This window comes from Hyla sarda, unplaced genomic scaffold, assembly GCF_029499605.1.
Source record: "Hyla sarda isolate aHylSar1 unplaced genomic scaffold, aHylSar1.hap1 scaffold_59, whole genome shotgun sequence".
In the NCBI taxonomy this organism is placed as follows: Eukaryota; Metazoa; Chordata; class Amphibia; order Anura; family Hylidae; genus Hyla; species Hyla sarda.
Window position 1 is genome coordinate 545,565 of NW_026610603.1, and position 144,179 is coordinate 689,743.

General features: G+C 47.4%; 3 protein-coding genes across 5 annotated transcripts in view; 2 read left to right on the forward strand and 1 right to left on the reverse strand.

Moving 5' to 3' along the window:
- LOC130340389 (kinesin-like protein KIF1C) overlaps window positions 1-4,977 on the reverse strand; it is a 37,633-nt gene extending 32,656 nt beyond the window's left edge. Inside the window, 1 exon segment of the mRNA XM_056554175.1 lies at window positions 3,416-4,977. Within this exon segment, the coding sequence (XP_056410150.1) occupies window positions 3,416-4,977 (1,562 nt within the window).
- A 6,749-nt stretch (window positions 4,978-11,726) lies between these two features.
- Window positions 11,727-118,197, forward strand: LOC130340387 (uncharacterized). 3 transcript variants are annotated; one of them, XM_056554171.1, is made up of 9 exons: window positions 11,727-11,860; window positions 15,407-15,471; window positions 30,942-31,058; window positions 31,234-31,297; window positions 37,451-37,632; window positions 47,218-47,395; window positions 81,276-81,367; window positions 113,100-113,286; window positions 116,802-118,197. In XM_056554171.1, exons 2-9 carry the CDS (start codon window positions 15,428-15,430, stop codon window positions 116,871-116,873), a joined length of 936 nt encoding a protein of 311 aa, XP_056410146.1. In that variant the 5' UTR covers window positions 11,727-11,860; window positions 15,407-15,427; the 3' UTR covers window positions 116,874-118,197. The 3 variants fall into 3 exon arrangements, with proteins under 3 accessions (XP_056410146.1, XP_056410148.1, XP_056410147.1); XM_056554172.1 differs by having other exon boundaries at window positions 11,857-11,910; XM_056554173.1 differs by lacking the exon at window positions 113,100-113,286.
- A 20,270-nt stretch (window positions 118,198-138,467) lies between these two features.
- LOC130340395 (calmodulin-binding transcription activator 2-like) overlaps window positions 138,468-144,179 on the forward strand; it is a gene marked incomplete at its 3' end in the record, with an annotated part of 31,392 nt that continues 25,680 nt past the window's right edge. The window contains 1 exon segment of the mRNA XM_056554183.1: window positions 138,468-138,604.

Consider the following 144,179-nt stretch of genomic DNA (forward strand, 5'->3'; position numbering starts at 1 on the left):
TCACAGGGTCAGCGGCGGACCAGTCACAGGGTCAGCGGCGGACCAGTCACAGGGTCAGCGGCGGACCAGTCACAGGGTCAGCGGCGGACCAGTCACAGGGTCAGCGGCGGACCAGTCACAGGGTCAGCGGCGGACCAGTCACAGGGTCAGCGGCGGACCAGTCACAGGGTCAGCGGCGGACCAGTCACAGGGTCAGCGGCGGACCAGTCACAGGGTCAGCGGCGGACCAGTCACAGGGTCAGCGGCGGACCAGTCACAGGGTCAGCGGCGGACCAGTCACAGGGTCAGCGGCGGACCAGTCACAGGGTCAGCGGCGGACCAGTCACAGGGTCAGCGGCGGACCAGTCACAGGGTCAGCGGCGGACCAGTCACAGGGTCAGCGGCGGACCAGTCACAGGGTCAGCGGCGGACCAGTCACAGGGTCAGCGGCGGACCAGTCACAGGGTCAGCGGCGGACCAGTCACAGGGTCAGCGGCGGACCAGTCACAGGGTCAGCGGCGGACCAGTCACAGGGTCAGCGGCGGACCAGTCACAGGGTCAGCGGCGGACCAGTCACAGGGTCAGCGGCGGACCAGTCACAGGGTCAGCGGCGGACCAGTCACAGGGTCAGCGGACCAGTCACAGGGTCAGCGGCGGACCAGTCACAGGGTCAGCGGCGGACCAGTCACAGGGTCAGCGGCGGACCAGTCACAGGGTCAGCTATAGGGTCAGTGCTGGTTCCCCCTGTAATACGTTATAGGGTCAGTGCTGGTTCCCCCTGTAATACGTTATAGGGTCAGTGCTGGTTCCCCCTGTAATACGTTATAGGGTCAGTGCTGGTTCCCCCTGTAATACGTTATAGGGTCAGTGATGGTTCCCCCTGTAATACGTTATAGGGTCAGTGATGGTTCCCCCTGTAATACGTTATAGGGTCAGTGATGGTTCCCCCTGTAATACGTTATAGGGTCAGTGATGGTTCCCCCTGTAATACGTTATAGGGTCAGTGATGGTTCCCCCTGTAATACGTTATAGGGTCAGTGATGGTTCCCCCTGTAATACGTTATAGGGTCAGTGTTGGTTCCCCCAGTAATACGTTATAGGGTCAGTGATGGTTCCCCCTGTAATACGTTATAGGGTCAGTGCTGGTTCCCCCTGTAATACGTTATAGGGTCAGTGCTGGTTCCCCCTGTAATACGTTATAGGGTCAGTGCTGGTTCCCCCTGTAATACGTTATAGGGTCAGTGCTGGTTCCCCCTGTAATACGTTATAGGGTCAGTGCTGGTTCCCCCTGTAATACGTTATAGGGTCAGTGCTGGTTCCCCCTGTAATACGTTATAGGGTCAGTGATGGTTCCCCCTGTAATACGTTATAGGGTCAGTGTTGGTTCCCCCTGTAATACGTTATAGGGTCAGTGCTGGTTCCCCCTGTAATACGTTATAGGGTCAGTGCTGGTTCCCCCTGTAATACGTTATAGGGTCAGTGCTGGTTCCCCCTGTAATACGTTATAGGGTCAGTGCTGGTTCCCCCTGTAATACGTTATAGGGTCAGTGCTGGTTCCCCCTGTAATACGTTATAGGGTCAGTGATGGTTCCCCCTGTAATACGTTATAGGGTCAGTGCTGGTTCCCTCTGTAATACGTTATAGGGTCAGTGCTGGTTCCCTCTGTAATACGTTATAGGGTCAGTGCTGGTTCCCTCTGTAATACGTTATAGGGTCAGTGCTGGTTCCCTCTGTAATACGTTATAGGGTCAGTGATGGTTCCCTCTGTAATACGTTATAGGGTCAGTGCTGGTTCCCCCTGTAATACGTTATAGGGTCAGTGATGGTTCCCTCTGTAATACGTTATAGGGTCAGTGCTGGTTCCCTCTGTAATACGTTATAGGGTCAGTGCTGGTTCCCTCTGTAATACGTTATAGGGTCAGTGCTGGTTCCCTCTGTAATACGTTATAGGGTCAGTGATGGTTCCCTCTGTAATACGTTATAGGGTCAGTGCTGGTTCCCTCTGTAATACGTTATAGGGTCAGTGCTGGTTCCCTCTGTAATACGTTATAGGGTCAGTGATGGTTCCCTCTGTAATACGTTATAGGGTCAGTGCTGGTTCCCTCTGTAATACGTTATAGGGTCAGTGATGGTTCCCTCTGTAATACGTTATAGGGTCAGTGATGGTTCCCTCTGTAATACGTTATAGGGTCAGTGTATATTGCACCTTACATCACACTGGATCAGAGCTGTGTCTGCGCAGTACTTGTTGTAGTGCAGGGTGTGGTGGGACGGGCGGTGACACAATCCTATTATCTGTAGATCCTGGTGTCGGTTCCAGATACCCGGCCAGGAGCCCAGAATCTCAGGGGTTAAACCCAGCAGAGGGGTCGGGGCTCTTACAGAAACATGTGAAGAATGTGCAGCATGAGAGGAGTCCGGGCCACCAGGACACACACTGCCCAACCCAGTGTTCCCCAACCAGGGTGCCTCCAGCTGTTGCAAAACTGCAACTCCCAGCATGCCCGGACAGCCTTTGGCTGTCCGGGCATGCTGGGGGTTGTAGTTTTGCAACAGCTGGAGGCACCCTGGTTGGGGAACACTGGCCCAACTTATAACTAAATACACTGGGACAGGTAGGGGGCGCTCTAGTATACAGCGAGGTGTAGTCACTATCCATGTGAGATCGGACATGGGGACGGGCGCCCTACCCTACTGGCATCCTGATGGGTGACCGCTGACTGGTATGCTGAGTGCTTACAGGTCACATGGCTGGGGGTTGAATACTTTATGGTGCAGAAATGTTTTTGTTGTTGCCATTATAATAACTGGGGTCTGTAATACATCCGCCATGTGTATAAGTGACAGCGGGGGCCCCCGATCCACCACATGTATAAGCGACAGCGGGGGCCCCCGAGCCACCATGTGTATAAGTGACAGCGGGGGCCCCCGATCAGCCACGTGTATAAGTGACAGCGGGGGCCCCCGATCCACCACATGTATAAGTGACAGCAGGGGGCCCCCGAGCCACCACATGTATAAGTGACAGCGGGGGCCCCCGAGCCACCATGTGTATAAGTGACAGCGGGGGCCCCCGATCAGCCACGTGCATAAGTGACAGCGGGGGCCCCCGATCCACCACATGTATAAGTGACAGCAGGGGGCCCCCGAGCCACCATGTGTATAAGTGACAGCGGGGGCCCCCGATCAGCCACGTGTATAAGACACAGGGGGCGGGCTCAGTGTTGGTGGGTGACATCTGCCGCAGACCATCACTCAGCTGGTCACATGACGCTGGGATATTTCAGGTTGTTTATCGGCTGCGGGGGACACAGATCTGGCCAAGTCTCTTTGCACAATAGCGACCTCTGACCCCGCGCTGTTTACAGACCAAGAGGATCACAAAGCCAAGTCTGGTCAAAGGTCATCAAGTGTCCCAACACCCAGAGAGTCCTACAGTCCGGCATCAGGGGGACAACGTGCCGGATTATTAGAACCGCAGCCAATTACATGCTCCACGACTGACACTGCCTGATCATACTGCCAGACAGGGCCACACGCCGCCGCCATACAGGGCCACACAACACGGCCGCCATACAGGGCCACACGCCGCCGCCATACAGGGCCAAACCACGACGACGACACCGCCGCCGCCATACAGGGCCACACCACGACGACGACACCGCCGCCGCCATACAGGGCCACACCACGACACCGCCGCCGCCATACAGGGCCACACGACGACACCGCCGCCGCCATACAGGGCCACACGACGACACAGCCGCCGCCATACAGGGCCACACGACGACGACGACGCCGCCATACAGGGCCACACGACGACACAGCCGCCGCCATACAGGGCCACACGACGACACAGCCGCCGCCATACAGGGCCACACGACGACACAGCCGCCGCCATACAGGGCCACACGACGACACAGCCGCCGCCATACAGGGCCACACGACGACACCGCCGCCATACAGGGCCACACGACGACACAGCCGCCGCCATACAGGGCCACACGACGACACAGCCGCCGCCATACAGGGCCACACGACGACACAGCCGCCGCCATACAGGGCCACACGACGACGACGACACCGCCGCCGCCATACAGGGCCACACGACGACACCGCCGCCGCCATACAGGGCCACACGACGACACAGCCGCCGCCATACAGAGCCACACGACGACACCGCCGCCGCACAGGGCCACACGACGACACCGCCGCCGCACAGGGCCACACGACGACACCGCCGCCGCACAGGGCCACACGACGACACCGCCGCCGCCATACAGGGCCACACGACGACACAGCCGCCGCCATACAGGGCCACACGACGACGACGACGACGCCGCCATACAGGGCCACACGACGACACCGCCGCCGCCATACAGGGCCACACGACGACACCGCCGCCGCCGCCATACAGGGCCACACGACGACACCACCGCCGCCGCCATACAGGGCCACACGACGACGACGCCGCCGCCATACAGGGCCACACGACGACGACCCCGCCGCCATACAGGGCCACACGACGACACCGGCGCCGCCATACAGGGCCACACCACGACACCGCCGCCGCCGCCATACAGGGCCACACGACGACACCGCCGCCGCCGCCATACAGGGCCACACGACGACACCGCCGCCGCCATACAGGGCCACGCGACGACACCGCCGCCATACAGGGCCACGCGACGACACCGCCGCCATACAGGGCCACGCGACGACACCGCCGCCATACAGGGCCACGCGACGACGACACCGCCGCCGCCATACAGGGCCACACGACGACGACACCGCCGCCGCCATACAGGGCCACACGATGACGACACCGCCGCCGCCATACAGGGCCACACGATGACGACACCACCGCCATACAGGGCCACACGACGACGACACCGCCGCCGCCATACAGGGCCACACGATGACGACACCGCCGCCGCCATACAGGGCCACACGATGACGACACCACCGCCGCCGCCATACAGGGCCACACGACGACGACATCGCCGCCATACAGGGCCACACGACGACGACACCGCCGCCACCATACAGGGCCACACGACGACACCGCCACCATACAGGGCCACACGACGCCACCGCCGCCGCCATACAGGGCCACACGACGCCACCGCCGCCGCCATACAGGGCCACACGACGACACCGCCGCCGCCATACAGGGCCACACGACGACACCGCCGCCGCCATACAGGGCCACACGACGACACCGCCGCCGCCATACAGGGCCACACGACGACACCGCCGCCGCCATACAGGGCCACACGACGACACCGCCGCCTCCAAAAAGGCCAAAGCTACCAACACACCACTGCCATACAGTGCCAAACCTCCCAACATACCACCATACGATGTTATATGACGAGTGTTCAAGCTAGTAGCTACCAACATATCATCAGTGACAGTGCTATCTACCACCATATAGTGCCCAAGTTACCCACACACCACTGCGACAGTGCCCGAGCTACCAAAATACCACTATACAGTCTTACATGACAGTGTCATAAAGGTGCTACATAACACCGCCATAGTGCCCAAGCTACCAACATAATGCCACCATATTACCCTACATAACACCGCCATAGTGCCCAAGCTACCAACATAATGCCACCATATTACCCTACATAACACCGCCATACAGTGCCCAAGATACCTACATAACACCGCCATACAGTGCCCAAGATACCTACATAACACCGCCATACAGTGCCCAAGATACCTACATAACACCGCCATACAGTGCCCAAGATACCTACATAACACCGCCATACAGTGCCCAAGATACCTACATAACACCGCCATACAGTGCCCAAGATACCTACATAACACCGCCATACAGTGCCCAAGATACCTACATAACACCGCCATACAGTGCCCAAGCTTTCTGCATAAAACTTCCATATATTCGGCAAATCAGAGTGCTAAACAAGTCAACATAATACCGTCACACAATGCCCAAACAAAAAAACAACACTGACATAAATAGTCAGATGAGAAGAGCGCGTAAATAACACCGAACCAAACATCCCAGCACAAGAGACGAACAACAGCACCAAACAGCGCTCCAATAAGAGTGTCCTATATCAGGGCTCCCCCAAATTATACCGCCCCCTACTGTATGGCTCAGCAGGTTACAGTACATCAATGCCCCCAACCCGTGACCCAACAAGTATTTCAAAACTACAAATCCCATCATGCCCTCAATGAAGTCGTCTCTTTTTTTCAACTTTACAAACTATGTCCCTATTCAGCTTTGGCAAGACTACAACTCCCAGCAGTCACAGGCTGTCCGGGCATGCTGGGAGTTGTAGTTTTGCGACAGCTAAAGGCACCGTGGAAGGACACACTGGAGGCAGCCATCTTGTCTGGTAAGTCAGGTCATGTGACAGCGAGACGCCCTAATAACAGTGACCCAGAGGGCACCATCACGCCCGATTCCCACAGCGGCCATTCTTACCGCAGTCTTCTGGCGTCCGTCTCGCTCTGTCACATGATTCCGGACAGCGTCACATGATATAATAATCCGCTCCACAATAAGACTAGGCAGGACCAGCATCAGCCGGGAGGGGGGATCCACGATAATCCTACCAGAGCGGGTCAGGATGGTCTCCCCATTACAGGAGGATGAATGGTACGTCCCAACACCTCACCGGGATGATCCACGATGGCAGCACGGACCCTCAACCAAGGGCCACAGGGGTAACAAGGGATCTGTAAGCAGAAAGAAGTGGCGCGGCATTGGCACAGGACATCACAGTGGGGGGCGGCACAGGACATCACAGTGGGGGGCGGCACAGGACATCACAGTGGGGGGCGGCACAGGACATCACAGTGGGGGGCGGCACAGGACATCACAGTGGGGGGCGGCACAGGACATCACAGTGGGGGGCGGCACAGGACATCACAGTGGGGGGCGGCACAGGACATCACAGTGGGGGGCGGCACAGGACATCACAGTGGGGGGCGGCACAGGACATCACAGGACATCACAGCGGGGGGGGGGGCGGCACAGGACATCACAGTGGGGGGGGGCGGCACAGGACATCACAGTGGGGGGGGGCGGCACAGGACATCACAGTGGGAGGGGGGCGGCACAGGACATCACAGTGGGGGGGGGGCGGCACAGGACATCACAGTGGGGGGGGGGCGGCACAGGACATCACAGTGGGGGGGGGGCGGCACAGGACATCACAGTGGGGGGGGCGGCGGCACAGGACATCACAGTGGGGGGGGCGGCACAGGACATCACAGTGGGGGGGGGCGGCACAGGACATCACAGTACGGGGGGGGGGGGGCGGCACAGGACATCACAGTACGGGGGGGGGGCGGCACAGGACATCACAGTACGGGGGGGGAGGTGTGTGTATAGACAGCACATGGGGTGGGGGGGAGGTCTACGCGGACAGCACGGGGGGGGGAGGTCTACGCGGACAGCACGGGGGGGGGGGGGGAGGTCTACGCGGACAGCACGGGGGGGGGGGAGGTCTACGCGGACAGCACGGGGGGGGGGGAGGTCTACGCGGACAGCACGGGGGGGGGGAGGTCTACGCGGACAGCACGGGGGGGGGGGAGGTCTACGCGGACAGCACGGGGGGGGGGGGAGGTCTACGCGGACAGCACGGGGGGGGGGGAGGTCTACGCGGACAGCACGGGGGGGGGGAGGTCTACGCGGACAGCACGGGGGGGGGGAGGTCTACGCGGACAGCACGGGGGGGGGAGGTCTACGCGGACAGCACGGGGGGGGGGAGGTCTACGCGGACAGCACGGGGGGGGGGAGGTCTACGCGGACAGCACGGGGGGGGGGAGGTCTACGCGGACAGCACGGGGGGGGGGAGGTCTACGCGGACAGCACGGGGGGGGGGGAGGTCTACGCGGACAGCACGGGGGGGGGGAGGTCTACGCGGACAGCACGGGGGGGGGGAGGTCTACGCGGACAGCACGGGGGGGGGAGGTCTACGCGGACAGCACGGGGGGGGGAGGTCTACGCGGACAGCACGGGGGGGGGAGGTCTACGCGGACAGCACGGGGGGGGAGGTCTACGCGGACAGCACGGGGGGGGGAGGTCTACGCGGACAGCACGGGGGGGGGGAGGTCTACGCGGACAGCACGGGGGGGGGAGGTCTACGCGGACAGCACGGGGGGGGGGAGGTCTACGCGGACAGCACGGGGGGGGGGAGGTCTACGCGGACAGCACGGGGGGGGGAGGTCTACGCGGACAGCACGGGGGGGGGGAGGTCTACGCGGACAGCACGGGGGGGGGAGGTCTACGCGGACAGCACGGGGGGGGGAGGTCTACGCGGACAGCACGGGGGGGGGGAGGTCTACGCGGACAGCACGGGGGGGGGAGGTCTACGCGGACAGCACGGGGGGGGGGAGGTCTACGCGGACAGCACGGGGGGGGGAGGTCTACGCGGACAGCACGGGGGGGGGAGGTCTACGCGGACAGCACGGGGGGGGGGAGGTCTACGCGGACAGCACGGGGGGGGGAGGTCTACGCGGACAGCACGGGGGGGGGGAGGTCTACGCGGACAGCACGGGGGGGGGAGGTCTACGCGGACAGCACGGGGGGGGGAGGTCTACGCGGACAGCACGGGGGGGGGAGGTCTACGCGGACAGCACGGGGGGGGGAGGTCTACGCGGACAGCACGGGGGGGGGAGGTCTACGCGGACAGCACGGGGGGGGGAGGTCTACGCGGACAGCACGGGGGGGGGAGGTCTACGCGGACAGCACGGGGGGGGGAGGTCTACGCGGACAGCACGGGGGGGGGAGGTCTACGCGGACAGCACGGGGGGGGGAGGTCTACGCGGACAGCACCGGGGGGGGGAGGTCTACGCGGACAGCACGGGGGGGGGAGGTCTACGCGGACAGCACGGGGGGGGGAGGTCTACGCGGACAGCACGGGGGGGGGAGGTCTACGCGGACAGCACAGGGGGGGGGAGGTCTACGCGGACAGCACGGGGGGGGGAGGTCTACGCGGACAGCACGGGGGGGGGAGGTCTACGCGGACAGCACGGGGGGGGGAGGTCTACGCGGACAGCACGGGGGGGGGAGGTCTACGCGGACAGCACGGGGGGGGGGAGGTCTACGCGGACAGCACGGGGGGGGGAGGTCTACGCGGACAGCACGGGGGGGGGAGGTCTACGCGGACAGCACGGGGGGGGGGAGGTCTACGCGGACAGCACGGGGGGGGGAGGTCTACGCGGACAGCACGGGGGGGGGAGGTCTACGCGGACAGCACGGGGGGGGGGAGGTCTACGCGGACAGCACGGGGGGAGGTCTACGCGGACAGCACGGGGGGAGGTCTACGCGGACAGCACGGGGGGAGGTCTACGCGGACAGCACGGGGGGAGGTCTACGCGGACAGCACGGGGGGAGGGTCTACGCGGACAGCACGGGGGGAGGTCTACGCGGACAGCACGGGGGGAGGTCTACGCGGACAGCACGGGGGGAGGTCTACGCGGACAGCACGGGGGGAGGTCTACGCGGACAGCACGGGGGGAGGTCTACGCGGACAGCACGGGGGGAGGTCTACGCGGACAGCACGGGGGGAGGTCTACGCGGACAGCACGGGGGGAGGTCTACGCGGACAGCACGGGGGGAGGTCTACGCGGACAGCACGGGGGGAGGTCTACGCGGACAGCACGGGGGGAGGTCTACGCGGACAGCACGGGGGGAGGTCTACGCGGACAGCACGGGGGGAGGTCTACGCGGACAGCACGGGGGGAGGTCTACGCGGACAGCACGGGGGGGAGGTCTACGCGGACAGCACGGGGGGAGGTCTACGCGGACAGCACGGGGGGAGGTCTACGCGGACAGCACGGGGGGAGGTCTACGCGGACAGCACGGGGGGAGGTCTACGCGGACAGCACGGGGGGAGGTCTACGCGGACAGCACGGGGGGAGGTCTACGCGGACAGCACGGGGGGAGGTCTACGCGGACAGCACGGGGGGAGGTCTACGCGGACAGCACGGGGGGAGGTCTACGCGGACAGCACGGGGGGAGGTCTACGCGGACAGCACGGGGGGAGGTCTACGCGGACAGCACGGGGGGAGGTCTACGCGGACAGCACGGGGGGAGGTCTACGCGGACAGCACGGGGGGAGGTCTACGCGGACAGCACGGGGGGAGGTCTACGCGGACAGCACGGGGGGAGGTCTACGCGGACAGCACGGGGGGAGGTCTACGCGGACAGCACGGGGGGAGGTCTACGCGGACAGCACGGGGGGAGGTCTACGCGGACAGCACGGGGGGAGGTCTACGCGGACAGCACGGGGGGAGGTCTACGCGGACAGCACGGGGGGAGGTCTACGCGGACAGCACATGGGGGTGGGGAGGTCTACGCGGACAGTACGGGGGGAGGTCTACGCGGACAGTACGGGGGGGAGGTCTACGCGGACAGTACGGGGGGGAGGTATACATGGACAGTACGGGGGGAGGTATACATGGACAGTACGGGGGGAGGTATACATGGACAGTACGGGGGGAGGTATACATGGACAGTACGGGGGGAGGTATACATGGACAGTACGGGGGGAGGTATACATGGACAGTACGGGGGAGGTATACATGGACAGTACGGGGGAGGTATACATGGACAGTACGGGGGGAGGTATACATGGACAGTACGGGGGGAGGTATACATGGACAGTACGGGGGGAGGTATACATGGACAGTACGGGGGGAGGTATACATGGACAGTACGGGGGGAGGTATACATGGACAGTACGGGGGGAGGTATACATGGACAGTACGGGGGGAGGTATACATGGACAGTACGGGGGGAGGTATACATGGACAGTACGGGGGGAGGTATACATGGACAGTACGGGGGGAGGTATACATGGACAGTACGGGGGGAGGTATACATGGACAGTACGGGGGGAGGTATACATGGACAGTACGGGGGGAGGTATACATGGACAGTACGGGGGGAGGTATACATGGACAGTACGGGGGGAGGTATACATGGACAGTACGGGGGGGAGGTATACATGGACAGTACGGGGGGGAGGTATACATGGACAGTACAGCAGTAGGTATATGGACAGTACAGGGGGAGGTATATATGGACAGTACAGGGGGAGGTATACATGGACAGTACAGGGGGAGGTATATATGGACAGTACAGCAGTAGGTATATGGACAGTACAGGGGGAGGTATACATGGACAGTACAGGGGGAGGTATATATGGACAGTACAGGGGGAGGTATATATGGACAGTACAGGGGGAGGTATATATGGACAGTACAGGGGGAGGTATATATGGACAGTACAGCAGTAGGTATATGGACAGTACAGGGGGAGGTATATATGGACAGTACAGGGGGAGGTATATGGACAGTACAGGGGGAGGTATACATGGACAGTATAGGGCACAGTTTACACACAGTTGCAGTACTCGGGCACATGCGGCTCTCCCTATAGTTGCGGTACGTACCTGTCGGTGTCCGGTACCGGCCTCTATCTTTCGGTGTTAGGACCGCTCCAGGTCTCGGGCCCAGCGGCTCCTCCTCGTCCTCTCAGCTGCTGAACCCGGCGGAGGCCGCCATCACCAGGCCGGGAAACCCCGCCCACATATGACATCATCACGTCACCATCCAGCAACCACGCCTAATGCGCCTCCGCATTCCTCGGCTACCACCTGTCACTCATCTCAGTGACACCGCCCACCACCTGCCACTCAATCCAGTAACCCCTCCCACCAACTTCACTCAGTACCTCCCGCCCACTACGTGACGTAGCCCCTCACTCTCCGCTGATGTGTCAGGTGTCTCCTTGCTGCTCCCGTCTACTGCGGTGACGTCACCTGTCAATCACCAGTGAGCGGGAAGATTAGAAATCCACTAGATTTGATACCACAGCGACTGAGGGGTGAGGGAAAGACGACGGCGTGAGGAAAACTGAGGAGGATAGAGGACAGGGTGCGAGGAGGAGGACAGGGTGCGAGGAGGAGGACAGGGTGTGAGGAGGAGGACAGGGTGTGAGGAGGATGGAGGAGGACAGGGTGTGAGGAGGAACAGGGTGTGAGGAGGACGGAGGAGGAGGACAGGGTGTGAGGAGGACGGAGGAGGACAGGGTGTGAGGAGGATGGAGGAGGAACAGGGTGTGAGGAGGATGGAGGAGGACAGGGTGTGAGGAGGATGGAGGAGGAACAGGGTGTGAGGAGGATGGAGGAGGAACAGGGTGTGAGGAGGATGGAGGAGGACAGGGTGTGAGGAGGATGGAGGAGGACAGGGTGTGAGGAGGATGGAGGAGGACAGGGTGTGAGGAGGATGGAGGAGGACAGGGTGTGAGGAGGATGGAGGAGGAACAGGGTGTGAGGAGGATGGAGGAGGACAGGGTGTGAGGAGGATGGAGGAGGAACAGGGTGTGAGGAGGATAGAGGAGGACAGGGTGTGAGGAGGAACAGGGTGTGAGGAGGATAGAGGAGGACAGGGTGTGAGGAGGATAGAGGAGGACAGGGTGTGAGGAGGAGGACAGGGTGTGAGGAGGACGGAGGAGGACAGGGTGTGAGGAGGAACAGGGTGTGAGGAGGAGGACAGGGTGTGAGGAGGACGGAGGAGGACAGGGTGTGAGGAGGACAGGGTGTGAGGAGGATGGAGGAGGACAGGGTGTGAGGAGGATGGAGGAGGACAGGGTGTGAGGAGGATGGAGGAGGACAGGGTGTGAGGAGGACAGGGTGTGAGGAGGATGGAGGAGGACAGGGTGTGAGGAGGATGGAGGAGGACAGGGTGTGAGGAGGATGGAGGAGGACAGGGTGTGAGGAGGACAGGGTGTGAGGAGGATGGAGGAGGACAGGATGTGAGGAGGATGGAGGAGGAACAGGGTGTGAGGAGGATGGAGGAGGACAGGGTGTGAGGAGGAACAGGGTGTGCGGAGGATGAAGGAGGACAGGGTGTGAGGAGGATGGAGGAGGAACAGGGTGTGAGGAGGATAGAGGAGGACAGGGTGTGAGGAGGATAGAGGAGGACAGGGTGTGAGGAGGATGGAGGAGGACAGGGTAGGAGGAGGATGGAGGAGGACAGGGTAGGAGGAGGATGGAGGAGGACAGGGTGTGAGGAGGACAGGGTGTGAGGGAGGATGGAGGAGGACAGGGTGTGAGGGAGGATGGAGGAGGACAGGGTGTGAGGGAGGATGGAGGAGGACAGGGTAGGAGGAGGATGGAGGAGGACAGGGTGTGAGGAGGATGGAGGAGGACAGGGTGTGAGGAGGATGATGGAGGAGGACAGGGTAGGAGGAGGATGGAGGAGGACAGGGTGTGAGGGAGGATGGAGGAGGACAGGGTGTGAGGAGGATGGAGGAGGACAGGGTGTGAGGAGGATGGAGGAGGAGGACAGGGTGTGAGGAGGATGGAGGAGGAACAGGGTGTGAGGAGGAACAGGGTGTGAGGAGCATGGAGGAGGAACAGGGTGTGAGGAGGATGGAGGAGGACAGGGTGTGAGGAGGATGGAGGAGGACAGGGTGTGAGGAGGATGGAGGAGGACAGGGTGTGAGGAGGAGGACAGGGTGTGATGGAGGAGGACAGGGTGTGAGGAGGATGGAGGAGGACAGGGTGTGAGGAGGATGGAGGAGGACAGGGTGTGAGGACAGGGTGTGAGGAGGATGGAGGAGGACAGGGTGTGAGGAGGACAGGGTGTGAGGGAGGATGGAGGAGGACAGGGTGTGAGGGAGGATGGAGGAGGACAGGGTGTGAGGAGGATGGAGGAGGACAGGGTGTGAGGAGGATGGAGGAGGACAGGGTGTGAGGAGGATGGAGGAGGACAGGGTGTGAGGAGGATGGAGGAGGACAGGGTGTGAGGAGGATGGAGGAGGACAGGGTGTGAGGGAGGATGGAGGAGGACAGGGTGTGAGGAGGATGGAGGAGGACAGGGTGTGAGGGAGGATGGAGGAGGACAGGGTGTGAGGAGGAACAGGGTGTGAGGAGGAAAGAGGAGGACAGGGTGTGAGGAGGAAAGAGGGAGGAGGTATGGAGGAGGACAGGGGTGTTTGTGAGGAGGAGGACAGGGTGTGAGGAGAGGAAGAGGAGGAGGGACAGGTACTGTGTGAGGAGGAAAGGGTGAGAGGATGAGAAGGAGGAGGACAGGGTGTGAGGAGGACAGGGATGGAGGAGGACAGGGTGTGAGGAGGACAGGGTGTGAGGAGGAGGTGAGGAGGACAGGGTGTGAGGAGGACAGGGTGTGAGGAGGGACTTGGTGTGAGGAGGAAAGAGGAGGACAGGGTGTGAGGAGGGAAGAGGAGGACAGGGTGTGAGGAGGAGGACAGGGTGTGAGGAGGAGGACAGGGTGTGAGGAGGATGGAGGAGGAGGACAGGGTGTGAGGAGGATGGAGGAGGAGGACAGGGTGTGAGGAGGATGGAGGAGGAGGACAGGGTGTGAGGAGGACAGGGTGTGAGGAGGATGGAGGAGGACAGGGTGTGAGGAGGAAAGAGGAGGGCAGGGTGTGAGGAGGACAGGGTGTGAGGAGGAAAGAGGAGGACAGGGTGTGAGGAGGATGGAGGAGGAAAGAGGAGGACAGGGTGTGAGGGAGGATGGAGGAGGACAGGGTGTGAGGAGGATGGAGGAGGACAGGGTGTGAGGAGGATGGAGGAGGACAGGGTGTGAGGAGGATGGAGGAGGACAGGGTGTGAGGAGGACAGGGTGTGAGGAGGATGGAGGAGGACAGGGTGTGAGGAGGATGGAGGAGGACAGGGTGTGAGGAGGACAGGGTGTGAGGAGGACAGGGTGTGAGGAGGATGGAGGAGGACAGGGTGTGAGGAGGATGGAGGAGGACAGGGTGTGAGGAGGATGGAGGAGGACAGGGTGTGAGGAGAATGGAGGAGGACAGGGTGTGAGGAGGATGGAGGAGGACAGGGTGTGAGGAGGATGGAGGAGGACAGGGTGTGAGGATGGAGGAGGACAGGGCGTGAGATGGACAACTTGTGGCTCTCCCCTTTTTTAGTTCTGTCTCCTCCCTTCGTGGACAGCGTTCGGGTCACATCCTCTAATTCATCACAATCGGGCACCATATTCTCCAGTAAACAGTCCCGCTCCTTGTAAAAATAAGAGTAAATTCACTGTCAGGGATTGTGATGAGAGCGCTGGGCATAGTAGTGCACCAGGCAGTAATATTTCTTCTTGTGAAATGATGGAAATCTGATGTATCCCTGTAAAATCAATGGTGTCTGAGACGGGATGACAAAAAAGTTCCACATCAGTGGTCTCAAACTGCAGCCCTCCAGATGTTGCTAAACTCCAACTCCTTGCATGCCCGGATGGCCAACGGCTGTCTGGGCATGCTGGGAGTTGAAGTTTACCAACATCTGGAGGGCCACAGTTTGAGACCACTGATGTACAGCTTGCCTGGCATGGACCATGGCCATTGTGCATATATGTGTGTGGACGGTGATAGACAAGTGATTTAACCATATTATTTCTCCAGAAATAGTTCTGAACAGTGAAGATGGATGAAGAATTCAGCATCGAAAACTTTACTCCTTTTATAACGTAAGCGGAGAAATGATTTTATACCAGTATATATATATAGTATTGTAGAAGTCATACATACCGCCACATACTGCAGCTTCAGGTGAGAATAATCCTAGCTGGAGGTTTATGAGGCTACACCAGTGAGCTCATACCGTCACTTGTCACATAAAATCCTGTAATGTCTCCTTAATAGATATAAATCTAACAATTACATCATAATGATGAACTATAATGTCACCGGGATTTATCCCTCATTGTTGGCCATAGTAGGATAATCATCTCAACCATCCTAGATAAAGGAAATCCTGAAGCCATTCATTTATTTGGGTCCTTATATACAGTATCTCCCATAAGTGAGTCCACCCTCATATATACATAGATCTACAGTCATGGGCAAGAAAATTAAGAATTTCTCACAGAAAAGGATTGCGGTAAGTCTGCGGCCAGATGTCGGCTGTAAATCAATGAGAAATCACAAAATTATTTTTCCACTTGGCGGTTTTCAGTTTGGCGTTTTTTTTTTTATCCTTTTGGCGTTTTTTCACTCTTTTTTTTTTTTTTTTGCGTTTTTCAGCTTCTTGGCGGTTTTGCAAAATTGCAGCATGTTGAGCCTATGGCGTTTTTTTTCCCCCTGAAATTGTGGCGTTTTTCTCCCATAGAGGTCTATGGGAGTAAAAAAAATGCCAAGAAAAACGCCATGTGGATTTTACACATGTTTTGCTATACACATGTTTATTCCCTTTGTGTATGTATATATATATATAGATCTCCTCTCCTCTGTATGTATATATATATATATATATATATATATATATATATAGATCTCCTCTCCTCTGTATATATATAGATCTCCTCTCCTCTGTATATATATATATATATATATATATATATATATATATATATATATATAGATCTCCTCTCCTCTGTATATATATATATATATATATAGATCTCCTCTCCTCTGTATATATATATTGCAGTAACACAGGTTTTGCTATACACATGTTTATTCCCTTTGTGTGTATATATATATAGATCTCCTCTCCTCTGTATATATATATTGCAGTAACACAGGTTTTGCTATACACATGTTTATTCCCTTTGTGTGTATTGGAACTCAACCAAAAAAGGTAGGAAAAAAAGCCAATTGGACATAATGTCACCAAACTCCAAAATGGGCTGGACACAATTATTGGCCCCTTTCAACATTGTGGATAAATAAAATAGTTTCATGTGGCATATGATGCTCCTTTAACCCCTTAAAGGGGTTATCCAGGAAAAAACTTTTTTTTATATATATATTAACTGGCTCCAGAAAGTTAAACAGATTTGTAAATTACTTCTATTAAAAAATCTTAATCCTTTCAGTACTTATGAGCTTCTGAAGTTAAGGTTGTTCTTTTCTGTCTAAGTGCTCTCTGATGACATGTGTCTCGAGAACCACCCAGTTTAGAAGAGGTTTGCTATGGGGATTTGCTTCTAAACTGGGCGGTTCCCGAGACACGTGTCATCAGAGAGCACTTAGACAGAAAAGAACAACCTTAACTTCAGAAGCTCATAATTACTGAAAGGATTAAGATTTTTTAATAGAAGTGCCGTATTTATCGGTGTATACCACGCACCCTCATTTTACCAAGGATATTTGGGTAAAAAAAAGTTTTTTACCCAAATATCCTTGGTGAAATGAGGGTGCGTGTGTGTGCGCGTGTATACCCCGATACACTGTTTCTTACCCCGCAGAAGCCCCCAGGAAAGGCAGGGGGAGAGAGGCCGTCGCTGCCCGCTTCTCTCCCCCTGCCTTTCCTGGGGTCTAGAGCCCTGCTGCCGCCGCTTCCCTCCCCCTGTCTATCGGCGCCACTGCCCTTTCTCTCCCCCTGTCTATCGGTCACTCTTCATTGCGCCGTGCAGCGCATAGCAACCACGCTGGGGACGCACACCGGAGGCCTGAAGCAGCGCAGACCCGACCCCGGCAACAGGTAATTATACAACCGGGGATGGGGGAGGCAACGGGGCAGCGGCGCCGGCAATGGGTGCATCTGCCCCTTCTCTCCCCCTGTCTGTCGGCGCCGCTGCCCCATTGCACCGATAGCCAGGGGAAGAGAAGGGGCAGCGGCGCCGATAGCAGGGGGGAGAAGCAGCGGCAGCAGGGACCCCAGGACAGGCAGGGGCAGAGAAGCCGGCAGCGCTGGCGGTCTCTGCACCTGATAAAGCCGCTGCAGTTCATTGATTTAAAGCGCCCGCTTTAAATCATTGAACTGCAGCGGCTTATCGGCGTATAACACGCAGGCAGACTTTAGGCTAAAAATTTTAGCCTAAAAAATGCTTGTTATACGCCGATAAATACGGTAATTTACAAATCTGTTTAACTTTCTAAAGCCAGTTGATATATAAAAAAAAATTTTTCCTGGATAACCCCTTTAAGGACTCAGCTCATTTTCACCTTAAATGGGTACTGTCCTAAAAAAAAAAATGTTTTTATTAAATAAATTATGTAAAAAAAAAAAAATGTTTCTAATATATTTTATTTTAAAAGAATCGTGTTATATGTGTTTTTTTTTACATTTGTAAACCTGGCCACTAGGTGTCACCCTATATGGCTCAGGATTACTTTTCCCCCCCTGACGTTCAGCACGTTTGGACCAACGCTGGCTGGGCAGCGTGGCACAGCGTGGTCCTGAACGCGCGTTCACATGAATGAGGAGAGGGAGATGCGGTGCGGTGCGCTGAATTTAAATATCCCCGCCCCCCTGCAACTCCCTCTCCTCTTTTATTGCAGTGCGCGAGCTGCAGGAGAGAGAGGAGACGGGCGGAAGCGAGCCCCGGCCAGGCTTCAGATGACGTCACGCCTGCCGGGGCCGCCCACTTCCTGCCCTCACCAGAGAGCTCAACTCTGAGCTACTGCAGCAGTTAAACATAAGGTATTTTTATGGGGATTTGTAGAAATATAAAGACAGGGATAGATGTAGTTAGTGTCAGGGACAGAAGGGGAGGGGGAATAGGGAAATGTAATTTAGTGATAGCTACTCTTTAAGGACCAGAGCATTTTTTGCACATCTGACCACTGTCACTTTAAGCATTAATAACTCTGCGATGCTTTTACTTTTCATTCTGATCCCAAGATGTTTTTTTCGTGGTATATTGTACTTTATGTTAGTGGTAAATTTTCGTCGATACTTGCATCATTTCTTGCTAAAAAATTTCAAAATTTGATGAAAAAATTCAAAATTTAGAATTTTTACCTTGAAACTCTGCTTATAAGGAAATTGGACACCCCAAATAAATTATATATTCATTCACATATACAATGGGGTTTATTGAGGTCCCATGCAACACAATTTGCAACCAAAAAAATCAAAACCCTTCATTTTACGTGAAAAACCCAAAAAGGGGGCATGGCAACTGGATGAAGTGGGTGTGGTCCCAACACAAGGGGCGTGGCCTGACAGTTTTGAAAAATCCCAACATATTTACTATGGTTTCCACAGAAAATGTGGTGGGTTTGAGCTGATGAAAAATCGACAGATCAGAACAGTTGTAAAAAAAAAAAAGCAAAACGTAGGGAAAAGTGCAAAATATAGGGAAACCTTGGTAAATACCTTGGTAAATACCAGTCGGAAATCAAAACATACAAAGAAACCTACACTCCACTCTTAGTAAATAAACCCCAATATGTCTATGTGGTGTCTCGGTACCGTATTACATACAGTACCTTGGTATGGGTCCCCAAAGTCAGAGTTCCTAGGAACTGTGGAGTCCTCAGGTTTAGTCTTCCCCTAGTCACCCCTTAGATAACCTAATCTATTGCACAATTAAATGTAAATAAATGTATATAGAAAGTGTACTTACCTTGTGCTAGCGTTGCAGGACCTGCGGGTCACGTGACGAGGTTTAGTCTCTATGGTTAATGCAAAGGACCTTTGGAGGTTCATAGACCATGTGATACCCACAATACTTTGTGAGGCTGATTGACAGATGGCGTGGACCAATCCTTGAACGGCCAGCCCCTGCCCATATAAGGGAGTGGCGGCCATTATTCTCTCTCTTGGGTTGCTGTCACTGAATGAGGTAGGACCTCCGCAACTGTCAACGACAATTACTAGGCCAAAGCCTTGCGGCTTCGGCTGAATAGCACAGTGAGTTATCCTAAATTCTCTGCAATTATTCGCAAGGACCCTAGACCTAAATATATCCCTAAATCCAGTGGATCCGCGCATACTAAATTCCTACAAGTTAAAGAACTTACTAAAAGTCCCAACCAACGGTCAATCTCAGCCAAGCTGTTAAAAGACTCTGTTCCAAAGACTGTTCTTATGTTTGCATGCTACAGAAAATCTTCAGTAAAGTTTATGCAAGTTTTCAGCAAAGCTCTGGTTGTAGACAATACTTTATTCTGCAAGCACCTATCGTCCTTGGGAAGGGTGGCGATAGGCCAAGACATACAGCATTTAACCCTCACCCTGGCGTCACGACTGACAAGGGTTAATAACACCCTTTATAACCTGCACAGCAACCACATCTATTTTATGTTGGCATCATAAAGTTGACATGTTTTTACTTTTGGAAGACATCAGAGGCTTCAAAGTTCAGCAGCAATTTTTCACAAAATGTTCAAAATCGGAATTTTTCAGGGACCAGTTCAGTTTTGAAGTGGATTTGAAGGGCCTTCATATTAGAAATACCACCTAAATGACCCCATTATAAAAACTGCACCCCTCAAAGTATTCAAAATTATATTCATTAAGAGTGTTAACCCTTTATGTGTTTCACAGGAATAGCAGCAAAGGAGAAAATTAAAAAGCTTCATTTTTTACACTCACATGTTCTTGTAGACCCAGTTTTTGAATTTTTACAAGGGGTAAAAGAAGAGAAATCACCCTAAAATTTGTAACCAAATTTCCCTCGAGTAAGGAAATACCTAATACGTGGATGTTAAGTGTTCTGCAGGTGCAGTAGAGGGCTCAGAAGGGAAGGAGCGACAGTGGGATTTTGAAGAGTGATTTTTTCTGAAATGGTTTTTGGGGGCATGTCATATATAGGAAGCCCCTATGGTGTCAGAACAGCAAAAAAAAACTCCCACATGGCATACTATTTTGGAAAATACACCCCTCAAGGAACATGAGCCTTAACATCCCACAGGCGTTTGACAACTTTTCGTTAAAATTGGATGTGTAAAAAAAAAATTTTTCACAACATTTTTACAAGGGGTAATAGGATAAAAAGGCCCCCCGACCCAAATTTGTAACCCCATCTCTTCTGAGTATGGAAATACCCCATGTGTGGATGTCAAGTGATCTGCGGGTGCACTACAATGCTCAGAAGAGGAGGAGACACATTTGGCTTTTTGAAAGCAAATTGTGCTGAAATTGTTTTGTTTAAGGAAGCACCTATGGTGCCCAAACAGCAAAAAAAAAAAAGCCCCACATGGCACAATATTTGGGAAACAACACCCCTCAAGGAACGTAACAAGGGGTACAGTGAGCCTTTACACACCACAGGTGTGCTAAAGTTGGACGTGAAAATTAAAAATTTGATTTTTTTTTTAAACTAAAATGCTGGTGTTTTTTATTTTCACAAGGGGTAATAGCAGAAAAAGCCTCCCAAAATGGACATGCCCCATATGTGGATGCAAAGTGCTACAATGCACAGAAGAGAAGGAGCCCCATTGGGCTTTTGGAGAGAGAATTTGTTTGGAATGGAAGTTGGGGCCATGTGTGTATACAAAGCCCCTGTGGTGCCAGAACAGTGACCCCATTTTGGAAGCTACACCCCTCACGGAATATAAGAGATGCAGTGAGCATTTACACACCACTGGCATTTGAAAGATCTTTGGAACAGTGGGCTGTGCAAATTAAAAATTCAATTTTTCATTTTCATGGACAACTGTTCAAAAAATCTGTCAGACACCTGTGAGGTGTAAATGCTCACTGCACCCCTTGTTACATTCCGTGAAGGGTGTAGTTTCCAAAATGGGGTCACATGTGGGGGGGGGGGGGGTCACATGTGTTGGGTCCACTGCTCTGGCACCACAGGGGCTTTGTAAACACACACGGCCTTCAATTCCAAACACATTCTCTCTCCAAAAGCCCAATGGCACTCCTTCTCTTCTGAGCATTGTAGTGCGCCCGCAGAGCACTTTACATCCACATATGGGGTATGTTCTTACACATATGAAATGGGGCTACAAATTGTGGGGGACTTTTTACCTATTACCCCTTGTGAAAATGAAAAATTTGGGATAACACCAGCATTATTGTGAAAAAAATACAAATTTTTTATTTAACGAAAATTCTATCAACAGATGTGGGGTGTTAAGGCTTACTATACCCCTTATTACGTTCTGTGAGGGGTGTAGTTTCCAAAATTGGGTCACATGTGGGTGTTTTTTTTTATTGCGTTTATGTCTGAGCCGCTGTAACGATCAGCCACCCCTGTGCAAATCATCTCAAATGTACACGGCGCTCTCACTCCTGAGCCTTGTTGTCTGCCCGCAGAGCATTTTACATCCACATATGGGGTATTTCCATACTCAGAAGAAATTGCGTTATAAATTTTGGGGTCTTTTTTTTTCCTTTTACTTCTTGTGAAAATTAAAAGTATGAGGCAACACCAGCATGTTGGTGTAAAAAATGTAATTGTTTTACAATAACATGCTGGAGTAGACCCCAACTTTACCTTTTCATAAGGGGTAAAAGGAGAAAAAAAAACACCAAAATATGTGGCCCTAAACTGTTGCCTTGAAATACGACAGGGTTCCTAATTGAGAGCGCCATGTGCATTTGAGGCCTTAATTAGGGATTTGCACAGGGACGGACCCGGATGCCAGAATTACACTTCCAATACCTCCAGTACCAAAATTACGGCAGTGTTTTCCAAACAGGGTGCCTCCAGCTGTTGCAAAACTCCAAGCATGCCTGGACAGTCAATGGCTGTCCGGCAACACTGGGAGTTGTTGTTTTGCAACAGCTGGAGGCTCCATTTTAGAAACCGTGCCTTACCAGACATTTCTCATTTTTATTGTGTGTGTGTGTGTGGGGGGGGGGGGGGGGGGGGGGGTAGTTTGAGCTGCAACGTAAAATTTGCATCTCAAACTTGTATAAAGAAACTCACTGTAAACCCGACCGTGTGAATGTATCCTCCAGGTGTTGCAAAACTACAACTCCCAGCATGCCCTTTGGCTGTCCATGCATGCTGGGGGTTGTAGTTATGCAACAGCTGGAGGTACACTGGTTGCAAAACACAGAGTTTGTTACTTAACTCAGTTTTGCAACCAGTGTGCCTCCAGCTGTTGCAAAAGCACAACTCCCAGCATGTACGGACAGCCAAAGGCATGCTGGGAGTTGTAGTTTGCAACAGCTGGAGGCACACTGGTTGCGAAACACTGAGTTAGGTAACAGCAGCTGCCACAGGGGACACAGACTCGGGTGAGAGAGTTCTTTTTTCATTATGTCCGTACCCAGAACTGTTCCTCCCTCTAAACAGACAACTGGAGCATTAGTTTCCTATTTTATCTGTAAGACCTGTAATTCCAAAATGCCTGGTTCTGCTGAACCCACTTGCTCTGCCTGCTCCTCTGCTGCCCCAGACCCCATGGTTCCCCCGGATGCTCTTTCAGTTCCGGTGGATTAGGCTGCCCCTCCAGCCTGGGTTTCTTCCCTATCCCAGTATATGGCTGACTTGACTCAAGTCTCCCGTTCGGTGGCTGAGGCCTCCCGTGACGTGGTGTCTGCCTTGAAGAAGTCTGCCCTGCACCGGCCCTCTAAAGGGACCCGCTCCCCTTCTCCACATACCTCACGCTCTCACAAGGATACTAGGGGTGCATCTTATGACTCTTCCACTGAGTCTTCAGGTAGACGTGGGCGTTCCCATCGTGGGTCCCTCTCCCCCGGGTCATCTGGTCACAAACGCCGCTCCTCCAGAGGACGTTCCCGCAGTTGCCACTCTGCCTCGCCAGAGCCGCGTACCCGATCAGGGTCGCCCCCCTCCAGGACTGCCTCCACTCGTTTACATTCTCCTGGTGAACTGGCGGATGAGGCTTTTGAACCGGTGAACTCATTGGTTGCGGCCATAAGAGACACCTTTCACTTAGAGGACCCAGGATCTTCGGACGTGACTCCTGAAGTATCCTTTCATCGTGCTAAACTGGCACCTCAAAGGTTCAGCACTCACGCTGAATTTGACACCCTTCTGGAATCTGCATGGAAACATCCAGACAAGAGGTTCCCGGGAATGAAGAAGGTTCAGGTGCGTTACCCATTCGACAAGGACCCTGTCTCTAAGATGGTTTCCCCTCCCTCGGTGGACCCACCAATTTCCCGCCTCTCTAAGGCTACCACACTGCCACTGGCAGATGCAGCAGCTTTCAAGGACCCGGCGGACAAGAAGGTGGAGTCCTTAGTGAAGCAGCAGGCTCTTCTCTACTTCCCACCTTCGCCTCGGCTTGGGTGTCCAAAGCCCTATTGTAGTGGTGTTTAAAACTCCGTCAGGGTATCCAGGTGGGATCCCCCCCAGAGGATCTGTCTGCCTTGGTTCTCCAATGCTCTAAAGCTGGGGAATTTCTGTGCACAGCTTCCATGCAGTCAGCCCGTTGTGCTGCCTTTGCTGTGGGTCACCTGGCGGCTCTCTGCCATTCCATGTGGCTTAAGGCTTGGGATGCGGATGCCGCTTCCAAAAGGTCTCTCACCGAGCTTCCTTTTACTAGTGTCCGTCTTTTTGGCAAGCGCCTTGATGAGATTATTTCTGAGGCGACGGGGGGCAAGAGTTCCTTGTTGCCTCAAAATAAGACTCGCTCTACTTCCCAGAGGAAGTCCTCTTCCTTTCGGACTTTTGGCCCCAATAAGGGGTCGGGGCAGGCGCCTTCGCGGGACAAGAAGGTTCCCTCGTTCCGGGCACGCCCGTCTTGGAAGTCAGACACCAACCGTTCCGGACGTTTTGCGGCCAAATCAGGCAACCGCAAACCCACTTCTGCATGAAGTGATGCCCCCACCCGCAGATTTTTCTCGGGTGGGAGGTCGTCTCTTATTTTTTCAAGACGTCTGGACCACACACATTCAGGACTCTTGGGTCAGGGACGTGGTGTCCAACGGGTACCGAATCGAGTTTGCCTCCCTCCCGAGGGATCGTTTTTCTCAGTCCCGGGCTCCCCGGTCTCCTTCTCTGGCGAAGCAGTTTCAAGAGGCTCTTCGGTGCGTCCAATCCTGGACCTCAAGCGTCTCAACCATCATCTTCTCATCCGCCACTTCCGAATGAAATCCCTCCGTTCGGTAGTGGCATCCATGGAACAAGGGGAATATCTTTCTTCGGTGGACATCAAAGATGCCTACCTCCATGTTCCAATATTTCCCGGCCATCAATGGTACCTCCGTTTTGCGGTTCCAGAGGGGCATTTTCAATTCGTAGCCCTCCCCTTTGGTCTGGCCACTGCTCCTCGGGTCTTTACCAAGATCCTTGTGCCAGTGATAGCCCTGTTGCGGTCGAGAGGAGTCTCAGTGTTCCCTTACCTGGACGACTTTCTCATCAAGGCTCCCACCAGAGTCCAGACCCTGGAGAATGTGGATCTCATCCTCCAGCCCTGGATCGCTTCGGGTGGATGGTCAACAGGGACAAGTCTGTCCTTTCTCCAACCCAGTCTCTGATCTTCCTGGGACTCCAATTCAACACGGCCTCTGCCCGGATTTGCCTTCCGCCGGACAAATGTCTGACTCTCCTGTCAGGAGTCCGCTTCCTTCGGGCCCAGGTACCAGTTTCCATCCGCGTTTGCATGGAAGTCTTGGGTCGGATGGTAGCGGCCATGGAGGCCGTACCCTTTGCCCAGTGTCATTACCGTCCCCTTCAACTGGCGATTCTCTTGATGGGACAGATCTCCTCTGTCTCTCGGTCGCAAGATTGCTCTCCCTTGTCGGATCCGTCAGTCTCTGCTCTGGTGGCTCTGCTCCACCTTTCTTCTTCAGGGGAGATCATTTCTTCCTCTCCACTGGCAGGTGGTTACAACGGATGCCAGTCTGTCGGGCTGGGGCGGTGTGTTCAGGGACTGGACGGTTCAAGGCCTCTGGTCTCCCCGGGAAGCCCTACTTTCGATAAACATCTTGGAACTGGGGGTGATTCTTCTTTGCCTTCTTTATTGGGAGTCCCTGCTTCAGTCCTGCCCTGTCCGCGTCCAGTCGGACAGCGCCACAGCCATGGCGTACATAAATCGGCAAGGCGGCACTCGCAGCTCGGCAGCCATGGCCGAGGTGACAAAGATTCTCATCTGGGCGAAAAACAAAGTTCCGGCCATTTCGGCGATTCACATTCCGGGTGTGCTCAACTGGGAAGTGGACTTTTTCAGCTGGTCCTCAGCCGACCCCGGCGAGTGGTCTCTGCGACCTCTGGGGCATTCCAGACGTGGACCTCTTCGCGTCTCGGCACAATCGGAAGATCCTTCCGTTTGTGGCGAAGTCCCGGGACCCCCTGGCGCTAGCTGTGGATGCCCTAGTGATTCCTTGGACGGGGTTTGCTCTGCCCTATCTGTTTCCTCCCCTTCCGCTCCTTCCCAGGGTTCTGAGGAAGCTCAAAGCGGAGGAAGTTCCCGCCATACTGGTAGCTCCAGATTGGCCCTGAAGGTCGTGGTACGCCGACGTGGTCAGGCTCCTGGACGACACTCCACTATGCCTTCCACTTCGTTCGGACCTACTGTGTCTGGGTCCTCTTTGCCACCCCAATTTACAGTTGCTGCATTTGACGGCGTGGCGGTTGAGACCGCAGTTTTGAGAGCCCGCGGTTTCTCTTCCCAAGTCATTCGCACCATGCTCAGGGCTCGTAAGCCCTCCTCGGCAAAAATGTACCACCGTACTTGGCGGTCTTATTTTCGTTGGTGCGAAGCTCAGGTTTTGTCTCCTGTTACTTTTTCTGTTCCCCATCTTCTCTCTTCCTTGCAGTCGGGTTTGGAACTGGGTTTGTCTCTCAGTTCTCTTAAGGGTCAGGTTTCTGCTCTTTCTATTCTTTTCCAGCATCCTCTGGCTTCTAATTCTCATGTGCGGACCTTTCTTCAAGGAGTGCCGCATGCTGTCCCTCCTTATCGGTCACCTTCTCCCCCTTGGGACTGGAATCTGGTCCTGGGGGTCCTCCAGGGTGAACCTTTTAAACCCCTTAGGAAGGTGTCCCCGCGCCTCCTTTCTTGGAAAGTGGCGTTTCTTGTTGCTATCCCCTCCATTCGGAGAGTGTCTGAATTGGCAGCGCTCTACTGCCATTATCCGTTTCTGGTGCTTCATCAGGACAAGGTTGTCTTCCGGCCAGATCCTTCCTTTTTGCCTAAGGTTGTTTCGGCCTTTCATCTCAATGAGGACATTGTTCTTCCGTCCTTTTGTCCAGCTCCTTCTCATCCTAAGGAGCATTTACTCCACAAACTGGATGTGGTTCGGGCTGTTAGGTCTTAACTCTCTGTCACTTCTTCGTTTCGTCAGTGTGATTCCTTTTTCGTCCTTACAGAAGGTTGTCGCAAGGGACAACCTGCTTCCAAAGCCACCATTTCTCGGTGGATCCGGTCTGCCATTTCGGAAGCCTATGGCTGTAGGGGAAAGGCTCCTCCCTTCAGGGTTGTGGCTCATACTACCCGTTCTGTTGGGGCATCCTGGGCTCTCCAGAACAAGGCCTCGCATATTTGCAAGGCGGCTACTTGGTTGTCTTTGCACACTTTCTCGAGGTTTTACCGGGTTCATACCTTCGCATCGGCTGATGCTAGTCTGGGCCGTAAAGTGCTGCAGGCGGCAGTGGAACGGCCGTCTGCCTAACTGATTATCTGCCCACCCAAGGGACGGCTTTGGTACATCCCACGGTCTGTGTCCTCCAATGGAGCCGATAGAGAAAAGGAGATTTTTTAACACTTACCGTAAAATCTCTTTCTCAAAGGATCCATTGGGGGACACAGCTCCCGCCCTTTTTGGGTTGCTCTTTGGTTTTCTGTCCGAGGGTGTGTTCAGTTATATTTTTTCTTCTGGTTCTCAGACAGTTCATGTTTTTTTCATTGACCTGTCGGTCCTCTCCTTTTGCTCTGGTACTAAAACTGATTAGCTCAGGGCCTGGAGGCGGGTGTATCCTGCTGGGAGGAGCCGACTTTTTTTTGTTGCCATAGTGTCATACCTCCTAGAGACAGCAGCATACACCCACGGTCTGTGTCCCCCAATGGATCCTTCGAGAAAGAGATTTTACGGTAAGTGTTAAAAAATCTCATTTTTCTAGAAAAATTTCAGGGGTGCCAACATTTACGGCCATGACTGTATATATAAAAATAATTCAGGACGACTCCTCTAGGTACCACAATATAAGATGATAAATGTGTATATGGATATAAATATATAGAGAATCGTGTTTGAGGTAAACAAAACAAAAAAACACCCCTTTTTTCAACCTGTTGAAAAAGGGGTGTAGGACACCCCGAAACGCTCCCAGTGTACTCCATTTGTGGATGAAAGATTTGCCAGGAACCAGCTACAGCTCCGAACGAGGACATTCCTAAGAAAAATCCCTGCCACATGTACTGCAGATCATCCCCTGGGCTGCCAGAGACATTTCGCTTCCAGTGCAGCTTCCAGAGATCAAGCGGGTAATTCTTGCCCAGAGTGGGAGGACAACAGGTGACAGCAGACCTGATCCCCCTAGCGCTAAGCATCATAGACCGGGGTACACTGCCTTGCCCTTTTGACAGCTGTACCACTTGCTACGAGGCTTCGGGACGCCGGGCCCATAATTGAGTGTATGAGGGTATTACAGTGTCTGATGACCAGATCGTCCAAGGTAAAAACAAACCTTTTCTCACTGAACTATCGCCATAAGGCTTCTTTCACACTATATGTTGCTCCGTTTTAAAGACCGTTATAATGTCCCGTTAAGAAAACCCTTAAAAGCGGCCGTTACAAAATCCCATTCAAGTCTATGGGATTTTTAGATTATCCGTTATCACCTGTTATAGCCCATTATGAATAACAGACTTTTTTGCGGCGGGAGAAAAAAAGTTACATGCACAAATTTTTCTTCTGTTACAAATAACGTTCGTTACTCATAAACGGGTGATAACGGATAATAAAAAAAAATCCCATAGACCTGATTGGGATTTTGTAATGGCCGTTTTTAAGGGTTTTCTTATCGGGACATTGTAACGGGTCTTTAAAAACAGAGCAACACATAGGGGGGGGGGATTCATCAATCTATATAGTCATTTTAGGTGTATTTTTTCTTGCGCAAAATCTTGCGCAAGGATATTTCCTGCGTTCTTTTTGTGCGTCTTTTTTGGTGGAACTTTTTCTAAAGATGTTCCAGGTGTACCGTAGAGCCGTTTTTCCTTTAGACATGAATTTATTAACTGTGTCTTTTTTTTTTGCGCAAAAAAAGGACGCAAGTGTCATTTTCTTGCGCAAATATACACGAGCTCCGAGCACACGTACAAGTCTGCCTTATATTTTTTACAAGAGCTGAGATGGGCTGGGTTCTCTTACTGCACATGATTCACAGAGATCCATGCGCAAGTTTAGTAAATTTTGCGCAGGAAAATGACAAATACACGCAGCAGAAAGGGGTTAAAAAAAAAGCTCTACCATACACTGATGTTGATGAATCCCCCCCATAGTGTGCACTAGAAAATGGTGGCGTGAAGTGACTGAAAGGTTGTACTGATTTTTGCACCATGAAATAATCTCCCATTTTTTGGGCACATTTTTGCCAACTGGTGTGCTGCATTTATCTCTACACTATTCTGTTGGAATCCCCTTGCCAGGATCCTATACCTGAGTGCACACACCTTTTTTGGATGTGCTGCTCCTATCCTTCATATATAGTATCTCCCATTAGTGAGTCCACCCCTTCATATATAAATATGAAAACCGAGCACAGTGGGCAAGACCATACAATGTTGAATGCTCAGCATGAGAAGTTGAGTGCACATGCTCAGCGTGTCATCATGGAAGAGTGGAAGAGGACTCCAGTGGCAACCTGGTGAACTCCATGTCCAAGAGGCTTATGGCAGTGCTGGAAAATAATGGTGGCCACACAAAATATTGACACTTTGGGCCCAATTTAGACACTTTTTTTTACTTAGGGGTGTCCTCACTTTTTTTTGCCGAGGATTAGACATTAATGGCTGTGTGTTGAGTTATTTTGAGGGGACACAATTAAACAGTGTTATACAGGCTGAGCACTCACTATTTTACATTGCAGTAGAGGGTCATTTTCTTCAGAAAAAGATAGAAGAAAATATTTACAAAAATGTGAGGAGTGGACTCACTTATGAGACATACAGTACAAGCAGACTCATGCCAAGTAAGGGTCCATACACACTGAGGAAATTGGGCAAACAATTTCCTCAGCTGATTTACGCGGCCCAGAATGCATTCCGTGCGGAGTCTGCTGATATAATGGACTTGTTCATTCTTTCTGTGAACACCAGAATTTGAATTTCCTTGCCAGATGTTTCTGCCTTGGAAATTCTGCTATGTGCACAACGCAGCAGAATCCTGTTAAAATCAATGGGACTCTGCTGCTGCGGAATCTCCCTGAGGCACTTCTGATCTTTGTTTTGTCAGTGTGGTTGTTTTCATTTCAACCCTCACCAACCAATACATTAAAAAAAATTCTGTAACTAGACACTTTCATGAGAGTGGAGCAGATGTCATTCGGCAACAACTTCCTTCTTTATGATTGTTTTAGGGCAGTGATCCCCCAACCTGTGGCTTTTCAGCTGTTAAAAAAACTACAACCCCCAGCATGCCTTGACAGCCTGCAACAGCTGGAGAGCCAAAGGCTCGGGAACACTGCTATAGGGTATGTTCCCTTTTTTCTTTGAGAGTTTGAGCAGTTACCCCACGATCTATAGGATATGTTTACATGGCAGAATTTCCACGCAGAATTCTGCAGAAATTAATTGCCCATTCACTCCAATGGGATTCTGCTGTCCCATCCACACAGCAGAATTTCCGCTGCAGAAATTCTGCATTCTGCAAAATTATAAGTCTTGTCCTATAATTTTGCAGTATTCTGCAGAGGAATCCTATTGAAGTCAATTGGGCTTGAATTTCTGCATAAGTTGTGAAATTCGCCCAGAAGGTGTGCGGCATTCATGCAGAATTTGTACCCACCTATATAAGAGTACTGATGAATTCTGAAGGAAACTCTGCAGAAAATTCTGCACGAATTCCGCTAATGCCAAAAGAATGCGGAATTCTGCAAAAAAAAATGTGGACGCGGAATTGATGCAGACAAGTACAACTTCTGCTGTTTGAACATAGCCGTGGAATATACAAGATGTCCATTCAGCTTTACTCAGAGATTTCCATATCTAAAGGTTAACGCAGATGGATCTCTCTACCCTGAAATCATTGGGTTGTAATGAACCATGAGGTACAGCAGTGGGGGGTCTCATGGTGGATCCATGTCTCAGAAATGTTGTATAATGTAAATACCATGTAAAGCACCATTGGGGGGCACTAATGGAGCACTGCAATCATTGTTTTATGCCACCACAGACGATCAAGGACGGTGACACGTCTTCTCCCTGAGCCACTCTACCCTCACTCACCACTAACCAACCCAGAGAAGCGCTATGGTCCTGAGTTCTGGGATCGGCTGATAAGACAACCCAGGTAAGGCACTACCTTTCCCCTCACTATCATAGTATCTGTCATTGTCCACTCACTATAGTAGTGTCTTTCACTGTCCACTCTCCACTCACTATGATAGGGCCTGTCACTCTCCACTCTGTCACCTCCTTATCGTCTGAGGCTTTCTTGTGTATAAACATTATTCTTTTATTTATAGTGTCTATAACACCGAAGTCCCTAGATCGGAAGGTCTCTTATATACATCCAGCACCAGCCAAAACGTTCGTATGCTCCTATAGGCTTCTAATTACATGTTATAAATCATAAAAATATGTCTACGTACATTATTCGTTTTTTATTTATTTTGTCAAAACAGAAATTTTTAATAAAATTTTGAGGTAAAGAAGGTTGAACCATAAGACATCTATTGAGATATATATCTGGTAGAGAACCAGTATAATAAAATCATGTGTTGAGCAATTGTCGAGCAGTCAGTCTTGGTGCTAGCCATTTTATCAGAGTCTAAGGGCCCGTGCACACTAGAGAATTTCTCCAGCCAGACTCTGCGATTCAATTTACGGCAATGCCTTTCCGAGTAAGTTCCACCTAAAAAATTTACATGTTTGACATAGTAGAGTCTGGAATTTGAATTTTAGCAGTGTGCACGGTTTAGCAGAATCCCATTAAAAACTCTCTAGTGTGCATAGGCCCTAAGGAAATACTGGTTGTCACGTACTGTTTACAGAGTAGCCTCTGACTAGTGAAGATGGTAGATAAGAGAGAAACTAATGAGCCAAGGGCCGTTACCAGGTAGTCAGAATGTAAGTCACAGCCAAAATTTAATTCAATATCCAAATTAGGTTAAACCACAAGAAAAAGGGGGCTCCTCATGATGTTTCACAGGAATAGAAGCAAAGTGAAGGAGAAAACTCAAAATCTAAATTTTTTTACACTCGCATGTTCTTGTAGACCCAGTTTTTGAATTATTACAAGGGTATTAGGAGGAAAAGCCCCCCAAAATTTGTAACCCAATTTCTCTTGAGGAAGGAAATACCTCATGTGTATGTGAAGTGTTCGGCGGGTGCAGTAGAGGGCTCAGAAGGGAAGGAGCAACAATGGGATTTTGGAGAGTGAATTTTGCTGAAATGGTTTTTGGGTGGCATGTCACATTTAGGAAGCCCCTATTGTGCCAGAACAGCAACCCCCCCCCCCCCCACACACACACACACACACACAGCACACTATTTTGGAAACTACACCCCTCAAGGCACTTAACAAGGGGTCCAGTGAGCCTTAAAGGGGTTCTCGACCATAAAGTGATTTTAGTCCGTACCTGGCAAACAGTAATGGACATGCTTAGGAAGGATCTGCGCTTGTCTTGGGGCTAAATGGCTAGCTTTTTATGAACTGGTATTTCCTGTTTGGCTTTTCTTTTTTTGACTACAAATCCCACAGTTCTATTTTCCTCCCTCCCACACATCAGCCACCCCACCCATTGAAACATAAATGAGCTGCATCCATTCAAATCAGTGTGGTTTTCAATCACGGTGCCTACAGCTGTTGCAGATTGATCTCTCTCCCACTGAGCGATCCCTCCACCCATTGAAGCAGGCAGGCTCCCTGAAGCAGGCAGTCATCAGCTGACTAGCGAGTCAGGTCTCGGCCGCATTGCAAGCTGGGAAAAATCTGAGACAACAGTCATTTTGTATGGTGGTAAAAATAAATATTGGAGTGAAAATCACAGAAGAATTGTGAGAAAACCGTCACACACAGGTACAGACACTATATTATGAACTACACTACCTTTACAGCCCCTGTAGCATAGTCAAATAAAAAAAATTCCTGGAATACCCCTTTAACACCCCACAGGTGTTTGACTACTTTTCGTTAAAGTTGGATGTGTAAAAATGAAAATAAATTTTTTTTCACTTAAGTGCAGTATTTTCCCCCAAATTTACCATTTTTACAAAGGGCAATGGGAGAAAATGCCCCCCAAAATTTGTAACCCCATCTCTTCTGAGTATGGAAATACCCCATGTTAGGATGTAAAATGCTCTGCGGGTGCACTACAATTCTCAGAAGAGAAGAAGTCACATTTGGCTTTTGGAAAGCAAATTTTGCTGAAATGGTTTTTGGGGGGCATGTCACATTTAGGAAGCCCCTATGGTGCCAGAACAGCAAAAAAAAAAAAAAAAAAAAAAAACTTGGCATACTATTTTGGAAACTACACCCCTCAGTGAATGTAACAAGGGGTACAGTGAGCTTCAACACCTCACAGGTGTTTGACGACATTTTGCTAAAGTTGGATGTGTAAACGAAAAATACATTTTTTTTTCACAAAAATGCAGATTTTCCCCCCCAAATTTTACATTTTTACAAGGGTTAATAGGAGAAAATGCCCCGCAAAATTTGTAACCCCATTTCTTCTGAGTATGGAAATACCGCATGTGTGGATGTAAAGTGCTCTGATGGTGCACTACAATGCTCAGAAGAGAGGGAGCACCATTGAGCGTTTGGAGAGAAACATTTTTGGAATGGAAGTCAGGGGCCATGTGTGTTTACAAAGCCCCCCGTGGTCCCAGAACAGTGGACCCCCCCATGTGACCATATTTTGGAAACTATACCCCTCACGGAATGTAATAAGGGGTGCAGTGAGCATTTACACCCCACTGGCATATGACAGATCTTTGGAACAGTGGGCTGTGCAAATGAAAAATTAAATTTGTAGTTTCCCTTGTGAAATGAAACATTTTGGGTAACACCAGCATTTTAGTTAAAAATATATATATTTTTTCATTTTCCCATCCAACTTTAACGAAAATTCGTCAAACACCCGTGGGGTGTTAAGGCTCACTGTACCCCTTGTTACGTTCCCCTTGTTACAAATGTATATGGTGCGCTCTCACTCCTGAGCCTTGTTGTGCGCCTGCAGAGCATTTTACACCCACATATGGGGTATTTCTGTACTTAGGAGAAATTGCGTTACAAATTTTGGGGGTCTTTTTTTCCTTTTACCTCTTGGGAAAATAAAAAGTATGGGGCAACACCAGCATGTTAGTGCAAAATGTTTTATTTTTTTACACTAACAGGCTGGTGTAGACCCCAACTTTTCCTTTTCATAAGGGGTAAAAGGAGAAAAAGTCCCCCAAAATTTGTAGTGCAATTGCTACCGAGTACGGAAATACCCCATATGTGGCCCTAAACTGTCTCCTTGAAATACGACAGGGCTCTGAAATGAGAGAGCGCCATGCGCATTTGAGGACTAAATTAGGGATTGCATAGGGGTGGACATAGGGGTATTCAATGCCAGTGATTCCCAAACAGGGTGCCTCCAGCTGTTGCTAAACTCCCAGCATGCCTGGACAGTCAGTGGCTGTCTGAAAATGCTGGGAGTTGTTGTTTTGCAACAGCTGGAGGCTCCGTTTTGGAAACACTGCCGTACGATACGTTTTTATTTTTATTGGGGGAGGGGGGCAGTGTAAGGGGGTGTATATGTTGTGTTTTACCCTTTATTTTGTGTTAGTGTATAGTAGTGTATTGTTTTTAGGGTACATTCACACGGACAGGGGTTTACGGTGAGTTTCCCTGCTAGGAGTTTGCGCTGTGGTGGAAAATTTGCCGCAGCTCAAACTTGAAGCAGGAAACTCAGTGTAAACACAACCGTGTGAATATACCCTGTACATTCACATGGGGGGGCAAACCTCCAGCTGTTTCAAAACTGCAACTCCCTGCATGCACTGACAGACCGTGCATTCTGGGAGTTGTACTTTCTCAACAGCTGGAGGAATACTGGTTGGAAAACCTTCAGTTAGGTTCTGTAACCTAACTCAGTATTTTTCAACCAGTGTGCCTCCAGCTGTTGCAAAATTACAACTCCCAGCATGTACTGATCGCCAAAGGGAGATGTAGTTATGCAACAGCTAGAGGTACGCAACTACAACTCCCAGCATGCCGAGAAAGCTGTTTGGGCATGCAGGGAGTTGTAGTTTTGCAAGATCTGAAGGGCTACGTTTTGGAGACCACTGCATAGTGATCTTCAGACTGTGGCCATCCAGATGTTGCAAAACTGCAAATCCCAGCATGCCCAAACAGAAAACAGCAGTCTGGGCATGCTGGGAGCTGTAGTTTTGCAACATCTGGAGGGCTACAGTTTAGAGACCACTGTATAGTGGTCTCCAAACTGTAGCCCTTCGGATGTTTCTAGGCAACAACTCACCGCCTTCCGTAGGATCGCCGGTTCCCCTGCTCTGCCTGGACTTCTGTGGGTGGGCAGAGCGGGGGAACCGAACTTTAAACCCCCATGCCCCGATCTGCTATTGGTCGGTCGCTTCTGGCCGACCGATAGCAGGGTTAGGAGGGGTGGCACCCCTGCCACCTCACTCCTATCCCTTCAGGGGTATTGTGGGTGTCTTGGACAACCCTGATCCCCCTCATTTTCTGGGTCACCGGAAACCCGTATGCCCCTGAATTGCCGCAAATCGCCGGTGGCAATTCATCGGCGATTTGCGGCGATCGCCGACATGGGGGGGTCTCAGGACCCTCCCTGGGCATTGGCACGGGATGCCTGCTGATAGATATCAGCAGTCATCCTAGTTCAGACCCCACCCGGCGCGCGTCAGGGACCAAAATTCCCACTAGCGTACAGGTACGGCCTTGGTCCTTAAGTACCAGGGAGCGAAGGTGTACCTGTACGCCCTTGGTCCCTAAGTGGTTAAAACAGCTATCAAATGTACAGAGTAAGCAGAGATGCATACAGCATTGTCCTTTTACAGAAGAAGGGACTTCTTTCTTTGGCAAAAGTCCCTACCTTTATATGTAGTTTTCATGGTGCTGCACACTATTGGCAAACACTGCTTCAGAAAGTTTGTACAGGAGCAGGGATACCTGTCAGAGACAGAAGTCTCTGCTCCTGTGCAACTAAGTGTAATGGCCCATGCACACTACGGAAATTCAGTGAGAAATTATTGAGCTGAATTCTGTCAGCAGATCCATGCCGCCCAAAAATGGGGGGTTAATTTTGTGCAGCATTTACAATTAAAATTAACCCCTGCAATTCACAATATGCTCTAACGGGAGGAATCCGGATCCATATCTGAAGCTCTGCTACGGATCTTCCATAGTGTACACCGAGCAGCAGAATCCTATTGATCTCAGTAGACTGTTAAAGAATCTTTTGCGCTGCCCCCTTGAGACAACATGTAGAATATGTAAAGCTCCAAAAGAATCTACAATATAAAATAGTTATTTTTTTGTCATGGTTTTTCTTCACTGTGTAATTCTGTTTGTGCTCCTGTATAGCAAACTTTTGTCCCTTGTGCGCCATACTCAACTTGAAGTGATGGTTGGCAGCCGCATCAATTCAAAAGCGAAGAGGACATATATTAAAGAAAGAGAGACAAAGACATCAGGAATTTGCAGACATACTTTATATTTTAATTAAATATTCAAATTGACACTGTTGCATTTTTTAGCAATCATGTCAATCATCAATGTACATAACTCAGGACATGGCAAGTCAGACAGCAGAGGTCCACAGGCCATATGTTTTTTGGAGCCACTGGTTGGAGCCCATTACTGTATAATGTTGGTGACTTCAGTACTATTCTAAAAAGTGTTTAATAAAATAGAAGAAATATGTCTATGGGGGATGGGATGAATTCAATTCTTTCTTACGGAGCACTGTATGTACACAAGTCTCAATATATGTGTCCATCTAATCCATTCTGTACAGAGCACATTTATGAGTGTAAATATGTAAATCACTGCACCCTCTAAAATTAAAGGATTACCATTTACCCATTATCTTCTGTGATTTTTCCAATCTCACAACCTAAATATTCATTATAATATTAATTAAAAAAAAGGTTAAAGGGGTCCTCCGGTGCTTAGACATCTTATCCCCTATCCAAAGGATAGGGGATAAGATGCCTGATCGCGGGAGTCCCGCCGCTGGGGTCCCCCGGGATCTTGCACACGGCACCCCATTTGTAATCAGTCCCTTGAGCGTGTTCACTCCGGGTCTGATTACGGACGACCACAAGGCCGGCGGCATGTGACGTCACGCTCTGCCCCTCAATGCAAGCCTACGGGAGGGGGCATGATAGCTGTCACGCCCCCACCCATAGGCTTGCATTGAGGGGCGGAGCGTGACGTCACACGGGGGCGGAGGTGTGACGTCACACGCCGCCGGCCTTGTGGTCGTCCGTAATCAGACCCGGAGTGAACACGCTCAAGGGACTGATTACAAATTGGGTGCCGTGTGCAAGATCCCGGGGGTCCCCAGCGGCGGGACTCCTGCGATCAGGCATCTTATCCCCTATCCTTTGGATAGGGGATAAGATGTCTAAGCACCGGAGAACCCCTTTAATATAGATCTGATGTAAATTGACATTTGTCCGTATGTACTAATTGTTTTTGTTGTCTGTATTGGACAGATGAGGACAGATGGAAAATGGCAACAACATGACCACATGGCATCACCACTCCTGGAACCCCTGCCACCTCCATCAGAAGTGTTCCGAGGAAAAAAAAAGAAGAAGTATCATGCTGACAGAGGCGTCATATCTGTGGAAAATCACATACAAGAGCTGCGGAAGAAGCAAAGCAGTATCGACCAGTCAGTTGTAGATCATGTGCAGTTATATAGCATTGTTCTTCTGATTAATCTTCTGTATATAATTTATATATATACATTACATGTGGAGCATGCTCCCAAATCATGGCACCATGGGAAATAATTCTAATACATCAATGTTAGAGTCACTCACTATTCAGTAAAATGATACTATTTTGCCTGTAATTTTGCTAGTCCAAGCAGTCAAGGTTATAATCTTTCTGCATTTTAGCTTGGTGCCTTTCACTATCCTATAGATCCATACATTTACCAGCAAAATCATTACATGGATTGTGGCTCCCGCAGGGTCATCACTTCTCCTGCGTTCTTTACAGCACATCTCATATTGATCTAAGGAGGGTGAACGTTCTCGCTTCTCCGTGAAGGCTGTAAGGGCTCTGCCGACTCCAGTGCTACCCATGATTTATTCTATCTAACATCCCAGACGCAGGACTTAATCAGTAAATACAAATTAAATGTCTTCATCTCACTGATCATTACTGCAGTCCATTACCTCTGAGTGCTTAAACCCTCATAATAAATCATCGCTGCCCATCCCCCATCTGTGAATTCTTTACATGGCCTTAGATGTCTTAACATCTTTTCTTAAAGGAGAATTTGTCTGTAAGTTTTCAGGTTCCTCATTATTGAATCACATAACTCTTAAAGGGGTTATCCAGGAAAAAACTTTTTTTTATATATCAACTGGCTCCAGAAAGTTAAACAGATTTGTAAATTGCTTCTATTAAAAAATATTAATCCTTTCAGTACTTATGAGCTTCTGAAGTTAAGGTTGTTCTTTTCTGTCTAAGTGCTCTCTGATGACACATGTCTCGGGAAACGCCCAGTTTAGAAGAGGTTTGCTATGGGGATTTGCTTCTAAACTGGCCGTTTCCCGAGACACGTGTCATCAGAGAGCACTTAGACAGAAAAGAACAACCTTAACTTCAGAAGCTCATAAGTACTGAAAGGATTAAGATTTTTTAATAGAAGTAAAATTGACAAATCTGTTTAACTTTCTGGAGCCAGTTGATATATAAAAAAAAATTTTTTTTTTCCAGGATAACCCCTTTGGATAAGATGTCAGATCGCCATGGTCCTGCTGCTGGGGAGCCCTGGGATATGTCATGGCTCCGCCCCTCGTGACGTCTCGGCCCGCCCCGTCAATACAAGTCTATGGGAAGGGGGCGTGGCAGTCGTCACGCCCCCTGCCATAGACTTGCATTAAGGGGACGGGCCGTGATGTCATGAGGGGTGGAGCCATGACGTCACGCTGCTCTGGCCCCTGTATCACCCGTCATTACGCACAGAGCGATCTCGCTCTGCGCAGTAATGATAGCGGGGTGCCGCAACAGCGATACCCGGGGTCCCCAGCAGCGGGACCGCGGCGATCTAACATCTTATCCCCTATCCTTTGGATAGGGGATAAGATGCCAGGGGCGGAGTACCCCTTTAAGGCCCCCACACATGTAAGTGATAATTGTTTGTTTGTGTTTTTTTACGGGAACTGGTAACAGTTTAATGCAGTTTTTCCCAACCAGGGTGCCTCCAGCTGTTGCAAAACCACAACTCCCAGCATGCCCGGACAGCCAACGGCTGTCCGGGCATTCTGGGAGTTGTAGTTTTGCAACAGCTGGAAGCACTCTGGTTGGGAAACACTGGTCTAATGTCTATGGTGGCCTCCCAACTCTGCCCTGATGATGTCAGTGGAGAGAAGGATCTGGCATGTTGTATTTCACCTGCCTATCCCATTTGTATTCAGAACACATGGATGTTGAGCCAAACCAAACATTCATGTGTAAGTGGGGGAATTGTTATTGACTGGACAAGCGGCTCATAGATTTTGAAGGTTTATTGGCACCTTTAGACATTGTCTGAGGTCACAGAATCTTCAATACGGGACAGTACCATGTGAGAAGGAGAGCTGTGTCCAGCTCATCCTCATCTCTGTGACATGTAAGATGATAAAGGTAGATTGTTTGATAATAGGCACGTGTCCCATAAAGGGAGTGATTCATACTAATAATGAGATGCCATAGGAGGTTGTCAGGATGATTTCCACATCTGCTGATCACGTGAATGACATTCTAGCTGCAGCTAAGGCTTTTCAGTAATATAAAGAAGAAATGGCCAGAGCACTCTAATCACCTTTATTGTATTATCCATAGAAGACACATTTCAATGGCAATTCCTGTGTTGAGAGAGGGAGCTGGACACCCATGTAATAAGGGGGTACCATTAGAGTCTTCTTTCTTCAAGGAATAGACTCCACTTGCTCAAGGCTGATGAATCCAGTGGGATTGTCCTCATGATATGCTTTCATATGTGTAATGAAACAAATGGCTCCCACATCAGTTCTGAGTGAGTAGAGTCGTTCTCTTATCCGTGTGCATTCATTTCTTTTTTGTTTTCCCCACATAAAAATAACCGCAGGGACAAACCAAGGTGTACACAACATATGTGGTTTGACAAGATATAAACAGGTTAACAAAAAATATCTCTAAAAATGATATTTTGTTTTGCCATATTGTACAATTTCTGCAAGGAAAGTTTCCCCTGGGGGCACATTTCCCCGACCAATTTTCCTTTTGCTTCAAATGAACACTCAGCTCACTAGCTTTTTGCATGTAAGTTTTTTTGTGCTATTAACCCTTTTTAATCTAAGAAACTGGCTTTATGGGATGCTATTTTTAATGTACTGAAGGTTGAGCTTGTTGTAATTGTGATGGCCCAGTATGGGAGGTGTTACCCCGTACCCTTGCTGCCCTGTCATGCAGCCTCCCTGCAGTGTCCCCAGGGCTCCCCCTCCATCTGTTCTACTGTAATTGTATATTATCCCCTATGTTATGTATATAAGAATGTTCTATCTTTAGCAAAGGTTAAAATGTGATCATCAGTTGTCATGTGAGTTGCCATGTGATTTTTACCCAGGAGGTATAAGGGACCAATGGGACCCCACCAGAGTCTCCCCCATAAAAGCCCCGGGAGGAGTCTCTTCTCTCTCTTAGTTCCTGAGTCTTTGCTGAGGTGCAGTTGAGCCTAAGAGTCTGGAGTCATCGGAGCCTCAAGTCAAGTCTGCAGCCACAAGTTACAAGTCTACAAGTAAGATAAAGTCACAGCTTAGTCAGTCTCCAGTAAAGTCAGTCACTGCCATCTATTGTCAAGTCAACGTGGCCTGCACTAAATTGTCCAAAACCACTGCAAGTCCCAGCAAGCCCTTAAGGTCTCTGAAGTCACTGGTCACCTCCGTGGGCCCCGCTACCCTGTATAGACTGTACCATCTGTCACTCAGTAAAGCTACCGTTGTCCGTAACTTGGCGTCTGAGTCATTATTGCCCCCATGCCTAGCCCAGGATCCAGCGGAATACCTTTGGGTGGTATAGAGGATAAACCACGCCCAGGCATCACGAATACAAGGGGTTAATGCCATCTGCCCCTAGGGTAATTCCATCTGCCCTGCATCTCACACCCCATACCACATAATGGAGAAGGGAGTTTTTTGCTATAGCCTTGTGGTAACCTAAAGTACATTTTCTGATATGTCAAGCCTGAAAAATTGAGAGATTTACCTCCCAACTGTCTGGCAAACAGAATGTTGACCGTGTTCTCTTTATTAAAATAGTCAACAAAATCTATGAAGCTTGTTTGTGTATTGTCCCATGAGTATATTGTCCATATATCATAGGTAGTATTTTACATGGCAGACAAAAGGGTTATTACTGGAAAAAATAAAACCCTGTTCAAAAATAGGCAAAAAAAATATTGGCATTAGAACAGGAAATGGACGTGCCTGTCTGCCATGTAAAAATTTTTATTAGTGGGGATGAAAAACAAAGCCTCATAGACAAAATGTATACAATAAGGGGATTTATCTGTAGTAGAGAGAAACTGTACGAAACAAGTTTGTATGTGACCGCCCAGAGGAAATCCTAGAAAGCCGTGAGACGTTCACTAGTATCCCTTAGTAGGGAAGGAATCCTTTTTAGGAGGGGAGCTATAAGCCATTAAAAATAACTGGAAATGAATTTGGTGGCCGTCACTATTCCTGCAACTGGGGGACACCCTGTAGGTTTCTTAAAAGATTTGTGTACTTTGGGAAGTGTACTTTTTGTCTGGCTCTGGGATTTGTGTACTTTTTGTCTGGCTGTGGTGTAGTGGGAATAAGCTTTCTGCTGTTTTTGACAACAATACCCCCTTCTCTACATGTTGTCTAAGTGAAGATCTTAGTTTGTCCACAATACGTGTCATAGGATTGTCAGAAACATTGATGTATGTAGATCCATCATTTAGATGCCAATCAGTTTCATCATTAGATGCTTTTGTACTCCACACTGCAACAACCTTTGTCCGCTTTTCGCAATTCTTTTTATGTGCCTAACCAAGCAATTGGAGCTTTTTCACCAGAGGTGTTATTTGGGGTGCTCTATGATATATTAAGGCATGGACAACCCTCAATACTATCGATACTACTCCCAGGTGTCATAGGTTGGTTGAACGTGGACTTATTTCCTCCACTAAAAATGTGAGATTATTACGCCGAGCGCTCCGGGTCCCCCTCCCCCTCTGGAGCGCTCGCGGCGTCCTCTGCCCTGCATCGCTCTGGTCAGCAGCGCTGACTGGAGACGCTGTTCTGTTGTGCCCGTCCCACTCACCTGTCCCGATCTCCTGCTGGGTCCCGGTGCGCGCGGCCCCGCTCTCTAGGGCGCGCGCGTGCCGGGGCTCTCAGATTTAAAGGGCCAGCGCACCGCTAATTGGTGCCTGGCCCAATCAGTCTAATCAGCTTCCATCTGTTCCTTGTGCATAAAAGTCTGCTTCCCCTTCCGTTCCCTGCCGGATCTTGATGCCTTGTGCACTGAGAAAGCGTTATTGTGTGTTCCCAAGCCTGTGTACCCAGACCTTCTGCTGTTGCCCCTGACTACGAACCTCGCTGCCTGCCCTGACCTTCTGCTACGTCTCGACCTCGCCTCTGTCTAGTCCTTGTGTACCGCGCCTGTCTCAGCTGTCAGTGAGGTTGAGTCGCTATCGGGTGGAACGACCTGGGGGTTACCTGCCGCTGCAAGTCCATCCCGCTTTGCGGCAGGCTCTGGTGAAAACCAGTAACCCCTTAGATTCTGTTCCCCTGGTATGGCCCACACCATCACCTCACTGACACAGAGGATCCACCACCAGTGTACTCTCCGCATACCAGTCCGGATCCTGACAGAGATCTATCTTTGTATTAGCTGTATTATGTTCAGAGCCACCTATAAGTATCTCAGTGCATGCCTGTCCCTATGTACAATACTACCTACAATGTGTAGATTAAATACTCATAGTGTGGAAGAATACAGAAACAAGTTTTGCAGATTTTTTTTTATATATTTTTTTTATGAAACAATGAAGAGAATGCACTGAAATATAAAATAAATAACAAAACTTCAGAAAAAAGGTTTGGTGATCGTAATTTTATTATGAAAGGTGAAAAACATCTTTGTTAACCAGTTTATATCTTGTAGTACCACTATATATTGTGTATACCTTGGTTTGTCCCTCTAGGGAAAAAAAAAGAAATGAAAGCACAGATATTATAGAACACCTATCCTCGCTTAGGACCGGTCTCTCGTATCACACATATTAGAGAATGTCACAAGGGCAATCCCAATGAAGGGTGCATTCAAACCACTGTTACGCTGAGCGCTCCGGGTCCCCGCTCCTCCCCGAAGCGCTCGCAGCGTTCTTTAATTCGCAGCGCTCCGGTCAGGTCGCGATGCGCATCTCGGTCCCCGTACCTGACCCGTTCCCCGTCTGTGTTGTCCCTGTGCACGCGGCCCCGCTCCTTAGGGCGCGCGCGCGCCGGGTCTCTGCAATTTAAAGGGCCAGTGCACCAATGATGGTGCCTGGTCCAATCTCCCTGATTAGTTTCCACCTGTGCACTCCCTACTTATACCTCACTTCCCCTGCACTCCCTGGCCGGATCTTGTTGCCCTTGTGCCAGAGAAAGCCTTTCCTTGAGTGTTCCTAGCCTGTGTTCCAGACCTCCTGCCGTTGCCCCTGACTACGATCCTTGCTGCCTGCCCTGACCTTCTGCTACGTCCGACCTTGCTCTTGCCTTATCCCTTGTACCATGCCTATCTCAGCAGTCAGAGAGGTTGAGCCGTTGCCGGTGGATACGACCTGGTTGCTACCGCCGCTGCAAGACCATCCCGCTTTGCGGCGGGCTCTGGTGAAAACCAGTAGCTACTTAGAACCGGTCCACCAACACGGTCCACGCCAATCCCTCTCTGACACAGAGGATCCACCTCCAGCCTGCCGAATCGTGACAACCACATTTTGGCTATAATGATCCAGACGGAGTCAGCTAGGGACTCTGGATGGCTCATTTTTGTACTGTATCTGGTATTGTTGCATGGTTTGTCATGGTTTATAGTCCAGTAACAAAACTGATACAGTTAAAAAATTAGCTAACCAAAGTCACTAGCTGACTCCGTCCGGCTCAATGAAGTGAATGGGGTATGGTGGGGATACAGCAGCGGCTGGTTTTTACATTTTCTAACTGGATACAGCTGCCATATAGCCAAAATGTGATGTGAATGCACCCAAACTCACATTTGCCCTCCTTGAGTGAGTGAAGTCAGTCTACTAAAGGAGAGACTTCACATTTGTTTGTTGAGATTACTAGATTACATCTGGATTACTAGATGTAATGCTTGGGGCCCATTGGGGTTTACAAGTGTAACGATTTATCTGCATTCATCTAATATCACTACTGTCTCTTTATAATTTGTGCTATATTTTTATATTTTATCTGTATTTCCCATTGTTCCCTGTCACTATGGTCACCCTGGGCCCTTTGTCTATACATACAACTATGGAGTAACGTCATGGCCGAAAGAAGTGTCCACTGACAGAAAACATTATTGCCCCTCGTATTACCCCCTAATATGGGGCTGTCCAGCTCCATCTCCCTGCACAGGACTTGCCGTCCTAATGTGTCTGCTTTGGATAATTCAATAAAGCCGATGAGTGTTTGACGAGTTATCGGGTTAGTGCTCCGTTTATTTCTTCTTTAGGGTTTGTTCACACTACGGAATTCCGCGGTGTGAACTTAACATTAGTGTAAAAGGGTCTCCACAAGACCCGTTCACGCTGTGGAATTTCAGCGGTGGACAACTGTTTAGCGCAAAGAAAGAACATCTTCATTCTTTGCGCAGATTCCGCGAGCACCGCACAGCCGTCAATGGTGCTTGCTCAGTGCCCCGCGGCCCTAGCGCTGAAGTCTCTTCGGCAGCTGCCGCCAGGCGGAATCTCTGCTCTCTGAATTTAGCGAGCCAAGATTCCGCAGTGTGAACGCACCCTTATATTACTGATTTATCTCCTGTGATGTTTGAAGCACCGCTTGAGTCTACTGTTATTGATGCATATGGATATGTGTCTCTGTTTGGTTCAGCAGTGCCCAGTACTGATTGTTTCTCTGCACCTGGCTGCTTTTTAACATTGTGTTCATCATTTCTGAACAATCTTCTTGTATCTTTTTGTTGCTTTTCTTCTTATTTACTTCTCTTTTGCTTATCTGAGAAGAATTAAAGCTTTAATCTGTTGCTTATAAAGTATAGCCCCATAATGTTCTGCACCTCTGTTATAGTGGACAGCAACATAGGCTTTACAGCCCTAAATAACATACATGAGGCGTGAGACCGAACATGTGCAAATTTTAAACACACATGTTTTTTAGTAAGATTTTCAAAGTCCTGCATGGTTCTGTTAGTTCAGAGTAGTGACAAGGTGACTTAAGTGTTCTTATTGCTGGAATTGGGATAGTAGTACACATAGTTACCTCCTTCCTTAGTTGTCTGACCAAACACAGCACCTACTCCTTACTGCTATGTTATGACATAGTGCTGATGAAAGTGCACTTAACTGAATAAACTGGTGCTGTACTGTTTAGATTGCATGTGAAGGGAGAAGGGGTTACTGATGCAGTGGGTTTACAAGGTGTCTTGTGAGCAAAGGTGAAAGTAACAGAAGCAGCACAGCAAGGGAGTGGTTACTCTGAACTGCTGCTGCCAATCTAAAGGAAGGGGGAGATTACATTCAGGATGGAGCACTGTGTACATACATTAGTAAAAATGCAAGAGACAGCTGCCCAGAACTTTATAGGTGGTCAGAGATAAGAGGAAAGCCTTAATTTTCATTTAAGGCACAGTGTGGATTCTCTGGAGAATGCAGACAGGCTTGAAGGTGCACAGCCCAGTATTTCTCCTGCACATGGCACAAGCTAACCTCTGCCAACACTCCCTAAAGTTGCATGTTTTAAAGTTAGATAAGGGCAGGCATAAATCTGTTTGTCTGTACAGATACATGTGATGCGCATTTGTCAGCATTCTTTTTAATTTGGAGCTGTTTGTATGTTGCATTTTTGATGCTGGGATGGGAGCGGCCCAGATTTAATAATACTGTCTAATATCCAGTGCATGCTTATCACAGTGGCTCAGGCTGGTTCATAAATATGGTTCATCGTTAGGCTGTTTAGACCAGACATGCACGTCCAAGCCGACTTTCAACTCAGCCACGCCGCATATTGAGAAAAGTGACTAAAACCCATGTTAGTTTTGGTGCAAGTCATGTAAGCCACTTTTTTGGAGGGCAATTTGCCCGAATTCTTGCACATTTGCAATAGTAATTTTGGCTCATTGTACACAGGTAATATTTCCTGGAGGTACAATACAATGTTTATGATGGCAAGAAGAAATGTCACAGTCGCCGACCTTGTGGTACCTAGTATGCTGTGTGATTTGTATTGATGATAGAAGAGTTCTTACAGGGCACATGATCAGTAGGGGCTTCATACTAATGGTTGCTTTGGAACAGTCCCAGTCTGTGTAATCTACAGTGCATTTATTTTAAGATGAATCCTCCATCATCTGTCCTCAGCTGCCACACCTGGAAGCAAAATTCATTTTTGTCATTCTACAAACTGGTATTTTAGAAGCCTCAGGGAGCAAATACCAAAGTCCCTTCTACAAGCTCTGGAATGCAGTAAATACCTTGTCTCCAGTCTTCTGCCATCTAGGTATGAGTATGATTTATCTCACCTGTCACCTTGACAGAGAAGGAACCTGTTCCATGGTGGTGGTATATTTCATAACATGTTCAGCCTTGCATAGAGAGGGAGGAAATCATAAGTTGTGGGCTTTTGTGGATTTGTGATAATTTTTTACCAGCCTGACACTGGGCCTTGCCTAGGGACAGACCTATGGTACCATACATAAGGAGAGGCCAGTTAAAAGACTATTTTGCAACCGCTAACTGGGACTTATAGAGGTTATAACTAGGGTTATTACTGGTATTCTGCAGAGAGAGAGAGTAAAAATGCACAAAGAAATACAACTACAAATTGTTATTCAACCATAATACCCAAACAACTATAAACACACAAAAAAAAATACAACTATAGAGCATAACACAACAGAACATACAAACTGCAAGGATACAGCACCAACCAACCACATAGCATGATAAAATGACAATACAGAACATCACAACTTCTACAACTCCATAGAGCTGCCATAGAGCACACTGGGTACAACAACTGAGTTTCATCTCTTGCAGATTGAAGACAATGAAGTGGGGAGGATGTAACATCTATGAAATGCAGAATACAGAGGGCATGCAACGCTATGGAGCCAGAACTGACCAAGAACAGGACACCTTCTTCAGCTTCCTGGATGATGTAACTGAGCAGGACAGGCCCCTCTTCAATTTCTCACCACCTCGCAGCCCTGGTGGAGTGAGTTTTGTCATGTCATAATATTAATAGAAAATTGAGAATTTATGAGGTGAGGCCTTGGCTCATGTTTTAAAAGGGTTAACTAACCTTTTAAAAGTGATTGCCTATTCTCCAAATAGGACATCAGTATTTAATTGTTTGGGGACTGACTCCCGACACTCTGCCGATCAGCGGTTTGAAGAGGCTGCATCTACGTGCAAGCACTACAGAATCTTCAGTGTTTTAAAGTGCTCATTCTTGCATATTATAGTTATTATTATTACTTTTAATCTTGCATGTACCATACTTTTAGTAGTGGTAGTATAAGGAACTGCAGCATTGTCCAATTCAAGTGCAGTTCCTTCCACCGCCTCTACTAAAAGTACAAGAGTGCAAGGATGAGCACTTATAAACAGAACAGGGTGGAGTATGTGATTATTAAATAAAACATTACAATAACTTAAGTAGTAATTAGTGAGGAAAGGATAATGTGGAGTGATAGAATGGGATAGAGTGGCTGTATGTGAGGTGAAAGTGGACAGAAGAAGGTAAAGTGGCTGTATGTGAGGTGATAGTGGACAGGAGACGGTGAAGTGTCTGTATATGAGAGAATAGTGGACAGGAGAATATGAAGGGCATAGTGGACAGGAGAAGATGGAGGGGCTGTATGTAAGGTGATAGTGGACAGGAGAAGGTGGAGTGACTGTATGTGAGAGTATAGTGGACAGGAGAAGATGGAGTGGCTGTATGTGAGGTGAAAGTGGACAGAAGAAGGTAAAGTGGCTGTATGTGAGGTGATAGTGGACAGGAGACGGTGAAGTGTCTGTATATGAGAGAATAGTGGACAGGAGAATATGAAGGGCAGAGTGGACAGGAGAAGGTAGAGTGGCTGTATGTGAGGGGATAGTGGACATGAGAAGGTAGAGTGGCTGTATGTGAGGTGATAGTGGACAGGAGAAGGTAGAGTGGCTGTATGTGAGGGGATAGTGGACATGAGAAGGTAGAGTGGCTGTATGTGAGGTGATAGTGGACAGGAGAAGGTAGAGTGGCTGTATGTGAGGTGATAGTGGACAGGAGAAGGTAGAGTGGCTGTATGTGAGGTGATAGTGGACAGGAGAAGATGGAGGGGCTGTATGTGAGGGAATAGTGGACAGGAGAAGATGGAGTGGGTGTATGTGAGGTGATAGTGGACAGGAGAAGGTGGAGTGGCTGTATGTGAGGTGATAGTGGACAGGAGAAGATGGAGTGGCTGTATGTGAGGTGATAGTGGACAGGAGACGGTAGAGTGGCTGTATGTGAGAGTATAGTGGACATGAGAAGGTAGAGTGGCTGTATGTGAGGGGATAGTGGACATGAGAAGGTAGAGTGGCTGTATGTGAGGGGATAGTGGACAGGAGAATATGAAGGGCATAGTGGACAGGAGAAGGTGGACTGGCTGTATGTGAGGGGATAGTGGACAGGAGAAGGTGGAGTGTCTGTATGTGAGGTGATAGTGGACAGGAGAAGATGGAGTGGCTGTATGTGAGGGGATAGTGGACAGGAGAAGGTGGAGTGTCTGTATGTGAGGTGATAGTGGACAGGAGAAGGTGAAGTGGTTGTATGTGAGAGTATAGTGGACAGGAGAAGGTGGAGTGGCTGTATGTGAGAGTATAGTGGACAGGAGAAGGTGAAGTGGTTGTATGTGAGAGTATAGTGCACAGGAGAAGGTGAAGTGGCTGTATGTGAGAGTATAGTGGACAGGAGAAGGTGGAGTGGCTGTATGTGAGGTGATAGTGGACAGGAGAAGGTGGAGTGGCTGTATGTGAGAGTAAAGTGGACAGAAGAAGATGAAGGGTATAGTGGACAGGAGAAGATAAAGTGGTTGTATGTGAGGGGATAGTGGACAGGAGAAGATGGAGTGGGTATATGTGAGGGGATAGTGGACAGGAGAAGATGGAGTGGCTGTATGTAAGGGGATAGTGGACAGAAGAAGATGGAGTGGTTGTATATGAGAGTATAGTGTACAGGAGAAGATGGAGTGGCTGTATGTGAGGTGATAGTGGACAGGAGACGATGGAGTGGTTGTATATGAGAGTATAGTAGACAGGAGAAGATGGAGTGGGTATATGTGAGAGTATAGTGGACAGGAGAAGATGGAGTGAGTATATGTGAGAGTATAGTGGACAGGAGAAGATGGAGTGAGTGTATGTGAGGGGATAGTGGACAGGAGAAGATGGGGTGGGTGTATGTGAGGTGATAGTGGGCAGGAGAAGATGGAGTGGGTGTATGTGAGGGGATAGTGTACAGGAGAAGATGGAGTGGGTGTATGTGAGGTGATAGTGGACAGGAGAAGATGGAGTGGGTGTATGTGAGGTGATAGTGGACAGAAGAAGGTAAAGTGGCTGTATGTGAGGGGATAGTGGACAGGAGAAGGTAAAGTGGCTGTATGTGAGGTAATAGTGGACAGGAGAAGATGGAGTGGCTGTATGTGAGAGTATAGTGGACAGGAGAAGATGGAGTGAGTGTATGTGAGGGGATAGTGGACAGGAGAAGATGGAGTGAGTGTATGTGAGGGGATAGTGGACAGGAGAAGGTGGAGTGGCTGTATGTGACAATATAGTGGACAGGAGAAGATGGAGTGGCTGTATGTGAGGGGATAGTGGACAGGAGAAGATGGAGTGGCTGTATGTGACAATATAGTGGACAGGAGAAGATGGAGTGGCTGTATGTGACAATATAGTGGACAGGAGAAGATGGAGTGGCTGTATGTGAGGGAATAGTGGACAGGAGAAGATGGAGTGGCTGTATGTGAGGTGATAGTGGACAGGAGAAGATGGGGTGGGTGTATGTGAGGTGATAGTGGGCAGGAGAAGATGGAGTGGGTGTATGTGAGGGGATAGTGTACAGGAGAAGATGGAGTGGGTGTATGTGAGGTGATAGTGGACAGGAGAAGATGGAGTGGGTGTATGTGAGGTGATAGTGGACAGAAGAAGATGGAGGGGCTGTATGTGAGGGAATAGTGGACAGGAGAAGATGGAGTGGGTGTATGTGAGGGGATAGTGGACAGGAGACGATGGAGTGGGTGTATGTGAGGTGATAGTGGACAGGAGAAGATGGAGTGGCTGTATGTGAGGTGATAGTGGACAGGAGAAGATGGAGTGGGTGTATGTGAGGTGATAGTGGACAGGAGAAGATGGAGTGGGTGTATGTGAGGTGATAGTAGACAGGAGAAGATGGAGTGGGTGTATGTGAGGGGATAGTGGACAGGAAAAGATAAAGTGGGTGTATGTAAGGGGATAGTGGACAGGAGAAGATGGAGTGAGTGTATGTGAGAGTATAGTGGACAGGAGAAGATGGAGTAGCTGTATGTGAGAGTATAGTGGACAGGAGAAGATGGAGTGGCTGTATGTGAGAGTATAGTGGACAGGAGAAGATGGAGTGGCTGTATGTGAGAGTATAGTGGACAGGAGAAGGTGGAGTGGCTGTATGTGCAATTATAGTGGACAGGAGAAGGTGGAGTGGCTGTATGTGAGAGTATAGTGGACATGAGAAGATGGAGTAGCTGTATGTGAGAGTATAGTGGACAGGAGAAGGTGGAGTGGCTGTATGTGAGTATAGTGGACAGGAGAAGGTGAAGTGGCTGTATGTGAGAGTATAGTGGACAGGAGAAGGTGAAGTGGCTGTATGTGAGAGTATAGTGGACAGGAGAAGGTGAAGTGGCTGTATGTGAGAGTATAGTGGACATGAGAAGGTGAAGTGGCTGTATGTGAGAGTATAGTGGACAGGAGAAGGTGGAGTGGCTGTATGTGAGAGTATAGTGGACAGGATAAGGGGGGAGTGGTTCTACAAGCAGTGAAAAGGTGGAGGAGAAGGGGGGAGTGGCTGTATGTGCAATTATAGTGGACAGGAGAAGGTGAAGTGGCTGTATGTGAGAGTATAGTGGACAGGAGAAGATGGAGTGAGTGTATGTGAGGGGATAGTGGACAGGAGAAGATGGAGTGAGTGTATGTGAGGGGATAGTGGACAGGAGAAGGTGGAGTGGCTGTATGTGACAATATAGTGGACAGGAGAAGATGGAGTGGCTGTATGTGAGGGAATAGTGGACAGGAGAAGATGGAGTGGCTGTATGTGACAATATAGTGGACAGGAGAAGATGGAGTGGCTGTATGTGACAATATAGTGGACAGGAGAAGATGGAGTGGCTGTATGTGAGGGAATAGTGGACAGGAGAAGATGGAGTGGCTGTATGTGAGGTGATAGTGGACAGGAGAAGATGGGGTGGGTGTATGTGAGGTGATAGTGGGCAGGAGAAGATGGAGTGGGTGTATGTGAGGGGATAGTGTACAGGAGAAGATGGAGTGGGTGTATGTGAGGTGATAGTGGACAGGAGAAGATGGAGTGGGTGTATGTGAGGTGATAGTGGACAGAAGAAGATGGAGGGGCTGTATGTGAGGGAATAGTGGACAGGAGAAGATGGAGTGGGTGTATGTGAGGGGATAGTGGACAGGAGAAGATGGAGTGGCTGTATGTGAGGTGATAGTGGACAGGAGAAGATGGAGTGGGTGTATGTGAGGTGATAGTGGACAGGAGAAGATGGAGTGGCTGTATGTGAGGTGATAGTGGACAGGAGAAGATGGAGTGGGTGTATGTGAGGTGATAGTGGACAGGAGAAGATGGAGTGGGTGTATGTGAGGTGATAGTAGACAGGAGAAGATGGAGTGGGTGTATGTGAGGGGATAGTGGACAGGAAAAGATAAAGTGGGTGTATGTAAGGGGATAGTGGACAGGAGAAGATGGAGTGAGTGTATGTGAGAGTATAGTGGACAGGAGAAGATGGAGTAGCTGTATGTGAGAGTATAGTGGACAGGAGAAGATGGAGTGGCTGTATGTGAGAGTATAGTGGACAGGATAAGGGGGGAGTGGTTCTACAAGCAGTGAAAAGGTGGAGGAGAAGGGGGGAGTGGCTGTATGTGCAATTATAGTGGACAGGAGAAGGTGGAGTAATTGTATGTGAGAGTATAGTGGACAGGAGAAGGTGAAGTGGCTGTATGTGAGAGTATAGTGGACAGGAGAAGATGGAGTAGCTGTATGTGAGAGTATAGTGGACAGGAGAAGGTGGAGTGGCTGTATGTGAGAGTATAGTGGACAGGATAAGGGGGGAGTGGTTCTACAAGCAGTGAAAAGGTGGAGGAGAAGGGGGGAGTGGCTGTATGTGCAATTATAGTGGACAGGAGATGGTGGAGTAATTGTATGTGAGAGTATAGTGGACAGGAGAAGGTGAAGTGGTTGTATGTGAGAGTATAGTGGACAGGAGAAGGTGGAGTGGCTGTATGTGCAATTATAGTGGACAGGAGATGGTGGAGTAATTGTATGTGAGAGTATAGTGGACAGGAGAAGGTGAAGTGGTTGTATGTGAGAGTATAGTGGACAGGAGAAGGTGCAGTGACTGTATGTGCAATTATAGTGGACAGGAGATGGTGGAGTAATTGTATGTGAGAGTATAGTGGACAGGAGAAGGTGAAGTGGCTGTATGTGAGAGTATAGTGGACAGGAGAAGGTGGAGTGGCTGTATGTGAGAGTATAGTGGACAGGAGAAGGTGAAGTGGCTGTATGTGAGTATAGTGGACAGGAGAAGGTGAAGTGGCTGTATGTGAGAGTATAGTGGACATGAGAAGGTGAAGTGGCTGTATGTGAGAGTATAGTGGACAGGAGAAGGTGGAGTGGCTGTATGTGAGAGTATAGTGGACAGGAGAAGGTGAAGTGGCTGTATGTGAGTATAGTGGACAGGAGAAGGTGAAGTGGCTGTATGTGAGAGTATAGTGGACAGGAGAAGGTGAAGTGGCTGTATGTGAGAGTATAGTGGACAGGAGAAGGTGAAGTGGCTGTATGTGAGAGTATAGTGGACAGGAGAAGGTGCAGTGGCTGTATGTGAGAGTATAGTGGACATGAGAAGGTGAAGTGGCTGTATGTGAGAGTATAGTGGACAGGAGAAGGTGGAGTGGCTGTATGTGAGAGTATAGTGGACAGAAGAAGGTGAAGTGGCTGTATGTGAGAGTATAGTGGACAGGAGAAGGTGGAGTGTCTGTATGTGAGAGTATAGTGCACAGGAGAAGGTGAAGTGGCTGTATGTGAGTATAGTGGACAGGAGAAGGTGAAGTGGCTGTATGTGAGAGTATAGTGCACAGGAGAAGGTGAAGTGGCTGTATGTGAGTATAGTGGACAGGAGAAGGTGAAGTGGCTGTATGTGAGTATAGTGGACAGGAGAAGGTGAAGTGGCTGTATGTGAGTATAGTGGACAGGAGAAGGTGGAGTGTCTGTATGTGAGAGTATAGTGCACAGGAGAAGGTGAAGTGGCTGTATGTGAGTATAGTGGACAGGAGAAGGTGAAGTGGCTGTATGTGAAAGTATAGTGGACAGGAGAAGGTGGAGTGGCTGTATGTGAGAGTATAGTGGACAGGAGAGGGTGAAGTGGCTGTATGTGAGAGTATAGTGGACAGGAGATGGTGGAGTGGTTGTATGTGAGAGTATAGTGGACAGGAGAAGGTGGAGTGGCTGTATGTGAGAGTATAGTGCACAGGAGAAGGTGAAGTGGCTGTATGTGAGTATAGTGGACAGGAGAAGGTGAAGTGGCTGTATGTGAGAGTATAGTGGACAGGAGAAGGTGAAGTGGCTGTATGTGAGAGTATAGTGGACAGGAGAAGGTGAAGTGGCTGTATGTGAGAGTATAGTGGACAGGAGAAGGTGCAGTGGCTGTATGTGAGAGTATAGTGGACAGGAGACGGTGAAGTGGTTGTATGTGAGAGTATAGTGGACATGAGAAGGTGAAGTGGCTGTATGTGAGAGTATAGTGGACAGGAGAAGGTGAAGTGGCTGTATGTGAGAGTATAGTGGACAGGAGAAGGTGAAGTGGCTGTATGTGAGAGTATAGTGGACAGGAGAAGGTGAAGTGGCTGTATGTGAGAGTATAGTGGACAGGAGACGGTGGAGTGGTTGTATGTGAGAGTATAGTGGACAGGAGACGGTGGAGTGGTTGTATGTGAGAGTATAGTGGACATGAGAAGGTGAAGTGGCTGTATGTGAGAGTATAGTGGACAGGAGAAGGTGGAGTGGCTGTATGTGAGAGTATAGTGGACAGGAGACGGTGAAGTGGTTGTATGTGAGAGTATAGTGGACATGAGAAGGTGAAGTGGCTGTATGTGAGAGTATAGTGGACAGGAGAAGGTGGAGTGGCTGTATGTGAGAGTATAGTGGACAGGAGACGGTGAAGTGGTTGTATGTGAGAGTATAGTGGACAGGAGAAGGTGAAGTGGCTGTATGTGAGAGTATAGTGGACAGGAGAAGGTGGAGTGGCTGTATGTGAGAGTATAGTGGACAGGAGAAGGTGAAGTGGCTGTATGTGAGAGTATAGTGGACAGGAGAAGGTGAAGTGGCTGTATGTGAGAGTATAGTGGACATGAGAAGGTGAAGTGGCTGTATGTGAGAGTATAGTGGACAGGAGAAGGTGAAGTGGCTGTATGTGAGAGTATAGTGGACAGGAGAAGGTGAAGTGGCTGTATGTGAGAGTATAGTGGACAGGAGAAGGTGAAGTGGCTGTATGTGAGAGTATAGTGGACAGGAGACGGTGGAGTGGTTGCATGTGAGAGTATAGTGGACAGGAGAAGGTGAAGTGGTTGTATGTGAGAGTATAGTGGACAGGAGACGGTGAAGTGGCTGTATGTGAGAGTATAGTGGACAGGAGAAGGTGAAGTGGCTGTATGTGAGAGTATAGGGCACAGGAGAAGGTGAAGTGGCTGTATGTGAGAGTATAGTGGACAGGAGAAGGTGAAGTGGCTGTATGTGAGAGTATAGTGCACAGGAGAAGGTGAAGTGGCTGTATGTGAGAGTATAGTGGACAGGAGAAGGTGGAGTGGCTGTATGTGAGAGTATAGTGGACAGGAGAAGGTGCAGTGGCTGTATGTGAGAGTATAGTGGACATGAGAAGGTGAAGTGGCTGTATGTGAGAGTATAGTGGACAGGAGAAGGTGGAGTGGCTGTATGTGAGAGTATAGTGGACAGGAGACGGTGGAGTGGTTGTATGTGAGAGTATAGTGGACAGGAGAAGGTGAAGTGGTTGTATGTGAGAGTATAGTGGACAGGAGAAGGTGCAGTGACTGTATGTGAGAGTATAGTGGACAGGAGAAGGTGGAGTGACTGTATGTGACAATATAGTGGACAGGAGAAGATGGAGTGGCTGTATGTGAGGGAATAGTGGACAGGAGAAGATGGAGTGGCTGTATGTGAGGTGATAGTGGACAGGAGAAGATGGGGTGGGTGTATGTGAGGTGATAGTGGGCAGGAGACGATGGAGTGGGTGTATGTGAGGGGATAGTGTACAGGAGAAGATGGAGTGGGTGTATGTGAGGTGATAGTGGACAGGAGAAGATGGAGTGGGTGTATGTGAGGTGATAGTGGACAGAAGAAGATGGAGGGGCTGTATGTGAGGGAATAGTGGACAGGAGAAGATGGAGTGGGTGTATGTGAGGGGATAGTGGACAGGAGACGATGGAGTGGGTGTATGTGAGGTGATAGTGGACAGGAGAAGATGGAGTGGCTGTATGTGAGGTGATAGTGGACAGGAGAAGATGGAGTGGGTGTATGTGAGGTGATAGTGGACAGGAGAAGATGGAGTGGGTGTATGTGAGGTGATAGTAGACAGGAGAAGATGGAGTGGGTGTATGTGAGGGGATAGTGGACAGGAAAAGATAAAGTGGGTGTATGTAAGGGGATAGTGGACAGGAGAAGATGGAGTGAGTGTATGTGAGAGTATAGTGGACAGGAGAAGATGGAGTAGCTGTATGTGAGAGTATAGTGGACAGGAGAAGATGGAGTGGCTGTATGTGAGAGTATAGTGGACAGGAGAAGATGGAGTGGCTGTATGTGAGAGTATAGTGGACAGGAGAAGGTGGAGTGGCTGTATGTGCAATTATAGTGGACAGGAGAAGGTGGAGTGGCTGTATGTGAGAGTATAGTGGACAGGAGAAGGTGGAGTGGCTGTATGTGAGAGTATAGTGGACAGGAGACGGTGAAGTGGCTGTATGTGAGAGTATAGTGGACAGGAGAAGGTGAAGTGGCTGTATGTGAGAGTATAGTGGACAGGAGACGGTGAAGTGGCTGTATGTGAGAGTATAGTGGACAGGAGAAGGTGAAGTGGCTGTATGTGAGAGTATAGTGGACATGAGAAGGTGAAGTGGCTGTATGTGAGAGTATAGTGGACAGGAGAAGGTGAAGTGGCTGTATGTGAGAGTATAGTGGACAGGAGAAGGTGGAGTGGCTGTATGTGAGAGTATAGTGGACAGGATAAGGGGGGAGTGGTTCTACAAGCAGTGAAAAGGTGGAGGAGAAGGGGGGAGTGGCTGTATGTGCAATTATAGTGGACAGGAGAAGGTGAAGTGGCTGTATGTGAGAGTATAGTGGACAGGAGAAGGTGAAGTGACTGTATGTGAGAGTATAGTGGACAGGAGAAGATGGAGTGAGTGTATGTGAGGGGATAGTGGACAGGAGAAGATGGAGTGAGTGTATGTGAGGGGATAGTGGACAGGAGAAGGTGGAGTGGCTGTATGTGACAATATAGTGGACAGGAGAAGATGGAGTGGCTGTATGTGAGGGAATAGTGGACAGGAGAAGATGGAGTGGCTGTATGTGACAATATAGTGGACAGGAGAAGATGGAGTGGCTGTATGTGACAATATAGTGGACAGGAGAAGATGGAGTGGCTGTATGTGAGGGAATAGTGGACAGGAGAAGATGGAGTGGCTGTATGTGAGGTGATAGTGGACAGGAGAAGATGGGGTGGGTGTATGTGAGGTGATAGTGGGCAGGAGAAGATGGAGTGGGTGTATGTGAGGGGATAGTGTACAGGAGAAGATGGAGTGGGTGTATGTGAGGTGATAGTGGACAGGAGAAGATGGAGTGGGTGTATGTGAGGTGATAGTGGACAGAAGAAGATGGAGGGGCTGTATGTGAGGGAATAGTGGACAGGAGAAGATGGAGTGGGTGTATGTGAGGGGATAGTGGACAGGAGAAGATGGAGTGGCTGTATGTGAGGTGATAGTGGACAGGAGAAGATGGAGTGGGTGTATGTGAGGTGATAGTGGACAGGAGAAGATGGAGTGGCTGTATGTGAGGTGATAGTGGACAGGAGAAGATGGAGTGGGTGTATGTGAGGTGATAGTGGACAGGAGAAGATGGAGTGGGTGTATGTGAGGTGATAGTAGACAGGAGAAGATGGAGTGGGTGTATGTGAGGGGATAGTGGACAGGAAAAGATAAAGTGGGTGTATGTAAGGGGATAGTGGACAGGAGAAGATGGAGTGAGTGTATGTGAGAGTATAGTGGACAGGATAAGGGGGGAGTGGTTCTACAAGCAGTGAAAAGGTGGAGGAGAAGGGGGGAGTGGCTGTATGTGCAATTATAGTGGACAGGAGAAGGTGGAGTAATTGTATGTGAGAGTATAGTGGACAGGATAAGGGGGGAGTGGTTCTACAAGCAGTGAAAAGGTGGAGGAGAAGGGGGGAGTGGCTGTATGTGCAATTATAGTGGACAGGAGAAGGTGGAGTAATTGTATGTGAGAGTATAGTGGACAGGAGAAGGTGAAGTGGCTGTATGTGAGAGTATAGTGGACAGGAGAAGATGGAGTAGCTGTATGTGAGAGTATAGTGGACAGGAGAAGGTGGAGTGGCTGTATGTGAGAGTATAGTGGACAGGATAAGGGGGGAGTGGTTCTACAAGCAGTGAAAAGGTGGAGGAGAAGGGGGGAGTGGCTGTATGTGCAATTATAGTGGACAGGAGATGGTGGAGTAATTGTATGTGAGAGTATAGTGGACAGGAGAAGGTGAAGTGGTTGTATGTGAGAGTATAGTGGACAGGAGAAGGTGGAGTGGCTGTATGTGCAATTATAGTGGACAGGAGATGGTGGAGTAATTGTATGTGAGAGTATAGTGGACAGGAGAAGGTGAAGTGGTTGTATGTGAGAGTATAGTGGACAGGAGAAGGTGCAGTGACTGTATGTGCAATTATAGTGGACAGGAGATGGTGGAGTAATTGTATGTGAGAGTATAGTGGACAGGAGAAGGTGAAGTGGCTGTATGTGAGAGTATAGTGGACATGAGAAGGTGAAGTGGCTGTATGTGAGAGTATAGTGGACAGGAGAAGGTGGAGTGTCTGTATGTGAGAGTATAGTGCACAGGAGAAGGTGAAGTGGCTGTATGTGAGTATAGTGGACAGGAGAAGGTGAAGTGGCTGTATGTGAAAGTATAGTGGACAGGAGAAGGTGGAGTGGCTGTATGTGAGAGTATAGTGGACAGGAGAGGGTGAAGTGGCTGTATGTGAGAGTATAGTGGACAGGAGATGGTGGAGTGGTTGTATGTGAGAGTATAGTGGACAGGAGAAGGTGGAGTGGCTGTATGTGAGAGTATAGTGCACAGGAGAAGGTGAAGTGGCTGTATGTGAGTATAGTGGACAGGAGAAGGTGAAGTGGCTGTATGTGAGAGTATAGTGGACAGGAGAAGGTGAAGTGGCTGTATGTGAGAGTATAGTGGACAGGAGAAGGTGAAGTGGCTGTATGTGAGAGTATAGTGGACAGGAGAAGGTGCAGTGGCTGTATGTGAGAGTATAGTGGACATGAGAAGGTGAAGTGGCTGTATGTGAGAGTATAGTGGACAGGAGAAGGTGGAGTGGCTGTATGTGAGAGTATAGTGGACAGGAGACGGTGGAGTGGTTGTATGTGAGAGTATAGTGGACATGAGAAGGTGAAGTGGCTGTATGTGAGAGTATAGTGGACAGGAGAAGGTGAAGTGGCTGTATGTGAGAGTATAGTGGACAGGAGAAGGTGAAGTGGCTGTATGTGAGAGTATAGTGGACAGGAGAAGGTGAAGTGGCTGTATGTGAGAGTATAGTGGACAGGAGACGGTGGAGTGGTTGTATGTGAGAGTATAGTGGACAGGAGACGGTGGAGTGGTTGTATGTGAGAGTATAGTGGACATGAGAAGGTGAAGTGGCTGTATGTGAGAGTATAGTGGACAGGAGAAGGTGGAGTGGCTGTATGTGAGAGTATAGTGGACAGGAGACGGTGAAGTGGTTGTATGTGAGAGTATAGTGGACATGAGAAGGTGAAGTGGCTGTATGTGAGAGTATAGTGGACAGGAGAAGGTGGAGTGGCTGTATGTGAGAGTATAGTGGACAGGAGACGGTGAAGTGGTTGTATGTGAGAGTATAGTGGACAGGAGAAGGTGAAGTGGCTGTATGTGAGAGTATAGTGGACAGGAGAAGGTGGAGTGGCTGTATGTGAGAGTATAGTGGACAGGAGAAGGTGAAGTGGCTGTATGTGAGAGTATAGTGGACAGGAGAAGGTGAAGTGGCTGTATGTGAGAGTATAGTGGACATGAGAAGGTGAAGTGGCTGTATGTGAGAGTATAGTGGACAGGAGAAGGTGAAGTGGCTGTATGTGAGAGTATAGTGGACAGGAGAAGGTGAAGTGGCTGTATGTGAGAGTATAGTGGACAGGAGAAGGTGGAGTGGCTGTATGTGAGAGTATAGTGGACAGGAGAAGGTGAAGTGGCTGTATGTGAGAGTATAGTGGACAGGAGAAGGTGAAGTGGCTGTATGTGAGAGTATAGTGGACATGAGAAGGTGAAGTGGCTGTATGTGAGAGTATAGTGGACAGGAGAAGGTGAAGTGGCTGTATGTGAGAGTATAGTGGACAGGAGAAGGTGAAGTGGCTGTATGTGAGAGTATAGTGGACAGGAGAAGGTGAAGTGGCTGTATGTGAGAGTATAGTGGACAGGAGACGGTGGAGTGGTTGCATGTGAGAGTATAGTGGACAGGAGAAGGTGAAGTGGTTGTATGTGAGAGTATAGTGGACAGGAGAAGGTGGAGTGTCTGTATGTGAGAGTATAGTGGACAGGAGAAGGTGGAGTGTCTGTATGTGAGAGTATAGTGGACAGGAGAAGGTGGAGTAATTGTATGTGAGAGTATAGTGGACAGGAGAAGGTGGAGTGACTGTATGTGAGAGTATAGTGGACATGAGAAGGTGAAGTGGCTGTATGTGAGAGTATAGTGGACAGGAGAAGGTGGAGTGGCTGTATGTGAGAGTATAGTGGACATGAGAAGGTGAAGTGGCTGTATGTGAGAGTATAGTGGACAGGAGACGGTGAAGTGGCTGTATGTGAGAGTATAGTGGACAGGAGAAGGTGGAGTGACTGTATGTGAGAGTATAGTGGACAGGAGAAGGTGAAGTGGCTGTATGTGAGAGTATAGTGCACAGGAGAAGGTGAAGTGGCTGTATGTGAGAGTATAGTGGACATGAGAAGGTGAAGTGGCTGTATGTGAGAGTATAGTGGACAGGAGAAGGTGAAGTGGCTGTATGTGAGAGTATAGTGGACATGAGAAGGTGAAGTGGCTGTATGTGAGAGTATAGTGGACAGGAGACGGTGAAGTGGCTGTATGTGAGAGTATAGTGGACAGGAGAAGGTGAAGTGACTGTATGTGAGAGTATAGTGGACAGGAGAAGGTGAAGTGGCTGTATGTGAGAGTATAGTGGACAGGAGAAGGTGAAGTGGCTGTATGTGAGAGTATAGTGGACAGGAGAAGGTGAAGTGACTGTATGTGAGAGTATAGTGGACAGGAGACGGTGAAGTGGCTGTATGTGAGAGTATAGTGGACAGGAGAAGGTGGAGTGGCTGTATGTGAGAGTATAGTGGACAGGAGAAGGTGAAGTGGTTGTATGTGAGAGTATAGTGCACAGGAGATGGTGAAGTGGCTGTATGTGAGAGTATAGTGGACATGAGAAGGTGAAGTGGCTGTATGTGAGAGTATAGTGGACAGGAGACGGTGAAGTGGCTGTATGTGAGAGTATAGTGGACAGGAGAAGGTGGAGTGGCTGTATGTGAGAGTATAGTGGACAGGAGACGGTGAAGTGGCTGTATGTGAGAGTATAGTGGACAGGAGAAGGTGGAGTGGCTGTATGTGAGAGTATAGTGGACAGGAGAAGGTGAAGTGTTTGTATGTGAGAGTATAGTGGACAGGAGAAGGTGAAGTGGTTGTATGTGAGAGTATAGTGGACAGGAGAAGGTGAAGTGGTTGTATGTGAGAGTATAGTGGACAGGAGAAGGTGAAGTGGCTGTATGTGAGAGTATAGTGGACAGGAGAAGGTGAAGTGGCTGTATGTGAGAGTATAGTGGACATGAGAAGGTGAAGTGGCTGTATGTGAGAGTATAGTGGACAGGAGACGGTGAAGTGGCTGTATGTGAGAGTATAGTGGACAGGAGAAGGTGGAGTGGCTGTATGTGAGAGTATAGTGGACAGGAGACGGTGAAGTGGCTGTATGTGAGAGTATAGTGGACAGGAGAAGGTGGAGTGGCTGTATGTGAGAGTATAGTGGACATGAGAAGGTGAAGTGGCTGTATGTGAGAGTATAGTGGACAGGAGAAGGTGGAGTAATTGTATGTGAGAGTATAGTGGACAGGAGAAGGTGGAGTGACTGTATGTGAGAGTATAGTGGACAGGAGAAGGTGAAGTGGCTGTATGTGAGAGTATAGTGCACAGGAGAAGGTGAAGTGGCTGTATGTGAGAGTATAGTGGACATGAGAAGGTGAAGTGGCTGTATGTGAGAGTATAGTGGACAGGAGAAGGTGAAGTGGCTGTATGTGAGAGTATAGTGGACATGAGAAGGTGAAGTGGCTGTATGTGAGAGTATAGTGGACAGGAGACGGTGAAGTGGCTGTATGTGAGAGTATAGTGGACAGGAGAAGGTGAAGTGACTGTATGTGAGAGTATAGTGGACAGGAGAAGGTGAAGTGGCTGTATGTAAGAGTATAGTGGACAGGAGACGGTGAAGTGGCTGTATGTGAGAGTATAGTGGACAGGAGAAGGTGGAGTGGCTGTATGTGAGAGTATAGTGGACAGGAGAAGGTGAAGTGGTTGTATGTGAGAGTATAGTGCACAGGAGAAGGTGAAGTGGCTGTATGTGAGAGTATAGTGGACATGAGAAGGTGAAGTGGCTGTATGTGAGAGTATAGTGGACAGGAGACGGTGAAGTGGCTGTATGTGAGAGTATAGTGGACAGGAGAAGGTGGAGTGGCTGTATGTGAGAGTATAGTGGACAGGAGACGGTGAAGTGGCTGTATGTGAGAGTATAGTGGACAGGAGAAGGTGGAGTGGCTGTATGTGAGAGTATAGTGGACAGGAGAAGGTGAAGTGTTTGTATGTGAGAGTATAGTGGACAGGAGAAGGTGAAGTGGTTGTATGTGAGAGTATAGTGGACAGGAGAAGGTGAAGTGGTTGTATGTGAGAGTATAGTGGACAGGAGAAGGTGAAATGGTTGTATGTGAGAGTATAGTGGACAGGAGAAGGTGAAGTGGCTGTATGTGAGAGTATAGTGGACATGAGAAGGTGAAGTGGCTGTATGTGAGAGTATAGTGGACAGGAGACGGTGAAGTGGCTGTATGTGAGAGTATAGTGGACAGGAGAAGGTGGAGTGGCTGTATGTGAGAGTATAGTGGACAGGAGACGGTGAAGTGGCTGTATGTAAGGGGATAGTGGACAGGAGAAGGTGGAGTGGCTGTATGTGAGAGTATAGTGGACAGGAGAAGGTGAAGTGGCTGTATGTGAGAGTATAGTGGACAGGAGAAGGTGAAGTGACTGTATGTGAGAGTATAGTGGACAGGAGAAGGTGGAGTGGCTGTATGTGAGAGTATAGTGGACATGAGAAGGTGAAGTGGCTGTATGTGAGAGTATAGTGGACAGGAGAAGGTGAAGTGGCTGTATGTGAGAGTATAGGGCACAGGAGAAGGTGAAGTGGCTGTATGTGAGAGTATAGTGGACAGGAGAAGGTGAAGTGGCTGTATGTGAGAGTATAGTGCACAGGAGAAGGTGAAGTGGCTGTATGTGAGAGTATAGTGGACAGGAGAAGGTGGAGTGGCTGTATGTGAGAGTATAGTGGACAGGAGAAGGTGGAGTGGCTGTATGTGAGAGTATAGTGGACAGGAGAAGGTGCAGTGGCTGTATGTGAGAGTATAGTGGACATGAGAAGGTGAAGTGGCTGTACGTGAGAGTATAGTGGACAGGAGAAGGTGGAGTGGCTGTATGTGAGAGTATAGTGGACAGGAGACGGTGGAGTGGTTGTATGTGAGAGTATAGTGGACAGGAGAAGGTGAAGTGGTTGTATGTGAGAGTATAGTGGACAGGAGAAGGTGAAGTGGTTGTATGTGCAATTATAGTGGACAGGAGATGGTGAAGTGGTTGTATGTGAGAGTATAGTGGACAGGAGAAGGTGAAGTGACTGTATGTGAGAGTATAGTGGACAGGAGAAGGTGGAGTAATTGTATGTGAGAGTATAGTGGACAGGAGATGGTGAAGTGACTGTATGTGAGAGTATAGTGGACATGAGAAGGTGAAGTGGTTGTATGTGAGAGTATAGTGGACATGAGAAGGTGAAGTGTCTGTATGTGAGAGTATAGTGGACAGGAGAAGGTGGAGTGGTTGTATGTGAGAGTATAGTGGACAGGAGAAGGTGAAGTGGTTGTATGTGCAATTATAGTGGACAGGAGAAGGTGAAGTGGTTGTATGTGAGAGTATAGTGGACAGGAGATGGTGAAGTGGTTGTATGTGAGAGTATAGTGGACAGGAGATGGTGAAGTGGCTGTATGTGAGAGTATAGTGGACAGGAGACGGTGGAGTAATTGTATGTGAGAGTATAGTGGACAGGAGAAGGTGAAGTGGTTGTATGTGAGAGTATAGTGGACAGGAGAAGGTGGAGTAGCTGTATGTGAGAGTATAGTGGACAGGAGAAGATGGAGTGGCTGTATGTGAGAGTATAGTGGACAGGAGAAGATGGAGTGGCTGTATGTGAGAGTATAGTGGACAGGAGAAGGTGGAGTGGCTGTATGTGCAATTATAGTGGACAGGAGAAGGTGGAGTGGCTGTATGTGAGAGTATAGTGGACATGAGAAGATGGAGTAGCTGTATGTGAGAGTATAGTGGACAGGAGAAGGTGGAGTGGCTGTATGTGAGTATAGTGGACAGGAGAAGGTGAAGTGGCTGTATGTGAGAGTATAGTGGACAGGAGAAGGTGAAGTGGCTGTATGTGAGAGTATAGTGGACAGGAGAAGGTGAAGTGGCTGTATGTGAGAGTATAGTGGACATGAGAAGGTGAAGTGGCTGTATGTGAGAGTATAGTGGACAGGAGAAGGTGGAGTGGCTGTATGTGAGAGTATAGTGGACAGGATAAGGGGGGAGTGGTTCTACAAGCAGTGAAAAGGTGGAGGAGAAGGGGGGAGTGGCTGTATGTGCAATTATAGTGGACAGGAGAAGGTGAAGTGGCTGTATGTGAGAGTATAGTGGACAGGAGAAGATGGAGTGAGTGTATGTGAGGGGATAGTGGACAGGAGAAGATGGAGTGAGTGTATGTGAGGGGATAGTGGACAGGAGAAGGTGGAGTGGCTGTATGTGACAATATAGTGGACAGGAGAAGATGGAGTGGCTGTATGTGAGGGAATAGTGGACAGGAGAAGATGGAGTGGCTGTATGTGACAATATAGTGGACAGGAGAAGATGGAGTGGCTGTATGTGACAATATAGTGGACAGGAGAAGATGGAGTGGCTGTATGTGAGGGAATAGTGGACAGGAGAAGATGGAGTGGCTGTATGTGAGGTGATAGTGGACAGGAGAAGATGGGGTGGGTGTATGTGAGGTGATAGTGGGCAGGAGAAGATGGAGTGGGTGTATGTGAGGGGATAGTGTACAGGAGAAGATGGAGTGGGTGTATGTGAGGTGATAGTGGACAGGAGAAGATGGAGTGGGTGTATGTGAGGTGATAGTGGACAGAAGAAGATGGAGGGGCTGTATGTGAGGGAATAGTGGACAGGAGAAGATGGAGTGGGTGTATGTGAGGGGATAGTGGACAGGAGAAGATGGAGTGGCTGTATGTGAGGTGATAGTGGACAGGAGAAGATGGAGTGGGTGTATGTGAGGTGATAGTGGACAGGAGAAGATGGAGTGGCTGTATGTGAGGTGATAGTGGACAGGAGAAGATGGAGTGGGTGTATGTGAGGTGATAGTGGACAGGAGAAGATGGAGTGGGTGTATGTGAGGTGATAGTAGACAGGAGAAGATGGAGTGGGTGTATGTGAGGGGATAGTGGACAGGAAAAGATAAAGTGGGTGTATGTAAGGGGATAGTGGACAGGAGAAGATGGAGTGAGTGTATGTGAGAGTATAGTGGACAGGAGAAGATGGAGTAGCTGTATGTGAGAGTATAGTGGACAGGAGAAGATGGAGTGGCTGTATGTGAGAGTATAGTGGACAGGATAAGGGGGGAGTGGTTCTACAAGCAGTGAAAAGGTGGAGGAGAAGGGGGGAGTGGCTGTATGTGCAATTATAGTGGACAGGAGAAGGTGGAGTAATTGTATGTGAGAGTATAGTGGACAGGAGAAGGTGAAGTGGCTGTATGTGAGAGTATAGTGGACAGGAGAAGATGGAGTAGCTGTATGTGAGAGTATAGTGGACAGGAGAAGGTGGAGTGGCTGTATGTGAGAGTATAGTGGACAGGATAAGGGGGGAGTGGTTCTACAAGCAGTGAAAAGGTGGAGGAGAAGGGGGGAGTGGCTGTATGTGCAATTATAGTGGACAGGAGATGGTGGAGTAATTGTATGTGAGAGTATAGTGGACAGGAGAAGGTGAAGTGGTTGTATGTGAGAGTATAGTGGACAGGAGAAGGTGGAGTGGCTGTATGTGCAATTATAGTGGACAGGAGATGGTGGAGTAATTGTATGTGAGAGTATAGTGGACAGGAGAAGGTGAAGTGGTTGTATGTGAGAGTATAGTGGACAGGAGAAGGTGCAGTGACTGTATGTGCAATTATAGTGGACAGGAGATGGTGGAGTAATTGTATGTGAGAGTATAGTGGACAGGAGAAGGTGAAGTGGCTGTATGTGAGAGTATAGTGGACAGGAGAAGGTGGAGTGGCTGTATGTGAGAGTATAGTGGACAGGAGAAGGTGAAGTGGCTGTATGTGAGTATAGTGGACAGGAGAAGGTGAAGTGGCTGTATGTGAGAGTATAGTGGACATGAGAAGGTGAAGTGGCTGTATGTGAGAGTATAGTGGACAGGAGAAGGTGGAGTGGCTGTATGTGAGAGTATAGTGGACAGGAGAAGGTGAAGTGGCTGTATGTGAGTATAGTGGACAGGAGAAGGTGAAGTGGCTGTATGTGAGAGTATAGTGGACAGGAGAAGGTGAAGTGGCTGTATGTGAGAGTATAGTGGACAGGAGAAGGTGAAGTGGCTGTATGTGAGAGTATAGTGGACAGGAGAAGGTGCAGTGGCTGTATGTGAGAGTATAGTGGACATGAGAAGGTGAAGTGGCTGTATGTGAGAGTATAGTGGACAGGAGAAGGTGGAGTGGCTGTATGTGAGAGTATAGTGGACAGAAGAAGGTGAAGTGGCTGTATGTGAGAGTATAGTGGACAGGAGAAGGTGGAGTGTCTGTATGTGAGAGTATAGTGCACAGGAGAAGGTGAAGTGGCTGTATGTGAGTATAGTGGACAGGAGAAGGTGAAGTGGCTGTATGTGAGAGTATAGTGCACAGGAGAAGGTGAAGTGGCTGTATGTGAGTATAGTGGACAGGAGAAGGTGAAGTGGCTGTATGTGAGTATAGTGGACAGGAGAAGGTGAAGTGGCTGTATGTGAGTATAGTGGACAGGAGAAGGTGGAGTGTCTGTATGTGAGAGTATAGTGCACAGGAGAAGGTGAAGTGGCTGTATGTGAGTATAGTGGACAGGAGAAGGTGAAGTGGCTGTATGTGAAAGTATAGTGGACAGGAGAAGGTGGAGTGGCTGTATGTGAGAGTATAGTGGACAGGAGAGGGTGAAGTGGCTGTATGTGAGAGTATAGTGGACAGGAGATGGTGGAGTGGTTGTATGTGAGAGTATAGTGGACAGGAGAAGGTGGAGTGGCTGTATGTGAGAGTATAGTGCACAGGAGAAGGTGAAGTGGCTGTATGTGAGTATAGTGGACAGGAGAAGGTGAAGTGGCTGTATGTGAGAGTATAGTGGACAGGAGAAGGTGAAGTGGCTGTATGTGAGAGTATAGTGGACAGGAGAAGGTGAAGTGGCTGTATGTGAGAGTATAGTGGACAGGAGAAGGTGCAGTGGCTGTATGTGAGAGTATAGTGGACAGGAGACGGTGAAGTGGTTGTATGTGAGAGTATAGTGGACATGAGAAGGTGAAGTGGCTGTATGTGAGAGTATAGTGGACAGGAGAAGGTGAAGTGGCTGTATGTGAGAGTATAGTGGACAGGAGAAGGTGAAGTGGCTGTATGTGAGAGTATAGTGGACAGGAGAAGGTGAAGTGGCTGTATGTGAGAGTATAGTGGACAGGAGACGGTGGAGTGGTTGTATGTGAGAGTATAGTGGACAGGAGACGGTGGAGTGGTTGTATGTGAGAGTATAGTGGACATGAGAAGGTGAAGTGGCTGTATGTGAGAGTATAGTGGACAGGAGAAGGTGGAGTGGCTGTATGTGAGAGTATAGTGGACAGGAGACGGTGAAGTGGTTGTATGTGAGAGTATAGTGGACATGAGAAGGTGAAGTGGCTGTATGTGAGAGTATAGTGGACAGGAGAAGGTGGAGTGGCTGTATGTGAGAGTATAGTGGACAGGAGACGGTGAAGTGGTTGTATGTGAGAGTATAGTGGACAGGAGAAGGTGAAGTGGCTGTATGTGAGAGTATAGTGGACAGGAGAAGGTGGAGTGGCTGTATGTGAGAGTATAGTGGACAGGAGAAGGTGAAGTGGCTGTATGTGAGAGTATAGTGGACAGGAGAAGGTGAAGTGGCTGTATGTGAGAGTATAGTGGACATGAGAAGGTGAAGTGGCTGTATGTGAGAGTATAGTGGACAGGAGAAGGTGAAGTGGCTGTATGTGAGAGTATAGTGGACAGGAGAAGGTGAAGTGGCTGTATGTGAGAGTATAGTGGACAGGAGAAGGTGAAGTGGCTGTATGTGAGAGTATAGTGGACAGGAGACGGTGGAGTGGTTGCATGTGAGAGTATAGTGGACAGGAGAAGGTGAAGTGGTTGTATGTGAGAGTATAGTGGACAGGAGACGGTGAAGTGGCTGTATGTGAGAGTATAGTGGACAGGAGAAGGTGGAGTGACTGTATGTGAGAGTATAGTGGACATGAGAAGGTGAAGTGGCTGTATGTGAGAGTATAGTGGACAGGAGAAGGTGGAGTGGCTGTATGTGAGAGTATAGTGGACATGAGAAGGTGAAGTGGCTGTATGTGAGAGTATAGTGGACAGGAGACGGTGAAGTGGCTGTATGTGAGAGTATAGTGGACAGGAGAAGGTGGAGTGACTGTATGTGAGAGTATAGTGGACAGGAGAAGGTGGAGTGACTGTATGTGAGAGTATAGTGGACAGGAGAAGGTGAAGTGGCTGTATGTGAGAGTATAGTGCACAGGAGAAGGTGAAGTGGCTGTATGTGAGAGTATAGTGGACATGAGAAGGTGAAGTGGCTGTATGTGAGAGTATAGTGGACAGGAGAAGGTGAAGTGGCTGTATGTGAGAGTATAGTGGACATGAGAAGGTGAAGTGGCTGTATGTGAGAGTATAGTGGACAGGAGACGGTGAAGTGGCTGTATGTGAGAGTATAGTGGACAGGAGAAGGTGAAGTGACTGTATGTGAGAGTATAGTGGACAGGAGAAGGTGAAGTGGCTGTATGTGAGAGTATAGTGGACAGGAGAAGGTGAAGTGGCTGTATGTAAGAGTATAGTGGACAGGAGACGGTGAAGTGGCTGTATGTGAGAGTATAGTGGACAGGAGAAGGTGGAGTGGCTGTATGTGAGAGTATAGTGGACAGGAGAAGGTGAAGTGGTTGTATGTGAGAGTATAGTGCACAGGAGAAGGTGAAGTGGCTGTATGTGAGAGTATAGTGGACATGAGAAGGTGAAGTGGCTGTATGTGAGAGTATAGTGGACAGGAGACGGTGAAGTGGCTGTATGTGAGAGTATAGTGGACAGGAGAAGGTGGAGTGGATGTATGTGAGAGTATAGTGGACAGGAGAAGGTGAAGTGTTTGTATGTGAGAGTATAGTGGACAGGAGAAGGTGAAGTGGTTGTATGTGAGAGTATAGTGGACAGGAGAAGGTGAAGTGGTTGTATGTGAGAGTATAGTGGACAGGAGAAGGTGAAGTGGTTGTATGTGAGAGTATAGTGGACAGGAGAAGGTGAAGTGGCTGTATGTGAGAGTATAGTGGACATGAGAAGGTGAAGTGGCTGTATGTGAGAGTATAGTGGACAGGAGACGGTGAAGTGGTTGTATGTGAGAGTATAGTGGACAGGAGACGGTGAAGTGGCTGTATGTGAGAGTATAGTGGACAGGAGAAGGTGGAGTGGCTGTATGTGAGAGTATAGTGGACAGGAGACGGTGAAGTGGCTGTATGTGAGAGTATAGTGGACAGGAGAAGGTGGAGTGGCTGTATGTGAGAGTATAGTGGACAGGAGAAGGTGAAGTGACTGTATGTGAGAGTATAGTGGACAGGAGAAGGTGAAGTGGCTGTATGTGAGAGTATAGTGGACAGGAGAAGGTGAAGTGACTGTATGTGAGAGTATAGTGGACAGGAGAAGGTGGAGTGGCTGTATGTGAGAGTATAGTGGACATGAGAAGGTGAAGTGGCTGTATGTGAGAGTATAGTGGACAGGAGAAGGTGAAGTGGCTGTATGTGAGAGTATAGGGCACAGGAGAAGGTGAAGTGGCTGTATGTGAGAGTATAGTGGACAGGAGAAGGTGAAGTGGCTGTATGTGAGAGTATAGTGCACAGGAGAAGGTGAAGTGGCTGTATGTGAGAGTATAGTGGACAGGAGAAGGTGGAGTGGCTGTATGTGAGAGTATAGTGGACAGGAGAAGGTGCAGTGGCTGTATGTGAGAGTATAGTGGACATGAGAAGGTGAAGTGGCTGTATGTGAGAGTATAGTGGACAGGAGAAGGTGGAGTGGCTGTATGTGAGAGTATAGTGGACAGGAGACGGTGGAGTGGTTGTATGTGAGAGTATAGTGGACAGGAGAAGGTGAAGTGGTTGTATGTGAGAGTATAGTGGACAGGAGAAGGTGCAGTGACTGTATGTGAGAGTATAGTGGACAGGAGAAGGTGGAGTGACTGTATGTGACAATATAGTGGACAGGAGAAGATGGAGTGGCTGTATGTGAGGGAATAGTGGACAGGAGAAGATGGAGTGGCTGTATGTGAGGTGATAGTGGACAGGAGAAGATGGGGTGGGTGTATGTGAGGTGATAGTGGGCAGGAGACGATGGAGTGGGTGTATGTGAGGGGATAGTGTACAGGAGAAGATGGAGTGGGTGTATGTGAGGTGATAGTGGACAGGAGAAGATGGAGTGGGTGTATGTGAGGTGATAGTGGACAGAAGAAGATGGAGGGGCTGTATGTGAGGGAATAGTGGACAGGAGAAGATGGAGTGGGTGTATGTGAGGGGATAGTGGACAGGAGACGATGGAGTGGGTGTATGTGAGGTGATAGTGGACAGGAGAAGATGGAGTGGCTGTATGTGAGGTGATAGTGGACAGGAGAAGATGGAGTGGGTGTATGTGAGGTGATAGTGGACAGGAGAAGATGGAGTGGGTGTATGTGAGGTGATAGTAGACAGGAGAAGATGGAGTGGGTGTATGTGAGGGGATAGTGGACAGGAAAAGATAAAGTGGGTGTATGTAAGGGGATAGTGGACAGGAGAAGATGGAGTGAGTGTATGTGAGAGTATAGTGGACAGGAGAAGATGGAGTAGCTGTATGTGAGAGTATAGTGGACAGGAGAAGATGGAGTGGCTGTATGTGAGAGTATAGTGGACAGGAGAAGATGGAGTGGCTGTATGTGAGAGTATAGTGGACAGGAGAAGGTGGAGTGGCTGTATGTGCAATTATAGTGGACAGGAGAAGGTGGAGTGGCTGTATGTGAGAGTATAGTGGACAGGAGAAGGTGGAGTGGCTGTATGTGAGAGTATAGTGGACAGGAGACGGTGAAGTGGCTGTATGTGAGAGTATAGTGGACAGGAGAAGGTGAAGTGGCTGTATGTGAGAGTATAGTGGACAGGAGACGGTGAAGTGGCTGTATGTGAGAGTATAGTGGACAGGAGAAGGTGAAGTGGCTGTATGTGAGAGTATAGTGGACATGAGAAGGTGAAGTGGCTGTATGTGAGAGTATAGTGGACAGGAGAAGGTGAAGTGGCTGTATGTGAGAGTATAGTGGACAGGAGAAGGTGGAGTGGCTGTATGTGAGAGTATAGTGGACAGGATAAGGGGGGAGTGGTTCTACAAGCAGTGAAAAGGTGGAGGAGAAGGGGGGAGTGGCTGTATGTGCAATTATAGTGGACAGGAGAAGGTGAAGTGGCTGTATGTGAGAGTATAGTGGACAGGAGAAGGTGAAGTGACTGTATGTGAGAGTATAGTGGACAGGAGAAGATGGAGTGAGTGTATGTGAGGGGATAGTGGACAGGAGAAGATGGAGTGAGTGTATGTGAGGGGATAGTGGACAGGAGAAGGTGGAGTGGCTGTATGTGACAATATAGTGGACAGGAGAAGATGGAGTGGCTGTATGTGAGGGAATAGTGGACAGGAGAAGATGGAGTGGCTGTATGTGACAATATAGTGGACAGGAGAAGATGGAGTGGCTGTATGTGACAATATAGTGGACAGGAGAAGATGGAGTGGCTGTATGTGAGGGAATAGTGGACAGGAGAAGATGGAGTGGCTGTATGTGAGGTGATAGTGGACAGGAGAAGATGGGGTGGGTGTATGTGAGGTGATAGTGGGCAGGAGAAGATGGAGTGGGTGTATGTGAGGGGATAGTGTACAGGAGAAGATGGAGTGGGTGTATGTGAGGTGATAGTGGACAGGAGAAGATGGAGTGGGTGTATGTGAGGTGATAGTGGACAGAAGAAGATGGAGGGGCTGTATGTGAGGGAATAGTGGACAGGAGAAGATGGAGTGGGTGTATGTGAGGGGATAGTGGACAGGAGAAGATGGAGTGGCTGTATGTGAGGTGATAGTGGACAGGAGAAGATGGAGTGGGTGTATGTGAGGTGATAGTGGACAGGAGAAGATGGAGTGGCTGTATGTGAGGTGATAGTGGACAGGAGAAGATGGAGTGGGTGTATGTGAGGTGATAGTGGACAGGAGAAGATGGAGTGGGTGTATGTGAGGTGATAGTAGACAGGAGAAGATGGAGTGGGTGTATGTGAGGGGATAGTGGACAGGAAAAGATAAAGTGGGTGTATGTAAGGGGATAGTGGACAGGAGAAGATGGAGTGAGTGTATGTGAGAGTATAGTGGACAGGATAAGGGGGGAGTGGTTCTACAAGCAGTGAAAAGGTGGAGGAGAAGGGGGGAGTGGCTGTATGTGCAATTATAGTGGACAGGAGAAGGTGGAGTAATTGTATGTGAGAGTATAGTGGACAGGATAAGGGGGGAGTGGTTCTACAAGCAGTGAAAAGGTGGAGGAGAAGGGGGGAGTGGCTGTATGTGCAATTATAGTGGACAGGAGAAGGTGGAGTAATTGTATGTGAGAGTATAGTGGACAGGAGAAGGTGAAGTGGCTGTATGTGAGAGTATAGTGGACAGGAGAAGATGGAGTAGCTGTATGTGAGAGTATAGTGGACAGGAGAAGGTGGAGTGGCTGTATGTGAGAGTATAGTGGACAGGATAAGGGGGGAGTGGTTCTACAAGCAGTGAAAAGGTGGAGGAGAAGGGGGGAGTGGCTGTATGTGCAATTATAGTGGACAGGAGATGGTGGAGTAATTGTATGTGAGAGTATAGTGGACAGGAGAAGGTGAAGTGGTTGTATGTGAGAGTATAGTGGACAGGAGAAGGTGGAGTGGCTGTATGTGCAATTATAGTGGACAGGAGATGGTGGAGTAATTGTATGTGAGAGTATAGTGGACAGGAGAAGGTGAAGTGGTTGTATGTGAGAGTATAGTGGACAGGAGAAGGTGCAGTGACTGTATGTGCAATTATAGTGGACAGGAGATGGTGGAGTAATTGTATGTGAGAGTATAGTGGACAGGAGAAGGTGAAGTGGCTGTATGTGAGAGTATAGTGGACATGAGAAGGTGAAGTGGCTGTATGTGAGAGTATAGTGGACAGGAGAAGGTGGAGTGTCTGTATGTGAGAGTATAGTGCACAGGAGAAGGTGAAGTGGCTGTATGTGAGTATAGTGGACAGGAGAAGGTGAAGTGGCTGTATGTGAAAGTATAGTGGACAGGAGAAGGTGGAGTGGCTGTATGTGAGAGTATAGTGGACAGGAGAGGGTGAAGTGGCTGTATGTGAGAGTATAGTGGACAGGAGATGGTGGAGTGGTTGTATGTGAGAGTATAGTGGACAGGAGAAGGTGGAGTGGCTGTATGTGAGAGTATAGTGCACAGGAGAAGGTGAAGTGGCTGTATGTGAGTATAGTGGACAGGAGAAGGTGAAGTGGCTGTATGTGAGAGTATAGTGGACAGGAGAAGGTGAAGTGGCTGTATGTGAGAGTATAGTGGACAGGAGAAGGTGAAGTGGCTGTATGTGAGAGTATAGTGGACAGGAGAAGGTGCAGTGGCTGTATGTGAGAGTATAGTGGACATGAGAAGGTGAAGTGGCTGTATGTGAGAGTATAGTGGACAGGAGAAGGTGGAGTGGCTGTATGTGAGAGTATAGTGGACAGGAGACGGTGGAGTGGTTGTATGTGAGAGTATAGTGGACATGAGAAGGTGAAGTGGCTGTATGTGAGAGTATAGTGGACAGGAGAAGGTGAAGTGGCTGTATGTGAGAGTATAGTGGACAGGAGAAGGTGAAGTGGCTGTATGTGAGAGTATAGTGGACAGGAGAAGGTGAAGTGGCTGTATGTGAGAGTATAGTGGACAGGAGACGGTGGAGTGGTTGTATGTGAGAGTATAGTGGACAGGAGACGGTGGAGTGGTTGTATGTGAGAGTATAGTGGACATGAGAAGGTGAAGTGGCTGTATGTGAGAGTATAGTGGACAGGAGAAGGTGGAGTGGCTGTATGTGAGAGTATAGTGGACAGGAGACGGTGAAGTGGTTGTATGTGAGAGTATAGTGGACATGAGAAGGTGAAGTGGCTGTATGTGAGAGTATAGTGGACAGGAGAAGGTGGAGTGGCTGTATGTGAGAGTATAGTGGACAGGAGACGGTGAAGTGGTTGTATGTGAGAGTATAGTGGACAGGAGAAGGTGAAGTGGCTGTATGTGAGAGTATAGTGGACAGGAGAAGGTGGAGTGGCTGTATGTGAGAGTATAGTGGACAGGAGAAGGTGAAGTGGCTGTATGTGAGAGTATAGTGGACAGGAGAAGGTGAAGTGGCTGTATGTGAGAGTATAGTGGACATGAGAAGGTGAAGTGGCTGTATGTGAGAGTATAGTGGACAGGAGAAGGTGAAGTGGCTGTATGTGAGAGTATAGTGGACAGGAGAAGGTGAAGTGGCTGTATGTGAGAGTATAGTGGACAGGAGAAGGTGAAGTGGCTGTATGTGAGAGTATAGTGGACAGGAGACGGTGGAGTGGTTGCATGTGAGAGTATAGTGGACAGGAGAAGGTGAAGTGGTTGTATGTGAGAGTATAGTGGACAGGAGAAGGTGGAGTGTCTGTATGTGAGAGTATAGTGGACAGGAGAAGGTGGAGTGTCTGTATGTGAGAGTATAGTGGACAGGAGAAGGTGGAGTAATTGTATGTGAGAGTATAGTGGACAGGAGAAGGTGGAGTGACTGTATGTGAGAGTATAGTGGACATGAGAAGGTGAAGTGGCTGTATGTGAGAGTATAGTGGACAGGAGAAGGTGGAGTGGCTGTATGTGAGAGTATAGTGGACATGAGAAGGTGAAGTGGCTGTATGTGAGAGTATAGTGGACAGGAGACGGTGAAGTGGCTGTATGTGAGAGTATAGTGGACAGGAGAAGGTGGAGTGACTGTATGTGAGAGTATAGTGGACAGGAGAAGGTGAAGTGGCTGTATGTGAGAGTATAGTGCACAGGAGAAGGTGAAGTGGCTGTATGTGAGAGTATAGTGGACATGAGAAGGTGAAGTGGCTGTATGTGAGAGTATAGTGGACAGGAGAAGGTGAAGTGGCTGTATGTGAGAGTATAGTGGACATGAGAAGGTGAAGTGGCTGTATGTGAGAGTATAGTGGACAGGAGACGGTGAAGTGGCTGTATGTGAGAGTATAGTGGACAGGAGAAGGTGAAGTGACTGTATGTGAGAGTATAGTGGACAGGAGAAGGTGAAGTGGCTGTATGTGAGAGTATAGTGGACAGGAGAAGGTGAAGTGGCTGTATGTGAGAGTATAGTGGACAGGAGAAGGTGAAGTGACTGTATGTGAGAGTATAGTGGACAGGAGACGGTGAAGTGGCTGTATGTGAGAGTATAGTGGACAGGAGAAGGTGGAGTGGCTGTATGTGAGAGTATAGTGGACAGGAGAAGGTGAAGTGGTTGTATGTGAGAGTATAGTGCACAGGAGATGGTGAAGTGGCTGTATGTGAGAGTATAGTGGACATGAGAAGGTGAAGTGGCTGTATGTGAGAGTATAGTGGACAGGAGACGGTGAAGTGGCTGTATGTGAGAGTATAGTGGACAGGAGAAGGTGGAGTGGCTGTATGTGAGAGTATAGTGGACAGGAGACGGTGAAGTGGCTGTATGTGAGAGTATAGTGGACAGGAGAAGGTGGAGTGGCTGTATGTGAGAGTATAGTGGACAGGAGAAGGTGAAGTGTTTGTATGTGAGAGTATAGTGGACAGGAGAAGGTGAAGTGGTTGTATGTGAGAGTATAGTGGACAGGAGAAGGTGAAGTGGTTGTATGTGAGAGTATAGTGGACAGGAGAAGGTGAAGTGGCTGTATGTGAGAGTATAGTGGACAGGAGAAGGTGAAGTGGCTGTATGTGAGAGTATAGTGGACATGAGAAGGTGAAGTGGCTGTATGTGAGAGTATAGTGGACAGGAGACGGTGAAGTGGCTGTATGTGAGAGTATAGTGGACAGGAGAAGGTGGAGTGGCTGTATGTGAGAGTATAGTGGACAGGAGACGGTGAAGTGGCTGTATGTGAGAGTATAGTGGACAGGAGAAGGTGGAGTGGCTGTATGTGAGAGTATAGTGGACATGAGAAGGTGAAGTGGCTGTATGTGAGAGTATAGTGGACAGGAGAAGGTGGAGTAATTGTATGTGAGAGTATAGTGGACAGGAGAAGGTGGAGTGACTGTATGTGAGAGTATAGTGGACAGGAGAAGGTGAAGTGGCTGTATGTGAGAGTATAGTGCACAGGAGAAGGTGAAGTGGCTGTATGTGAGAGTATAGTGGACATGAGAAGGTGAAGTGGCTGTATGTGAGAGTATAGTGGACAGGAGAAGGTGAAGTGGCTGTATGTGAGAGTATAGTGGACATGAGAAGGTGAAGTGGCTGTATGTGAGAGTATAGTGGACAGGAGACGGTGAAGTGGCTGTATGTGAGAGTATAGTGGACAGGAGAAGGTGAAGTGACTGTATGTGAGAGTATAGTGGACAGGAGAAGGTGAAGTGGCTGTATGTAAGAGTATAGTGGACAGGAGACGGTGAAGTGGCTGTATGTGAGAGTATAGTGGACAGGAGAAGGTGGAGTGGCTGTATGTGAGAGTATAGTGGACAGGAGAAGGTGAAGTGGTTGTATGTGAGAGTATAGTGCACAGGAGAAGGTGAAGTGGCTGTATGTGAGAGTATAGTGGACATGAGAAGGTGAAGTGGCTGTATGTGAGAGTATAGTGGACAGGAGACGGTGAAGTGGCTGTATGTGAGAGTATAGTGGACAGGAGAAGGTGGAGTGGCTGTATGTGAGAGTATAGTGGACAGGAGACGGTGAAGTGGCTGTATGTGAGAGTATAGTGGACAGGAGAAGGTGGAGTGGCTGTATGTGAGAGTATAGTGGACAGGAGAAGGTGAAGTGTTTGTATGTGAGAGTATAGTGGACAGGAGAAGGTGAAGTGGTTGTATGTGAGAGTATAGTGGACAGGAGAAGGTGAAGTGGTTGTATGTGAGAGTATAGTGGACAGGAGAAGGTGAAATGGTTGTATGTGAGAGTATAGTGGACAGGAGAAGGTGAAGTGGCTGTATGTGAGAGTATAGTGGACATGAGAAGGTGAAGTGGCTGTATGTGAGAGTATAGTGGACAGGAGACGGTGAAGTGGCTGTATGTGAGAGTATAGTGGACAGGAGAAGGTGGAGTGGCTGTATGTGAGAGTATAGTGGACAGGAGACGGTGAAGTGGCTGTATGTGAGAGTATAGTGGACAGGAGAAGGTGGAGTGGCTGTATGTGAGAGTATAGTGGACAGGAGAAGGTGAAGTGACTGTATGTGAGAGTATAGTGGACAGGAGAAGGTGAAGTGGCTGTATGTGAGAGTATAGTGGACAGGAGAAGGTGAAGTGACTGTATGTGAGAGTATAGTGGACAGGAGAAGGTGGAGTGGCTGTATGTGAGAGTATAGTGGACATGAGAAGGTGAAGTGGCTGTATGTGAGAGTATAGTGGACAGGAGAAGGTGAAGTGGCTGTATGTGAGAGTATAGGGCACAGGAGAAGGTGAAGTGGCTGTATGTGAGAGTATAGTGGACAGGAGAAGGTGAAGTGGCTGTATGTGAGAGTATAGTGCACAGGAGAAGGTGAAGTGGCTGTATGTGAGAGTATAGTGGACAGGAGAAGGTGGAGTGGCTGTATGTGAGAGTATAGTGGACAGGAGAAGGTGGAGTGGCTGTATGTGAGAGTATAGTGGACAGGAGAAGGTGCAGTGGCTGTATGTGAGAGTATAGTGGACATGAGAAGGTGAAGTGGCTGTACGTGAGAGTATAGTGGACAGGAGAAGGTGGAGTGGCTGTATGTGAGAGTATAGTGGACAGGAGACGGTGGAGTGGTTGTATGTGAGAGTATAGTGGACAGGAGAAGGTGAAGTGGTTGTATGTGAGAGTATAGTGGACAGGAGAAGGTGAAGTGGTTGTATGTGCAATTATAGTGGACAGGAGATGGTGAAGTGGTTGTATGTGAGAGTATAGTGGACAGGAGAAGGTGAAGTGACTGTATGTGAGAGTATAGTGGACAGGAGAAGGTGGAGTAATTGTATGTGAGAGTATAGTGGACAGGAGATGGTGAAGTGACTGTATGTGAGAGTATAGTGGACATGAGAAGGTGAAGTGGTTGTATGTGAGAGTATAGTGGACATGAGAAGGTGAAGTGTCTGTATGTGAGAGTATAGTGGACAGGAGAAGGTGGAGTGGTTGTATGTGAGAGTATAGTGGACAGGAGAAGGTGAAGTGGTTGTATGTGCAATTATAGTGGACAGGAGAAGGTGAAGTGGTTGTATGTGAGAGTATAGTGGACAGGAGATGGTGAAGTGGTTGTATGTGAGAGTATAGTGGACAGGAGATGGTGAAGTGGCTGTATGTGAGAGTATAGTGGACAGGAGACGGTGGAGTAATTGTATGTGAGAGTATAGTGGACAGGAGAAGGTGAAGTGGTTGTATGTGAGAGTATAGTGGACAGGAGAAGGTGGAGTGTCTGTATGTGAGAGTATAGTGGACAGGAGAAGGTGGAGTGGTTGTATGTGAGAGTATAGTGGACAGGAGAAGGTGAAGTGGTTGTATGTGAGAGTATAGTGGACAGGAGAAGGTGAAGTGGTTGTATGTGCAATTATAGTGGACAGGAGAAGGTGAAGTGGTTGTATGTGAGAGTATAGTGGACAGGAGATGGTGAAGTGGTTGTATGTGAGAGTATAGTGGACAGGAGATGGTGAAGTGGCTGTATGTGAGAGTATAGTGGACAGGAGAAGGTGGAGTAATTGTATGTGAGAGTATAGTGGACAGGAGAAGGTGAAGTGGCTGTATGTGAGAGTATAGTGGACAGGAGAAGGTGGAGTGACCGTATGTGAGAGTATAGTGGACAGGAGAAGGTGCAGTGACTGTATGTGAGTATAGTGGACAGGAGAAGGTGGAGTGACCGTATGTGAGAGTATAGTGGACAGGAGAAGGTGAAGTGGCTGTATGTGAGTATAGTGGACAGGAGAAGGTGGAGTGTCTGTATGTGAGAGTATAGTGCACAGGAGAAGGTGAAGTGGTTGTATGTGAGTATAGTGGACAGGAGAAGGTGAAGTGGCTGTATGTGAGAGTATAGTGGACAGGAGAAGGTGGAGTAATTGTATGTGAGAGTATAGTGGACAGGAGAAGGTGGAGTGACTGTATGTGAGAGTATAGTGGACAGGAGAAGGTGAAGTGGCTGTATGTGAGAGTATAGTGGACAGGAGAAGGTGGAGTGACTGTATGTGAGAGTATAGTGGACAGGAGAAGGTGAAGTGGCTGTATGTGAGAGTATAGTGGACAGGAGACGGTGAAGTGGCTGTATGTGAGAGTATAGTGGACAGGAGATGGTGAAGTGGTTGTATGTGAGAGTATAGTGGACAGGAGAAGGTGGAGTAATTGTATGTGAGAGTATAGTGGACAGGAGAAGGTGGAGTGGCTGTATGTGAGAGTATAGTGGACAGGAGAAGGTGGAGTGACTGTATGTGAGAGTATAGTGGACAGGAGATGGTGAAGTGGTTGTATGTGAGAGTATAGTGGACATGAGAAGGTGGAGTGACTGTATGTGAGAGTATAGTGGACAGGAGAAGGTGCAGTGACTGTATGTGAGAGTATAGTGGACAGGAGAAGGTGGAGTGGCTGTATGTGAGAGTATAGTGGACAGGAGAAGGTGGAGTGGCTGTATGTGAGAGTATAGTGGACATGAGAAGGTGAAGTGGTTGTATGTGAGAGTATAGTGGACAGGAGAAGGTGAAGTGACTGTATGTGAGAGTATAGTGGACAGGAGAAGTGGTTGTATGTGAGAGTATAGTGGACAGGAGAAGGTGAAGTGGCTGTATGTGAGAGTATAGTGGACAGGAGAAGGTGGAGTGACTGTATGTGCAATTATAGTGGACAGGAGAAGGTGAAGTGGCTGTATGTGAGAGTATAGTGGACAGGAGAAGGTGCAGTGACTGTATGTGAGAGTATAGTGGACAGGAGAAGGTGGAGTAATTGTATGTGAGAGTATAGTGGACAGGAGAAGGTGGAGTGGCTGTATGTGAGAGTATAGGGCACAGGAGAAGGTGAAGTGGCTGTATGTGAGAGTATAGTGGACAGGAGAAGGTGAAGTAGCTGTATGTGAGAGTATAGTGGACAGGAGAAGGTGAAGTGGCTGTATGTGAGAGTATAGTGGACAGGAGAAGGTGAAGTAGCTGTATGTGAGGTGATAGTGGACAGGATAAGGTGGAGTGGCTGTATGTGAGAGTATAGTGGACAGGAGAAGGTGGAGTGGCTGTATGTGAGAGTATAGTGGACAGGAGAAGGTGGAGTGTCTGTATGTGAGAGTATAGTGGACAGGAGAAGGTGGAGTGGCTGTATGTGAGAGTATAGTGGACAGGAGACGGTGGAGTGGTTGTATGTGAGAGTATAGTGGACAGGAGAAGGTGGAGTGTCTGTATGTGAGAGTATAGTGGACAGGAGAAGGTGGAGTGGCTGTATGTGAGAGTATAGTGGACAGGAGAAGGTGGAGTGGTTGTATGTGAGAGTATAGTGGACAGGAGAAGGTGGAGTGGCTGTATGTGAGAGTATAGTGGACAGGAGAAGGTGGAGTGGTTGTATGTGAGAGTATAGTGGACAGGAGAAGGTGGAGTGGCTGTATGTGAGAGTATAGTGGACAGGAGATGGTGGAGTGACTGTATGTGCATTGATAGTGGAAAAAGGGGGTAGGCAAGTTTGTCATTTCATATATTAGAGGAGACATGACTATTCATCTTGTTATGAAATACACAGTTAACGATACACTGAAACAAATCACTTACATATGCCTTTTGTCACTCACAGGTGGTGTTCCCATGGATGACCCCCAAGGAAGATGTCTCTACCTGTTTCCTGGACAGGACCTATGATGAATGCGAGTCAGCTGGGGGCTTAGTGTGAGTAGCACATGTTAAATTGTACTTACTGTATCATTTATTACCACAGCTTGGAGGAATCTAGGGAATAGGCCAGCCACCCAGAATTAGCTGGTTCCAGCGGGTCCTCCTGTTCTCTGTCAGAAAAAGTGACCACTGCAGTGCTCTGTAGCGGCAGTGGTCATGTGGGGTAAGCCCGCACTTGTGCTGAGTTGACCAGTTCCCTAGAACAGCTGTTTACTCTCCTACAATAGGGTCACCTGGACTTTAAAGGGGTAATCTGCCGCTAGACATCTTAACCCCCAGCGATCTCGGGCCGGCACAGCATCATTCTGAACATGGAAGCTTGGAGCTTCCGTGTTTGTGACGTCATACCATGCCCCCTCCATTTATGTCAATGGGAGGGGATGTGATGGCTAGTATATTGGAAAGTACACCAGTCTGAATTTATGCTTCAGAAATGTAATAAACCAATATCAACACAACACTCCAACATTGAAGAAATGATTATATGTCTATGGTAACTTCACATTACAGATAACTTCTCTGTCCATAAAACAGCGGATTCAACATGCTTGTGCCCCAGTATAAACTACAGAAACATTCATCTCTGGTACTCCTTTCTACTTCTTGGGTTCGTAGAGAGGTACTGAGGGTTTGTCTGCTTTAGGTTCTGATTCTTCTCCCGTTATTACTGCTAAACGGACCATAATAACAAACAAATGCGAAAGGATGCAACAGAATGCCATTTGTCTGTTATTGTAACAGACTATTTAAAACAAAAAAAAGGACATGTGGCATCCTGTTGCATCAGTTTTCATCCTTTTGCATCCATTTCCATTTGTGTCAGTTTTTTTTTTTTTTTGCTCACATCTCTTCTGAGCATGCTCAGAGGTAATAACTGATCAAAAACGGATTGGAAAAAACTGATGCAAATGGATGACATTCAATGCTCATCAGTTTTCCATAGACTTCAATGTTAAATTTATTGTATCCCTTTTTGTTCTTTGATGGAGAAAAAAATACTGCATGCACCATCTTTACTCCAGCAAAAAAAACGCAATAGAAAGCAAATGGGTGCAAACGCGTGACAAAGGACTGGAAAAAAATCCCATTGACATTAATGGGATCCTTTTACAGTCATTTGCAACCTGTTTGCACAAGTATCAAGCAGATTGCAGAACGGGCATGAATTAACGGGGACAGACAGCCGTGTGAACAAGCCCTTACCTAGGACATATGCAGTTTGCAGGTCAGAGATTCCTGCAAACTTTGTTATGTTCACCCAACCACCCAGCAACAGGTGATGGGTAGATAAGTACACACCTATGCTCTGTACCTTCTACCTAGCTGCTTTAAATATAGTGTTTAGCAGAATGCCCTTTGACGCCACTTTAGAGGTCGCTGCAACTCTTAAAGAATGTGTGTTAAAACTTTTTGTGTCAATGACTGCATTGGTCATAGCAAAAAGAATCCAACCTCTTATCACCTTAGCAGTTGCCTTTGTAACTGGAGCTCTTAATTTCCATTATCCATATGGATAAATCAGAGTTTGAAAGACCTCCTAAATATCTCAGGGGTTCTATATCCCATGTTGAGGTGTATTTAGGGACTATGGGGGAGATTTATCAAAAATCAGAATATACTTAAGACTACGTAATGGTGCTGTATCCTCTAGGCCCATATGGGGACATTTATCAAAACCTGTGCAGAGGCAAAGTTGCCTAGTTGCCCATAGCAACCAATCAGCTTGCTTCTTACAGTCCTAACCAGGCCTGTGAAAAATGAAAGAAGCAAGCTGATTGGTTGCTATGGGCAACTAGGCAACTTTGCCTCTGCACAGGTTTTGATAAATGTCCCCATATGGGCCTAGAGGATACAGCACCATTACGTAGTCTTAAGTATATTCTGATCTTACTTCTAATGAAAGAAACACTGTTCTGTTCCAGGTGTGTCCTCTCCTGAGAAGTTCTCCCTGCATACATCTGCAAAGCGTGGGAGCTGCTTTGAAGCCTGGCTACATTGCCACGATCTTGCCTATAAGGCTTGTGAGCGCTCTTAGAGAGGGTCTGAAGTGTTTCTTTTGCTTGTACCCTTAATTCTTCCTACTTATCTAAGGGAATCCTCACCTGTAATTGTTGTGTGTCTTAGCTTGACCATAACCCCTTTTATCCACTAGTAAAGGTCTAAGAAGCTATGGTAAAGCTGACTTCGCCATCTGAATTGTAGCAGTCTTCTGGAGAGACCTCCTTTATGGCAAATGCCCTGACTTATACTGTTAGGCCTTCATGTTTGCCCCTGGCAGTATTCTCGGGTCTGGCGCTGGGAACAATATGACCAACTTTTGATACGAAAGGGATGTTTAGTTTGGTAGGAAGGTTTCTTAAAATCTGAAAAGGACTTTCTAGCCCAAAATCTTCCTCTAACCTTTTGTATGAATTCTGGGCCGGACAGGTTCGAGCTCTCCAAATTAGGATATTTGTGGCACTTAGGCACCAAGGCAGACATGCCTATGGCGGTAAGCCAGCGGGCCCTTCTTATGTTAGTGATGTAGTTGATTGTCTGCCCTAATATAAGAACTGCCCAGCTCTCAGCTTTCAGTAAGGTCATTTTGTGAGCCAGCAAAACTCATAAATTGGTACTAGGATTTTCTCCCTCTGTTCTGCCTTTTTGAGCATAAATGAAAGTGGTCCTGCTGCATTAGCAATTTTGAACTGGATGTTCCTCATAATATTATCCGTCAACGCCAAGCTAATGCACCGTAAGACCAGATTGATTTCAGGCACCATTAATGTCAGAATTTCTGGTATGCCAACATAATTCCTTAAAACTAAGTGGTCCTTTTTATTTGTTCTGAAAGCTGAGTGAAGTTCCTCACGTCTGATGACTACGTAATGGCCCACAATAGGGGTTCTTTACCAGCCAACCTCTTTCTGGTCATTTGCAGGTCACTGCTTTGGCCCCTCCTAGTCGAGGCTGCCAAGTGTGTATGGGATTCACATTCCCAGTATACGGAGCGCAGTAGGGATCACTTTGTCCGACGAAGAGCAAAAGGTGCTGCTGACACCCATCCACTGTTGCTGGGTGGCTGCCTACTGTTGAACAAATACCATTTCAGTTAGTAAAGCACATGTCTCTACCTATCCTATACACATAATAATTATTATTTTTTATAGCCTACACAAATTCTGTAGTGTTGTACGCTGTTCACTCAAATTGTCCCTAAATTCATCAGTATGTTTTTGGAGTGTGGGAGGAAACTGCATTCCCCGGAGGAAACCCACGCAAACACGGGGAGAACATACAAACTCGCAGCAGATACCCAATTAGGGAGGAAGACTAATGAATTGTTTGATGCATGTGCCTTTACAGAGGAAGAGGTTCTACATTTGCTGTCTAAAAAGTTAAGACAAATAAGTCACAGGAGCCTGATGGGATACAAGAGTCGTCCTGGAAGATTGGAAATTATCAAATTGGAAATTATCGTGCCCATCCACAAGAAAGGTAGTAGGGAGGAATCAAGCAACTTTAGGCCAGTAAGTCTGACATCAATAGTGGAGAAATTAAAGGGGTATTCCAGGAACTTTGTTTATTTGACTATGCTACAGGGGCTGTAAAGTTAGTGTGTAACACTCACATTTCTGAAGACAGTAACCCCGGTGGATGTGGATCCGCTGGACCTGTGTGGCAGATGACTCGGACCGTACCAGGGAGCGGAGTCTAAGGTGCCGCTGGTTTTCACCAGAGCCCGCCGCAAAGCAGGATGGACTTGCTGCTGCAGGCGGTACCCAGGTCGCTACCCCTGGCACGGCTCGACCACACAGGCGACTGAGGAGATGAGAGGCACAGGAGGGATAAGACAACTCATAGTCTGGATAGCAGAAGGTCAGGGCAGGCGGCACAGTAGCGTAGTCAAAGTGAAGCAGGAGTTCAGTAGGCAGGCAACAGAGGAGCAAGGTCAAGTCACAAGAGCAAGAGATCTGATACACGGCAAGGCAATACAGAGCAACGCTTTCTCAAAGGCACAAGGCAACAAAGATCCGGCAGGGAGGGTGGAGGAATTTATAAATGAGCCACAGTTGGATTCGACTAATGAGCATACTGGCCCTTTAACCCCTTAACGACGCAGGACGTATATTTACGTCCTGCGCCTGCTCCTGCAATACCACACATCGACGATCGATTTTTAGGTGGAAAATTGAGAGGTTTATGATTTTTATAAGGTAAGGAGGAAAAAACAAAAGTGCAAAAACGGGGTTAAACCTTAAAGCTCTGGTGCGCGCGCACCCTAGGGGACGGGGACACGCACGCTGGAGCAGAGAGGCAGAGGCAGGAGAAACACCCGGAGAGTGATGGACTGGGGCTCGCATGCGGGCACGTCCCGCGATGCGAGTCCCAGCCCCGTGGGCAGCAGAAGGTAAGGGGACCATGCACTCAAGGCCAGCGTGTGTGGCCGGAGCGCATAACGTAACATTACTCCCCCCTTTGGTCTCCCCCTCCTTTTACGAGAGAGAAAACCCCTTGAGAAGGTCACGGTCCAGTATGTTCTCCTCAGGCTCCCAAGATCTCTCCTCAGGACCGTAACCCTCCCAGTCAACCAAAACATTTTTTTACCTCTCACAGTTTTTGCAGCAAGAATCTGTTTAACTTTGTAGACATCAGATGAGCTGGAGAAAGGTGTGGGGACAAGATTCTTCTGAGAGAACCGGCTTATGACAAGAGGCTTGAGGAGCGAGACGTGGAAGGAATTGGGAATACATAATGTAGAAGATAGACAGAGTTTGTAGGAGACAGGATTGATCTTTTGTAGAATCTGGAAGGGACCAAGGTAGCGGGGACCGAGCTTGTAACAGGGGATCTTGAAGCGGATGTACTTGGATGAAAGCCACACCATGTCACCAGGAGAGAAGGACAGAGGAGGTCTTCTACCTTTATCCGCTTGAGCCTTCATGCGTGAAGAAGCCTGGGACAACGACTGTCGGGTCTGTTGCCAGATGGTGGAGAAGTCACGGACCGGCTCATCAACAGCAGGCACACTGGAGGAGACTGGGAGAGGAAGAGGAGAACGGAGATGGAGTCCGATGACAACAAAAAAGGGGGACGACCTTGTGGACTCGGAATTCAGCCCAGGGGAGAAGGTCGACCCAATGATCTTGGCGAGCAGAAACAAAATGCCGAAGATAAGTCTAGAGGATTTGATTAACCCTCTCCACCTGACCGTTGGACTGAGGGTGGTAGGCCGAGGAGAAGTCCAGATTGATGTCCAGACGGTTAGAAAGGTCTCGCCAGAACTTAGAGACAAACTGCACACCCCGATCCGAAACGATATGCTGAGGAAGACCATGTAAACGAAAGACATGCGACAAGAAGTACTTCGCCAGCTGCGGGGCTGAAGGAAGACCTGGTAGAGGAATGAAATGAGCCATCTTGGAAAACCGATCTACAACGACCCAGATGACAGTGCTATTATGAGAAGGTGGCAAATCGGTGATGAAATCCATGGCAATATGGATCCAGGGAGTCTCTGGAATGGGTAAAGGCTGTAAGAGTCCTGCAGGTCTTTGTCGAGGAGTTTTGTCACGGGCACATGTTACACAGGACCGAACAAAATCAGAAACATAACGTTCAAGATGGGGCCACCAGTAGTGCCGGGAAATAAGAAGTAGAGTCTTGCGTATTCCAGGATGTCCTGCTGTCAAGGAAGAATGACCCCATTTCAGGACCTTGCGTCTCAATCTGGTGGGCACAAGAATTTCCCCGGAGGAACTTGCTGAATCTCGGCAGGAGCTTCAGGAATCAAACGGTCAGGAGGAATAATATGCCTAGGCGGAGTCCAAACCAATGACGTCAGAGGACCTGGAGAGAGCATCAGCCCTAATGTTCTTGTCTGCTGGACGGAAGTGAATGAAGAAGTTGAACCTAGAAAAGAACAGTGACCATCTTGCATGGCGGGGGCTCAAACGCTAAGCAGACTGAAGGTATGGAAGATTCTTATGATTGGAGTAGATGCTGACCGTATGAGAAAAACTTCCAATAAATGTCGTCATTCCTCCAAAGCTAGCTTGATAGCAAGGAGTTCACGATCTCCAATGGAGTAATTCCTCTCAGCAGGAGAGAAGGTGTGGGAGAAGAACCCACAAGTTACACTCTTGCCATTGGCGTTTTTCTGAGTGAGAATGGCACCTGCTCCAATAGATGAGGCATCAATTTTTAAAGCAAAGGGCCTCTCCGGATCAGGTCTTGTAAGCACGGAAGCAGAGGCAAATGCAGACTTTAAACAGGAGAAGGCCTCTTGAGGCCAAGATTTAGGATCAGATGCCTTTTTTAGTGAGAGCCACCAAGGATGAAAAATGTGGGATAAACTGACGATAATAGTTAGCGAATCCCAGAAAGCGTTGAATAGCACGTAGGCCCATCCAATACTGCAGACAACTTATCTGGATCCATCTGCAGGCCCTGATGAGAGACAATGTAGCCAAGAAATGGAAGACTAGATTTCTCGAACAGGCATTTCTCCAGTTTGGCGTAGAGATGATTCTTCCAAAGTCGCTAAAGAACCAGACGAACATGAGTACGATGCTCCTCTAGGTTGGAAGAGAAGATCAGGATGTCATCTAGGTATACGTCAACACAGGTGTAGAGAAGATTACGGAAAATATAATTGATGAAATCTTGAAAAACGGCTGGAGCATTGCAGAGACCAAAAGGCATTACAAGATACTCAAAATGTCCGTCACGAGTATTGAAGGTCGTTTTCCATTCATCTCCCTTGCGGATACGAATGAGCTTCTACGCACCGCGTAATTCCAAACTTGGAGAAGACCTTGGCACCACGTAGACGGTCAAAAAGTTCACGATAAGAGGTAGAGGGTATATCCTCCCACGAGGAGGAGTGCTACCAGGCAGAAGATCAATAGGGCAGTCGTAAGGACGATGTGGAGGCAGAGACTAAGCCTGTTTCTTGCAGGAAACGTTGGAGAAATCTTGGTAAGGTGGCGGCAGGCCAGGTAAAGGAGGAAGAAACAACTTTACACAGAACAGGTTTGGAGGCAAAAAATTTGACAGGATTGTTCCCAGCAAATTATTTCTCCAGTTCTCCAATCCAGTTGCAGGGAATGGCGTTGCAGCCAAGGAAGGCCAAGAAGAATCTCAGAAGTATAGTGTGGCAGAACATAGAATTCAATCTTTTCTTTATGCAATACTCCCACTTGCATGATGAGAGATTCAGTACGGAAGTGAAACTTACAGTCCAGATTTTGTCCATTAACAGAGGCAATGAACAAGGGCTTGGCAAGCCGAGTAAGGGGAAAATGATACTTGTGCTGCATCAATAAAGTCACCTGCTGATCCAGAATCCAAAAAAGCTGTAGCACTGAAAGAAGACTTGGCCGAAGCGAAGACTTGTACAGGAATAGTTAAGTGTGGAGAGGTAGTATTCATATCCAGGGACGCCTCTCCCACGTACCCTAGGTGCGGGCCCATGCGGGTTTACAGTCCATGAGAAAGTGCTCCAGGCTAGCACAATACAAACGCAAATTCTCATTGCGTCGTCGTGACCTCTCCTGTTGCGTAAGACGAGAACGATCTCCTTGTATAACCTCTTCGGCAAGAGGTGCAAGAAACTGAAGAGGTGGACGTTGAAACACGGGTGTCAGGGGGGCAGATTCCCTCTCTAAGCGCAATTCCTCCTGTCTCTCGGCAAAATGCACATCTGTCAAAGAAGGAGGATCACGTGCTGCAAGGGCATCTTTAATCCTGCTTGACAGTCCTTTTTTGAATGTGGCATACAAGGCCTCATCATTTCAGGCAAGTTCAGAGGCTAGAATGAGAACATCATAGTCACCAAAGGTAGAATTCCCTTGACAGAGGTTCAGCAATGCCGTCTCAGCTGAAGATGCACGTGCGGGTTCCTCAAAGACACTGTGAAATTCTGCCAAGAATGCCGGCAAATTGGAGGATACTGGATCACCACAGTCCCAAAGGTGTGTAGCCCAACCCAGGGCTTTTCCGGACAGTAGACTAATGACAAAGGCCACCTTACTGACATGAGCTCCAAGAGCATGGAGCACTGTGTAACAAAGCCTCTGCCCGACTTGGAATCCCCATTATACTTGGAAGGCAAAGGCAGGCACAGCTTGGAGCCAGAAGACACTGCAGGAGCTGGAGGTAAGAGTAGGCCAGATTGTGGTACCTGCTGCTGTTGTAAGGCCAAAAGCTGTTGCATCATGGCAGAAAGTTGAGAAAATTGCTGCGCCTGTCGGGCCAACTGCTGTGACTGACGTACCACATCGGAGGGAAGATCAGCGACTTCAGGCAGGGGTACCTCAGCGGGATTCATGGCTGGATTTGACTGTAACACTCACGTTTCTGAAGACAGGAACCCGGGTGGATGTGGATCCGCTGGACCTGTGTGGCAGATGCCTCGGACCGTACCAGGGAGCGGAGTCTAAGACTTGTTGCTGCAGGCGGCACCCAGGTCACTACTCCTGGCACGGCTCGACCACACGGCAAGGCAATACAGAGGAAAGCTTTCTCAAAGGCACAAGGCAACAAAGATCCGGCAGGGAACTGAGGAGTTTGGAGCAATTTATAAATGAGCCACAGGTGGATTACACTAATGAGCGTACTGGCCCTTTTAACCTTAAAGCTCCGGCAGAGAGGCAGAGGCAGGAGAAACACCCAGGGAGTGACGGACTGGGGCTCGCATTCGGGCACGTCCCGCGATGCGAGTCCCAGCCCCGTCAGCAGCAGAAGGTAAGGGGACCATGCGCTCATGACCAGCGTGGGTGGCCGGAGCGCATAACGTAACATAGTGTAGTTTATAATATAGTGTCTGTACCTGTGTGTGACGGTGGTCTCACAATTTCTCTGTGATTATCGTTATTTTTAACAGCATACAAAATTACTCATGTCTCGAGATTTGCAGTGGGTCGAGACCTTACATCACTAGTCAGGTGATCAGAGGGAGCCTGTCCTGCTTCAATTTTGCAACATCTGTAGGCCTCCTGGTTAGAAAACACTGTGTTTCAATGGGTGGGGTGGCTGGTGTGTGGGAGGAAGGAAAGTGACCTCAAACTTTCAAGCATGGAACTGTGGGATGCATAGTTTAGAGAACGAAAGCAAATAGGAAATACCCAGTTCTGGCAGGTCAGTACTAAAATCACCTTATGGTGGATAACCCATTTAAGGGAAACCCTACTAAAGAATAGGATTGTGGAACATCTAAAGTCCCATGGATTGCAAGATGAAAAACAACATGGGTTTACTTCAGGGAGATCATGTCAAACAAATCTTATTGATTTTCTTGATTGGGTAACTAAAATAATAGATAGCTGAGGAGCAGTAGACATCGTATATCTAGATTTTAGTAAGGCTTTTGACACTGTCCCACATAAAACACTTATCAATAAACTACAGTCATTGAGCTTGGACTCCCATTGTAACGGGTCATGGATTCTCTGGGCCTGTGTGGATGATGACGTGAGCCGTGCCAGGGAGCGGAGTCTAAGGTGCCGCTGGTTTTCCCCAGAGCCCGCCGCAAAGCGGGATGGTTTTGCTGTAGAAGGCGGCACCGAGGTCGCTACCCCTGGCACGACTCGTCCATCGTCCATACAGGTAGCTGGGAGGTGGCGTAGCACAGAAGGAGACTGTCAGGACGTGGCAAGATGGAAGTAGGTCAGGGCAGGTAAGGTAGCAAGGAACAGGTACACAGTAACAGGAACACAGACTTTCGCTATGGCACAAGGTAACCTAAGATTTGTCAGGGAACCAAGGAAGGAGCTGATATTTAAGGACAGGGGACCGGTGTAGATACTTGATTAATTGAGCACTGGCCCTTTAAGTGAAAGAGCTCTGGTGCGCGGGCGCCCTAGGAGGCGGGGGCACGCGCAACAGGGCTGTGTGGACACGGAGAGGCGGAAGATGAGGGAGGTGAGTGACGGAGTGAGATTCGCATGCGGGTGCGTCCCGCGATGCGAATCCCAGCCCCGCCAGCAGCGGGGGACATAAGCAGAGATCGCTCACGGCCGGCTTGACCAACCGGAGCGCAGGTGTTACAGTCCCCCCCCCCCACTTTGCCCACTACATGAGGCCAGGGGGTTTCTGGAATAGGCAAAGGCTTTAAGGAACTTGTAGGCTTCTTTCATGGAGTCTTCCGTCTTCTACGGTGAGCAACTGGCAAGGAAGAATGTCCCCAATCCAAGACTTTACGCCTGAGTTTAACAGGCACCGAAGATATCCCAGGAGGAAAAAGATAGTGATCTTGGCAATATTGTCCTCAACAAGTGATTTCACCAGATTTCCAGTTAAGTTGTGGAGAATGACGTTGAACCAAGGAAGACCAAGAAGAAGCTCCGAAGTACAATGTGGTAGCACATAAAACACAGTTTTTTCCTTATGCAAATTCCCCAATTGCATGACAAGGGGTTCAGTGCAGAATTGCACCTTACAGTTCAGATTTTGTCCATTTACAGAAGAAATGTAGAAAGGCTTGGCAAGACGCGTCACTGGAAGACGGTGTTTATGGACCTGGGAAGCACCAATGAAGTTACCAGCGGAACCGGAGTCCAAAAGAGCAGAAGCGATGAAAGACGTCTTGGCAGAGGAAAATACTTGAACTGGGGTGGTCAAGCAAGGAGAGGTAATATTAACATTTAGGGAAGCCACTCCTACTGGTCCAAGTTGAGAACGTTCTCCCGGATGCGGAGGACGTATAGAACAGTGCTCCAGACTGGCACAATATTAGCACAAATTCTCATCGTGTCAACTGGCTTTTTTTTTCTGCTGTGTTAAGTGAAAACTGTACACTTCCATAGCCTCTTCGGCAAGAGGCAAAGCAGAGAGTAGGGGTGGATGTTGGAACACGGGGGCCAGACGAGATAAACCCTGCGTTCGGGCAGGTTCTTTTTCCGGAAGAAGTTCCTCCTTTCGGCAAAACGCACATCAGTTCGAGTGGCTAAATGGATACGTTTGCCCAGGTTAGCCAGAGAATCTCGCGCCGTGAGAGCATCCTTGGTTCTAGAGGAAAGTCCTTTTTTAAAGGTAGCACACTAGGTCTCGTCGTTCCTCGAAAGATTTGGTCTCCTGACAGGTTCAAGGAGACCGGATCTCAACGATGCCAGAGAGGAGTTGCCCAGGCCAAAGTTTTTCCAGACAGTAGACTGAACACAAATGCCACTTTAGCACACTCCGTCGGGAACAGATCCGCCATGAGTTCTAGATGGATAGAACACTGTGTCACAAAGCCTCTACACAGTTTGGGATCTCCATCATACTTTGAAGGCAAGGACAAACGAAGCTTGGTCCCGGAGGAAGCTGCAGACACAGGAGGAGGCTCAGGAACAGGTGGCTGCTGGCTGCTGAGTGGCAAGAATCTGTTGCAACATGGCTGAGAGTTGATTTAGTTGTTGCGACTGACAGGCTAACTGCTGCGACTGTTGAGCCACGAGGGTGGGAAGATCCGAGACATCTGGTAAAGACACCCCATCGGGATCCATGGCCGGATCTTACAGTAACGGGTCATGGCAGGTGGTGGATCCTCTGGGCCTGTGTGGATGATGACGTGAGCCGTGCCAGGGAGCAGAGTCTAAGGTGCCGCCGGTTTTCACCAGAGCCCGCGGCAAAGCGGGATGGTCTTGCTGCGGCAGGCGGCACCCAGATCGCTACCCCTGGCATGACTCATCCACACAGGTAGCTGGGAGGTGGCGTGGCACAGAAGGAGACTGGCAGGACATGACAAGATGGCAGTAGGTCAGGGCAGGTAACACAGGTGAAGGGTAGGTAAGGTTGCATGGAACAGGTACACGGTAACAGGAACACAGACTTTCACTATGGCACAAGGTAACCAAAGATCCGGCAGGGAACCATGGCAGGAGCTGATATTTAAGGGCAGGGGACAGATGTATAAACTTGATTAATTGAGCACTGGCCCCTTTAAGTGAAAGAGCTCCAGCGCGCGTGCGCGCCCTACGAGGCGGGGCACGCCCGCCGAGGCTGCGAGGTCACGCAGAGGCAGAAGATGAGGGAGGTGATTGACGGGCTGGGATTTGCATGCGGGCGCATGCCGCGATGCGAATCCCTGCCCCACCGGCAGCGGGGACATAAGCAGAGAGTGTTACACCCATATTGAGTGGATTAGGCAGTGGTTGAGTGACAGACAACAGAGGGTTGTAGTCAATGGACAATATTCAGAGCAAGGTCTTGTTACCAGTGAGGACCTCAGGGATCTGCACTGGGACCAATTTTGTTTAATATCTTTATTAGTGATATTACAGAAGGTCTCGATGGTAAGGTCTTTTTGCTGATGACACAATGATATTTAACAGGGTTGATGTTCCTGGAGGGATATGCCAAATGGAAAAGGATTTAGGTAAACTAGAAGATTGGTCAGAACTCTGGCAACTGAAAGTTAATGTGGATAAGTGCAATATTATGCACCTGGGGCAAAAAAAAACTCGGGCAGAATATAGAATATTTGACACAGTCCTGACCTCAGTATCTGAGGAGGGGGATTTAGGGGTAATTATTTCAGAAGACTTAAAGGTAGGCAGACAATGTAATAGAGCAGCAGGAAATGCTAGAAGAATGCTGGGGTGTATAGGGAAAGGTATTAGCAGTAGAAAAAGAGAAGTGCTCATGGGTGTATAGGGAGAGATATTAGTAGTAGAAAGAGGGAAGTGCTCATGGGTGTATAGGGAGAGATCTGGCACAGCCAAGGGGTGTGAAGTAAGCTGTATGGGGCAAGTATTGTAGCCCAGGGTCAGGTGTTGTTAACCCCTTCGTGTTCATGACGCCAGGGCGTGGTTTTAACCGAGAACCACCCGAACGGTAGCACCGCTAGTCCTAGTTTAGGCAGGGCAAATTATAGTCCAAGGCCAGGTTAGGGTTAACGGTAGCTTTACTGAGGTAGACAGATGGTACAGTCTTTACAGCTAGGCCAGGATCCCATAGCGGTGACCAGTAACACAGGGGGACCTCACAGCTTGCTGGGACTTGCAGTGACTTTGACAGACTTTAGCACAACCACGCTGACTATAATAGACTTGACCTGACTTAAGATAGTGACAGCAGACAGAGATGACTTGACTTACTGACTTGTGGCTGTAAATTAGGCTTTAGGCCTCCAGATGTGCTGGACACTGGCTCTGAGACGTCTGGACTTAACCTCAACAGAAAGAGAAAAAGAGTAAAAGAGAACGATTGTAGTACCTCCCCCTCTTATAAAGGGGGGCTGAGCAAGGAGCCCATAGGCTAGCTGCGGGTCATCTGGTCACCTGGTGCTCTCTGGGTAACAAAACATGTGACTTTAACATGTGACAACCATTATCATGAGACTAAGAACCACGTGACCATATCAAAGGTCCTTTACATTCAATGTACATCTAATTATTGTTACGCCGAGCGCTCCGGGTCCCCGCTCCTCCCCGGAGCGCTCGCCACATCCTCGCTACTGCAGCGCCCCGGTCAGATCCACTGACCGAGTGCGCTGCGATACCGCCTCCAGCCGGGATGCGATTCGCGATGCGGGTGGCGCCCGCTCGCGATGCGCACCCCGGCTCCCGTACCTGACTCGCTCTCCGTCGGTCCTGTCCCGGCGCGCGCGGCCCCGCTCCCTAGGGCGCGCGCGCGCCGGGTCTCTGCGATTTAAAGGGCCACTGCGCCACTGATTGGCGCAGTTGTTCTAATTAGTGTGTTCACCTGTGCACTCCCTATGTATACCTCACTTCCCCTGCACTCCCTCGCCGGATCTTGTTGCCATTGTGCCAGTGAAAGCGTTTCCTAGTGTGTTCCTAGCCTGTGTTCCAGACCTCCTGCCGTTGCCCCTGACTACGATCCTTGCTGCCTGCCCCGACCTTCTGCTACGTCCGACCTTGCTCTTGTCTACTCCCTTGTACCGCGCCTATCTTCAGCAGTCAGAGAGGTTGAGCCGTTGCTAGTGGATACGACCTGGTTACTACCGCCACTGCAAGACCATCCCGCTTTGCGGCGGGCTCTGGTGAATACCAGTAGTAACTTAGAACCGGTCCACTAGCACGGTCCACGCCAATCCCTCTCTGGCACAGAGGATCCACCTCCTGCCAGCCGAATCGTGACAATTATATTATGGGGGAACATTGCAGGTGAGCCCTGAGGACGTACAGGAACTCAAGCTGATAGGACTGTAGGATGATATCCTGTACTGGGACATCACAGAGATATTAGCAGTAGAAAGAGGGAAGTGCTCATGGGTGAATAAGGAGAGGTATAAGCAGTAGAGGGAAGTGCTCATGGGTATATAGGGAGAGGGATAAGCAGTAGAGGGAAGTGCTCATGGGTGTATAGGGTGAGGTATAAGCAGTAGAGGGAAGTGCTTATGCCGCTGTACAAAACACTGGTGAGACCTCACTTGGTTAAAGGACCTTAACATGTATAGAAGAAAGAAGAGACTGAGGGATATGATAGAAACGTTTAAATACATAAACGGAATCGACACGGTAAAGGAGGAGAGCATATTTAAATGAAGAAAAACTATCACAATAGGATATTGTTTTAAATTAGAGGGGCAAAGGTTAAAAAGTAATATCAGGAAGTATTACTTTACTGAGAGAGTAGTGGATGCATGGAATAGCCTTCCTACAGAAGTGGCCGCTGCAAATACAGTGAAGGAGTTTAAGCATGTATGGGATAAGCATAAGGCTATCCTTCATATAATATAGTGCTAGGGACTATTGATAGGATTCAGATTATTGGACAGACTAGATGGGCCAAATGGTTCTTATCTGCCAACACATTCTATGTTTCTATGTTAGGGCCATTCCTTCCCGGTAGTTTATTTCTGTCATGTCTGCATTATTCAGTAATTGTTACAGCCCCCAATGAGAGGCTTAGGCCAAAAATGAGGGATACTTGATATACCCCATGACAAAGGAGCCTAGAGTTGTTATATCCCATGATGAGGAAGCCTAGACTTGTTTTACCCCATAATGAGCAAGCTTAGACTTGATAAACCCCATGGAAAGGGAGACTAGTAATTTACCCCATGATAAGGGAGCCTTGACTTATACACCATGATGAAGGTGCCTAGACTTTTTATTCCTCATGATGAGAGAGCTTAGTCGTATTATACCCAATGATTCTTCTTATTTTTTTTTTAATAGTCTCCTTGGTTCCAGAGCGCTGTACATATGATAAGGGTTAATATAGATATGACATACACATACACAAGTGCAATGAATGTGAAACACTAAATGATGGACTGATAAAAAGAGAGAGGGCCCTGGACATGGGGGCTTACAGTCTACAAGATAAGGAAGCTTAGACTTGTTTTACCCCATGATGAGGGTAATTAAACTTATTATAACCCTGATGAAGAAACTTAGATTTATTAGGCAGCCATACACCTAAAAATGTATTTGGCACAACATGGTCAATCAGAGTCCTATGGGATAATTCTTGTGGGTGGTGCAAAACATGCCAGACTTGTTATATAAAAACAAACTCAGACTTGTTATACTCATGGTGAGAGAGCTTAGACTTGTAATACCTCATGGTGAGGGAGCTTAGACTTGTTATATCCCATGATGAGGGAGCTTAGACTTGTTATATCCCATGATGAGGGAGCTTAGACTTGTTATACCCCATAGTGAGAGACCTTAGACTTGTTATACCCCATGACGAGGGAGCTTAGACTTGTTATACCCCATAGTGAGAGACCTTAGACTTGTTATACCCCATGACGAGGGAGCTTAGACTTGTTATATCCCATGATGAGGGAGCTTAGACTTGTTATACCCCATAGTGAGAGACCTTAGACTTGTTATACCCCATGACGAGGGAGCTTAGACTTGTTATATCCCATGATGAGAGACCTTAGACTTGTTGTAGACCATTTGCATTCACTTCCAGGCAGTGGAAGAGAGAGGTGGATTGTGGTAAATATAAAAGCAAGTACACTAGCGATTGTTTGAGCTAGCAATTGTGTGTCTGTTGTTTGAGCTAGCGATTGTGTGTCTGTACACAAGAGTGTGAAGTATACAAGTGAGTGTAAGTATAAAAGTGAGAGGGACTTAAAATTAAGGGACTTTAAATTCAGGGAGTTTAATTGAAATATTTGATTGTTTTTTTGTTGTTGTTTTTTTACTGGCCTCCATGTGGAAAATGCAGTCCAGTGTATATCTTGCACAATGTATGCAATCCTTGAACAGCAGTTTCAGGGTGCATATTGTTGTGCGAGATATGTGAGAGTTGTTCATTTGGAAGCCCAGATTCTGGATCTAGAGGAGCAACTGGCAACACTGAGATGCATTGACAACTTGGAGAGGAATCTCCTGCTCACTGAGCAGGTACTCTCTAGGGTAGAGGTGGGGGAGGATATTGGGATGGAGGTGCAGAACAGTCAGGCAGTTAGCTGGGTTACAGTTAGAAAACGGGGCAGAGGGAAAAGTGTCAGGGAGGCTAGTCCTGATCTGGCACACCCCAACAAGTTTGCCCAGTTGGCAGATGAGGGGGATGCCATTTCAGAGCTAGCAGTACTGCAGCAGGACTCTGCCTCTGACCATCAAGGGGGTGACTGCTCCAGTAAGGAGGGAGGGAGGAGTGCAAGGTAGGCCAGACAGGTACTGGTAGTGGGGGACTCAATTATAAGGGGGACAGACAGGGTGATCTGTCACAAAGACCGGAATCGAGTTCGGGCTCGAGTCCGGCACATCGCGGATCGGGTTGACAGGTTGCTGGGTGGGGCTGGAGAGGACCCAGCAGTCATGGTACATATTGGCACCAATGACAAAGTAAGAGGTAGATGGAATGTCCTTAAAAATGATTTCAGGGACTTAGGGTGCAAGATTAAGGCAAGGACCTCCAAGGTAGTCTTTTCTGAAATATTACCTGTACCACGAGCCGCACCAGAGAGGCAGCGGGAGATCAGGGAGGTAAACAAGTGGCTCAGAAGCTGGTGTAGGAAAGAGGGGTTTGGGATCATGGAGAACTGGGCCGACTTCGCTGTCGGTTACCGGCTCTACCGTAGGGATGGGCTGCACCTCATTGGGGAGGGTGTAGCTGTGCTTGGGGAGAAGATGGCTTGAAGGGTGGAGGAGTGTTTAAACTTGGGACTGGGGGGGAAGGAATCTACAACATAGAGGGGAAGATATTGAAGATAGAGGGGGGGGACTTATTAATGTACCTGGGGGTGGAGCGGAGGGAGGGGTTAGAATAGTTAATAGGGATAGGCGTCATAGGAGGAAAAAAAAAATACATACACCACTGAATTGCATGTTGACTAATGCCAAAAGTCTGATCAATAAAACTGACGAACTGGAGTTGAAAATATCTGAGGAGGATTATGACATAGTGGGTATAACAGAGACTTGGTTGGACGATAGCTGTGACTGGGCTGTCAACATACAGGGTTATAGTCTATTCAGGAAGGATCGGACAAAATGGAAAGCAGGTGGAGATTGTCTTTATGTAAAGTCCAGTCTGAAGGCTGCACTGTGGGAGGATATATGGGAGGTAAATGATAATGTGGAGTCACTATAGGTAGAAATATATGGAGATAAAATAAAAAATATTCTGATAGGGGTTTGCTATAAGCCAACAAACATAATGGAAGAGCCAGAAGATCAATTACTGAGGCAAATAAACAAGGCAGCAAATCAGAATGAGGTGATAATAATGGAGGACTTTAACTATCCTGATATAAAATGGGACACTGAGACCTGTAAATCTCATAAAGGAAACAGGTTTCAAACTATAGCTAAAGACAATTATCTGTCCCAAATGGTGCAGAGACCGACCAGAGGGGGCGCCCTACAAGACTTAATATTAACCAACAGACCTAACCAACAGTTCTTTAATAAGGGAATCTCTCGAGGGGCCACAAAAACAATGAACTTTAGGAAGGCAAAGTTCAAACAACTTAGAGAAGCCCTTAACAATATAAAATGGGATAATGTCCCATTTAAAAATATCTTAAAGGGGTATTCCAGGCAAAAACTTTTTTTATATATATCAACTGGCTCCGGAAAGTTAAACAGATTTGTAAATTACTTCTATTAAAAAATCTTAATCCTTCCAATAGTTATTAGCTTCATGCTCAATCATGATGTCACGTCACGGGAGCTGTGCATGATGGAAGAATATCCCTTGCATGATGGGAGAATATCCCCATAGGAGCTGGACAGCTCCCGGGACGTGAGTCATCAGAAAGCAGTTAGACAGAAAACAGCAACTCAACTTCAGAAGCTAATAACTATTGGAAGGATTAAGATTTTTTAATAGAAGTAATTTACAAATCTGTTTAACTTTCCGGAGCCAGTTGATATATAAAAAAAAGTTTTTGCCTGGAATACCCCTTTAAATTCTCATTGTAAGATTTATATACCTTATGGGAATAAAAGGGTCAGAAATAAAAGAAAACCAATATGGATGAATAATGTTAAGGGGACAATAAATGACAAAAATAAAGCATTTAAACTACTAAAACAGGACGGCAGTGAAGAAGCATTAAAAAGCTATAGAAAAATGTAAAATATATTTAAAAAAAAAAGATAAAATTCGCAAAAATAGAGTCAGAAAGACTCATTGCCAAAGAGAGTAAAACTAACCCCAAAATATTCTTCAACTATATAAATAGCAAAAAGGTCAAAAATCAAATTGTAGGCCCTTTAAAAAAGGATGAGGAAGAAATTATAAACGGGGATCAGGAAAAAGCAAATATATTGTATTCACCAAGGAAAATGAAATGCCAGGTTAAATACAGCAAGATAATGGTAAACTCCCCAGTACAGGTCACCTGTCTAACCCAGGAAGAAGTACAGGTCACCTGTTTAACCCAGGAAGAAGTACAGTGCCACCTACAAAAAATCAAAATAGACAAATCACCAGGCCCAGGTGGCATTCACCCCCGTGTTCTAAAGAAATTAAATAATGCAATAGACAGACCCCTATTTTTTTAATTCAGGGACTATAAAGGGACAGGGACTATTCCCCAGGACTGGCGCATGGCAAATGTGGTGCCAATATTTAAAAAGGGGTCAAAAAGTGACCCTGGGAATTATAGGCATGTTAGTTTAACCTCTGTTGTATGTAAATTGTTTGAGAGTTTTCTAAGAGATGCTATTTTGGAGTATATTGATAAAAATAAATGTATGACCCCATATTAGCATGGCTTTATGAGGGATCGGTACTGTCACCTGATCAGCTTTAATGAGGATGTGAGCTCCAGACTGGACCAGGGGCAATCGCTGGATGTCGTGTACCTTGATTTTTCCAAAGCATTTGATATGGTGCCACATAAACGGTTGGCGCATAAAATGAGAAGGATTGGGCTGGGGGAGAATGTGTTTAAGTGGGTAAGTAACTGGCTCAGTGATAGGAAACAGAGGGTGGTTATTAATGGTACTTATTCTGATTGGGTGACTGTTACTAGTGGGGTACCACAGGGGTCCGTCTTGGGTCCTGTCCTATTTAACCCCTTAACCACATAAGGACCCAGGGCGTACAGGTACTGTCCTATTTAACCCCTTAACCACATAGGGACCCAGGGCGTACAGGTGGGCGGGGACCGGGGTGACTGCTGTTATCGATCAGCAGGCACCCCGCGCAAATGCCCAGGGGGGTCATCAGACCCCCCCATGTCGGCGATCGGCGCAAGTCGCAAGTGAATTCACACTTGCGATTTGCGCCGATTCCGGGTCATTACGGGTCTATGGTGACCCGGTGACCCGGAATATAAGGAAGATCGCGGTTGTCAAAGACACCGACGATCCCCCTGAAGGGATAGGAGTGAGGTGGCAGGGGTGCCACCCCTCCTATCCCTGCTATTGGTGGTCTAGACGCGACCACCAATAGCAGATCGGGGGGCAGGGGGGGGTTAACTTTCGTTTCCCCGCTCTGCCCACCCACAATAGGCGGGGCAGGACAGGGAAACGACGGAGGACCGGGCGCCGAAGTCCACTTACCCATCGGCGACGGCTGCGGGCTGTGATCGGGACAGGGATCGGCGGAAGAAGAGGACGGCAATGCAACTCCCTGGATCCTATGGAAGCTGGTGAGTTGCCTAGCAACATCTGGAGGGCTACAGTTTGAGACCATATACAGTGGTCTCTATACTGTAGCCCTCCAGATGTTGCAAAACTACAACTCCCAGCATGCCCAGACAGCTCTTTGGGCATGCTGGGAGTTGTAGTTTTGCAACAGCTGGAGGGTCACAGTTTAGAGATCACTGTACAGTGATCCAACTGTTCCCCTCTCGATCTTGCAAAACTACAACTCCTAGCATGCCCACAAAGCAGTTTGCTGTCTGGGCATGCTGGGATTTGTAGTTTTGCAACATCTGGAGCTCCACAGTTTAGAGATCACTGTTCAGTGGTCTCTAACTGTAGCTCTCCAGATGTTGCAAAACTACAACTACCAGCATGCCCAAACAGCTGTCTCGGCATGCTGGGAGTTGTAGTTGAGTACCTCTAGCTGTTGCATAATTACATCTCCCAGCATGCCCTTCGGCGATCAGTACATGCTGGGGGCTGAAGTTTTGCAACAGCTGGAGGCACACTGGTTGGAAAATACTGAGTTAGATGACTGAAGGTTTTCCAACCAGTATGCCTCCAGCTATTGCAAAAGTACAACTCCCAGCATGCACGGTCTGTCAGTACATGCTGGGAGTTGTAGTTTTGAAACAACTGGAGGTTTGCCCCCCATGTGAATGTACAGGGTACAGGGTACATTCACACGGGCGGGTTTACAGTAAGTTTACTGCTTCAAGTTTGGGCTGCGGCAAATTTTTCACCGCAGCGCAAACTCCTAGCGCGAAACTCACCGTAAACGTCCGGCAGTGTGAATGTACCCTAAAAACACTACACTACAATAATACATAATAAAGGGTAAAACACTACATATACACCCCCTTACACTGCCCCCCCCAATAAAAAAAGAAAAACATATCGTACGGCAGTGTTTCCAAAACAGAGCCTCCAGCTGTTGCAAAACAACAACTCCCAGCATTTCCGGACAGCCACTGACTGTCCCGTAATGCTGGGAGTTTAGCAACAGCTGGAGGCACCCTTTTTGGGAATCACTGGCGTAGAATACCCCTATGTCCACTCCTATGCAATCCCTAATTTAGTCCTCAAATGTGCATGGTGCTCTCTCACTTCGGAGCCCTGTCGTATTTCAAGGAAACAGTTTAGGGCCACATATGGGGTATTTCCGTACTCTGGAGAAATTTCACTTCAAATTTTGGGGGGCTTTTTTCCTTTTAACCCTTATGAAAAGGAAAAGTTGGGGGCTACACCAGCCTGTTAGTGTAAAAAAATTACATTTTTACACTAACATGCTGGTGTTGCCCCATACTTTTTATTTTCACAAGCGGTAAAAGCAAAAAAAAAAATAATAATTTGTAACGCAATTTCTCCTGAGTACGTGTCATATGTGGGCGTAAAATGCTCTGTGGACTCACAACAAGACTCAAGAGTGAGAGCACACCATATACATTTGGCCTAATTTGGTGATTTGCACAAGGGTGGCTGATTTTACAGTGGTTCTGACATAAATGCAAAAAAAAAAATACCCACATGTGACCCCATTTTGGAAACTAAACCCCTCATGGAACGTAACAAGGGGTATAGTGAGCCTTAACACCCCACAGGTGTTTGACAAATTTTCATTAAAGTTAAACGTGAAAATGAAAAAAACATTCTTTTCACTAAAATGCTGGTGTTACCCTAAATTTTTCATTTTCACAAGGGAAAATAGGAAAAAAGCCCCCCAAAATTTGTAACGCCGTTTCTTCTGAGTAAGAAAATTCCCCATATGTGGATGTAAAGTGCTCTGCGGGCGCACTACAATGCTCAGAAGAGAAGGAGCTTCATTGGGATTTTGAAGAGAAAATTTGTCCGCAATTGAAGGCCATGTTTGTTTACAAAGCCCCCATAGCGCCAGAACAATGGACCCCCCCACATGTGGCCCCATTTTGGAAACTACACCCCTCACAGAATGTAATAAGGGGTACAATGAGCATTTACGCCCCACTGGTGTCTGACAGATTTTTGGAACAGTGATCCGTGAAAATGAAAAATTAAGTTTTTCATTTGCACAGCCCACTGTTCCAAAGATCTGTCAAACGCCAGTGGGGTATAAATACTCACTGCACCCCTTATTAAATTCTGTGAGGGGCGTAGTTTCCAAAATGGGGTCACATGTGGCACCACTGTTCTGGCACCACGGGGGGCTTTGTAAACGCACATGGCCCCCGACTTCCATTCCAAGCAAATTCTCTTTCAAAAAGCTCAATGGTTCTCCTCTTCTTCTGAGCATTCTAGTGCGCCAGCAGAGAACTTGACGTCCACACATAGGGTATTTCCATACTCAGAAGAAATGGGGTTACAAATTTTGAGGGTCATTTTCTCCTATTACCCCTTGTAAAAATGTAAAATTTGGTGAAAAAACTGCATTTTTGGGAAAAAAAAATTTCATTTACATATCCGACTATCACAAAAAGTTGTCAAACACCTGTGGAGTGTACCCCTTGTTACGTTCCTTGAGGGGTGTAGTTTCCAAAATAGTATGCCATGTGTTTTTTTTTTGTTTGTTTTTTTTGTTGTTCTGGCACCATAGGGGCTTCCTAAATGCGACATACCCCCCAAAAACCATTTCAGCAAAATTTGCTTTCCAAAAGCCAAATGTGACTCCTTCTCTTCTGAGCATTGTAGTTCGCCCGCAGAGCATTTTACATCCTAACATGGGGTATTAATATACTCAGAAGAGATGGGGTTACAAATTTTGGGGGGCATTTTCTCCCATTATCCTTTGTAAAAATGATACATTTGGGGAAAAAACTGCACTTTAGTGAATTTTTTTTTTTTCATTTACACATCCGACTTATATGAAAAGTGGTTAAACCCCTGTGGGGTGTTAAGGCTCACTGGAGCCCTTGTTACGTGCCTTGAGGGGTGTAGTTTCCAAAATGGTATGCCATGTGTTTTTTTTTTTTGCTGTTCTGGCACCATAGGGGCTTCCTAAATCCCATTGTCGCTCCTTCCCTTCTGAGCCCTCTACTGCGCCCGCTGAACACTTGACATACACATATGAGGTATTTCCTTACTCGAGAGAAATTGGGTTACAAATTTTGGGGGCTTTTTCTTCTATTACCCCTTGTAAAAATTCAAAAACTGGGTCTAGAAGAACATAGTGAAAACGAGTGTAAAAAATGAAGATTTTGAATTTTCTCCTTCACTTTGCTGCTATTCCTGTGAAACACCTAAAGGGTTAACACACTTACTGATTGTCATTTTGAATACTTTGAGGGTGCAGTTTTTATATTGGGCCATTTATGGGGTATTTCTAAGATGAAGACCCTTCAAATTCACTTCAAAACTGAACTGGTCCCTGAAAAATTCAGATTTTGAAAATTTTGTGAAAAATTGGAAAATTGCTGCTGAACTTTGAAGCCTCTGATGTCTCCAAAAGTAAAAACTTGTCAACTTTATAATGCAAACATAAAGTAGACATATTGTATATGTGAATCAATATATCATTTATTTGGAATGTCTGTTTTTCTTACAAGCAGAGAGCTTCAAAGTTAGAAAAATTCTAAATTTTCTATTTTTTCATCAAATTTTGGAATTTTTCACCAAGAAATGATTCAAGTATCGGCGAAAATTTACCACTAACATAAAGTAGAATATGTCACGAAAAAACAATCTCAGAATCAGAATGAAAGGTAAAAGCATCAGAGTTATTAATACTTAAAGTGACAGTGGTCAGGTGTGCAAAAAATGGCCGGGTCCTTAAGGGGTTAAGGACCAAGCCCATTTTAACCTTAAAGGGGTTATCCACCATAAGGTGATTTTAGTAGGTACCTGGCAGGCAGTAATGGACATGCTTAGGAAGGATCTGTGCTTGTCTTGGGGCTAAATGGCTATGTTGCGAGATTAACATAATGCTGTGGCTAGCTTTTTGTGAACTGGTATTTTCTTTTTGACTAAAAATCCCATAATTTAATTTTCCTCCCTCCCACACATCAGCCACCCCACCCATTGAAACATAAATGAGCTGCATCCATTCATAAGACCTGTGGTTTTCAATCAGGGGCCTACAGCTGTTGCATTAGTTGCAGATTGATCTCTCGCCCACCAAGCGATCCCTCCACCCATTGAAGCAGACTGGCTCCCTGTCATCAGCTGACTAGTGAGTCAGGTCTCGGCCGCATTGGAACCTGGGAAAAATCTGAGACAACAGTCATTTTGTATGGTGGTAAAAATAAATATTGGGGTGAAAATCACAGAAAAATACACAAAAACGTAGAACATTAAAGGGGGGATCTACGCGGTGCCCCTAGTATCAGTTGTTCCATCCAGCATAAATAATAGGAAATATAGGACTACCAGTGTCCAGGATGTGCTCTATAAAACTTAACTTTTAATGTCAAATTAAAGATATTAACAAGTGTCTAGTGTTATGACAAAAGTATGATTATCTCGGTCTAATAAAAGACATTTAACAAGGTGTGTCCGGGACTCTGCAGGGCCCAGCCAGTCCCGAGTCACCTCTCACTAGAGGGTGCAGTTTAGTTGCACACCTATAGAGTATAGTAATCAAATAACCCAACGCGTTTCTGCTCGCTTGTATATAGCGGGCGTCCTCAGGGGGCATAGACAAAAGAATAAATCAATGACCGAGAGGATATGATATGTATATTCAGTCAACCATATCCAACAATTGTTAAGAGAAAGGTATATCTCTATATATGCAAAATAGAGGAGTCAATTAAGTATGCAATGACATCCATAGCATATAGTATAAATAAGTACAGTGACCCAGGAGCCTGAGAAAAATTTTTTTTTTTCCCTATCCCTAATAAAACCTGCAAGATATAATGTATGCAAGGTGTTTATTCCTGTGGGGAAGAAGAAAGCTGTCCCTAGGGTCACTTATGCACACAGAGATATAATGCAGTCGGCATAAACCGGGTCCACGGTTAGCCGAACTGTAAACTGTATGCAGGCGCAGACCCGCTATCAGCGGGAGCCGGAGTTGTCCGGCCGCTCTCTCCTCGTGTGGGGAGCGAAGGCGTCTGACCATTTTAACCTTACAGGGGTTATCCACCATAAGGTGATTTTAGTACGTACCTGGCAGGCAGTAATGGACATGCTTAGGAAGGATCTGCGCTTGTCTTGGGGCTGAATGGCTATGTTGCGAGATTAACATAATGCTGTGGCTAGCTTTTTGTGAACTGGTATTTTCTTTTTGACTAAAAATCCCATAATTTAATTTTCCTCCCTCCCACACATCAGCCACCCCACCCATTGAAACATAAATGAGCTGCATCCATTCATAAGACCTGTGGTTTTCAATCAGGGGCCTACAGCTGTTGCATTAGTTGCAGATTGATCTCTCGCCCACCAAGCGATCCCTCCACCCTTTGAAGCAGACTGGCTCCCTGTCATCAGCTGACTAGTGAGTCAGGTCTCGGCCGCATTGGAACCTGGGAAAAATCTGAGACAACAGTCATTTTGTATGGTGGTAAAAATAAATATTGGGGTGAAAATCACAGAAAAATACACAAAAACGTAGAACATTAAAGGGGGGATCTACGCGGTGCCCCTAGTATCAGTTGTTCCATCCAGCATAAATAATAGGAAATATAGGACTACCAGTGTCCAGGATGTGCTCTATAAAACTTAACTTTTAATGTCAAATTAAAGATATTAACAAGTGTCTAGTGTTATGACAAAAGTATGATTATCTCGGTCTAATAAAAGACATTTAACAAGGTGTGTCCGGGACTCTGCAGGGCCCAGCCAGTCCCGAGTCACCTCTCACTAGAGGGTGCAGTTTAGTTGCACACCTATAGAGTATAGTAATCAAATAACCCAACGCGTTTCTGCTCGCTTGTATATAGCGGGCGTCCTCAGGGGGCATAGACAAAAGAATAAATCAATGACCGAGAGGATATGATATGTATATTCAGTCAACCATATCCAACAATTGTTAAGAGAAAGGTATATCTCTATATATGCAAAATAGAGGAGTCAATTAAGTATGCAATGACATCCATAGCATATAGTATAAATAAGTACAGTGACCCAGGAGCCTGAGAAAAAAATTTTTTTTTCCCTATCCCTAATAAAACCTGCAAGATATAATGTATGCAAGGTGTTTATTCCTGTGGGGAAGAAGAAAGCTGTCCCTAGGGTCACTTATGCACACAGAGATATAATGCAGTCGGCATAAACCGGGTCCACGGTTAGCCGAACTGTAAACTGTATGCAGGCGCAGTCCCGCTATCAGCGGGAGCCGGAGTTGTCCGGCCGCTCTCTCCTCGTGTGGGGAGCGAAGGCGTCTGACCATTTTAACCTTACAGGGGTTATCCACCATAAGGTGATTTTAGTACGTACCTGGCAGGCAGTAATGGACATGCTTAGGAAGGATCTGCGCTTGTCTTGGGGCTGAATGGCTATGTTGCGAGATTAACATAATGCTGTGGCTAGCTTTTTGTGAACTGGTATTTTCTTTTTGACTAAAAATCCCATAATTTAATTTTCCTCCCTCCCACACATCAGCCACCCCACCCATTGAAACATAAATGAGCTGCATCCATTCATAAGACCTGTGGTTTTCAATCAGGGGCCTACAGCTGTTGCATTAGTTGCAGATTGATCTCTCGCCCACCAAGCGATCCCTCCACCCATTGAAGCAGACTGGCTCCCTGTCATCAGCTGACTAGTGAGTCAGGTCTCGGCCGCATTGGAACCTGGGAAAAATCTGAGACAACAGTCATTTTGTATGGTGGTAAAAATAAATATTGGGGTGAAAATCACAGAAGAATTGTGAGAAAACCGTCACACACAGGTACAGACACTATATTATGAACAACACTAACTTTACAGCCCCTGTAGCATAGCCAAATAAAACAAAAATCCTGGAATACCCCTTTAGGGACCAGGCCAATTTTATTTTAGCGTTTTCGTTTTTTTCTCTTTGCCTTCTAAAATCCATAACTCTTTTATATCTATCTACAGACCCACATAAGGGTTTGTTTTTTGTGTGACCAATTGTACTTTGTAATGAAACCTCTCATTTTACCATAAAATGTACGGCGAACCCAAAGGATTATTTTTTTAGGGAGGAAATTTAAATGAAAACCACAATTTTGCACATTTTGGAGAGTTTCGTTTTCACATTGTACACTTTACAGTAAAAATGGCATTTGTCCTTTATTCTGTGGGTCAATACGATTAAAATGATACCCATGGCTAGATACTTATATATTTTTGTACCGCTTAAAAAAAATCTAAAACTTTTTTTTACTATATCAGTAATCTAAAATCACCCTATTTTGACCACCTATTACTTTTTCATTTTTCCGTATATAGGGCGGTATGAGAGTTCATTTTTTGCGCCGTCATCTGTAGTTTTTATCAATACCACATTTACATATATAAAACTTTTAGATCATTTTTTATTCATTTTTTTTTAAATAAAATGTAACTAAGAAGCTGCATTTTTTTTTTTTTTTTACGTTTACGCAATTCACCGTACGGGATCATTAACAATATATTGTGATAGTTTGGACATTTATGCAGCAATACAAAATATGTTTATAAAAAAATATATATTTATGCTTTTTGGGGGTAAAATGGGAAAAACTGACAATTTTCATTTTATTGGGGGAGGGGATTTTTCACTTTTATTTTTACTTTTTATTTTTACACATCCAACTTTTTTCTTACACTTTTTATGTCCCCTTATCGGACTATCTATAACAATTATTTGATTGCTAATACTGTTCAGTTCTATGCATAAGGCATAGCACTGATCAGCATTATCGGCTATCTTCTGCTCTGGTCTGCTCGATGTCAGAGGCAGGTGAGGGGACCACCATTACAGATGACTGGATCCCCGCGGCAGCGCTGCGGGCGATCCGATCATCTATTTTAACATCCGCACTGCTGCAGATGCCGTGATCTGTACTGATCACGGCATCTGAGGGGTTAATGGCGGACATCCGCGCGATCGCGGATGTCCGCCATTGCTGGTGGGTGCTAGCAGCCGGAACCTGCCGTGTATGACGCGAGCACCGCTCCGATGCTCACGGTCATACACAGGTCGTAAATGTACGTCCTGGTGCGCTAAGTACCATCGCACCAGGATGTACATTTACGTCCGTGGTCATTAAGGGGTTAATATATTCATTAATGACCTTGTAGAGGGTTGAATAGTAAAGTAGCAATCTTTGCAGATGATACTAAACTCTGTAAAGCGGTTAACACTATAGAGGACTGTGCACTGTGTATAGTAGATAACGCTATAGAGGACAGTGCACTGTTACAAATGGATCTGGATAGGTTGGAGGTTTAGGCTGGGAAGTGGCAGATGAGGTTCAACCCTGATATATGTAAGTTAGTGCACATGGGGAAGGAAAATACGGGCTGGGATTATGTATTAAATGGGAGAACACTTGGGACGACTGACGTTGAAAAGGACTTGGTTAACCGGTTTCCGACGAAGAACGAGCCGGCTCATCCTGAGACGGCAATAGGTGTATGACGCGGGCTCCCGACTCGAGCCCGCATCATACCGCATGGCCCCCAGCTGATTCCTGTAGCTGAGGGCCGGCATTGATAGCTGACATGCGACGATGCTTCCTGGTGGTCCAGAGGGGTGGATCATCCCCCCCCCCCCCCGCAGAGGGCTTACGTCTCCATCGCTGCCGGCTCCTGCACACAGATCAGTGTGGTTTTATGAAACCACATTGATCTGTTTGAGGAATGATTCCTGCTAAAAGTCCCCTAAGGGGACTAAAAGTGTAAAAGTAAAAAAAAAAAAGTTTCAAAACACACACATTAACCCTTTCTTTATTAAAAGTTTTGATCACTTTTTAGATAATGAAATAATTTATAAAAGCAATCAAAAAGTCCGATCAATACAAAAATTGTACCACTAAAATCTTCAGATCATGGCGCAATTTTTTTTGACTCATACTGCCCTGTACACGTAAAAATAAAAAAGTTATTGGGGTCAGAAGATGACAATTTTAGACGTATTAATTTTCGTGCATGTAGTTAAGATTGTTTCCAGAAGTAAGACAAAATCAAACCTATATAAGTAGGGTATTATTTTAAACGTATGAACCTACAGAATAAAGAGAAAGTGTAATTTGTACCAAAAAATGTACTGCGTAGGAACGGAAGCCCCCAAAACTTACAAAATTTTATTTTTTCTTCAATTTTGTCGCACAATGATTTTTTTTCCCATTTCACCATAGATTTTTGGGTAAAATGACTGACGTCATTACAAAGTAGAATTGGTGGTGCAAAAAATAATCCATCATATTGATTTTAGGTCCAGAATTGAAAGGGTTATGATTTTAAAAGTAAGGAGGAAAAACAAAAGTGCAGAAACTGAAAAACCCTGCGTCCTTAAGGGGTTAACGGTAAATTTAGCTGTAGTGACCAGTGTCGGACAGCTGCTGCCAAGACAAATAAAATCATGGGGGTCATCAATAGGGGCATAGATGCCCATAACAAGGAAATAATTCTACCGCTGTACAAATCACAAATCAGACCACACATAGAATACTGTGTACAGTACTGGGCACCAGTGTACAAGAAAGATATAGTGGAGCTGGAGAGGGTTCAAAGACGGGCAACCAGGGTAATTCAGGGAATGTGAGGACTACAGTACCCAGAAAGATTATCAGAATTAGTGTTGTTTAGTTAAGAAATAAGAAGGCTTAGGGGTGACCTAATAACTATGTATAAATATATCAGGGGACAGTACAGAGGTCTCTCCCATGATCTATTTATGCCCGGGACTGTATCAATAACAAGGGGGCATCCTTTGCGTCTAGAGGAAAGAAGGTTTCTACACCAGCACAGACGGGGGTTCTTTACTGTAAGAGCTGTGAGCATGTGGAATTCTCTGCCTGAGGAGGTGTCATGGTGAACTCTGTAAAAGAATATAAAAGGGGCCGGATGCATTTTTGGAGAATAATAACATCGCTTGTTATGTATACTAGATTTATAGGGACAGAACATTGATCCAGGGATTTATTCTGACTGCCATATTTGGAGTCGGGAAGGAATTTTTACCTCGAGTATGAGGGGTTTTTGCCTTCCTCTGGATCAACTCAGTAGGGACTCATTAGGGATATAGGTTGAACTTGATGGACTCTGGTCTTTTTTCAACCTTATGAACTATGTTACTATGTATACCCCATGATGAGGGAGCTTAGACTTGTCATACCCCATGATGGGGGAACTTAGACTTGTTATACCCCACGATGAAGGAGCTTAGACTTGTAATACCCCATGATGAGGGAGCTTAGACTTGTTATACCCCATGATGAGGGAGCTTAGACTTGTTATACCCCATGATGAGGGAGCTTAGACTTGTTATTTCTCATGATGAGGGAGCCTAGACTTGTTATATCCCATGATGAGGGAGCCTAAACTTGTTATATCCCATGATGAGGTAGCTTAGACTTGTTATACCCCATGATGAGGGAGCCTAGACTTGTTATACCTCATGAAGGGAGAACTTAGACTTGTTAAACCCCATGATGAGGGAGCTTAGACTTGTTAAACCCCATGATGAGGGAGCTTAGACTTGTTAAACCCCATAATGAGGGAGCTTAGACTTGTTATATCCCATGATGAGGGAGCTTAGACTTGTTATATCCCATGATGAGGGAGCTTAGACTTGTTATACCCCATCATAAGGGAGCTTAGACTTGTTATACCCTATAATGAGGGAGCTTAGACTTATTATACCCCATAATGAGCGAGCTTAGACTTGATATACCCCATGATGAGGAAGCTTAGACTTGTTATACCTCATGATGAGGGAGCATAGACTTGTTATACCCCATAATGAGGGAGCTTAGACTTGTTATACCCCATGATGAGGTAGCTTAGACTTGGTATACCCCCTGATGAGGGAGCTTAGACTTGTTATTTCTCATGATGAGGGAGCCTAGACTTGTTATATCCCATGATGAAGGAGCCTAAACTTGTTATACCCCATGATAAGTGAGCTTAGACTTGTTAAACCCCATGATGAGGGAGCTTAGACTTGTTATACCCCATGATGAGGGAGCTTAGACTTGTTACACCCCATGATAAGTGAGCTTAGACTTGTTATACCCCATGATGAGGGAGCTTAGACTTCTTATACCTCATGATGAGGGAGCTTAGACTTCTTATACCTCATGATGAGGGAGCTCAGACTTGTTATACCTCAGGATGAGGAAGCATAGACTTGTTATACCTCATAATGAGGGAGCATAGACTTGTTATACGTCAAGATGAGGGAGCATAGACAAGTTATACCTCTTGAGGAGGAAGCTTAGGCTTGTCATACCTCAGGATGAGGGAGCTTAGACTTGTTGTACCTCATGGTGAGGGAGTTGAGACTTGTTATACCTCATAATGTGGGAACTTAGAATTGTTATATCTCATGATGAGGGAGCTTAGACTTGTCATACCTCAGGATGAGGGAGCTTAGACTTGTTGTACCTCATGGTGAGGGAGTTGAGACTTGTTATACCCAAAGATGAGGGAGCTGTGACTTGTTATACCCCATGATGAAGCTTAGACTTATCATAATGAGGGAGCAGTTAGCCACCATGTGAATGCATGCATCTTCTTTCTTGTATCTCTTCTGTTACCTTGACAAAGAAGGAATGTAATCCATGAGGGTGGCATGTTCTGGAAAGAAAACGCTCATCACTACCATAGAGCAGACTGGGTACCACAACTGTGCTTTCTATCTCTTACAGACAGAATACTATGAATTGGAGAGGGCATAACATCCATGGAGTGAAGAATAAAGAGAGAAGACATAGTGATGGATGCAGAGGTGTCCAAAAAAGGGGCACTTTCCTCCGCTTCCCGGACGATGGCGTCAGGTGCAGCGAGAAGAATGTGCCCTTCTTCAGCTTCTCACCACCTCGCAGCCCTGGTGGAGTAAGTGTTTGTTAATATCATACTGTACTATAGGGCTGGAGTAATTTAATAATGTCATCATATTATTAAAAGTCATGACCTCCTCAAGTCACTGAGTTGTTAGACCAGTGCTTCCCAAACTGGGTGTCTCAAGCGTTTGCAAAACTACAACTCCCAGCAGGCCTGGACAGCCTTTGAAATGCTTGGAGTTGTAGTTTTGCAACCACTGGAGGCACCCTGGTTGGGAAACACTGTGTTAGACCCTAGAACACCATGAGAGAATTGAGAATTTACCAATGAATTGAGACCTTGGCTCATGTTTTTAAACCACTGTACATTTGATGAGAGGCAGTACAGGGTGGAATAGCTGTCAATTAAATTAAAAAAATAGAATAAATTAAATATTAATTGGAGAGTGAAGGGGGAGTGACTGTTTATGAGATGGGATGGAGTGTTTGTAAAACATATATATGTGTGTGTGTGTGTATGTACATATATATATATATGTGTGTGTATGTATATATATATATATATATATATATATATATATATATATATATATATATATAGGGGAATATGCAAAGCAGCTCATTACACAACCTTTTCAGGTTGTGTAATGATGGTATCAGCTTAGCTTCTGTTAAGGAATATAAAAAGCTGAACGGGATTTATGCCAAGCCAGACTACTCCCCAAAAGGGAAGTTTCGACCCATCTGCAGACAGCTGTTTCGGGTTATTGAAAGAGCTTTATTGTCTGTTCAGTCATTACAAGTCATACAATAAATTACAATCACACACAGCATGACAGTACAATACACAGCAAAGTTTCCCTAAGCTATACATCGCACACCATGCTACTCTAACACTCCGCTCAATCCTGTAATAAAAAGCACAAGAGATCGAACAACAAAACAATATAAACTGTGATCGGGGTAGGGGTGTGGGCGACTATGTGGGGTCACAGGGCCAAACTGCTGGGCTGTATCTTCAGGGAGACATGGGAGAAGGAGAGGGGTCTTCACCCCTCTTCTTCCTCATCAACGGCCGGGCTGTCCAAGATGAAATAGTCTCTAAGCAGGCTCTTGATGAATCTGCGGCAGTCCCGGACGGACATGTTTTCCCTGTTGATCACGAGGCAGTTCCTGGCAAGCCACACTGCGTCCTTAACCTCTTAAGGACGCAGGGCGTATGGATACGCGCTGCATTCCGAGTCCTTAAGGACGTGGGAATTCCGGTCCCCACCGCTAGCCGGTTGGGGACCGGAGCCGGATGCCTGCTGAAATCATTCAGCAGGCATCCCGGCATATCGCCCAGAGGGGTCATTATGCCCCCCCATGTCGGCGATGGCCGCAGATCGCTGGACAATTCAGTCCCTGTTGGAATCGGGGCCCCAGGAGCGACGGCGGCGGCGGGACTGACCTGTTCCCTGAGCAGCAGCAGGAGGTGAGTGACAGCCTCCTGCTGTTGCTTAGCAACAGCTCCCAGCATGCAAAAAGGGCATGCTGGGAGCTGTAGTTATGCAACAGCAGGAGGCAGACCACCACAACTCTCAGCATTCCCTTATGGGCATGCTGGGACTTATGGTTTTGCAACAGCTGGAGGCACATTTTTTTTATGGAAAAGTGTACCTTCAGCTGTTGTATAACTACAACTCCCAGCTTGCACAAACAGCTAAAGTGCATGCTGGGAGTTGTAGTGGTGCACCTGCTGGTTGCATAACTACAACTCCCAGCATGCCCATTGGCTGTCGGTGACTGCTGAGAGTTGTAGTTTTGCAACAGCTGAAGGCACACTGGTTGTGAAACTCAGTTTTTTTTAAACTAACTCAGTGTTTCACGACCGGAGTGCCTCCAGCTGTTGCAAACTACTTCTGAGACCTGTAGTGCGCCAGCAGAGCACTTTTCACCCCCATATGGGGTGTTTTCTGAATCGGGAGAAATTGGACTTCAAATTTTGGGGGGTATTTTCTGCTATTACCCTTTTTAAAAATGTAAAACTTTTGGGAAACCAAGCATTTTAGGTAAAAATTATTATTTTTTTTTTTACATATGCAAAAGTCGTGAATCACCTGTGGGGTATTAAGGTTCACTTTACCCCTTGTTATGTTCCCCGAGGGGTCTAGTTTCCAAAATGGTATGCCATGTGTTTTTTTTTTGCTGTTCTGGCACCATAGGGGCTTCCTAAAGGTGACATGCCCCCCAAAAACCATTTGACGCTCCTTCCCTTCTGAGCCCTCTACTGCGCCCGCCGAACACTTTACATAGACATATGAGGTATGTCCTTACTCGAGAGAAATTGGGTTTCAAATACAAGTAAAAATTTTCACCTTTTTACCCCTTGCAAAAATTCAAAAATTGGGTCTACAAGAACATGCGAATGTAAAAAATGAAGATTGTGAATTTTCTCCTTTACTTTGCTGCTATTCCTGTGAAACCCCTAAAGGGTTAAAACGCTTACTGAATGTCATTTTGAATACTTTGGGGGGTGCAATTTTTATAATGGGGTAATTTATGGGGTATTTCTAATATGAAGACCCTTCAAATCCACTTCAAACCTGAACTGGTCCCTGAAAAAAAGCGAGTTTCAAAATTTTGTGAAAAATTGGAAATTTGCTGCGGAACTTTGAAGCCCTCTGGTGTCTTCCAAAAGTAAAAACTCATCAATTTTATGATGCAAACATAAAGTAGACATATTGTATATGTGAATAAAAAAAAATTCTTTGGAATATCCATTTTCCTTACAAGCAGAGAGAGCTTCAAAGTTAGAAAAATGCAAAATTTTAAAATTTTTCATCAAATTTGGGGATTTTTCACCAAGAAAGGATGCAAGTTACCACAAAATTTTACCACTATGTTAAAGTAGAATATGTCACGAAAAAACAATCTCGGAATCAGAATGATAACTAAAAGCATCAGAGTTATTAATGTTTAAAGTGACAGTGGTCAGATTTGCAAAAAATGGCCGAGTCCTTAAGGTGAAAAGGGCTCAGTCCTTAAGGGGTTAAAACAGTTCATAAGGCGCAAGGCCTCCTGGATGGCCTCCACGTCGTGGGTCCCAGGGAACAGACCGTAAAGCACCAAATGGTACGATAGGCAGCTCCTGGGTACAAAGTCTCTGAGTTCATGTTCCTGGGCGTCCAACAGACCCTGTGCAAAGGGGCACTGCCAAAACACGTGAAAAGATGTTTCCTCCACGTAGGGGCACCGGGGGCAGTACCGGGTTGTGACAGCTGTTTCGGGGTGTTTGCCCCTCGTCAGTACAGAGCAGGGTGATCTGGCTTGGCTGTGGTGAGAGGCCTGAGGCTTTAAACGGGGTTAGTACTTTCCTCAGGGAGAGGACACCTCTTCAGGTGTAACGGAGATTCAGGTTAGGCCAATTAGCACTCCGCAGGCATTCTGGGTAGGGGAATATGCAAAGCAGCTCATTACACAACCTTTTCAATATATATTTATTTATTTCTTTATAGTTATATATAATTATTGATGTGAAAAAAGACTTGTAAGAAAGCACTTATGTAAGATTTTTGTCACACACAGGTGGTGTTCCCATGGATGACCACCAGGAAAGATGCCCCTCCCTGTTTCCTGGACAGGACCTATAATGGATAGGGGGCAGACGGGGGATTTCTGTGAGCAGCAAATGTTATACTTTACTCACTGTTTTATTTATTAGTTTATATCATATCACATTTTGTGCCAAGGAGTTTATTTTAATTGTTGCAGTACCTAAAGAGGGAGCTAAGACTCATGATGAGGGGGCTTAGGCTTGTTACATTCCATAGTAAGGGAGCATAGACTTGTGATACCACATAATAAGGGCGCTAAGACCAGTTTTACCCCATGATGAGGAAGAATAGACTTCTTATACTACATAGGAAGGGCACTAAGACCTGTTATACCCCATGATGAGGAAGCATAGACTTCCCATACTACATAGGAAGGGCACTAAGACCTGTTATACCCCATGATGAGGAAGCATAGACTTCCCATACTACATAGGAAGGGCACTAAGACCTCTTATACCCCATGAAGAGGAAGCATAGACTTCCCATACTACATAGGAAGGGCACTAAGACCTCTTATACCCCATGAAGAGGAAGCATAGACTTCCCATACTACATAGGAAGGGCACTAAGACCTCTTATACCCCATGAAGAGGAAGCATAGACTTCTCATACTACATAGGAAGGGCACTAAGACCTGTTATACCCCATGATGACGGAGCATAGACTTCTTATACTACATAGGCAAGGCACTAAGACCAGTTTTACCCCATGATGAGGAAGCATAGACTTCCCATAATACATAGGAAGGGCACTAAGACCTGTTATACCCCATGATGAGGAAGCATAGACTTCCCATACTACATAGGAAGGGCACTAAGACCTGTTATACCCCATGATGAGGGAGCATAGACTTCTCATACTACATAGGAAGGGCGCTAAGACCTGTTATACCCCATGATGAGGGAGCATAGACTTCTCATACTACATAGGAAGGGCGCTAAGACCTGTTATACCCCATGATGAGGAAGCATAGACTTCTCATACTACATAGGAAGGGCGCTAAGACTTGTTATACCCCATGATGAGGAAGCATAGACTTCTTATACTACATAGGAAGGGCACTAAGACCTCTTATACCCCATGATGAGGGAGCATAGACTTCCCATACTACATAGGAAGGGCGCTAAGATCTGTTATACCCCATGATGAGGGAGCATAGACTTCCCATACTACATAGGAAGGGCGCTAAGACTTGTTATACCCCATGATGAGGGAGCATAGACTTCTCATACTACATAGGAAGGGCGCTAAGACTTGTTATACCCCATGATGAGGGAGCATAGACTTCTCATACTACATAGGAAGGGCGCTAAGACCTGTTATACCCCATGATGAGGGAGCATAGACTTCTCATACTACATAGGAAGGGCGCTAAGACCTGTTATACCCCATGATGAGGAAGCATAGACTTCTCATACTACATAGGAAGGGCGCTAAGACTTGTTATACCCCATGATGAGGAAGCATAGACTTCTTATACTACATAGGAAGGGCACTAAGACCTCTTATACCCCATGATGAGGGAGCATAGACTTCCCATACTACATAGGAAGGGCGCTAAGATCTGTTATACCCCATGATGAGGGAGCATAGACTTCCCATACTACATAGGAAGGGCGCTAAGACTTGTTATACCCCATGATGAGGGAGCATAGACTTCTCATACTACATAGGAAGGGCGCTAAGACTTGTTATACCCCATGATGAGGGAGCATAGACTTCTCATACTACATAGGAAGGGCACTAAGACCTCTTATACCCCATGATGAGGGAGTTTAAACTTGCTGTAACCCAAGTTAAGGGAGCTAAGACCTGTTTTACTCCATAAGAATGCAGCTTAGCCTTGTTTTATCTCATGATGAGGGGGTTTACCTGTAATCTCGTTTTCATTAGTTTTATCAAAATAAGACAGTTTACATTGTTAAGAAAATTATCTGAATAAAGAGTTTACATAAGGTATGAAGTGGTCTGAGTTTGTTCACAAACATGGTATGCAGATAAAGATGAATACTAAAAAAAAGGGTGTGCTGAAAAAAAAATGGAAGGTTCAGGGTCTGCTTTTCTTGATCTATTTAGTTGAGCAAACCTATATGTAATGACCATAGATAGGCAAATAAAGGTAAGAAGGTCAATTAAAGAAGACATTATGAGAGAGAGGATAGGAGAAAGGAGGTGAGGGGACAGGCAGATAAAGAGAACCTTCAAGCGCAACTGTCACCAACTTTGAACCCCCCCAGACTAATACCATGATGTTACTGTTCATCACAAATGCAATGCAGCCATATCTTTAGCTGCGGTTTTCCCCAAAATTATTTTTTTGAAGGGTCAGAGGTTTGCAATGCTCCGCCTGCATGCCTATCCCCTCTATGTCAGCGCTGGACCGCTGTGTGATTGACACACAGGTCCTCAGCACATGCGCTCCTGATCTTCTGAGCACCGGACCGCCGTGAATCGCAGAGCGAGTGCTCGCTCCCTCCACCAGAGCTCGCTGCTCCCACAAGCTCTCAGCCTCTAGTAATAGCCCAACAGTAGAAAGAAGAGTAGAATGGGTACTGCCGGTGACCGCCACGCACATCAAGAGAGGACTTGTGTGTTGATCATTTAGCGGTCCCAGCGCTGACGTAGAGGGGATAGGTGTGGCAACGGCAGGGCATTGCGAACCCCTGGCCACACCTATCCGACTGTTCCTGACCCCTCAACAAAACTATTTTCGTTCTGAAAACCGCAGCTAAATGTATGGCTGCATTGCATTTGCGATGAACAGTAATATCATAGTAATAGTCTGGGGGGTACAAAGTTGGTGACACTTTGAGTAGGCAAACACTTCCTCTGCGCAGGCTCCCTTATGGTTAATATGTGGACAAGCAAGGCCTAGTGAGCCCAGGTGTCAAATTCTTATGAGCTATAAAGATTTTCCACAGGCTGCAGATTTTTAAGAAGCATTTCTGTCACGATGCCGGCTGGCAGGTAGTGGACCCTCTGTGCCAGAGAGGGATTGGCGTGGACCGTGCTAGTGGACCGGTTCTAAGCCACTACTGGTTTTCACCAGAGCCCGCCGCAAAGCGGGATGGTCTTGCTGCGGCGGTAGTGACCAGGTCGTATCCACTAGCAACGGCTCACCTCTCTGGCTGCTGAAGATAGGCGCGGTACAAGGGAGTAGGCAGAAGCAAGGTCGGACGTAGCAGAAGGTCGGGGCAGGCAGCAAGGATCGTAGTCAGGGGCAACGGCAGAAGGTCTGGAAACACAGGCAAGGAACACACAAGGAACGCTTTCACTGGCACTAAGGCAACAAGATCCGGCAAGGGAGTGCAAGGGAAGTGAGGTAATATAGGGAAGTGCACAGGTGAAAACCCTAATTGGAACCACTGCGCCAATCAGCGGCGCAGTGGCCCTTTAAATCGCAGAGACCCGGCGCGCGCGCGCCCTAGGGAGCGGGGCCGCGCGCGCCGGGACAGAACAGACGGGGAGCGAGTCAGGTAGGGGAGCCGGGGTGCGCATCGCGAGCGGGCGCTACCCGCATCGCGAATCGCATCCCGGCTGGCAGCAGGATCGCAGCGCCCCGGGTCAGAGGACGTGACCGGAGCGCTGCAGCGGAGGGAGTGAAGCGAGCGCTCCGGGGAGGAGCGGGGACCCGGAGCGCTCGGCGTAACAGTACCCCCCCCCCTTGGGTCTCCCCCTCTTCTTGGAGCCTGAGAACCTGAGGAGCAGACTTTTGTCAAGGATGTTGTCCTCAGGTTCCCAGGATCTCTCTTCAGGACCACAACCCTCCCAGTCTACTAAAAAAAAATTTTTCCCTCTGACCTTTTTGGCAGCCAAAATTTCCTTGACCGAGAAGACGTCCGAGGAGCCGGAAACAGGAGTGGGAGGAACAGATTTGGGAGAAAAACGGTTGAGGATGAGTGGTTTGAGAAGAGAGACGTGAAAGGCATTAGGGATACGAAGAGAAGGAGGAAGAAGAAGTTTATAAGAGACAGGATTAATTTGACACAAAATTTTGAAAGGACCAAGATAGCGTGGTCCCAACTTGTAGCTAGGGACACGGAAGCGGACATATTTAGCGGAGAGCCATACCTTGTCTCCAGGGGAAAAAACGGGGGGAGCTCTTCTTTTCTTATCCGCGAACCTCTTCATGCGTGAAGAAGCCTGTAAGAGAGAATTTTGGGTCTCTCTCCATATAATGGAAAGGTCACGAGAAATTTCATCCACAGCGGGCAGACCAGAGGGCAAGGGGGTAGGGAGGGGGGGAAGAGGGTGACGGCCGTACACCACGAAAAATGGGGATTTGGAGGAAGATTCAGAGACCCTGAAGTTATACGAAAATTCGGCCCATGGAAGGAGATCTGCCCAGTCATCCTGGCGGGAGGAAACAAAATGTCGCAAATAATCACCCAGGATCTGGTTAATTCTTTCTACTTGTCCATTGGACTGGGGATGATATGCAGAGGAAAAATTTAATTTAATCTTGAGTTGTTTACAGAGAGCCCTCCAGAATTTAGACACGAATTGGACCCCTCTATCCGAGACAATCTGCGTAGGCAACCCGTGAAGACGAAAAATGTGTACAAAAAATTGTTTAGCCAACTGAGGCGCAGAAGGAAGACCAGGAAGAGGGATGAAATGTGCCATTTTGGAGAATCGATCAACGACCACCCAAATAACGGTGTTGCCACGGGAAGGGGGTAAATCAGTAATAAAATCCATACCAATCAGAGACCAAGGCTGTTCGGGGACAGGCAGAGGATGAAGAAAACCAGCGGGCTTCTGGCGAGGAGTCTTATCCCGGGCACAGATAGTGCAGGCTCGCACAAAGTCCCCAACATCCGTCTCCAGAGTCGGCCACCAATAGAAGCGGGAGATGAGTTGCACAGATTTCTTGATGACCTGCGAGATGGGAGGAGTGACCCCATTTGAGGATTCCGAGGCGTTGGCGTGGAGAAACAAAGGTCTTTCCTGGAGGAGTCTGCCTGATGGAGGCAGGAGAAGTGGAGATCAGGCAGTCAGGTGGAATGATGTGTTGCGGAGGGAGATCAACTTCTGAGGCATCCGAGGAACGAGAGAGAGCATCGGCCCTAATGTTCTTATCGGCAGGACGAAAGTGAATCTCAAAATTAAATCGGGCAAAGAACAGAGACCACCGGGCCTGGCGAGGATTCAGCCGTTGGGCCGACTGGAGGTAGGAGAGGTTCTTGTGGTCGGTGTAGATAATAACAGGAAATCTTGATCCCTCCAGCAGATGCCTCCATTCCTCAAGTGCTAATTTAATGGCTAGAAGCTCTCGATCCCCGATGGAGTAGTTCCTCTCCGCTGGAGAGAAGGTCCTAGAGAAAAAACCACAAGTGACAGCATGCCCGGAAGGATTTTTTTGTAGAAGAACAGCTCCAGCTCCTACTGAGGAGGCATCAACCTCCAATAGGAAGGGTTTGGAAGGGTCAGGTCTGGAGAGCACGGGAGCCGAAGAAAAGGCAGACTTGAGTCGTTTAAAGGAGTCTTCTGCTTGAGGAGGCCAGGACTTGGGATCAGCATTTTTCTTGGTTAAAGCCACGATAGGAGCCACAATGGTAGAAAAATGTGGGATAAATTGCCTGTAATAATTGGCGAACCCCAAAAAGCGTTGGATAGCACGGAGTCCGGAGGGGCGTGGCCAATTTAAGACGGCAGAGAGTTTGTCTGGATCCATCTGTAGTCCCTGGCCAGAGACCAAATATCCTAGAAAAGGAAGAGATTGGCATTCAAACAGACATTTCTCAATTTTGGCATAGAGTTGGTTGTCACGAAGTCTCTGAAGAACCATACGGACATGCTGGCGGTGTTCTTCTAGATTGGCAGAAAAAATTAGGATATCGTCCAGATATACCACAACACAGGAGTATAACAGATCACGAAAAATTTCATTGACAAAGTCTTGGAAGACGGCAGGGGCATTGCACAGTCCAAAGGGCATGACCAGATACTCAAAGTGTCCATCTCTGGTGTTAAATGCCGTTTTCCACTCGTCCCCCTCTCTGATGCGGATGAGGTTATAGGCGCCTCTTAAGTCCAATTTAGTGAAGATGTGGGCACCTTGGAGGCGATCAAAGAGTTCAGAGATGAGGGGTAAGGGGTAGCGGTTCTTAACCGTGATTTTATTAAGACCGCGGTAGTCAATGCAAGGACGTAGGGAGCCATCTTTTTTGGACACAAAGAAAAATCCGGCTCCGGCAGGAGAGGAGGATTTACGGATAAAGCCCTTTTTTAGATTCTCCTGGACGTATTCGGACATGGCAAGAGTCTCTGGGGCAGAGAGAGGATAAATTCTGCCCCGGGGTGGAGTAGTACCCGGGAGGAGGTCGATAGGGCAATCATAAGGCCTGTGAGGAGGTAGAGTCTCAGCTTGTTTTTTGCAGAAAACATCCGCGAAGTCCATATAGGCCTTAGGGAGACCGGTTACTGGAGGAACCACAGAGTTACGGCAAGGGTTACTGGGAACCGGTTTTAGACAGTTCTTGGAACAAGAGGACCCCCAACTCTTGATCTCCCCAGTGGACCAATCCAGGGTTGGGGAATGAAGTTGAAGCCAGGGAAGTCCAAGGAGAATCTCCGAGGTGCAATTGGGGAGGACCAAAAGTTCAATCCTCTCATGATGAGATCCGATGCTCATAAGAAGGGGCTCCGTGCGGAAACGTATGGTACAGTCCAATCTTTCATTATTTACACAATTGATGTAGAGGGGTCTGGCGAGACTGGTCACTGGGATGTTGAACCTGTTGACGAGAGAGGCCAAAATAAAATTTCCTGCAGATCCAGAGTCCAAGAAGGCCACTGTAGAGAAGGAGAAGGCAGAGGCAGACATCCGCACAGGCACAGTAAGACGTGGAGAAGCAGAGTAGACATCAAGGACTGTCTCACCTTTGTGCGGAGTCAGCGTACGTCTTTCCAGGCGGGGAGGACGGATAGGACAATCCCTCAGGAAGTGTTCGGTACTAGCACAGTACAGGCAGAGGTTCTCCATACGGCGTCGTGTCCTCTCTTGAGGTGTCAGGCGAGACCGGTCGACCTGCATAGCCTCCACGGCGGGAGGCACAGGAACAGATTGCAGGGGACCAGAGGAGAGAGGAGCCGAGGAGACGAAACGCCTCGTGCGAACAGAGTCCATATCTAGGCGGAGTTCCTGACGCCTTTCAGAAAAACGCATGTCAATGCGAGTGGCTAGGTGAATAAGTTCATGTAGATTAGCAGGAATTTCTCGTGCGGCCAGAACATCTTTAATGTTGCTGGATAGGCCTTTTTTGAAGGTCGCGCAGAGGGCCTCATTATTCCAGGACAATTCTGAAGCAAGTGTACGGAATTGTACGGCATACTCGCCAACGGAAGAATTACCCTGGACCAGGTTCAACAGGGCAGTCTCAGCAGAAGAGGCTCGGGCAGGTTCCTCAAAGACACTTCGGATTTCCGAGAAGAAGGAGTGTACAGAGGCAGTGACGGGGTCATTGCGGTCCCAGAGCGGTGTGGCCCATGACAGGGCTTTTCCGGACAGAAGACTGACTACGAAAGCCACCTTAGACCTTTCAGTGGGAAACAGGTCCGACATCATCTCCAGATGCAGGGAACATTGGGAAAGAAAGCCACGGCAAAACTTAGAGTCCCCATCAAATTTATCCGGCAAGGATAAGCGTATCCCAGGAGCGGCCACTCGCTGCGGAGGAGGTGCAGGAGCTGGCGGAGGAGATGACTGCTGAAGCTGTGGTAGCAACTGTTGTAGCATAACGGTCAGTTGAGACAGCTGTTGGCCTTGTTGCGCTATCTGTTGTGACTGCTGGGCGACCACCGTGGTGAGGTCAGCGACAACTGGCAGAGGAACTTCAGCGGGATCCATGGCCGGATCTACTGTCACGATGCCGGCTGGCAGGTAGTGGACCCTCTGTGCCAGAGAGGGATTGGCGTGGACCGTGCTAGTGGACCGGTTCTAAGCCACTACTGGTTTTCACCAGAGCCCGCCGCAAAGCGGGATGGTCTTGCTGCGGCGGTAGTGACCAGGTCGTATCCACTAGCAACGGCTCACCTCTCTGGCTGCTGAAGATAGGCGCGGTACAAGGGAGTAGGCAGAAGCAAGGTCGGACGTAGCAGAAGGTCGGGGCAGGCAGCAAGGATCGTAGTCAGGGGCAACGGCAGAAGGTCTGGAAACACAGGCAAGGAACACACAAGGAACGCTTTCACTGGCACTAAGGCAACAAGATCCGGCAAGGGAGTGCAAGGGAAGTGAGGTAATATAGGGAAGTGCACAGGTGAAAACCCTAATTGGAACCACTGCGCCAATCAGCGGCGCAGTGGCCCTTTAAATCGCAGAGACCCGGCGCGCGCGCGCCCTAGGGAGCGGGGCCGCGCGCGCCGGGACAGAACAGACGGGGAGCGAGTCAGGTAGGGGAGCCGGGGTGCGCATCGCGAGCGGGCGCTACCCGCATCGCGAATCGCATCCCGGCTGGCAGCAGGATCGCAGCGCCCCGGGTCAGAGGACGTGACCGGAGCGCTGCAGCGGAGGGAGTGAAGCGAGCGCTCCGGGGAGGAGCGGGGACCCGGAGCGCTCGGCGTAACAATTTCTACTGATCCCATTTTCAAATTCAGTCAGCCACTCGAAGAGAGATAACCTTTGATCTCTAGTGTCTGGGAATCACCACCCTGGTCTTTTTGTCCTTTAGCCAAAGAACCTGAGCTGTCTGATAATAATGTGAAATAATGTGTTCTCAATATGCCTGGGCACCAACACCATAAGGACATCGATACTATCTAGAAATGATCTTGTCATTTTTCTCTTTTGCTTGTGATGGCAATAGAATTCCTTGTTAGGAAGTACTTATTTTAAAGAGTACCTGTCATATCCCACAATGCTTATATGTTACTCAGTACCTAATCCTGATCATGTACATATAAGATTTATATGTCTTGCACCTATACTTCCCTCACAAATACCTTCTTTCTGGTGCTCACTTGGTTTTTCATCCTGTTCTTTGGAGGGGGCATGTCTACTTCTTGCTCGCAATCTGCATGACTTATTCTCCCCCTCTGAGTCTCCTGTGATGTGCTTGCTCTCTTCATCCAATCACGGCAGGCTGCTCTTTAACCCCCTCCTCTCTGGTTTAATGCTGCAGTCTGATAGGACAGGAGTGAGCACAGAGGAGTGCTAGTTCCGCCCTCACTTCCTTGACTTTATCCCTGCCTGTGCTTCATCTAAGACAAAATTGATGTGGCAGCCGGACAGGATTATGTTCTGGATGGTATGGGGACCCCTAGTGGTCTTTTTAAAATACCAAGTTTAACTACCAACTGGTCCCAGACACAAATTGCATATGGGACCTACTAACACTAGTGTCCCTGTCCATTTTATTGATCTAGTTTGCTACCAAGAGATTCACTAGGGAAGGAGCAAATTGAATGAATACCTACTTTTTCTTTCATTTGTTATGAGCCTAGTCAAAAGGTGAGCCATAATAGATTCCTCATGGTAAATTTTAAAGGGGTACTCCGGTCCTAAGACATCTTATCCCATATCCAAAGGATAGGGATAAGATGTTTGATCGCGGGGGTCCCGCCCCTGGTGACCCCGGCAATCTCTCATTCAGACACCCACCTTTGGCAGCTGCACAGAGCGATGTTCGCTCCGTGTCTGAAGGGTCACGACTACAGGGCCGGAGTTTTGCAATGTCATGACTCCACCCCTTTGTGATGTCATGCCCCACCCCCTCAATAAAAGTCTAAGGGAGGGGGCGTGACGGGACTGGACATAAAGACAGGACATAAAGACAGGTAGAGCACATCCCCAAATGTCCTGGATTTAGTTAGCACATGTTTGATCAGTCTAGGTTTGCTAATGTTCTATATGTATTTGATAAAGCCCTTCTGTATGATATAAAGTAGCTTACAGGCACATACACTTAGACTTGTTATACCCTACAATGAGGGAGCTTAGACTTGTTATACCCCATGATGAGGGAGCTTAGACTTGTTATACCCCATGATGAGGGAGCTTAGACTTGTTATACCCCATGGTGAGGGAGCTTAGACTTGTTATACTCCATGCTGAGGGAGCTTAGACTTGTTATACTCCATGCTGAGGGAGCTTAGACTTGTTATACCCCATGCTGAGGGAGCTTAGACTTGTTATACCCCATGGTGAGGGAGCTTAGACTTGTTATACCCCATGGTGAGGGAGCTTAGACTTGTTATACTCCATGCTGAGGGAGCTTAGACTTGTTATACCCCATGCTGAGGGAGCTTAGACTTGTTATACCCCATGGTGAGGGAGCTTAGACTTGTTATACCCCATGGTGAGGGAGCTTAGACTTGTTATACCCCATGATGAGGGAGCTTAGACTTGTTATACTCCATGCTGAGGGAGCTTAGACTTGTTATACTCCATGCTGAGGGAGCTTAGACTTGTTATACCCCATGCTGAGGGAGCTTAGACTTGTTATACCCCATGGTGAGGGAGCTTAGACTTGTTATACCCCATGGTGAGGGAGCTTAGACTTGTTATACCCCATGATGAGGGAGCTTAGACTTGTTATACTCCATGCTGAGGGAGCTTAGACTTGTTATACTCCATGCTGAGGGAGCTTAGACTTGTTATACTCAATGCTGAGGGAGCTTAGACTTGTTATACCCCATGGTGAGGGAGCTTAGACTTGTTATACTCCATGCTGAGGGAGCTTAGACTTGTTATACCCCATGATGAGGGAGCTTAGACTTGTTATACCCCATGATGAGGGAGCTTAGACTTATTATACCCTACAATGAGGGAGCTTAGACTTGTTATACCCTACAATGAGGGAGCTTAGACTTGTTATACCCCATGATGAGGGAGCTTAGACTTGTTATATGACATGATGAGGGAGCTCAGACTTAATATACCCCATGATGGGGGGTGTCAGACTTATTATACCCTATAGGGGAGCGAGTTTTTATACCCCATGGTGAGAGACCTTAGACTTAGTTTAAACCATGATGGGGGTGTTAGACTTTTTATACCCCATGGTGAGGGAGCGGTGCACACACTAGGAAAGACCACCCAGACACCTGTTAGCTGAGATGATACTTTCTTTATTAAACCAGGAAGAGACTAAATTTTTTTTTATATGGTTATACAATGCCATGTCCAGGAAGTGATGTGAAATGGGTGTGAAAAGCAGCTAATTGGTTAAAACTCCCTCTGTGTACTTCTTCTTCTGATAAGCTTTCCTTATCTCTCCCAAATTCCAACTCGGGGGCACCATCTTCGATGCTCGATGAGTAGAGGGGAAAGGGAGCATACAGGTGGGAGAGAAGAGAGCAGTTCAGCGCAGCAAGGATATACAATGCAATTTAGGAATTATATATATATATATATATATATATATATATATTGTGGCAGTATGGCAAGGAAAGGGTATATTTCCCTTGCTAACTCTGCTGAATGCTCCACCTGTGGCCTGATTAATGAGGTATCAGGAAGGGAAAGTGTGTTTAAAAGGAAAAGAAACAGAATAGTTGGGGCTCTCCCTGGGTAACAGCATGTCGCTGTAGTGGGAGACACACGGACCCTGTTATGTCGCTGTAGGGGGAGACACACGGACCCTGTTATGTCGCTGTAGGGGGAGACACACGGACCCTGTTATGTCGCTGTAGTGGGAGACTCACGGACCCTGTTGAGGAAACACACAGCGAACTGTGAGCGGTCCAAGAAGTGAAGAAGTGGTGTGAACTGTGAGTAACAGGTTGCAGGGGCACATGTTTTATGCTGGCTCAGCTCACCAGATAGTAGTTAGGGCATGCTGATATGTGTAGTCAGTGACCAGACGGTCTAGGACTTTGGTTTGTTCCTGAGTTATGTTTTGTTTTACCTGCAACCTGTCTAAATAAAGCTGGCAAGGTGCCAGACGTGCATGAATAACCGTTGTCTGCGGGTTTATTGAGTGGAAACGTGTCCCGCGGCAGTGTTCAGGACGATCCCGGAGCTAATCCCCAAGGAGGAATCCTTACAATTGGTGTTGGATGCGGGCAAACACGTTGCTAGGAGCAACCAGTGGTCGAGTTGCAGTGAAGTTGTTGCGAAGAGAAAACTACCGTGCATGGTGCAAGGGTGCACTCTTTTTCAGAGAGGAGACAGTGGGACGAGCCCAGCTGTGGAGTACAAGAGCAGGACTGCTCCTGTGGTGAAGTTGTTGCTAGGGGCAACAGATCGCATCAATCGAGTGGGCGCTCTTTCTCAAGTAAGGAGACAGGTGGATGGACCACCTGCAGAGTGCAGATTACGTTTTGAGACTGTGTATAAAGGCGTTGCTAGGGGCAACGGAAAATTTTGTTGGCAAGCGGCTGACATTTCGGCAGAGGACTGTGCTGTGTTTGCAAGGTTTGAAGTGTTGCAAGATGGATGTCCTGATAAGTGTTGTGTTGCAGACGGCTGCAGCGCAGGAGGAAGCAAGCTTTGCAGAGTTTGAAAGGATTGCTATGCATGAGGCATGGCCCAAGACACACTGGGGAAACTTGGTGTTTGGATTCATTGGAGGAGATGCCCAAAAAGTTAATTGTGAACTGGATCCAAAGATCTTACGGGACTATGAGAAAGTCAAGACAGAGATCCTGACTCAAGTGGGAGTAAGCCAAGCTGCAAGACTACAGTGTGCACTGCAGCCTAACAGTGATGCTGGGTTTAAAGTTGCAGAGCTACTTAAAGAGCAAGTGGAGCGATGTTCTGCAGCAGAGAAGCTGGTGAGAGGTGTCCAGCACCAGCCCTTAACTGACTGGACGGCAAGAGATTCTGGTAAGACTGTTCCAGGGGTTATGGGGGCCATGTTTAGAGACTATAAGACTGTGCATAAAAAAGCTGAGTCGGAGGGTGGTGTTTCCCTAGTTGTCTGTGTGAACAGTGTTCAAGGTGGTACCAACCTATGTCCAGTTGCAAAATCATGTGAGGGTGGGGAACCCCTCATGAAGACTGATGAGACTGTTCACACTGTGCAGATCGGATTGAAAAAAATCTGAACAGAAAATGTTGAATGCAGGACTGGGAGAAAATGTAACAAAACACACTTTGCCTGAGTTAGGTCCAGGGGCGGATCCAGAGTCGAGTCTCGGGAGGGGCACTATTAGAGTATTTTGTGTTGGCGGACAGAAAACAAGGTGTTGCTTACGGAACTTACAATATTATTAAATGTATCATACAGTCCTAACCTTGTTTAAGACTCTTAGGCCATGTTCACATGTCAGAATAATAATCAAATATACCAATTGCCACAGAATGGGAAAGTGCTAAAGAATTTTTACCATTTAAAACTACAGCTTCCAGTATGACCTAAGTAGTGGTGAGGGGATCCTGGGAGTTGTTGTTTCACCCATCATTACTGCAGAACTTCTTCAGTGACTACAGCTCTGATGGGACATACACAGGAGGATACAGAATGATATCAGTGATTACAGGTGACGTTTTCTCTATAGTCTTTCCTTATCTAATTCAGATGGTACATACCACCGGGACTTGTTTCAGCTAAATGTTATCTCTGCAGAACTTGATGCCCAGACGTCTCCTCACTATGTCAGCGCATTCTGATCCTCTATATGAAAACAATAATTATTATAATACTGCCAAACACTGTATTCTTCGAATATAATACTGGCACATACCTTCTGAATATAATTCTGACACACTGTACCCCCTGAACATACAACACACTGTACCCTCTGAATATAATACCGCCACACACCGTACCCTCTGAATATAATACTAACACACACCGTACCCTCTGAATATAATACTACCACACACTGCGCCATCTAAATATAATACTACCACACACTGTGCCCTCTGAATATAACACTACCACACACTGTGCCCTCTAAATGTAATACTAACAAACACCGCAATCTCTGAATATAATACTACCACACACTGCGCTCTCTGAATATAATACTACCACACACTGCACTCTCTGAATATAATACTACCACACTGTGCCCTCTAAATGTAATACTACCACACACTGCACTCTCTGAATAGAATACTACCACACACTGCACTCTCTGAATAAAATACTACCACACACTGCACTCTCTGAATATAATACTACCACACACTGTGCCCTCTAAATTTAATACTACCACACACTGCACTCTCTGAATAGAATACTACCACACACTGTACCCTCTGTATATAATACTACCACACACTGCACTCTCTGAATATAATACTACCACACACTGTACCCTCTAAATTTAATACTACCACACACTGCACTCTCTGAATATAACTTGCTGTGCAGTGCACCCTCTGAATAAAATACCCAAATGTATTGTGGCCCATAAAAAAAACGTACCACCCCAGAAATTCCTCATAATCTACAAAATACTTCTGAAATGCAGAACACTCTGTGCCTTCACATATAGTAATAATGCCCCATCTTGTGCCCCTACATATAATAATTATGACCCGTCCTGTTCCCCCCACATAATAATGCCCTGTGCCCCTAACATATATTGCCCCCTGTGCTGTGCCCTTCACATATAATTCCCCGTTCTTTGCCCCTCACATATAATGCCCCCATCATGCGTCCCTCACATATAATGCCCCCTGTTCTGTGCCCCTCACATATAATGCCCCCCGTGCTGTGCCCCTCACATATAATGCCCCCCATGCTGTGCCCCTCACATATAATGCTCCTGTCATATGCCCCACACATATAATGCCCCCTGTGCTGTGCCCTTCACATATAATGCCCCTGTTCTTTGCCCCTCACATATAATGCCCCCATCATGCACCCCTCACATATAATGCCCCGTGCTGTGCCCTTCACATATAATGCCCCCGTTCTTTGCCCCTCACATATAATGCCCCCATCATGCGCCCCTCACATATAATGCCCCCTGTCCTGTCCAGTCAGGGGGCATTATATGTGAGGGGAACAGCACAGGGGGCATTATATGTTTGGGGCACATGACAGGAGCATTATATGTGAGGGGCACAGGACAGGGGGCATTATATGTGAGGGGCGCATGATGGCGCATTATATATGAGGGGCACAGGATGGGGGCATTATATATGAGGGGCGCATGATGGGGGCATTATATGTGTGGGGCACAGCACAGGGGGCATTATATGTGTGGGGCACAGCACAGGGGGCATTATATGTGAGGGGAACAGCACAGGGGACATTATGTGTGGGGCACAGCACAGGGGGGCATTATATGTGTGGGGCACAGCACAGGGGGAATTATGTGTGGGGCACAGCACAGGGGGCATTATATCATATAATCCCCCCTGTGCTGTGCCCCACACATATAATACCCCCTGTGCTGTGCCCCACACATATAATACCCTCTGTGCTGTGCCCCCCACACATATAATTTATATGTGTGGGGCACAGCACAGGGGGCATTATATGTGTGGGGCACAGCACAGGGGGCATTATATGATATAATGCCCCCTGTGCTGTGCCCCACACATATAATACCCCCTGTGCTGTGCCCCCCACACATATAATTTATATGTTTGGGCACAGCACAGGGGGCATTATATGTGTGGGGCACAGCACAGGGGGCATTATATGATATAATGCCCCCTGTGCTGTGTCCCACACATAATGCCCCCTGTGCTGTGCCCCACACATATAATACCCCCTGTGCTGTGCCCCACACATATAATACCCCCTGTGCTGTGCCCCCCACACATATAATTTATATGTGTGGGCACAGCACAGGGGGCAGTATGTGTGGGGCACAGCACAGGGGGCATTATGTGTGGGGCACAGCACAGGGGGCATTATGTGATATAATGCCCCCTGTGCTGTGCCCCACACATAATGCCCCCCGTGCTGTGCCCCACACATATAATGCCCCCTGTGCTGTGCCCCCCGTGCTGTGCCCCCCAAACATATAATTTATATGTGTGGGCACAGCACAGGGGGCATTATATGTGAGGGGCACAGCATAGGGGGCCCCCCTGTCATGTGCTCTTAACATATAGTGCCCCCAGTGCTTTGCCCTGCAGCACCTCACATTAAAAAATCCCCTAAGTTTTTAAATCCCCCTTCCCCTCCGATACAGTGCCCTTAACAGTGGCACATATTCTGTCCCCCAAATCCCCTGGGCCCTGAGCATACTCTTCTTACTTACTATATGCTGGCCGCGGGGACGGGATTTCCGGGCGCCGGCGCGATGATGTGACGTCATCGCGCCGGCCTGCAGAGGATCGCGTCCCCGCAGCTCACACGCTGTGTACTCACAGCGTGTGACTGCCTAGGTTAGTGAATGGTGGAGCGGAAGCTTACAGCTTCGGCTCCACCATTCTAGGGGGCGGGGGGCAGCAATCTCGGGGGGGGGGCAATTGCCCCGTTGCCCCCCCCTGGATCCGCCACTGGTTAGGTCCTAGTGCTATGAACTGTCCTGTAAATTTTGAACATGTGCAATCTGATAATGCTTTTGTTGAAAAACTTATGTTGATGTGTTCAGATGTAAAGAGAACTGCTGCCACCTCTGACAGGACAAAAGAAAAGCTGTGTGAGCTGGAAATAGAAGGTAAAAAGATGACGGTTTTGTTAGACCCTAGATGTGTAATAAGTCTGGTAAAGTCCAGCAGCAGCAAGCCAGACCCCGCTATAGTGTTTATGCAGGCCGGACCCCGCTATAGTGTTTATGCAGGCCGGACCCCGCTATAGTGTTTATGCAGGCTGGTATTTGGAGTTATAAAATGGTTAATGTCTGTATTTCTACTCCATATGGTACTATAGGTCACAAGGTTGCAATAGAGCCCTCCTTGGAGTATGATGTAGTACTGGGGACAGATTTTCAATTTTTTCAGCAATTATGGGAAGACTGTCAGGTGACTAGAGCAGGAACACCTGATGGGCCCACAACACTTGACGTGCACCACACACTAGTGGAGAGTTACTCAGCAGAGGCTGAGGATGGGGAGTGTCAGCAGTCACTAGATGTAGGTCAGATAGGGGTTTGCCAGACTGCTGGGGGAGCTGAAGACCAGACCGTGAGTGAAGTCCATGAGGATCCAGCGACTCAAGTGACAAGTGCGCCTCTGACTGAAACAAAATCTTCAGTGAAACCAGAAACAGATCAGGTACAGGAACATGGGTTCCATCCGCCAGCTGAAGATGAGCCCAAGGTGGGGCTAGAGTTGCGCTGTCACCTGGAAGAAGTGAATGAGACTGGAAATGAAGCTACAGAGATGTCTGTGGACAATGTAGAAGTACTGAAGAGAGTACATGTGGAGCTGGGTGCTGCGCTTACTGTCACAGACAGAGTCCTGAGTGAAGGAGATGTCACGTCTGGACCAGAGATGGATCGTGACCAGGAAGGTCGAACCACTGGAGCAGATGTTGTTGCAGACCCAGGAGCCCTAGACCTTTCTGCTGGGCAGCAGAGAGACAGTGTTGAAGTGAAAGAGAAGTCTGCCAGTGAGCAGAGAGACAGTCCAGAGAGACTGTCCAGGAACTACCCTGAAGCACAAGTGGCCAAGACCCTTGAAAAGAGGGAGACTACTCCTAAAGGTGTAGAAGAGTCTGAACAAGTTGGCTTGAAGGAAGAGACAGGCCAAGGACAGGTGACTGTCAGAGGACAAGAGAATGTCTCAAGGTCCAGCAGCGAGAGTAAGGAGACCGCTGTAAGTAAGAGATCTCGGAAAAAACGCGCTGGTCTTGGTAAAAAAAGGGAACAGATCCAGTACCTTGAAGAAACCTTACAGATGGTTTCTGCTAAATTGTCTCAAAAGGAAGAAGTGGTTCATCACCTGACAGAGGAGAAAGAAAAAATGCTTGCAGACTTGAATAAAGAGCAGGAAGTGGTGCTTCAGCTGCAGAAAGATATGGAGCGCCACAAAAGTGAGTGTGCGGCTCTGCAGGAGGAACTGTCCCGCTCCCAGGGTCTTATGACCAGCAAGGAGAGAGAATTGGAGATTCTGGCCAAGCAGATTTCATTCAAGGATGAAGAAGTGAATGTCCTGTGTGGGGCATATCTGGCTCTACAAAGTGATCACAAGGCTAGGTTGGTAGCCATGGAAGAGCTGGAGAAAGAGAAAGTGGTAATGGCTCACAAGGTGCAGAGCCTGGAGGCGCAGAACGAAAAGCATATTGTCTCGCGCAGCTGCCTTGGATTCACTGGGTACTCAGCTCTCTGAACAAGAGGCTCAGCTAAAAGTCTATGAGCAGAAAGTGTCCAAGATGGCGCAACTGAATAAAGACAATGAGCAGATGAGAGGACAACTGCTGTCTCTGGAGGATACTGTCAAAAACTTGACAGAATTGCTGGAAAGTGAGAAGAAGAACAAGATTGAGCAGCAGAAATGTTTAAAGCTGGAAGGGGACATGAAGGTCCTAAAAGAAAGCCGTGACCAAGCTATAGTAGAACTGGCTAACGAGAGGTTAAAAGTGTCTCAGATCGAAACTGAGGCCAAAGCCACAGTCGTCCGTGTAAAAGAAGAAAAACTGCTTGTGGGGCAAAAGCTACTGGAGACAGGGATCCTTTCTCTAAAAAAGGCGGAGTCTGAACAATGGACGCAAGAAACAGTTGAGTCTGAAGAACATGAGAAGCCATATGAAAGGTCCTCTGAAGCTGAGACTGAGGTGAAACCATATGGGAAGTCCTCTGAAGCTGCAGAGATATTGACATTGCATGGTGAAAATTCTGAGGCAGAGAAGTTCTCTGAGGTAGAAGTTAAACCAGAGATAACTGCAGAAGCTGCAAGTAAAGTCAGTGACACATCTGAAGGTGCAGGTGAAAATCTGGCTAAAGGAGCCAAGAGTTCTCAGCATAAAGATGAGCCTGTGAAGGTCGGTGTCCCTAAAGAAAGGGCTAATAAGAAAGCAGAGTCCTTAAAAAGAGGTCACTGTGATAGAAGACTGGGTCGTGGTAGAAACCCTGAAAGGCACTGGATTAGTTCCAGAAAACACTGGAAGAAAGTCTGCAGAAGTAGAATTTGGAGAAGAGTCCCTCTCAAGGAAAAGATGGACAGGTGCATTAAAGGGAAGCCTCCTGAAATTGTGGAGGATGTCTTAGAAGTCCTGCAAATGGGTGATACAAGCTCGGTTGGCCACCAGCAAAGTTTGGGCGATGGTCATACCAGTGACAGAAGAAGACAATGGCCTGGAGCATCTGCCTTGTCCGCACCTAGTGTCCAGAGCACTGCACAGACCAAGATGAAGAACCTGGTGTTGGAAAGGTGTGATATAAATGGAGCTTTCTACAAGGAATTTGTCAAAGGTGACCAAAAGTCTTGTGCTTGGTGGCTGATAAAAGTGCGAATGAAAGAAGGGTGCACCATTGAAGTGGTGCAGATAAAATCTACTGATGAAGGAAGCCAAGTGCTTCAAAACCTGTTGGACATATTTGTTCAAGGAAAAGGAAAGGCAGTTGGACTCTGCCTTTTGAATACAAGTGCTCCTTCCCGGTGGTCTGAGCAGAGGGGGGGGGGGATATGTGGCAGTGTGGCAAGGAAAGGGTGTATTTCCCTTGCTAACTCTGCTGAATGCTCCACCTGTGGCCTGATTAATGAGGTATCAGGAAGGGAAAGTGTGTTTAAAAGGAAAAGAAACAGAATAGTTGGGGCTCTCCCTGGGTAACAGCATGTCGCTGTAGGGGGAGACACACGGACCCTGTTATGTCGCTGTAGGGGGAGACACACGGACCCTGTTATGTCGCTGTAGGGAGAGACACACGGACCCTGTTATGTCGCTGTAGGGGGAGACACACGGACCCTGTTATGTCGCTGTAGGGGGAGACACACGGACCCTGTTATGTCGCTGTAGGGGGAGACACACGGACCCTGTTATGTCGCTGTAGGGGGAGACACACGGACCCTGTTGAGGAAACACACAGCGAACTGTGAGCGGTCCAAGAAGTGAAGAAGTGGTGTGAACTGTGAGTAACAGGTTGCAGGGGCACATGTTATGCTGGCTCAGCTCACCAGATAGTAGTCAGGGCATGCTGGTATGTGTAGTCAGTGACCAGACGGTCTAGGACTTTGGTTTGTACCTGAGTTATGTTTTGTTTTACCTGCAACCTGTCTAAATAAAGCTGGCAAGGTGCCGGACGTGCATGAATAACCGTTGTCTGCGGGTTTATTGAGTGGAAACGTGTCCCGCGGCAGTGTCCAGGACGATCCCAGAGCTAATCCCCAAGGAGGAATCCTTACAATATATACATATACATGTATGTTAGTAGTACATATCAATCCACTACAGTTTATACTAGTACATATGAGTCCACTACAGTTATACTCCATGATGAGGGAGTTGACACTTGTTTTACCCCATGATGAGGGAGTTGTCACTTGTTATACCCCATGATGAGGGAGTTGAGACTTGTTATATCACATGACGAGGGAGCTTAGACTTGTTATACCCCATGATGAGGGAGTTGTGACTTGTTATACCCCATGATGAGGGAGTTGTGACTTGTTATACCCCATGATGGACGTATGTCTTTTTTCAACCATACTAACTATGATGAGGGAGTTGAGACTTGTTATACTTCATGATGAGGGAGCTTAGACTTGTTATACCTCATGATGAGGGAACTTAGACTTGTTATACCCCATGATGAGGGAGTTGAGACTTGTTATACCCCATGACGAGGGAGCTTAGACTTGTTATACCCCATGATGAGGGAGCTTAGACTTGTTATACCCCATGATGAGGGAGTTGAGACTTGTTATACCCCATGACGAGGGAGCTTAGACTTCTTATACCCCATGATGAGGGAGTTGAGACTTGTTATACCCCATGATGAGGGAGCTCAGACTTATTATACCCAATGGTGAGAGACCTTAGACTTGTTATACCTCATGATGAGGGAGCTTAGACTTCTTATACCCCATGATGAGGGTGTTGAGACTTGTTATACCCCATGATGAGGGAGTTGGGACTTGTTATATCCCATGATGAGGTAGTTGAGACTTGTTATACCCCATGATGAGGTAGTTGAGACTTGTTATACCCCATGATGAGGTAGTTGAGACTTGTTATACCCCATGATGAGGGAGCTTAGACTTGTTATACCCCATGATGAGGGAGCTCAGACTTATTATACCCCATGATGAGGGAGCTTAGACTTGTTATACCCCATGATGAGGGAGCTCAGACTTATTATACCCCATGATGAGGGAGCTTAGACTTGTTATACCCCATGATGAGGGAGCTTAGACTTGTTAAACCCCATGATGAGGGAGCTTAGACTTGTTATACCCCATGATGAGGGAGCTTAGACTTGTTATACCCCATGATGAGGGAGCTTAGACTTGTTATACCCCATGATGAGGGAGCTTAGACTTGTTATACCCCATGATGAGGGAGCTTAGACTTGTTATACCCCATGATGAGGGAGCTTAGACTTGTTATACCCTATGATTGGGTTTTTGGGGGGTGAGGTGGTGTTAGAATTATTATACCCCTTAACTGAGACTTATCTTACCCTATAATGGACGTGATGTTAGACATGGTCTCATGTTGTAGCTTACAGAAGATGAACCCACGTGATGCCCACTTACAGATAACCAACACACGACATTCCCCTCCTCTCTACTGCCGCCCAGCGTCACAGCCTAGCGGTGACATCACTGGAGGACTTCAGGCAGTGACAGAGATTCCACATTTATCAGCTGTGCGATGACGTCACCCGGGTGTACCAGACGTCGACTTCAGCTTGTGAAAGGTGTAGAAAACGTGATGACGTCAGGCTCCGCCCCCACTGCGTTTTGACGTTTGACGCTGCGATGCCATAGGGGGGGGGGGCTCGGTGATAAGATGGCGGCTGGAGGGTCCCCGGGAGGTGAGTGAGGGGCCGGGGCACTAGGGGTGCGACTGGTGGTGTCTGTTATATTGGGCTGTCTCCATGATATCATCATATACTGTATATACCCCATCATATAGAGCATATACTGTATATACCCCATCATATAGAGGATATACTGTATATACCCCATCATATAGAGGATATACTGTATATACCCCATCATATAGAGGATATACTGTATATACCCCCCATCATATAGAGGATATACTGTATATACCCCATCATATAGAGGATATACTGTATATACCCCCCATCATATAGAGGATATACTGTATATACCCCCCATCATATAGAGGATATACTGTATATACTATATACCCCATCATATAGAGGATATACTGTATATACTATATACCCCATCATATAGAGGATATACTGTATATACCCCCATCATATAGAGCATATACTGTATATACCCCATCATATAGAGGATATACTGTATATACCCCCCATCATATAGAGGATATACTGTATATACCCCATCATATAGAGGATATACTGTATATACCCCCCATCATATAGAGGATATACTGTATATACTATATACCCCATCATATAGAGGATATACTGTATATACTATATACCCCATCATATAGAGGATATACTGTATATACCCCATCATATAGAGCATATACTGTATATACCCCCATCATATAGAGGATATACTGTGTATACTATATACCCCATCATATAGAGCATATACTGTATATACCCCATCATATAGAGGATATACTGTATATACCCCATCATATAGAGGATATACTGTATATACCCCCCATCATATAGAGGATATACTGTATATACCCCATCATATAGAGGATATACTGTATATACCCCCCATCATATAGAGGATATACTGTATATACCCCCCATCATATAGAGGATATACTGTATATACTATATACCCCATCATATAGAGGATATACTGTATATACTATATACCCCATCATATAGAGGATATACTGTATATACCCCCATCATATAGAGCATATACTGTATATACCCCATCATATAGAGGATATACTGTATATACCCCCCATCATATAGAGGATATACTGTATATACCCCATCATATAGAGGATATACTGTATATACCCCCCATCATATAGAGGATATACTGTATATACTATATACCCCATCATATAGAGGATATACTGTATATACTATATACCCCATCATATAGAGGATATACTGTATATACCCCATCATATAGAGCATATACTGTATATACCCCCATCATATAGAGGATATACTGTGTATACTATATACCCCCATCATATAGAGGATATACTGTATATACTATATACCCCCCATCATATAGAGGATATACTGTGTATACTATATACCCCATCATATAGAGGATATACTGTATATACCCCCATCATATAGAGGATATACTGTATATACTGTGTATACTATATATACCCCCATCATATAGAGGATATACTGTATATACCCCCCATCATATAGAGGATATACTGTGTATACTATATACCCCCATCATATAGAGGATATACTGTATATATCCCCATCATATAGAGGATATACTGTATATACCCCCCATCATATAGAGGATATACTGTATATACCCCCCATCATATAGAGGATATACTGTATATACTATATACCCCCCATCATATAGAGGATATACTGTGTATACTATATACCCCCCATCATATAGAGGATATACTGTGTATACTATATACCCCCCATCATATAGAGGATATACTGTGTATACTATATACCCCCATCATATAGAGGATATACTGTGTATACTATATACCTCATCATATAGAGGATATACTGTGTATACTGTATACCCCCCATCATATAGAGGATATACTGTGTATACTATATACCTCATCATATAGAGGATATACTGTGTATACTATATACCCCATCATATAGAGGATATACTGTGTATACTATATACCCCCCATCATATAGAGGATATACTGTGTATACTATATACCCCCATCATATAGAGGATATACTGTGTATACTATATACCCCCATCATATAGAGGATATACTGTGTATACTATATACCCCCATCATATAGAGGATATACTGTATATACCCCATCATATAGAGGATATACTGTATATACCCCCCATCATATAGAGGATATACTGTGTATACTATATACCCCCCATCATATAGAGGATATACTGTGTATACTATATACCCCCCATCATATAGAGGATATACTGTGTATACTATATACCCCCATCATATAGAGGATATACTGTATATACCCCATCATATAGAGGATATACTGTATATACCCCCCATCATATAGAGGATATACTGTATATACTATATACCCCCATCATATAGAGGATATACTGTGTATACTATATACCCCCATCATATAGAGCATATACTGTGTATACTATATACCCCCATCATATAGAGGATATACTGTGTATACTATATACCCCCATCATATAGAGGATATACTGTATATACTATATACCCCCATCATATAGAGGATATACTGTGTATACTATATACCCCCCATCATATAGAGGATATACTGTGTATACTATATACCCCCCATCATATAGAGGATATACTGTGTATACTATATACCCCCCATCATATAGAGGATATACTGTGTATACTATATACCCCCCATCATATAGAGGATATACTGTGTATACTATATACCCCCCATCATATAGAGGATATACTGTGTATACTATATACCCCCCATCATATAGAGGATATACTGTGTATACTATATACCCCCATCATATAGAGGATATACTGTATATACTATATACCCCATCATATAGAGGATATACTGTGTATACTATATACCCCCCATCATATAGAGGATATACTGTGTATACTATATACCCCATCATATAGAGGATATACTGTGTATACTATATACCCCCCATCATATAGAGGATATACTGTGTATACTATATACCCCCCATCATATAGAGGATATACTGTATATACCCCATCATATAGAGGATATACTGTGTATACTATATACCCCCATCATATAGAGGATATACTGTATATACCTCATCATATAGAGGATATACTGTATATACCCCCATCATAGAGGATATACTGTATATACTATATACCCCCATCATATAGAGGATATACTGTATATACCCCATCATATAGAGGATATACTGTATATACCCCCCATCATATAGAGGATATACTGTATATACCCCATCATATAGAGGATATACTGTATATACTATATACCCCATCATATAGAGGATATACTGTGTATACCCCCCATCATATAGAGGATATACTGTATATACTATATACCCCCCATCATATAGAGGATATACTGTGTATACTATATACCCCCCATCATATAGAGGATATACTGTATATACCCCATCATATAGAGGATATACTGTATATACCCCATCATATAGAGAATATACTGTATATACTATATACCCCCCATCATATAGAGGATATACTGTATATACCCCCATCATATAGAGGATATACTGTGTATACTATATACCCCATCATATAGAGCATATACTGTATATACCCCCCATCATATAGAGGATATACTGTATATACCCCCCATCATATAGAGGATATACTGTGTATACTATATACCCCCATCATATAGAGGATATACTGTGTATACTATATACCCCCATCATATAGAGGATATACTGTGTATACTATATACCCCCATCATATAGAGGATATACTGTGTATACTATATACCCCCCATCATATAGAGGATATACTGTGTATACTATATACCCCCCATCATATAGAGCATATACTGTGTATACTATATACCCCCATCATATAGAGCATATACTGTATATACCCCCCATCATATAGAGGATATACTATATATACCCCCCATCATATAGAGGATATACTGTGTATACTATATACCCCATCATATAGAGGATATACTGTGTATACTATATACCCCCCATCATATAGAGGATATACTGTGTATACTATATACCCTCCATCATATAGAGGATATACTGTGTATACTATATACCCCATCATATAGAGGATATACTGTATATACTATATACCCCCATCATATAGAGTATATACTGTGTATACTATATACCCCCCATCATATAGAGGATATACTGTATATACTATATACCCCCCATCATATAGAGGATATACTGTATATACTATATACCCCATCATATAGAGGATATACTGTGTATACTATATACCCCCCATCATATAGAGGATATACTGTGTATACTATATACCCCCCATCATATAGAGGATATACTGTGTATACTATATACCCCCATCATATAGAGGATATACTGTATATACTATATACCCCCCATCATATACAGGATATACTGTGTATACCCCCATCATATAGAGGATATACTGTGTATACTATATACCCCCCATCATATAGAGGATATACTGTGTATACTATATACCCCCATCATATAGAGGATATACTGTGTATACTATATACCCCCATCATATAGAGCATATACTGTGTATACTATATACCCCCATCATATAGAGGATATACTGTATATACTATATACCCCCCATCATATAGAGGATATACTGTGTATACTATATACCCCCATCATATAGAGGATATACTGTGTATACTATATACCCCCATCATATAGAGGATATACTGTGTATACTATATACCCCCCATCATATAGAGGATATACTGTGTATACTATATACCCCCCATCATATAGAGGATATACTGTGTATACTATATACCCCCCATCATATAGAGGATATACTGTGTATACTATATACCCCATCATATAGAGGATGTACTGTGTATACTATATACCCCCATCATATAGAGGATATACTGTGTATACTATATACCTCATCATATAGAGGATATACTGTATATACCCCATCATATAGAGGATATACTGTATATACCCCATCATATAGAGGATATACTGTATATACCCCATCATATAGAGGATATACTGTATATACCCCATCATATAGAGGATATACTGTATATACCCCATCATATAGAGGATATACTGTATATACCCCATCATATAGAGGATATACTGTATATACCCCATCATATAGAGGATATACTGTATATACCCCCCATCATATAGAGGATATACTGTATATACTGTATACCCCATCATATAGAGGATATACTGTGTATACTATATACCCTCCATCATATAGAGGATATACTGTGTATACTATATACCCCATCATATAGAGGATATACTGTGTATACTATATACCCTCCATCATATAGAGGATATACTGTGTATACTATATACCTCATCATATAGAGGATATACTGTATATACCCCATCATATAGAGGATATAATGTATATACCCCATCATATAGAGGATATACTGTATATACCCCCCATCATATAGAGGATATACTGTATATACCCCATCATATAGAGGATATACTGTATATACCCCATCATATAGAGGATATACTGTATATACCCCATCATATAGAGGATATACTGTATATACCCCATCATATAGAGGATATACTGTATATACCCCATCATATAGAGGATAT

What these genes read in the sequence shown, in the direction of transcription:
- LOC130340387 (XM_056554171.1), top strand. Translation starts at nt 15,428, where the DNA reads ATGGATGAAGAATTCAGCATCGAAAACTTTACTCCTTTTATAAC. An exon ending in CATCCAGCACCAGCCAAAAC is followed by an intron (nt 31,298 to 37,450) that starts GTTCGTATGCTC and finishes TGTATTGGACAG; the next exon opens with ATGAGGACAGATGGAAAATG. An exon ending in GAGTCAGCTGGGGGCTTAGT is followed by an intron (nt 81,368 to 113,099) that starts GTGAGTAGCACA and finishes TATCTCTTACAG; the next exon opens with ACAGAATACTATGAATTGGA.